The 123,515-nt window shown below is 33.9% G+C and overlaps 6 protein-coding genes across 17 annotated transcripts; 3 read left to right on the forward strand and 3 right to left on the reverse strand.

Moving 5' to 3' along the window:
• Positions 1–9,363: 9,363 nt before the first annotated feature.
• Positions 9,364–12,819, forward strand: LOC110621965 (pentatricopeptide repeat-containing protein At1g79540). Its single transcript, XM_021766277.2, has one exon. It carries the CDS (start codon positions 9,874–9,876, stop codon positions 12,235–12,237), a length of 2,364 nt encoding a protein of 787 aa, XP_021621969.1. The 5' UTR covers positions 9,364–9,873; the 3' UTR covers positions 12,238–12,819.
• A 38,843-nt stretch (positions 12,820–51,662) lies between these two features.
• On the forward strand, positions 51,663–52,577 carry LOC110622681 (L-type lectin-domain containing receptor kinase IX.1-like). The gene has a single exon (XM_021767276.2). The coding sequence runs from the start codon at positions 51,663–51,665 to the stop codon at positions 52,575–52,577; it is 915 nt and encodes a 304-aa protein (XP_021622968.2).
• Positions 52,578–53,329: 752 nt separating this feature from the next.
• On the reverse strand, positions 53,330–56,894 carry LOC110623718 (AP2-like ethylene-responsive transcription factor At2g41710). The gene is made up of 9 exons (XM_021768737.2): positions 56,506–56,894; positions 56,215–56,297; positions 56,074–56,082; positions 55,885–55,973; positions 55,426–55,499; positions 55,304–55,354; positions 54,774–54,835; positions 53,931–54,553; positions 53,330–53,619 (listed from the first exon to the last, which is right to left on the reverse strand). Exons 1-9 carry the CDS (start codon positions 56,742–56,744, stop codon positions 53,566–53,568), a joined length of 1,284 nt encoding a protein of 427 aa, XP_021624429.1. The 5' UTR covers positions 56,745–56,894; the 3' UTR covers positions 53,330–53,565.
• A 3,966-nt stretch (positions 56,895–60,860) lies between these two features.
• On the reverse strand, positions 60,861–75,751 carry LOC110622838 (RRP12-like protein). Of its 5 annotated transcripts, none has more exons than XM_021767517.2 (18): positions 75,111–75,751; positions 74,452–74,998; positions 73,496–73,747; positions 72,466–72,557; positions 71,967–72,177; positions 69,542–69,723; positions 69,176–69,403; positions 68,209–68,387; positions 67,389–67,482; positions 67,245–67,301; positions 67,017–67,151; positions 65,092–65,160; positions 64,459–64,572; positions 63,143–63,304; positions 62,929–63,057; positions 62,691–62,792; positions 61,787–61,866; positions 60,861–61,639 (listed from the first exon to the last, which is right to left on the reverse strand). In XM_021767517.2, exons 1-18 carry the CDS (start codon positions 75,615–75,617, stop codon positions 61,264–61,266), a joined length of 3,516 nt encoding a protein of 1,171 aa, XP_021623209.1. In that variant the 5' UTR covers positions 75,618–75,751; the 3' UTR covers positions 60,861–61,263. The 5 variants fall into 5 exon arrangements, 4 of the variants coding, with proteins under 4 accessions (XP_021623209.1, XP_043815846.1, XP_043815845.1 ...); XM_043959911.1 differs by having other exon boundaries at positions 69,542–69,783; XM_043959910.1 differs by having other exon boundaries at positions 69,542–69,786.
• A 16,268-nt stretch (positions 75,752–92,019) lies between these two features.
• On the forward strand, positions 92,020–93,585 carry LOC110622682. Its single transcript, XM_021767277.1, has one exon. The coding sequence runs from the start codon at positions 92,020–92,022 to the stop codon at positions 93,583–93,585; it is 1,566 nt and encodes a 521-aa protein (XP_021622969.1).
• Positions 93,586–98,200: 4,615 nt separating this feature from the next.
• Positions 98,201–113,323, reverse strand: LOC110621927 (villin-2). 8 transcript variants are annotated; one of them, XM_021766228.2, is made up of 24 exons: positions 112,882–113,309; positions 110,232–110,385; positions 109,962–110,061; positions 109,165–109,233; positions 108,784–109,020; positions 108,495–108,672; positions 108,208–108,340; positions 106,680–106,839; positions 106,454–106,601; positions 106,274–106,374; positions 106,013–106,171; positions 105,095–105,163; positions 104,018–104,086; positions 103,771–103,908; positions 103,418–103,546; positions 102,741–102,888; positions 102,586–102,596; positions 102,367–102,507; positions 102,043–102,168; positions 101,189–101,254; positions 100,219–100,320; positions 99,230–99,458; positions 98,839–99,044; positions 98,201–98,744 (listed from the first exon to the last, which is right to left on the reverse strand). In XM_021766228.2, exons 2-24 carry the CDS (start codon positions 110,285–110,287, stop codon positions 98,631–98,633), a joined length of 2,889 nt encoding a protein of 962 aa, XP_021621920.1. In that variant the 5' UTR covers positions 110,288–110,385; positions 112,882–113,309; the 3' UTR covers positions 98,201–98,630. The 8 variants fall into 8 exon arrangements, 7 of the variants coding, with proteins under 7 accessions (XP_021621920.1, XP_021621919.1, XP_043815466.1 ...); XM_021766227.2 differs by having other exon boundaries at positions 110,232–110,388; XM_043959531.1 differs by lacking the exon at positions 102,043–102,168 and having other exon boundaries at positions 110,232–110,388; positions 112,882–113,312.
• Between the last annotated feature and the right edge of the window lie 10,192 nt (positions 113,324–123,515).

Genomic DNA, 123,515 nt, shown 5'->3' on the forward strand with positions numbered 1-123,515 from the left:
TTTATTTTAAATATATTAAATTTTTACATATTAAAAAATATTTATAAAATTTTTTTAAAAATAAGTCAAAATTAAATAGGTTATAAGAATCTATTTATATATTAATATAGTTAAAAAATATAAATAAAAATTATAAAATAAAAATAAAAAAATATAACTCACATGTTTAATTTAGTGGTAAAGACATTTGAAAAAATCTAAAAAATTTCAGATTTTATTTTTCAATCTCTAATTTTTATTTAAAAAAATATAAAAAAAATATAATTTTAATTTAAAAATTTAATATACTAATATGAAATAATTTAGAGGCGTGAATATACATATGATAATTTAATTTAAACCATGTGCGTCAGATGACTCTAATGTTTATATATATAAAAAACCATTAATATATTGATAAAATAAGGATTAACTTTAAATATCTAAACTTAATTTATTAAAGTAAAAGTTGTAATTACAAAAATAAAAATATTCAAATTAGGTAGCATTTGGCAATGAAAATGTAACGACCCGGAAACCGGTATCCCTCTGTAACGGCCCGAACCATCACTGGCACTAGGATCCAGATCGGCTTAAGGCCGCCGGGACCCGTAGCAAGCCGACTATACTCTCTGTGTACCTGATAAATCCCATACATGATACAAAGATACTCAACAATCCTGTAAAACTCTGTAGGCTTAACTACTGCTACTCAGATATATCAATCTGAAATGGCCCTCAGGGCCTATACCAGGGACTACTATCTGCTGTGGATCAAGGGATTGAAACCCTTTTACTCTGTAACACAATCCACTGGTATCAAAGCCATACATTAAGCCTAACTCACACATTTCTCAAAATAAAATATTCAGTTTAGTTCCACTCACCTCTAGCCAATGCTGGCTAACTCTGGGCCAACTCTAACTCTGGAGCCTCCTCGGTTCCTCGGTCCAATCCTACACAGATGGACGTAAATGAGGTACCAAACATATTCTAACATAACTAGGAACATCTCTCCAAAAACCCTCTAAAACATCACAAAACATGCATGCAAAACAAGCAAAGGAAGGCTGGACAGGGCACCTTCGGCAGCACCTTCGGCGGCCGAATGTCTCCTCCAGAGACGAAAGTCAGGCATGTTCGGCGGCCTAACTTGGACTTTCGGGGGCCGAACCTGAGTTTAGCCAGAACTCAGTTTCGTGCACAAGGACGCCTGCCAGTCCCTCCATCACCTGTTCAGACCTCAACACATGCATTTAACCCTTCTAAAACATGCATAATCACTTCAACAAGCCTAAGGGAGCTTCAAATAACTTTAAACTCCAACAAACAAGCTCACAAGACACACATCAAACATAAAGGATTCATAAACCCTATGATGCACATCTCATGCAAACTCATGCCTAGCTCCCTTTTCCCTTTACAAAACTCATAAAAACATCATAAGAACCATGGATCAACACTTACCTCTTGAAGAACAAAGGCTGAGATGATCCAAACTCAAAGATATGGAGAAACCAAGTTTCAAAAGCTTCAAACTCCAAAACCTTGTTTCAAGCTCACAACTCTTCAAAACAAGGGTAAAACTCATTAAAACCGTGAAAGATTTGAAGAAAAACCATGAAAATACTTTAAGGAGATCAAGACCTCACCTAGATCAGAAGGAGAGAAGAAACCTCCTCCTTTTTCTGCCACTCGGTGCCCTTATAGATGAGCAACCGCCTCAGGTTCGGCTGCCGAATCGCATGCAAAACCATGCAAAACTGGGGTTAAGGGAGTGGGATGAGCTCTATAGCCCAGTGAGGAGGAACAGTAAAACAGTTCATTAATTACATGTTATCATGAAAGGCGTCACATCACAAACAAATCATCAAACGGATGAATTTGTCACCTATAGCCCCCTACTGATAGGGTGGATACTGAGGTGGAACAAATGGCACAATTGGTACTCACTCTCACCAGACTATTCCCTTAAAGTGGGAGGTCAAGGGTTCGAGCAGTGGGGGAGGCGACCTAATTTCCTAAGGGAAATTTGGGCCAAATCCACTTGGGGAAGGATGCGTTTGACGAGAACCCAAGGGGACAAATCCTGCCTGGAACCCGTGAGGGTGAAGGGATGTTAAGAGCTGCTCACGACGCCAGTGAAAAGCCCGAGGTGGCAAGAGGCCAGGCGAGGGATAGCCCTGGGCCGTGAGCGGTAACAGTGCCGGGGATCACGTCCGGGCTGTTACAGAAAAACTCTTTTTTTTTTTTAATTCTCGCAAATTGTAAAAATTTTTGTTTTTTATATCCGATTCACTTTTTTAAATGCTTGGAGACGTATTTATAAATTATATACTATTTTAATGTGAGAAAATATTTAGCTCCCTAAATTGATATTTTTAATATTTAATTTTAACTGTTGGTCCAGTATTTCATTTTTCTTTAATTTTAACTGTTGGTCCAGTAAAAAAAACTATTTGTTGAATATTTAATTTGATACTAGTTTTAAATTTTCATAATTGTTTTTTCAAAATAAATATTTGAAATATATGAAATTTTTTAAAATAAATTTATATATTTTAATAAAAATATAAAAAATTAATAGTATCTACATCATGTTATCTTTGCACGTAACAAATAATGAATAAGTATTTTGTCAATTTAGATTTAAATTAAATTGAATCGAATCAAATAAATTAAAAATTAAAAATTTATTATTTATAAAAATTTAACGAATCAATTTTAAGTGAAATTAGGCTAATTCAAATAACTGTTTTATTTTTTATCTATTATTTTTAATATTTTAAAATTTAATTAAAATATTTTAATTTTAATTATGATATAATCTCTATATTATTAAAAATAAAATATTATTATCATTAATCTATTGAATTTGATTTTTTAAATTTTTTCTAATCAAAATTAAATTAAAATAATAAAAAATTTTAAAATTAAAAATTAAACTAAATAAAATTAAAATAAATAAAAAAATTTAACTAAATTTTTAAATTAATTCGATTTGATTAATTTTTTTAATTTAAAACTGATTACTACTCCGCTCTAAAAAATACCACATGACATATTTATTTAACTATTTTATATAAAAATAAGATACATCAATTATATGTATTTCTTATAAAAAAATGTTTTTTTCAATACAAACTATTGAACAATATTTTATTTTTAAAATTAAATGTAACATTTCGAAACGTATTTTTAATCCGAGTGCATAACATAATTTGTATATGAAAATTAAAGAAAATGACTATTTAATCTACATTATATAGGGAAAAAAAATTAATTAGCTATTTGGTCTTTAAAAATATATTAAAGCCCTAAAAGGTGAAAGAAATGTATTTTTTTTAATTATCTTTCTAAAACTACTTTGAACAATATTTGAACATTTCACATTTTATTAACGATGAAAATAGTGGAAAGGCTTTTTAATAATTTTTTTAAACTTATAAAACTATTTTAATATCCAAAACTAAGTGATTTTATTAAAAAAATATTATATTTTTTAATATATATATATAAATAAAATAAATAAAAATTATAGTACTGAGTAAATAGTAATTAAATAATATTTAAAAAATAATAATTCTGTCAATACCGAATTAATGAACAAAACTTAATTTTGGCAAATATCCAACTTTGAAGTCAGCGTTGGAAAGCTACTACTAATCGTAAATAAAGAGGCACAGACCACAACGCCAGAGGCTAGTGGGAGGAGAAATTGGAAAGATGAATTTATCATATCGTGGATGAGATATCACGTCTCTTTATGTATCTATGCAATCCATAAGAGATGTGATGTGGTGCCATGCGAGCATGCGACTCAGCGGGCGGGCAGGGGGCAGGGGCTGCTACGGGGGCTTCCCGGAAGAAGTTTCGTAGTGTTGGTCCTACTTGTCGGTCCCACATTATTTCTTTATTCTTTGTTTTTTTAACCGTTTGATGCTTGTTTGGTAGGGCCTCATCTCATCAGATCATCAACTTTACAGTCTTTATTGGCTTCTAACGTATTCAACACTGAATCATGAAGCATCTCCCAAAAATAATAATAATAATAATAATTTTTCTTTGACAAACAATAAAATAAATACATTGAATCATAAATAAGTGGGCCCGAGTCTCCTCGTGCCTTTTGTCTGTTATTACTGTAATATTTTATTTATTTTATATTTTTATCCTCTAAAACAATGACATTTTTTTAATTTCTATTTTATTAATTTTCTGTAAAATGATTTGATGGAATGCTTAAATTCTTTCAATAACTATAAGTTACTTTTTACCAGAGTTGAATTTATTTTTTCAAACTTATCGGAAATGTTATTTAGTCATTTTTTATTTTTAATTAATTCATAAATTTCTGTTTAAGTTCCATTAAATTTAAAAATCAAAATTTATGGTCTGAATTTCTTATTTATTTTTTTGCAAAAAAAATATTTAATCTAAAAAAATTAAGAAACTCGTTTTTTTTATTTTTATATTTATTGATTTGACTCAAAAATTAAGAAAATCAATTTCCTTTTTTTATTTTTGTGTTAAATGACTAATTTAGATACCAACTGAAAAATGAACTAAATTGAATATCTCCAATAAATAAAAGTGAAATTGGACATTAAATTATAATAAAAATTGAATTAAATTATAATAAAATTTACTTAAGCAATATTAGAAAACTCTCCAAAATTATAAATTCTCTAAATTTACCCTCTAATTTAATTTAATTTTACTACAAAAAAAGAGTTGTGTTGATTTTATAATTATGGTAGGGCCACGCTGACTCATGCCTAATTTAAGGGGACAATAATAGAGAATGATTCCGGAATTATTCTCAGAAGTTTGGCACTCACAAAGTAGATCTTTTACGACTCTGTTCTGCAAACCAGAATTTAAACATTTTCACTATTTTACAATTTAATTTAAAATTTTAAAAATTAATAAAATTATTTAAAATTATAAAATTTATTATAATTATATTTAAATTTAAAAAAATATATTTTAATGATACAACAAGATGATATGAATTATTTTATGATATGAATTATTTTATAACACTCATATACTATCTAAATAAATATTATTAGTAAAAGAATTTAAAATTTAAAATTATTTTATAATTTAATCTAAAATTTTTAAAATTAATAAAATTTAATTTAGAATCTTTAAATTTATTTTTCTACTGAGTCATAACTTTAATTTTTTTTATTTGCCATTAATTTTAATAAATATTATAATAAATTTTGTATTTATTATTTTTTAAAAGGTGTTTATCACGATAAATTTCACAATATAAAAAATCATATTAATATAATAAAAAATAAAAATTTTAATTTTAATATTTACCCTTATATTATTAATTTTTTATTACTGTTTAATTGTATAAGTCAACCTTGAAGGAACAAGTAAATATTATTAAAACCAAAAGAATTATGAAAATTAAAATTAAAATATAAATAAGTTTTATTATAGTTTTTGTACTAAATAGATGAAAATAAAGTATAATAATAAGGTTTTAAAAATTTAGTAGTAAGAAATGATAAATTTAAAGATTTTGAGCGCATTAATTTTTAAAATTTTGAATTAAATTATAAAATAATTAAAAATTTTAAATTTTTTATATCAACCATATTAAAATTTATAATTATAATAAAATTTATAATTATAATAAAATTTATAATTTTATTAATTTTTAAAATTTTGAATTTCAATAAAAAAGAACGAAAATAAACTCAAAAGCCATACAGAGATCATATTCTTATTAATATTATTATAATTATTAATATTGTTGAATTTCAATCGAATTAAATACAATATAAAAAATAAAAAATAAAAATTTTCACAATAATCACATAATAAAATAATAATATTTAATAAGAAAATAAATATTTTTTATTTTTTTATAGCAAAGTGTAATAGGTTTATTTTAATGGATTATCGTAAATGATAATAAAAGTTTGGAGAATAGAACTTTCAGATTTTGTATATTTTATAAAATTTATATATTAAATAATTTTATTTTATAAATTTTATGGATAAAAATTAATTAAAAAAAATAAAATATTAATTAATTTTTATATAAAAATTAAAGATTAAATTATGTATTTGTCCTATAATTTATATATATGTATACAAATATATGAAATTAAAAATAGATATAAGTTCAATTAAATTATTTAATTTAAAATTTTGAACTAATTAAATTTATGTACGGTTATTAAATGGTCAAATAAATATTTATTAAATATAATATTATTTTTAATAATAAAAATATTTTTATATAATAAAAGTTTATTTTTGTAATTTTAAAAATTATTTATTATATTTATATATTTTTAAATTTTTATGGAAATTAAAATACTAAATTTTTTATTTTTAAATTATAAAAAATAATATTTTATTATTAAAAAAATATTGTATTATGTTAAGATTTATTTAGCTCTTAATAGAAGTGGAAGAATTTAATTGGTCTAAAATGTTAAATTGACCTTATTTGACACTTAAAAGAAAGTAAAGGAATTTAATTGAATTTATTTTCAAATAAAATCTATTAATATGGTTATTTTTAAAATAAATAATAATTATTAGTTAGTGATGTAAATAAATTAAATTATTTATATACGATTCGAAGTTTAATTCAATAAAAATTTAAATAAATTAAATTGAATTTTTAAATAAGTTAAATTCAACCTTAATTTTTAAAATTATTTATTAAATGAGTTAATTTAAATTTTATAATACTCTATTAGTTAAGACTCGTTAATGTTATTTTCAAATTCATAAATAAATTTGTGAATTAACATAAAAATAGACTCATTAAATATATTGAATTCAATATAATATGAAAATTAAACTCAAAATATGAATAATTTTTTATGAAATAAATCTAAATTTTTTAAAATTCATCTTTTTATAATTTGATTATATTTATATAGAACTTATAAATATTTATATTGTTAAAATTTAAAAGTTTATTTTCAGAAATTAACTTGTATATATATTTATTTAATTAAAATTATTTAATTAATAATTTATTATTTTTAAATTAAAATTTGCTATAATTATAAATAAATTAAATTATTTAAAGTTTAGACTTTGATAAAAATTTAAATTTTATTAGCTCATCTATTAAACAAAGCAAATTTAAATTTATTAATGTCAGCTCAAATTCAAAATGAATAAAATTTAAATTTAAAAAATTTTTAATAAATTAAATTTAAAATTTTCAAAACTCAAATTCAAATTGGATTTGTTTATATTTCCATTATTAATATATTTAGTAATATATTAATAAATAAATTATTATTTATTAAAAATAAGTAAACTAATTATTAACTTTCTTAAAAAATAAATTAAACTAATTAATATTAAATTCTTGGATCTTTAAGAAATTCATTAATTTAATTTTATAATTCTTAAATCTAGTTAAAAGGTAAATTATTATTTTAAAATAAAACTATTTAGTATTTTTTCCAAATATTGATAGATTTCAATAGGCAATTAATAGAATTATAAATGCCCTTTTAAATTTAATTCTTAATATTTTAAATAAACTATTATAATATCTTTCACACTTCATTATTATAATTACTTAATTTTTTAATTTATAAAAAATATTAAAAAATTTAAATAATTATATTTTAAAATAGTAAATAACGTTGCCAATCATGAAGTAGTGGCTTTCTTCACCTATTATAAATTATAAAAAATAATTTATAAAAACTATCTGGCTTTTGTACTATTAGCTCCATAAGTTTTTAAAAAATTTATTAGTATTTTAAATCTATTCAATTAAAATATTTTTGTATTTTATAAAATTAAATTATTTAAAATTTTTGTTTAATTTTTAAAATTTATTTTAATGAGAAGTAAAAAAAATAAATATTTAAAATTACAAAAAATAAATGATATGTATAATGAAAATTATATGAATTAAATAATATAATAATTTAAAATAATTAACAGTTTTTTTTTATAGAAGGATTAAAAATTTAAATTTTATAAAGTATAAAATTTTTAATTGAGTAAATTTAAAATAAAAATAAGTCAAATTAAACTTTTATATTTTTATTAAAGATTAAATAAGTTTAATTTAAAATTTTTCGTTAATTAAGTTTTTATATTTTTATTAAAGCAAAATAATCTTGATATAATATAATATTTTTTAATAATAAAATATTACTTTTAAGTTGAAATATTAAACATTTAATATTTTAATTAACATAAATATGTAGAAATAGTAAATAATTTTTAAAATTAAAAAAATGCAATTTTATTATATAAAAATTATTTTATTATTAAAAAATAATGTTTTATTATATTAGAATTTATTTAACTTTATTAAAATTATAGGGATTTAATTAATTTAAAATTTTAAATTAAACTTATTTAATTTTTAAATAAAAATATAAAAACTTAATTGGAGTTATATTTAGTTTAAAATAAAGATGGATCAGTTTTTTTTTTTCCTTTTTCAGAAAAAGATCAAATGCCTTTTTTTTTTTCTTTTTGAAATCAACTACTTATTTTCTTAAAAATGCAGATAGTTGATAATAAATTACCCTTGGCCTTTTACGCTGCAGTAAAACTCTAGACTATTAATAAAAAATAATATTATATTAGTTTATGATTTACAGTTTTTAGAAAAAATTAAAAAAAAAATTTTACTATGTATATAAATTATTTTTATAATTTTTATATTTATTTTATAATTATAAATAGTTAATATATTTCAAATAAAAATATATATATATATATATATATATATATATATATATATATATATATATATATATATATATATATATATATATATATATATATATTTTACCAATGCAAGGCTCGAAGGTGTTGCCCAGCTACAAACAAGAAATTCAACCCAAATTGCAATTAACTAGACCACTGAAAACAAACTGAAAAATTAAACCCAAACTCAGAAAGCCTAAACTCTTTCACCACTTGCCAACCATCCCAGATCCTCTGGTAGCTTACACATAATAATCAATTTTCGACAACCAGCCGTAAAGCTCATTATAAAACCACAAAATCAAAGTAAAAATTTAAAATTATACTATTTCAATTTGCAACACCAAAAGAAATTTGGCAGAGGTCTCATGAAAACTAGAAAGCTAAACCTCGTGCATGCAGTTGGAATACTGAAAAATAATGCAAACCGCGATGGAATGCTTACCAACATCTTATTCTCTTATAGTTTGAGGGAGCCAAAACTCAAACTGTGCAACCACAAGATTTCCAAAGCAAATCACCATCGAACAAAATAGATTCTCAATAGCACCATCGCAAGAACCACACGCAACAACATATCACCATAATCCCTTAATATGCAAGTTCAAATCTGAGCAGAGAAAGAAAAAAAAAAAAAAAAAAAAACAAACCAAATAAAAATACAAAAAGTTAGACCGAGGATGTGAAGAAACCATTACTAAAAAAAACTTCTCAAAAGAAAACAAAATCTTTTCCATCCAAACGTAGAGAAATAGAGAAATCAATAATAAACGAAAGCAGAAAATAATTGAAAATTAAAACAGTTAAAATCTTTTGAATTTTTTTTAGTTCCGATCCTCTTTTCCTTTTCATTTTTCCTTTTGCCCGTTTCTTTTACCAGAATTATAATCCCTTCAACTTAGTACAATTCCTGCTATAAAATCTCATTAACTATGAGCTCGAAGAAACTCTAAAACTAGAACCGATTGAAAACTCAACCGATGAGTTTGAAACCGATCAGCCATAGTAAATCAAACCCTCTTTTTCCCCTCCTTTCTCGCAAACCAAACACAAACGCTGCCTCAATTCCTCAACCCCTGCTCGCAAAAACCCGTCTAAAACCCTAATCGTCAATCCACCGAAAATCCCATAAGCGTTAAAGTCCAAATCAATGTCCCGATCATGAAACTTCACTCCCTATTACGCCAAATCTCTCATCCATGGATTCAGAATCTTCGCACCTACTGCACGGAAGAAATGGCTGTTGTCAATGAAGTTCTCCCCATCGTTGCCACTGCCAAACCCATGGAACCAGCATTAGAACCTTTGGTTCCATTCTTATCTCCTGGCATTGTCTCTTCTATAATCGAAAATCCACCAAGTCCTCAATTGTGCTTTCGTTTTTTTATCTGGGCATCCAAGTACAAGCGTTTTCGCTCGTGGGTATCTCGCACTGTAATCGTTGATATGCTCATTAAAGATAATGGGTTTGAATTGTATTGGCAAGTTATCAAAGATATAAAGAATTGTCATATTTCAATATCGGCTGATGCATTTACAGTGCTGATTCAAGCATACGCGAAGATGGGTATGGTTGAGAAAGCCGTGGAAGCTTTTGAAATGATGAAAGATGTTGACTGTGAGCCTGATGTTTTTACTTATAATACAATTTTGCATGTCATAGTGAGCAGAGAAGTTTTTTTGTTAGCTTTAGGGATTTATAATAGAATGTTGAAGCTCAATTGCTTACCAAATATATTTACGTATAGCATGTTGATAGATGTTCTTTGTAAGAGTGGGAAAACCCAGAATGCACTTCAGATGCTCGATGAAATGACGCAAAGAGGAATTTTGCCAAATAAGGTTTTATATACAATAATAATTTCAGGTTTGTGTCAAGCTCAGAGGACTGACGATGCTTATAGGTTGCTTAATACGATGAAAGATAGTGGGTGCAAGCCTGATCTTGTCACTTATAATGCTTTGCTTGATGGGTTCTGTAAGTTACGTAGAGTCGATGAGGCATTGGCACTTTTAAAGCTTTTTAAAGAGGATGGTTATGTGCTTAACAAAGAGGGATACAGTTGTTTGATTGATGGGCTGTTTAGAGTGAGGAGGTTTGAAGATGCGCAATTGTGGTACAGGCAAATGATTGAGGATAATATCGAGGCTGATGTTGTCTTGTGCACTATAATGATCAAGGGGTTATTGAAAGCAGGCAAGGTTGAGGATGCATTAAAGTTGTTGAGTGAAATGACTGATAGAGGTGTGGTTCCTGATACTCGTTGTTATAATGCTTTGATCAAAGGTTTTTGTGATATGGGTCTCTTGGACGAGGCAAAATCACTTCATCTTGAGATTTCGAACCATGATTCTTTTCCAAATGCCTGCACTTATACCATTTTCATTTGCGGTATGTGCAGGAAAGGGTTGGTTGGGGATGCACAACAAATGTTTGATGAGATGGAGAAGCATGGGTGTTATCCTTCTGTGGTTACATTCAATGCTCTTATTTATGGACTTTGTAAGGCTGGAAAGCTTGAGGAAGCTCAACTTTTATTTTACAGGATGGAGATAGGGAGAAATCCTTCATTGTTTCTACGTCTTTCTCAGGGTGCTAATCGGATTCTTGACACTGCAAGTCTACAAACTATGGTGGAGCAATTGTGTATCTCAGGATTCATTCTCAAGGCATATAAGACTCTCATGCAACTTGCTGATAGTGGGGTTGCACCTAACATTATAACTTACAACATTCTGATTAACGGTTATTGCAAGGCAGGCAACATTAATGGTGCTTTTAAGCTCTTAAAGGAGCTTCAACTCAAGGGGTTGTCACCAGATTCTGTAACGTATGGAACCCTTATAAATGGGCTTCTAATTGTTAAAAGAGATGAGGATGCCTTTAAGGTGTTTGATCAGATGTTGAAGGCTGGGTGTGCACCAACTACGGCTGTTTATAAATCACTTATGACTTGGTCATGCAGGAGAAAGAAGGTACCTTTAGCTTTTAATATTTGGTTGCAATATCTGCATAACACTCCTGGCCGAGACAATGAAGAAGTTAAAAAGATAGAGGAATACTTTGAGAAGGGAGAGCTGGAGAAGGCAGTTCGAGGGTTACTTGAGATGGACTTTAGGTTAAATGATTTTGAGTTGGCACCATATACTATTTGGCTAATTGGACTGTGTCAGGCAGGTAGATTAGAAGAGGCTTTGAAGATATTTTTCATTCTTCAGGATTGTAAAGCAATTATTACTCCTCCAAGTTGTGTGAAGTTAATACATGGATTATGCAGAGATGGAAATCTTGATCTTGCAGTTGAAATGTTCCTTTACACAATTGAGAAAGGTTACATTTTGATGCCACGAATTTGTAATCATCTACTTAAGTTGCTCCTTCGTTCGAATGAGAAAAAGGATCATGCATTTGATCTTTTGAACAGAATGGAATCACTGGGATATAATTTGGAAGCTCACCTTCACCGAACTACAAAGTTCCTTTTACATGGTGATCCGGTACATTTTAGGGACAAGAAAGAGTAAGCTTCTTAAATATTCAACTTTCTCCAAAACCATGCTCCAAGAAAATGTAAGTTGACTGGGGACCCTTTTTAGTCTCTTTGAAGGAGAACTGAGCATCTTCATTAGAATCCTGGGTTTTACTAGAAATGGAATAGAAGCTGAAAATGAACTTTGACAACTGCTGGGGCATTACTCCAAGAAATGAAAAAAATGCAGCTTTAGACTGACAGGATGAAGCGAGAGAACTGGTGGGGCCGATTCCACTAAGGATGGGATGAAGCTCAGTTGAGTTTGATAATGTCAATAAAATTGCAATTTCATGAGCTTGCTTTTCCATTATTTTGTTTCCATCCAGGCAGTTGTTGCAATTGTTGTAAATCAAAGCCTTGATCTTGTATTCTTTACCGGTTACGATTAGATTAGTGGACCTAAACTTTTTCAGATTTTACTGGATGGAATAACCAATCATCAAGAAAGTTGATGGTTCATGATTTTATGTCCATCTCAAACATTCTGTAACTTGTATACTGAAATTTATTTGTAAGTTTATTACTTGTTCAGAGAAAAGAGAAAAGGGAGAAAAAAGTACTAATTTGATTGAAACTGAATTGTTCTATGTTTATATTCATGGTAATTGGTAAGTGCTATTTGTGTTATTCTATGCTATTCTGTTTTGATCATGTAGATGAAGTTGATGTGTCAGGCAAAGCTTAATGAGAGGTAGGCTTATAGCTATCACTCTCAATGTGGTATAGTTATGGTTGTAACTGGCAGCTCATGTCTCACCGTCCAAAATTTCATTTTTGTTGAACGGTGAGATATCTTCCTCAATTTAACGTGCACATGTATGTATGCACATTCTAATCTCTTATGTATTCTTAACCATGTATGTGTTCTGTGCATACCTACATCTTTCAGATGGTATTGTGCATACCATCACACTAACAAGTTTTGCAAGTATCACGGGTTACTATTATGTATGAGCAATAAGCAGCACCAAATGTAAAACTACAAAATTGCTTCATGCTTCATTTGTAGGGTCCTTGATTGAAGTGTGAATTCATTTTCTATGAATTAATTGATAGTTGTTTGTCCTGTGGTTTCTATATTAGGGAAACAAGATTCCATATTATTTTGCGTCAAGTCTTTTAAAGTTCTCGTGTCATCTCTAACATCTGATCTGGTCAGTCATGTACTTGAATAGATGCTTGCTAATGTCGGCACTTGGCACTTCGTAACATTATATTGTCAATTCTTCTGTTGTTTACCTCAGTTTGATTGTGATAAAATGTTCTTATCCATACTTTCTACTGCTTAAAGAGTATTATTTTTCATACAAATTAATCTTGAATGCCACAATTAGGGTTCTGTGAATTGGTTGAATCAGTAGTTCTTTTCTGCATTGTACCTGGTAGCTGGAAATTGAACTATCTTTTCCTTAACTTCGATGCTCGGGAATATTTTGGTATCGTCAATAGGTGTAAATCTTGTATTATGTGATCATTGTAATTTGTAAGACTCGAGGGAACTCTTAGTGAAATAAAAACAGAAAAAGGAAGAAGAAAGGAAATTACCCCTGTAACGAAATTATTGGAATCTTTATTCTCCTTTAGGTTATGTGTTTTGTTGCAGTTGAATGGAGTTCTATCGGATACAATGAATCAAGAGCTGTAACTATACCGTCTGCATGCATTTATCAGTTCTATGCAATGAAAACACTTTTTTGGTCCTCTTGTTCTGGACCTAGGGATTGAGATGGTTAATAATGCCTTGGCGTGCATAAAATACTAAACGCCTCTGCATGTCACCATATTTGTTCATCAACTCATCCATCATTGCTTTAATCATTAATTATCTAACTCTTTCTTATGTGTTTCCTCTGTTCTTAGTTTTATGTCCATGACACTTATCAATTCTAGGAATTTGTGAACTCGTCAAGGAAAATGATTTTTCTTTGATTGATCATAGAAAGGGTTCACAATTCACATCATGCAAATCAAACCCATTGGTCGTTTTATGTTATTTCTTGCTATGTTCATCCTTTTAGGTTCAGCATAGCTGTTTCAGGCCATCTTGCAGCAGGTGCAATGTAATATATGTAGTTCAAAGACAGGGTTGTGGTGTAATTGGACGTTGTTAGAATTGGCGTTACTTTATGCTTAAAACTGTTTCTTTATCCAACTTGTCAGTTTTTCTCCGTCTTGAATTACTTTTTATCCTTTATTGGGATTTTCATTTTGTTCTTTTTGCTATCTTTTTTTTTCACCATGTTTTCCTATTAAGTTTCGGGTTTCAGTTCTTGGGGAAGCAATGTCATCTTCACTAGGAATCCTACATGTGCCTCTCTTGCTTATGAAAAAGTCTTGGACGTGGCTGCACTCATACTTGAAGCTATCAGTGATGAAGCTGATTTCTGGGCTCCCCTAAATAGAGCTTTATGAATTCTTGGCCATTTACAACCTAAGAGCTCAGTTTTGCTTGGGATACAAAAATGGATTGGTAAATGCGAATGCTTCTGTTCAAAGCATGTTAAAGAGTGATAACAAAACACACCTTAGTATGTTCTGGCCATATGGTGATAGCTCCATCATGCTGAAAAAATTGTCGCTTGTTTGTTTATGGAGAAATTTAGCCGTGGAAGACCAACTGGAATTCAGTTACCATGTTTTCTACTATGCTAATGACTATATTTTATGCAATGTCTCTATTGACATGAGAGGGCAGCTGAAATGAGCCACTGAAATTTTCAAGAAGATTTGCTGAATAGGAATCGCCTGAACATGAAATAGCTTCTGCTACTAATAATTTTTCAAGTGAACGGGCAAGGAGATGGTGGATGTGTATGTAATTCTGATTGTTTAGCAGCTGTTGAGAGAATTTGCTTGGAGCATAAAGAAGTCTTCAACAATGAAGATTGTGCCATTTATTGTACAGAGAAATTACGTTCAGCGCTTTGTCAGTCTTAATATATGTTTAATGGGAGTCTAGACAAGCATCTTTTCAAAATGGCATGCATCTTCCATAGAAGATGAGGTATGATGTAGCTCTTAATTTGGCATCTGCATGAAGAGTTGGATAACATATAGTGCACACGCAGAATCAAATTTGCTAATATAATGCTGGACTTGAATTTCAATGCTAAGCTTAGTGATTTTGGAGTAGCTTTGGTTATAGAACCAAATTTTAGGCCTTCAAAGCAAATGTGGGAATAGGACCAGATAAAAGGTTTAAATCTTAATATTTCATCATCCCATTTTGGATATTAGTATAGATTTTGATTCTTCATCCTTCGCATTTTGTTAGATTTGTTTATTGCCATATGGAAAGATATCTAAATTCACCGTCTCTTTCTCCAGAAGGAACACTTCTTTTTCGAGAACATGAGATAATGAAATAGTGATATCATTTTTAAGAAAAATTACTATTTGGTCTTTATAGCATGGAAAAATTAACTATTTAGACTTCGTGGTTTCAAAAACTCAACTAAAAGGTCCCTTCCTTTAAGTTCTATGTTACCGTTAGTCTATGGGCGAGAAAGAAGCTAATGTGACAGTGCAAAACTAACATTAATCTATACAGAATCATTCGTTCAAGGGATGCGCTACTCAGTCTGTAGCGGGCACATGGTGATGACTCAAATTCCATTAATTCTGCCTGCAGAAATTGCTACTTGCTTGTTTATCACTAACAAAGCAGAGAATAAGCATGGAAAGCTCAACTGGATGAGAGCTGTTATATTTTCTATAGTTCTAATGCCTGTAGCTTTTGCAATGCTTCAACCGAAAGGAAAGAGGAAGGGAAGCAAATAGGCCCAAGTGTCACTGAACATTTTTGAAAGAGATTTATTCATTAGGAAATGCCATACAAGATATAGCTTCAGCTACTGATAACTTTTCTAAGTCAAAAGGATATTGGAACAAGGAGGTGCTGCACATGTTTACAAGGGTGGCTATGCAATTCTGGTGATTTGGTAGCTGTTCAGAGAATCTACATAGAGCAAACTGGCAATGAAGAAGTCATCTCCAATGAGTTGAAGATCATACGCCAGTTAGAATGTAATAAAATTGTGGCATTGATTGGCTGGAGCAATGGTCAAGATGAGCTTTTACTAGTGTTGAGATTCTTTCTGTAAATAGTATAGAATTGTAGTGATAATTAGAGATACGATTATGTGATATGATTGAGACACGAGTAGGCTATAATTAGGGAATTAATTTATTTTCTTACCTAATATGTACTCTTGTAAGTAGTATATATATTCTAATTGACTTGAGGGGAATAATCAAGTATTTTCTCTCAAAACTTCTACTTTCTTTTTCTTCTTTTCATCATCGGTTTCATGGTATCAGAACCTCCCATCGATGTTGGGCCTCTCATAAATGTGTCACGCTCCAGTATGGTTCTGGGCGTGAGGGGTGTATTGAGTCCCACATCGGTTTGGGAAAGGGGTAATGTGCCCCTTATATGGGTCACGGGCAATCATCCCCCTTAGCCTCCCATCGATGTTGGGCCTCTGATAAGCGGTTGTCGAAGCCGTAAAAAATAAACCTATTATCAACCAACAAAATAAATTTGTTGATAGTGGCAATAGGGTCGAACCACAGGGAATTGACACCAAAGATTTTCCTAATAATGACTAGGTAAAGTAAATAACAAGTAAATAAAAGAGGGGGGTTTTGTTTTGATTAAATGGCAAACGAAAGCAATAACTTAAATAGATGAGAAATTTCAATAAGAGAAACGCTTCTAGTTGAAGTATGGATCTTATTTCAGATTGTTTAGAATTGATCATTGATTCTTTAACACTCATATTTATTCCAATAAATTAGTTTTGGATGTGGAAGACGCTTCTCACAATCCAAATTCCTCCTTAGTTCTAGTTTGATTAGGAAACGTTCGCTAATCAAACACTAGTTAACAAGTTGCCAAAGAACGTCCTTGGGGCCTTTGGCATCGAACAACTGTTAACTGCATTAAGACTTAGAGAAACCTAATTCTAACCTTGCCAACCGCGTGGTCAAGTTTAGATCATGCAACTTGATTAAATGTGAGTTTAAATATTCTAAGCAATTACGGACCTAAATTATTTAAACAATTGTTACTCAAGCAATTAAAAACAATGGGCCCTTATTGATTCTAAAAGTAAAGCAACAATTATAGAAATATCAAATTGCATAAATATTGGAAATAAATAGAAGTTTAACAATGGAGATTTAAATCTCCCAATTCATCACAAAATCTGAAATTCACCAACTTCAACTAGAGAGGATGGAAATTAGCCACACATGGTGGACTAAATACACAAAAGATGAAAAGAAAAGAAAAGGGAAGAGCTGCAGAGTTTCTGGCGAGAGGAAGAGGAGGCTCAATAGCTGATCCCAGGAAGATCTGCTGGTTTGGAGGCTCTCCTTTTATAGCTGAAGAATTCCATCCTGCACATCAATTTTAGTTCTTGCTGTACTTAAGAATGGTCTTCCAAGTAGGATATCAGAGGTGATTTTGCCCTTGTCTTCCTCCATGTCAATAACATAAAAATCTGCTGGAAAGACTAATTGGTCCACTTGCACCAACACATCTTCTAGCACTCCCTTGGGGTAGACAACAGATCGATCAGCCAATTGGATCATAATGCTGGTGCCCTTGAGTGTACCTGCATTCAACAAGTTAAAAATAGAAAGAGGCATGACATTTATTGAAGCTCCAAGGTCACACATGGCCTTCTTTATTCCTATGTTGCCTATTTTGCATGAAATGGCAAACATTCCTCTATCCTTGCATTTGGTGGGAAGTTTCCTTTGAATGACAGCTGAGACACACTCCCCCATACTTACCTTTTTATGTTCAGCAAGTTTCCTCCTATTGGTGCATAGCTCTTTGAGAAATTTAGCATACCTTGGTATTTGTTTGATAGCATCAAGTAGGGGTATGTTGATTTCCACTTTGCGAAGTGTCTCCAATATCTCTTTTTCCTCTTTCTCCTTTTGGGATCTTGCAAATCTTTTTGGGAAGGGAGGAGGTACCTTGAATTTCTCCATAAGTTGTTGTTTCTGCCTTTGACTGGATTCTGCCTGGTCTGTTGATTTGGGCAGATCACTCTCTGCCTTCTCTGGTGATTTGGGCAAATCACTGCTGGACAGCTCAGTTTGCCCAGCGATCGGGTCAGTTTCTACTAGTGAATTGGGCAAATCACTGCCCTGATCACTTTCTGGCAGAATTTCTTCCATGGCCTGTTTTTGCAATTTTTTAGCCTTGCTGTCTTGTAGCTCTTTTCCACTCCTCAATGTGATGGCACTAACATTTTGTCTTGGATTTATCTCAGTTTGGGAGGGTAGCGTCACTTGAGGCTCAAATTTGCTCATTGAAGTGGCCATTTGGCTCACTTGTTGCTCAAGATTTTGGACAACAGCAGGGGATGCAATAGTGGCTGATTCAGTGGTGTATGTTGCTGGTTCAGTAAGTGCAACATCTTCTGGTTCAGTTGTGTCAATTTTTGAGGTTGCTGGTGTTTGGACAGCAACAAGGGATGCAATGGTGGCAGATTCAGCACTTGCTAATTTTTGGACAGCAGGTTCAGTAATTGCCGGTGCAATTTCAGCAGTGGCAGGTGTGGCATTGGGTGAATTTGCTGGTGTAGAAAATTTTGCAGTAACCTAGAATCGGGTATCTGGTTCAGCTTCAAGTGTAGTGGTGATTTGTGCAGCAGACTCAGCAGCTTGGTCTGTTTCTTCGTCATCGTCCCATAGATCTTGAAACTCTTCCTCTCTTCTTAATATGTGCGCGTTCATTGAATTGACCGCTTGATCTACTTGCTGTTGGAGAATTTTCCCAGAAATTTCCAATTTCCTTACCATCTCTTCAAGTTCCATATTGGAGTTTTGAGGTGTTGCTTGGGCTTGATAGTTTTGGTAATAGTCAGCCCTTGCATAGCCATAATTCGGATTGCCCCCCCAACATGGATTGTATTGCAGATCTCTTTGGTAGTCATGGTAGTGGTCTGTCCTTGTATAGCCATAGCTCATATTGTCTCCCCAACCTGAATTGTATGTGTCAAGGTAGGGATTATGTCTTGGCAGTCCATAGAATCCTGCATGTGCTTGTTGAAGTTGTTGGGCTTGACCTATACCATAATTTCTCACCATAGAGGTTAGTTCAGAAATTTGAGAAGAGAGAAAAGACATACTTACCGTAGCCATGCTTGTAAGGTCTTGGCAGTGCGTTCAATTTCAGGATCGTAAAGAAAAGCTTCTTTACGATCAGCCCTGGTCACAAAAGGAAAATACGTTAGTTAGATCAACTCCTCGGCAACGGCACCAATTTTTGATAAGCGGTTGTCGAAGCCGTAAAAAATAAACCTATTATCAACCAACAAAATAAATTTGTAGATAGTGGCAATAGGGTCGAACCACAGGGAATTGACACCAAAGATTTTCCTAATAATGACTAGGTAAAGTAAATAACAAGTAAATAAAAGAGGGGGGTTTTGTTTTGATTAAATGGAAAACGAAAGCAATAACTTAAATAGATGAGAAATTTCAATAAGAGAAACGCTTCTAGTTGAAGTATGGGTCTTATTTCAGATTGTTTAGAATTGATCATTGATTCTTTAACACTCCTATTTATTCCAATAAATTAGTTTTGGATGTGGAAGACGCTTCTCACAATCCAAATTCCTCCTTAGTTCTAGTTTGATTAGGAAACGTTCGCTAATCAAACACTAGTTAACAAGTTGCCAAGGAACGTCCTTGGGGCCTTTGGCATCGAACAACTGTTAACTGCATTAAGACTTAGAGAAACCTAATTCTAACCTTGCCAACCGCGTGGTCAAGTTTAGATCATGCAACTTGATTAAATGTGAGTTTAAATATTCTAAGCAATTACGGACCTAAATTATTTAAACAATTGTTACTCAAGCAATTAAAAGCAATGGGCCCTTATTGATTCTAAAAGTAAAGCAACAATTATAGAAATATCAAATTGCATAAATATTGGAAATAAATAGAAGTTTAACAATGGAGATTTAAATCTCCCAATTCATCACAAAATCTGAAATTCACCAACTTTAACTAGAGATGATGGAAATTAGCCACACATGGTGGACTAAATACACAAAAGATGAAAAGAAAAGAAAAGGGAAGAGCTGCAGAGTTTCTGGCGAGAGGAAGAGGAGGCTCAATAGCTGATCCCAGGAAGATCTGCTGGTTTGGAGGCTCTCCTTTTATAGCTGAAGAATTCCATCCATCTAGGGTTTCAAAATCCCTTTTTGATTTGGTGTTTGACTCCTCTTTTGATGTTGAATTTAATTGCAATTGGAATTTCTTGGATGAGAAGCTCTTTCGTGGCTCTTGGTTTTATGTTGGTAGTGATTGGGTTGGAATTGGACTTCTGAAAATTCAGATTTCTATTTTCTGCCCAATTTTTCGCTCTTCTGTCAGTTTCTGCTGTCAAAGTGATTTGCCCGGTGATTTGAGTGTTTTGGGCAAATCACTGACCCAATCACTTTTCTGTGAGTCAGTCCAGTTTTTTGCTCTCTGTCTTCTGCGAGTGATTTGGCCAGTGTCTTCGAGTGTCTTGGGCAAATCACTTGCCCATATCACTTCTGCCTGTTGCCTCCAGGTTTCTGCTGTCAAAGTGATTTGCCCGGTGATTTGAGTGTTTTGGGCAAATCACTGACCCAATCACTTTTCTGTCAATTTTCTGCACTTTTTCTCCAATTTTCCAATTTCTTCCTTTTCTGTAAAAACAAGATAAAAACCATAAATTAAACTAAAAAATGTGTAAATAAACAATAATAATTATGATAAAAATGTGGCTAAATTATGCTTGATCAGCCTCCCATAAATGTGTCATGCTCCAGTATGGTCCTGGACATGAGGGGTGTATTGAGTCTCACATCGGTTTGAGAAAGAGATAATGTGCCCCTTATATGGGCCACGGGCAATCATCCCCTTGAGCTAGCTTTTGGGGTGAGTTAAGCCTGACCCAAATTTAACATAGTATCAGAACCAAGAAACTTGGTTCACCTGTAAGTGGTAGATCTGCCACATTGCTTTGGAGATTTTCTAAAAATTAGTTGGTCTCACCACCTAATCCATCCTCCTCACCGGCTTCCAATCGGCTTCTTGGTGAAGCAAGAATCGGTCCCACGCCCTTCTACGCGCTGTTCAAAGCAATCTATTTCCAGTACACGCGCCAGCGCATGAACCATCCTCCGACGACCGTTTCATGCCGATGACTCTTCCCCTAGCATCGCTCAACGCTAGCTACTCCAGCCCAGTAGGTCCGGTCCCTGCTCAGCCTGTTTTCACATGCCCCTTCATGAACAGTACCTTCAGGACTGTTGGTCATGTCCTGAAGCAGGTTCCTTTCTTTAAACTCTCTCTCTCAACATGTCTCAGAAGCAGATAACCCTAAATACAGTTCACATGGCCCAATCAAATAGAGTAGACTCACGCCAAATCTAATTTAGTCACTCTAAATGAAGCAAAGTACATAGAATATCTATAGTTCTGAGCTACTCAGCTACATTCTTTTTCAAACATTGCTCATTCTGGTAACACTTTTGCTTATCTAACCAAATCTTTACCCTAATCTCTGTTAGCAAATTAACTAAAGATCTTCACTGTTCAGTCATCTTTACTGCTAAATCTGTGGTTGTGCAAGATCGAAGTACTGGGAAGATGATTAGAGTAGAATATAAGTCATACGGATTATACTATTTTTCTACGTCTAACCCTTCAAGTGCTTTTGTGTCTACCACCTTTGTTGAACTCATTCATACTCGTTGGGGACACCCAAGTCTGAACAAGTTATAAAAATTGATTCCTAGTTTCTCTTCCTTAGCTTCTTTACAATGTGAGTCTTGTCAACTTGAAAAGCAAACTTGAGCTTCTTTTTCGAAGCGGATCAATAATAGGGCCACTTCTATGTTTGATATTATTCATTTAGATATTTAGAGTCCAAGTCGGGTTAGTACAACTCTGAGATTTCAATATTGTGTTACCTTTATTGATGACTATTCTCATTGCACTTGACTTTTTCTGATGAAGTTTCGTTCTAAGTTATTCTCTATTTTTCAAAAATTTGATGCTGAAATCTATAATCAATTTGGTATTTACATTAAGGTATTGTGAAGTGACAATACAAGAGAATATTTGTCTTTCTCATTCACTCATTTCTTATCTACTCAGGGTATTACTCAACAGACTTCTTGTTCTCATACCCCACAACAACATGGGGTTACTGAGCGGAAAAATCAGCATTTAATTGAAACAGCCTGCACTTTACTCTACATCACAATGTTCTGTTGCATTTTTCTTGGGGGGGAAGTTGTCCTTACTGACTATTACTTGATTAACTCAATGTCTTTCTCTGTTTTGCAGCATCAAAGACCTCATTTTATTCTATTTCCTAACCAGATTTCCACCCAGTTGTCTTTGTGTGTTTTCGGATGTATATGTTTTATTCATAATTATACTCTTAGCAAAAATAAACTCCAACCCAAATCGGTTAAATGTGTCTTTCTCAGCTATTCACGGCTTTAAAAAGATTACAAATGCTATGAATCTACTACTAACAGATATTTTGTGTCTGTAGATATCACCTTTTTTGAAATCTCTCCTTACTTTTCTTCAAGTCCATCATATAAAACCTTTATTCCTAGAGTTTTGCCTATACCTCCGACTCATATCTCTCCTTTGCCTCAAATGTGTCCATCTCCCACTCCTACACTACCTCTTCAGGTCTACACACGTTGGCCTCACCCATCTGCTAATAACAATAATACTTCTCTCCCTAATGCAGGTACTTCTAATGACTTACCTCCAGTTCCATCATTACCTACTTCGATCATGCCTTCAGTAGCAACAACTACTACTCCTCTTACTCTCCGGAAAGGTATTCGCTCTTTTCGAAATCCTCATCCCATTTATAATTTTGTGAGTTATTATTGTTTATCTCCTTCCTATTATACTTTTATTTCCACTATGTCTGCTGTTTCTATACCGAAGATAGTTAGAGAAGCATTGAATCATCCTGGTTGGTGTAATGCAATGGTTGAGGAGATGACTGCTCTTTATAATAATGAAACTTAAAAACTGGTCTCTTTACCACCTAGCAAGTCTACTGTTAGTTGTCGATGGGTTTACACAGTTAAAGAGGGATCTGATGGCAAAATTGATCGCCTTAAAGCTCACCTTATAGCTAAAGGTTACACACAGATTTTTGAACTTGATTATAGTGATACTTTTTCTTTAGTAGCCAAAATAGCTTCTGTTCGCCTCCTTATCTTATTAGCTGCAATTAATTGTTAGATCTTTCATCAACCGGACATTAAAAATATATTTTTTCATGGTAAGCTCGCCGAGGAAATCTATATGAAGCAACCTCCAGGGTTTATTGCTTAGGGAGAGTCAGACTTAGTATGTCATCTTCGACGCTCCTTGTATGGTCTAAAGTAGTCTCCAAGAGCATGGTTTGGATGATTCAGCACTGTAGTTCAATAGTTTAGAATGTCTCGAAGTAATTCTAATCATTCCGTATTTTTTCATCATAATGGCAATAGATGCATCTACTTGGTGGTTTATGTTGATGATATTATCATTACAGGAAATGATCATGATGGAGTCTCTCAGCTTAAGCAATATTTGTTCAGTCATTTCCAAACTAAAGACCTTAAAAAATTGAAGTACTTCTTGAGGATTGAAGTGGCACAGTCTAAAACAGGTATTCCAATTTCTTAACGAAAATATGCTTTAGACATATTGGAAAAAAACAAGCATGTTAGACTGTAGACATGTGGACACTCTAGTGGATCCAAATGTCAAACTGGTTCCTGAATAGGGGGAGCCACTTATGGATCCTGCTAGATACAAAAGATTAGTTGACAAGCTCAATTATTTCACTAGCACTCGACCAGATGTTTCCTTTGCTATAAGTGTGGTTAGTCAATTTCTTCAAACCCCATACAGTAGTCACTGAGATGCAGTTATTCGCATTCTTAGATATATCAAAGGAACTCCAAGACAGAGACTACTCTATGAGAACAATGGTCACTCACAAATTGTTGGCTATTTTGATACAGATTGGGCAGGTTTTTCTTCAGACAGACAATCTATTTCAGAATATTGTATTATAATTGGAGGAAATCTTATATCCTGTAAAAGTAAAAAATAGGGTGTGGTTGCAAGATCAAGTGCAGAAGCAAAATATCGAGCTATGACTTTAGCAACATGCGAACTCATTTGGTTGAAACAACTCTTTCAGGAATTGAAATATGTCGGCCAAATGAAGCTAACATGTGATAATCAAGTTGCCCTCCATATTGCATCAGATCCAGTTTTTCATGAGAGGACGAAGCATATAGAGGTGGATTGCCATTTTATTAGGTAAAAGATTGAGTCGGGATGTATTTCTACTAGTTTTGTCAACTCAAAAGATCAACTAGTTGATGTCTTCACAAAATCTCTTCGAGATTCACGAATCGAGTATATTTGTAACAAGTTTGGAGCACATGAGATATATGCTTCAGTTTGAGGAGGAGTGTTGATATTCTTTCTGTAAATAGCCTAAATTTATAGTGATAATTAGAGATATGATTATGTGATATGATTGGAACATGATTAAGTTATAATTAGGAAATTAATTTATTTTCTTCTCTAATATGTACTCTTATAAGTAGTATATATACACCAATTGGCTTGAAGGGAATAATCAAGTATTTTCTCTTAAAACTTATGCTTTCTTCTTCTTCTTTTTTTTCATTATCGGTTTTAACTAGCATATGAATATATGTTTAGTGAAAATGGTATGCATATCCAGAGGAAGGTAAAGTACAACATAAATCTTGATTTGGCATCTGCATATGCTTTATATTCATGAAAAGTCACAGCAATGTAATCAAGTCTGGCACATAGTTATCTGGATTTTGGTACTCTTGAAGAATTGTAGTATGAGTATGTGGTAAGTTTGCTAATTCAACTAGTGGTATATTTAGTTAGTATACCAATTTAATTTGGTGATGCAATATAATATAATGATTATATAATTAAATATATAACTACTAATTGATAATATTATTATTTTTAAAAATATTTTAAAATTTAACTAGTAAAATAATAATTTATACTCCAAATTCACACTTTAAATTTATTACACTCACTTAAATTATTTTAAAATATATTTTCTTTTTTTATTTTTCTTTATAACCTTTCTTTTTCTTCAATCTTCTATTAGTGTATGCATACTATCATACACATGCATATTTATTTATTTATTTTTTTATTTTTTTATTAAACTTTTATTTTGATGATTTAAATCGCGTCTCTCAATAATTTGAGATGTAAAATATCATGTTTTAGTATGAAATAATATCGCATTTTGATATCCAGTACCAGAACTTAGTTCTCAGAGGGCTGAGAGATTTTATAACTATGGTATGCCAGTCTGACGCTAGACATGAATTTCAATGCTAAACTTGGTGATCTTTGGGTTGCTACAGTTCTAAAACGCACTTCAGGCTGAAGTCAAGGAGATTTTGGAAAAACTTGAGACCAGAATGAGAAGTTAGTCGTGAGTTAGAATCGCGACTAGGATGACACATCAGCGATGGATACGTAACTTTGAGTCGCATCTGGCCTGAATTCTTTTGTCAAAGAATAATTTGTTAGGCTGGAGGTGACTTAAAATCTAGCCTGACATGATTGTTTCAGCAGCACTGAGGCAAGTCCAAGCGCTGGAAATTGTTTATTTTTGTTCTCAATTGAAATTGTCCAAACTCTTTGGTTTTAGGGTTTTTTTTATTTGAATATTTAGATATTTATGAATCGATAATTTATATAATTAAATTTTTATAAATTTTACTAATAAATTTTTATAAATTTTACTAATAAATTTTATTTTTTTAACTTAAAGTTTCATTTATTTTTTAAAAATTATTATTTAATTTCTATAGTATAAAAAAATTGAATTTTTTAATTTTAAAAAATATATTAAAATATTTATGATATTTTTAAAAATTTATTAATTAATCACTAGGTTAATTTTAACTGTTAAATATTATAAAAAAGTTTAAAATATTTTTAATACTAAAGAATTAATTAGTAATTAGTAACATATTAAATATATAATTTTTCACAAAATAAATATATTAAATAAATAAAATTCTATTTACCTAATTATGAATTCAATTGAGACTTTTAGAGTATTTTTTTATAAACAGTTTAGTAACATATTTTATTATGATTATTTTATCTTATCTAATTAAAGAGTTTTAAAATAATGTATTAGTAAAAATATTTTATATTAAATTAATTGCTTTAAAGTTTAAATCACATATAGAAACAAAAAACTCCTGAAAGCTAAAACTTTATTATTATAATAATTTATTAAAACGCAAAGAAAGAAATAGAATAATAATTTATTGATAAATATGGATTTTTATTTATTTAAATTATTTTACTTTTAATTATGCTAAAACTTGTCTATAAATGTCAAGCACTCACTTGATTTATCACTGTCAATTAAATTTTGATAAAAAAAATTTTTAATTGAAATTGTTTATTTGTTTAGACTACTATTCAGAGAAGACTAATCCTAAGTCTGTCTGGAAATGAATAAATTTAATTCATTTATTTAATATTTTTATTTTATAACTCAATAAAGAAATTTAATTTAATAAATTATAAAGTAACATATTTAATTAAAAATATAATAAAATAAAATGAAAAGTTGAATAAAAATAAAATAAAAATTATTACTAAAATTATAAAAGTTAATATATTAACCATTAATTTTATTAATATTTAATATTTAGATTTCAGAAAAAAAATGTAATACCCGGCTAGAGTCAGACATCGGAATTCCTATCGTTCGGTAGAATTCGAGGATGTCAGAGGTCTCTGGAAGGGTAAGAGAACGTTGTCTACAATGGTTTTAAGTATTTTAACGATTTTCGAGTGAAAAAGGATTGAGTTGTGAAGAGAAAGGGCTAAGGAGGCATTCTGCCATGTTCGGCCGCCGAAGGTAAGTTCGGCCGCCGAAAGTGCCCAATGTTCGGCCCCCGAAGTTCAAGTTCGGCCCCCGAATGTTGCATGGTTTTGCATGCGATTCGGCAGCCAAAGGTGAGTTGGCCAGCCATTATGCACGCCTCAGCCAGAGTTTTGGACAGGTGTTACCTCCAGATCATGGCTGGAGATGAGGCCACGTCTCCTATGACTCATTTTAATCACCCATGCTCAGGTTTGAGGGTGGTATAGTGTTTTGAACGTTTTTGAGAAAAAAGGGAGAGCTTTGGTGGGTTAGTGAAGAAGAAGAGGTGTTGGTGCATAGCTTTGAGTTCAGATTGTTTAGCTTCTGTTGTCCAAAGGTAAGGGAAGTTTTTAACTTGTTTTAATGGTTTATAACAGCTTTTACAGAGGATAAGGGTAGAGTTGCTTATATAGGTTCGTTTTCGTGTTTTCATGGTTTATGCATGATTATGTGTTATGTGTATTGTTTTGTTGGGGTTTTAAGTTAGTTTTGGACCCCTTGGAGCATGGACATGAGTATATGCATAGGTTGAGAGGTTGAATGCACGATTTGGGGAATATGGCAAAAGTTGGGAGGCTGGTTGAAGCGCGAAGCTGAGTTCTGGATGAACTCAGGTTCGGCAGCCGAAGGAGGATTCGGCCTCCGAACATGCCCGACTTTCGTCTCTGGAGGAGACATTCGGCCGCCGAAGGTGCTGCCGAAGGTGCCCTGTCCAGCCTTCCTTTGCTTGTTTTGCATGCATGTTTTGAGGTGTTCTAGAGGGGTTTTGGGGAGTTGTTTATCAGTTGTATAGAGTATGTTTGGTGCCTTATTTGCGTCCTCCATTGTAGGATTGGACCTGAGGAACCGAGGTGTGTAGCAGTAGTAGCTACGTCAGAGTTAGAGGTAGCCCAGAGTTAGCCAAGCAGAGACTACAGGTGAGTGGAACTAAACTTAATATTTATCTTGAGAAATGACACACTTCTAGCATGATCCATGCATCATAACATGCCATGTGTTGTATTAGGTTGTATTGCATTCGATTCACGAATATGATGCATTGCATAAGATGATATGTGTATGGATGAATGTTGGATGATCCTTAGCCCTTGATAGAGCACAGAGTACAGACACAGAGTTATGGCATGAGGTAGCCATACCAGGTCGCCCCTGGATAGTCCAGGTCGCTCCTGGTACTATGAGATAGACAGTTTGACCTTGTAACGACCCGAAAATCCGGACCGCTACCGGCGCTAGGATCCAGATCGGCATAAGGCCGCCGGGAACCGTAGCAAGCCTGACATAACCTGTAATCCTGTTTAATCCCATACATGATCAACAATACTCATAAACCTGTAAACATTCTCACATAACAACCAAGCTCAACCTGTACATAAACATAAACATACATAAACCTCCACTGGAGCCCTCATCCAATGCTCCAATGGGGTATCTCATCATACATAAGCTTGGTTGAAACATAACCTCATATCTCATATCATAAAGACCATGTACATACAAGTGGGATTAACAATCTGTATTGGTCAAGCACAACTCTATCCTCAATATTCAAATTACATAACTTAAAACACTTTTACATTACATCATAATACAATTGTCATGTCCACAATCTAACCATTACATAAACATAGCTTTCATACTCTGGCTAACCTCCTGATCTACCCTGTACCTGCACATCTGGGGTTAGGGGAGAGGGGTGAGCTACAAAGCCCAGTGAGCAGAATAGAGAAAACATATATTAAAATATTTCATGCTTCCATGAAATGCAACACATCACAAACATATCACATAAGGATGGTATTGTCACCTATAGTCCTCAACATAGTCCAATCGTGCCAGGGGCGTAGAATGGGCCTCACTGGTCTTTCTCTTACATACATAACATAACATAACATTCCAATATGCCAGGGGCGTAGAATGGGCCTCACTGGTCTTTCTCTTAACATAGTCCAGGGGCGTAGAATGGGCCTCACTGGTAATCCGTACCGTATCATCATCATATCATACCATAGGAGGACTAGAGGATCATCCAATAGCCAATCCGCATCCACATCATATTATGCAATGCAACATATTCGTGTACACTAATGCAAACAACCTAATATCACATGGCATCCATGATGCATGAACATGCTCAAAAACTTATACTTCTTTAATTTAAAAGTTAAGAGTTTATTCTACTCACCTCTGGCTGAAGCTCTACAGACTCTGAAGCAGCTATCTCACTGCTGGGGCCCTCGGTTCCTCGGGTCCGAACCTACACAGGTGGACTCAAATGAGGGACCAAACATGCTAGAACAAAACTCTAAAAACATCCCCCAAAAACCCCCTAAAACATCTCAAAACATCCATGCAAAACATGCAAAGAAAGGCTGGACAGGGCACTTTCGGCGGCAGGTTCGGCGGCCGAAAGTCCCAGACAGATCCGAAAGTCAGGCACTTTCGGCGGCACCTTCGGCGGCCGAAAGTCCTAGACAGATCCGAAAGTCCTCTTTCAGGGGCAAGCTTCGGCAGCCGAATGCTGCCTCCACAAGAGGGTTCGGCGGCCGAAACTTCCTTCGGCTGCCGAACCTGGTTTCTGCCAAACGGGCAGAAACTTGGTTCACATGAACCTCTTGCCTCCCAAAACCTCAAATCATGCATAAACTTGTTCTAAAACATGCATACACATCATACAACACACCTAGGGGTCTCAAACTATCATATACCCCATCTACAACACTTCAAACAACACATAAACAAGCTACATTGCTCATCCAAGCATCAAAACCCATAAACTCATCAATAAGCCGAAACATGCATCTCTACCCATAGATCTTGCATAAAACTTATTTAAAACACAAAAGGAGCTTAAGATCGGCTCTTACCTCTTGAAGATCGAGAGGGAGACGACCTAAACTTGGAGATCCATGAAAATGAGCTCCTGAGTTCTCAAAGCTCCAAAACTTGGTTTAAATGCTCAAAACTTGCAAAGCGAGGTGAAAACTCAAGAAAAATGGAAGAGATTTGGAGGAAGAACACAAGAGTTGCAAAGGGAAGGTCGGAAGCTTGCTGTGGCCGAAAATGGGAGAAAGCTCGCCCATTTCGGCTAAGTCCCCTTTTTATAGGTGGTTGGCCAGGCCACGTTCGGGGGCCGAATGCGCTCCCGCATCCATGCAATGTTCGGCGGCCGAACTTGACTTTCGGCGGCCGAAACTGGACTTCCCCAACTCATGCTTTCGGGGGCCTAACGTGCCTCCAAAACGCATGCATGTTCGGCGGCCGAACTTGGCTTTCGGCGGCCGAACCTGGGTTTTCCTCCAAAGATTATTCATGCAAAAGCTCATTTAATTTCATGCTTAAAACATTAAAATACATGAAAACATTTTATAAAAACCTGGTTTTACCCTTCTAGAGGTTTCCGACATCCGAGATTCCACCGGACGGTTGAAATTCCGATATCGGAGTCTAGCCGGGTATTACATTCTCCCCCCCTTAAGAACATTCGTCCCCGAATGTTCCTCAACAAGTACATGCATAGCAAAACAACATAACATACATACATAATACATAGCACACAAGGATACTAACCTCTAAAAGAGATGGGGATATTGCTGGAGCATGGACTCCCGTGTCTCCCAGGTGCATTCTTCTATATTGTGGTGGTTCCAAAGGACTTTCACCATCGGGATTTCCTTGTTTCTTAGCTTTCTGATCTGGGTGTCTATGATCCGTACTGGCTGCTCAACATAGGTGAGATCCTCTTGGATCTCCACATCAGGCTCACTAAGAACCTTGCCCGGATCTGACACGTACTTTCTTAACATGGAAACATGGAAAATCGGATGGATTCTTTCCATAGAGGCAGGCAAGTCTAGCTTGTACGATACACTCCCAATCTTTTGCAAGACTTCAAAGGGTCCGATGTACCGTGGAGCTAGCTTACCCTTTTTACCAAACCGAACCACCCCTTTCATTGGAGACACCTTGAGCAATACTAAATCCCCCTCCTGAAAGTCTACCTGTTTCCTGTGAAGGTCTGCATAACTCTTCTGCCTGCTTGTAGCAGTTTTGATTCTCTCTCTGATGATGGGTACCACCCTGCTGGTGATCTTTACTAACTCAGGCCCTGCCAAGGCCTTCTCACCTACTTCCTCCCAACAGACGGGTGATCTGCACTTTCTCCCATACAAAGCTTCATATGGAGCCATCCCGATGCTAGCATGATGGCTGTTATTGTAGGCGAACTCCACCAAGGGTAGATGTTGCCTCCAAGAACCGCCAAAGTCCAGCACACACATTCTGAGCATATCCTCGATAGTCTGGATGGTCCTTTCTGACTGTCCATCAGTCTGGGGGTGGAAGGCAGTACTGAAATCTAACCTGGTACCCATAGCACTTTGCAGACTCCGCCAAAACCTGGAGGTGAACTGGGGTCCTCTATCTGATACTATAGAAACAGGAACCCCATGCAGTCTGACAATCTCATCAACATACACCTGCGCTAACTTATCCACAGAGTAGTTGCTCCTAACTGGAATGAAGTGAGCAGATTTAGTGAGTTTGTCCACAATCACCCATATGGAGTCTAATCTGTTGGACGCCGCCGGTAGCCCCACTACGAAGTCCATAGCTATATTCTCCCATTTCCACTCTGGAATAGGTAGCGGGTTAAGCATTCCAGCCGGCTTCTGATGTTCCAGCTTCACCCTCTGACATACTTCGCAGGTGGACACAAACTGTGCCACTTCTTTCTTCATCACTGGCCACCAATAAACTTTCTTCAGATCCTGATACATTTTGGTGGCTCCGGGGTGAATGCTGTACCTTGCATTATGGGCTTCTCTCATAATGTCTCCTTTCAATCCCACGTCATCTGGTACACATAGTCTGTTCCCATAGCGGAGGATCCCCTTATCATCAAATCTGAACTCTTCACTCTTGCCTGACTGAACAGTCCTGGCAATCTTCACTAACTCTGGGTCCTCGTGCTGTTTCTGAGCCACCTGCTCCAGAAACACAGGTGTCACTCTCATCTGGGCTATTAAAGCACCTGTACCAGACAACTCCAACTGTAGACCTTCATCCATGAGCTTGTAAAACTCCTTCACCACCGGTCTCCTCTCTGCCGTGATGTGGGATAAACTGCCGAGTGATTTCCGGCTCAAAGCGTCCGCTACTACATTAGCCTTACCCGGATGGTACTGGATCTTGCAATCATAGTCACTCAACAGTTCTACCCACCTCCTCTGTCTCAAATTCAGTTCTCTCTGACTCAAAATGTGCTGCAGGCTCTTATGATCTGTAAAGATCTCACATTTTACCCCATAGAGGTAGTGCCTCCACATCTTGAGTGCAAAGATAACTGTTGCCATCTCAAGGTCATGTGTGGGGTAATTCAACTCATGCCTCTTCAGCTGTCTGGAAGCATAAGCGATCACCCTACCATTCTGCATTAACACACAACCCAAGCCTACTCGGGATGCATCACAGAACACTGTGAAGTCATCATTGCTAGTCGGCAGAGCTAACACTGGTGCTGAAGTTAACCTCTTCTTGAGCTCCTCAAAACTTTCTTCACACTGGTCGGTCCATACGAACCTCTGGTTCTTTCTGGTCAATCTGGTTAGAGGAGCTGCAATCTTTGAGAAGTCCTGAACGAACCTCCTGTAATAACCAGCCAAACCCAAGAAACTTCTGATCTCTGTCACTGAAGTGGGTCTAGGCCAGTTAGTCACAGCCTCTATCTTCTTGGGGTCTACTTCAATTCCGTTCTCTGACACTACATGCCCCAAGAACGAGATGCTCCTCAACCAGAACTCACACTTGGAGAACTTGGCATACAAGCCATGTTCCCTCAAGGTCTACAGAACTATCCTCAGATGATGGGCATGCTCCTCTGCACTCCTGGAATACACTAAGATATCATCTATGAAGACAATAACGAAGTGATCCAGGTACTGGCTAAACACTCTATTCATGAGGTCCATGAATGCTGCAGGGGCGTTAGTTAACCCGAACGGCATCACAAGGAACTCAAAATGCCCATATCTGGTCCTGAAAGCTGTTTTTGGAACGTCCTCTTCCCTGATCCTCAACTGATGGTACCCCGATCTCAGATCTATTTTGGAGAAACAACCCGCTCCTGCTAGCTGGTCGAATAGATCATCGATCCTTGGCAATGGGTACTTATTCTTGGTAGTGACTTTGTTCAACTGCCTGTAGTCGATACAAAGTCTAAAGGATCCATCCTTCTTTCTCACAAACAAAACTGGAGCACCCCAAGGTGAGGTACTCGATCGGATGAAGCCCTTGTCTACCAGCTCCTGCAACTGCTCCTTTAACTCTTTCAATTCTGCTGGCGCCATCCTGTAGGGAGGGATAGAGATCGGTCGGGTTCCAGGCATCAGTTCAATCTCGAACTCTATCTCCCTAACAGGTGGTAAACCTGGCAACTCGTCTGGGAACACATCTAAAAACTCATTGACCACTGGCACTGCGGCGGGCTCTCTAATCTGACTGTCTAGTTCTCTCACATGAGCCAAATACCCCTGACATCCCCTCCTAAGCAACCTACGAGCCTGAAGAGATGAGATCAAGCCTCTAGGTGTACCCCTCCTGTCTCCTCTGAAGACGACCTCTGATCCATCCTGACCTCTGAACCTGACTACCTTGTCCCTGCAGTCCAAGGTAGCGCCCTGGGTAGATAACCAGTCCATCCCTAGAATGACGTCAAAATCTGTCAACTCTAGAACCACAAGGTCGGCGGACATGCATCTCCCCTCAACAAAAACTGGACTACACTGACAGACTGACTCTGCCACTGATGGATCACACTTGGGTCCACTGACCCAGAGAGGACACTCTAACCCAGAAGTCATCAGACCTAACCTCCCCACGGCTCTCTGAGCAATAAAAGAATGAGATGCACCAGGGTCCATTAATGCATACACATCAGAACACCCAATGACTAAATTACCTGCCACCACGGTGTTAGATGCATCTGCCTCCTGCTGTGTCATGGTGAAGATCCTTGCTGGAGCTGACGGACCCTCACCTCTGAACCCTGCTGAAGAAGAGGCTGACCCTCTCCCTCTGCCTCTGCCACTGGCCTGTGTCATGGCTGGAGCTACTGGCTGTGCTACGCTACCAGAAGCTGTCTGCTGGGACTGTGCCACAAAAGCTGCTCTAGGACACTCTCGTGCCATGTGTCCCTCCTGCCCACATCTGAAGCAGGCTGATGTCCCAACCAGACATACTCCTCTGTGCGGTCTCCCACATTTCTTACATACTGCATTCTCTGCACCTGAGCTCGAGCCACTTCCTAATCCCAGACCTGACTTGATCTTGTTCCAGAACTTGTTCTTCTTAAACTTCTTGGTGGTACTGCCCCACCTCTTACTACCTGCGCTTAAGGAAGAAGGATCCACTTTTCCCTTACCTGGGGTTTTGGAACCAGAAGGCTGTGCTGCTGACTGTTTGACTTTTCCCTCGATGATAGCACTAGCCTCCATCCTCCTAGCCATGTCTACTATGGCATGAAAACTCTCTCTATCTGCTGACTGTATCAAGGAGGAATACCTGGAATGGAGCTTCATGATATACCTCCTTGACTTCTTCTGGTCTGTATCAAGGTTCTGCCCAGCAAATGGCAGCAACTCCATAAACCTGTCAGTATATTCATCTACACTCATGTCATCAGTTTGTCTCAACTGCTCGAATTCTATCATCTTCAATTCCCTTGAACTATCAGGGAAAGCCCACCCTGCAAATTCATTAGCAAACTCCTCCCATGATAGACTATCCACCCTCGGTTTCACATAGCTCTTGAACCACTCACGGGCCTTCTTGCATTTTAGTGTGAACCCAGCCATCTGAATGGCTCTACTGTCATCCGCCCCTATCTCATCTGTTATCGCCTTGACCCTCTCAAGGTACACAAACGGGTCATCACCGGTTTCAAACTGGGGAGCACCCAACTTCATATAATCAGTCATTCTGACCTTGCTCCCTCCAGATGAGCTAGGTTGAGGTATTTGGGTTTTTGGGACGGTAGGTGCTGCTGGTGGTGGAGGAGGTGCAGCATCCCCTGAGATAGGGTTTGCTGGATTTGGGTAATAGGGTGGGGGTGGATACATAGGGTACTGAGGGTATGGTGGGTAATATGGTGGGTATGGCATCTGTGTGGGGTAAGGGCTAAAACTAGGGTAATCCGATGTACCTCCCATCGAATACCCGGGATTCTGTGAGAAAGGTGGGTAATGAGGTGGCTGAACATAACCCGAGGCCTGAGTGCCTCCTTGGGATTCTCCCATACCTTCCTCTGACATACTCATCCCTAAACTGCCATCCCTCCTCTGGTCCACATCCATGTCATCTCCCACGTCTTCTGACATTCCTCCCTGAACTGTTCCTCGTACTGACCTGCTTCTACCCAGATCCAGAGACCTTCTAGGGTCTCTCACTGCTCTTTCTCTGTTAGACCTGCTAGACATTGCCTTAGGCAATGCTGGAGGACGGGCGCTCATGCCCTCATCCTCAGGTGGCACTCCAGTCAATCTTGCAGATCGACGAGTTCCTCTCATCCTGTTTTCTGAAAAACCACACATAGCACAAACATCAGCATCATATGGTTCATGTGGGCACACATGAACCCTCATCACATACATCGCATACATAACATATCATTAATGCACATGCCTATTATCATGGCATTTCACATCATCATGTAAGACAGGACTCCGCATCCTATCCTAGTGGACATGACCTTTCCTATTGTGCTTGACCTGCTATAACATCTATGAGCCCGACACTCTAGGTCCGACCATAATAACCTAGGGCTCTGATACCACTCTGGTACTACCCGAAAATCCGGACCGCTACCGGCGCTAGGATCCAGATCGGCATAAGGCCGCCGGGAACCGTAGCAAGCCTGACATAACCTGTAATCCTGTTTAATCCCATACATGATCAACAATACTCATAAACCTGTAAACATTCTCACATAACAACCAAGCTCAACCTGTACATAAACATAAACATACATAAACCTCCACTGGAGCCCTCATCCAATGCTCCAATGGGGTATCTCATCATACATAAGCTTGGTTGAAACATAACCTCATATCTCATATCATAAAGACCATGTACATACAAGTGGGATTAACAATCTGTATTGGTCAAGCACAACTCTATCCTCAATATTCAAATTACATAACTTAAAACACTTTTACATTACATCATAATACAATTGTCATGTCCACAATCTAACCATTACATAAACATAGCTTTCATACTCTGGCTAACCTCCTGATCTACCCTGTACCTGCACATCTGGGGTTAGGGGAGAGGGGTGAGCTACAAAGCCCAGTGAGCAGAATAGAGAAAACATATATTAAAATATTTCATGCTTCCATGAAATGCAACACATCACAAACATATCACATAAGGATGGTATTGTCACCTATAGTCCTCAACATAGTCCAATCGTGCCAGGGGCGTAGAATGGGCCTCACTGGTCTTTCTCTTACATACACAACATAACATAACATTCCAATATGCCAGGGGCGTAGAATGGGCCTCACTGGTCTTTCTCTTAACATAGTCCAGGGGCGTAGAATGGGCCTCACTGGTAATCCGTACCGTATCATCATCATATCATACCATAGGAGGACTAGAGGATCATCCAATAGCCAATCCGCATCCACATCATATTATGCAATGCAACATATTCGTGTACACTAATGCAAACAACCTAATATCACATGGCATCCATGATGCATGAACATGCTCAAAAACTTATACTTCTTTAATTTAAAAGTTAAGAGTTTATTCTACTCACCTCTGGCTGAAGCTCTACAGACTCTGAAGCAGCTATCTCACTGCTGGGGCCCTCGGTTCCTCGGGTCCGAACCTACACAGGTGGACTCAAATGAGGGACCAAACATGCTAGAACAAAACTCTAAAAACATCCCCCAAAAACCCCCTAAAACATCTCAAAACATCCATGCAAAACATGCAAAGAAAGGCTGGACAGGGCACTTTCGGCGGCCGAAAGTCCCAGACAGATCCGAAAGTCAGGCACTTTCGGCGGCACTTTCGGCGACCGAAAGTCCTAGACAGATCCGAAAGTCCTCTTTCGGGGGCAAGCTTCGGCAGCCGAATGCTGCCTCCACAAGAGGGTTCGGCGGCCGAAACTTCCTTCGGCTGCCGAACCTGGTTTCTGCCAAACGGGCAGAAACTTGGTTCACATGAACCTCTTGCCTCCCAAAACCTCAAATCATGCATAAACTTGTTCTAAAACATGCATACACATCATACAACACACCTAGGGGTCTCAAACTATCACATACCCCATCTACAACACTTCAAACAACACATAAACAAGCTACATTGCTCATCCAAGCATCAAAACCCATAAACTCATCAATAAGCCGAAACATGCATCTCTACCCATAGATCTTGCATAAAACTTATTTAAAACACAAAAGGAGCTTAAGATCGGCTCTTACCTCTTGAAGATCGAGAGGGAGACGACCTAAACTTGGAGATCCACGAAAATGAGCTCCTGAGTTCTCAAAGCTCCAAAACTTGGTTTAAATGCTCAAAACTTGCAAAGCGAGGTGAAAACTCAAGAAAAATGGAAGAGATTTGGAGGAAGAACACAAGAGTTGCAAAGGGAAGGTCGGAAGCTTGCTGTGGCCGAAAATGGGAGAAAGCTCACCCATTTCGGCTAAGTCCCCTTTTTATAGGTGGTTGGCCAGGCCACGTTCGGGGGCCGAATGCGCTCCCGCATCCATGCAATGTTCGGCGGCCGAACTTGACTTTCGGCGGCCGAAACTGGACTTCCCCAACTCATGCTTTCGGGGGCCTAACGTGCCTCCAAAACGCATGCATGTTCGGCGGCCGAACTTGGCTTTCGGCGGCCAAACCTGGGTTTTCCTCCAAAGATTATTCATGCAAAAGCTCATTTAATTTCATGCTTAAAACATTAAAATACATGAAAACATTTTATAAAAACCTGGTTTTACCCTTCTAGAGGTTTCCGACATCCGAGATTCCACCGGACGGTTGAAATTCCGATATCGGAGTCTAGCCGAGTATTACAGACCTGACTCAGATAGAGAAGTCCAGGTGAGGCCTAATCGCCCCTGGCACAGTTGGCCTTGTGATAGAGCCAGGTAAGAGAAGTCCAGGTGAGGCCTAATCGCCCCTGGCAAGTTGGACATATTACTATATGTATACAGTACAAGGCTATTGGTGACAAGTTCATCCTTGAGGTGATATGTTTGTGATGTGATACATTTCATGAGAGCATGTAATGACTGAACTGTTTTACTGTTCCTTCTCACTGGGCTGTAGTAGCTCATCCCACTCCCTTAACCCCAGTTTTGCAGGTTCTGAGATAGCTATGGGAAGTCAAAGTCAGCAAGAGTACAGAGAACAGTGATGCATGAATGTATGTTTGTAATAGCATAGTGGACATGATGTAATTAAAAGATTAGTTGTCATGTAATGTATCGCTATGTACTGTCATTTACTGGATAGACTTGTGCTTTCCCTAGTGTCTTTGCCATAGTGTGATGTATGATTAATCCCTTTGTACAAGCATCCTGTTTTACGTTTCTTGATGAGAAATGTGTGAGTTGGGCTTAACGTATGGCTTTGATGAGATACCAATGGGATGTGTTACAGATTAAAAGGGTTTCAATCCCTTGACCCACAGCAGATAGTAGTCCCTGGTATAGGCCCTGAGGGCCATTTCAGATTGACATATCTGAGTAGCAGCAGTTAAGCCTATAGAGTTTTACAGGATTGTTGAGTCGTTTTGTATCATGTATGGGATTTATCAGGTACACAGAGAGTATAGTTGGCTGACTACGGGTCCCGACGGCCTTAAGCCGATCTGGATCCTAGTGCCAGTGATGGTTCGGACCGTTACTGAGGGGTACCGGTTTCCGGGTCGTTACAGATTGGTATCAGAGCATAGGGCCTCATGAGTACGATGTGTTGAGCAAAGATGCTCAAGGACTAGAGATATCCCACATCGGAAAGAGGTGTTGTCTGGTATAGGAGGGGAAGCACAATAGGTCAAATCATGTCCACTAGGATAGGATGTGGAGTCCTGTCTTGCATGATGATGTGAAATGCGATGATGAGTTGCATGTGCATTATTGAAATGTTTGATATGTGCTGCGGATTCATGTGTTCTCACATGGATCATGTGATGATATTTTTGTGTGTGATGTTGTGCGTTTCAGAGGCAGGATGAGAGGAACTCGTCGATCTGCTAGATTGACTGGAGCTCCGCCGGAGAATGAAGGCATGGATGCCCATCTCCCTGTTCTGCAAAGGGCAACATCAGATAGTTTAAGCAGAGAAGGTACATCAAGGGACCCGAGAAGGTCTAGTGATGAGAGTAGAAGGGAAGTTGTGCAGAGTGGTATGTCAGGGTTTATGAGAGTCATAGAGGAGGATGAGCAGAGCAGAGATGGTAGCTTTGGCATGAGCAGGTTAGGAGGAGATATGGGTGAGTCCCAAGGAGGCACTCAGGCCTCGAGATTTGTTCCACCTCAGTATCCACCCTACCCGTGGGGGGCAGAGTACCCGATGAGAGGTACATCAGAGTTTCCTAGTTATCACCCATATCCCACCTTTATGCCCTATCCGTCCTTTTATCCGCCATATCCACTGCCACATCCACAGTATACCATGTTTCCACACTTCTTTGGTTATCCAAGTTTAGCAAACCCTATCTCAGGGAATGTTGCACCTCCTCCACCACCAGTAGAACCAGTAGCCCCAGTTGTCCAAATACCTAAGCCTAGTTCACCTGGAGGAAGTAGGGTACAGATGACAGACTATTTGAGGTTGGATGTTCCCACATTTGAGACTGGTGATGACCCTTTTGAGTATCTCAGAACGGTCAAGATGATAACCGATGAGTTAGGAGCCAGTGAGAGTAGAGCCATTCAGATGGCAGGGGTCACATTGAAATGTGACAAGGCAAGGGAATGGTTCAACCAGTATGTGACCCCGAGGGTAGAAAGCTTATCCTGGGAGCAGTTTGCTCATGCGTTTGTAGGATGGGTTTTACCAGACAGGTCAAGGGAGAGTTTCCATGATAGAGTAGAAATGGCACAGAAGAGGGAAGCTAGTACCAGACTTGCAGGGACAAGTGATGTTAATCTCTCCCCACTGCACGAGGCTGGTATAGAAAGGAAGAAGGGAGGTAGAGGCCTCAGACGATCAAAGAAGAACACGTTCTGGAAGCAGATCAAGTCTGGTCTGGGAATAGGTGAGGGATCGAGCTCTGGTTTGAACAACTCCAAATGTCCAAGGTGCGGTAGGCCGCACAAGGGAGTCTGTCTAGTAGGGACAACAGCATGTTTTAGGTGCGGACAGGAGGGGCACATAGCACGTGAGTGTTCCACCGCGACCTTGAGACCACAGTTCCAGCAGACAGCCTCAGACAGAGTGACTCAGCCAGGAGCTCTAGCCATGGCGTTGGGTAGAGGCAGAGGGAGCGAGATCACTCCTTCGTCCACAGGTTCCCCAAGTGAAGGCCCATCAGTACCAGCACGGATCGTCGCTTTGACGCAGCAAGAGGCTCACACAGCGGACATGGCGGTGACAGGTACTTTTCACTTCCATATGTTTTGATGTGTCTGCTATTAGAGACTCTGATGTTTCATTTTCCTTCATGCTTTAAGAGCCATAGAGAGTAGGGGTTTGATAGCTTCTAGGATTAGAATGTCCTCTTTGGGTCAATAGACCCAAGTGTGATCCGTCAGCGGCAGAGTCAGTCTGCCAATAGAGTTGAGTGCGCGTTTGAGTAGGTGCCTTCCAGCTGACCTAGTGGTTCTAGAGTGACTGTTTGATGTCATTCTAGGGGTGGATGGGCTACCTACTCATCGTACTGCCGTCGATAGGCAGAGTAGTTAGGCGTAGAGATCAGGATGGATCACAGGTCGTTTGTTGAGGGGACAGTGTAGAGAGGCCTGGAGTTTGATATCAGCCCTATAGGCTCTTACGCTGAGTAGGAGAGGTTATCAGGGGTTTCTTGTTTGTGCCAAAGAGTATAACAGGTAGGTAGATCCGGAGGGGAACCCGTTTTAGTGCCCGTAGCCAAAGAAAAGTTTAGATCGTGACCCAGACAAGTCATCAGGTGTACCACCTGCTAAGAGAGTCCAATGGGAAATAGGAATAGTGTCTAGACCCATTAGTCCTAGTCTTCTCTGCAGGATGGTACCAGTAGAGTAAACGAGATGGTAAAAATCAAACGAATAGGAGCTAAAAGTTAGTGAGCTAGGAAAGATGCTTGAGAGTGTTGCTATGAGATGCTATGGCCTTGGATTTTATCCAGGGATAGGGAGAGTGATCTCTCATCTCCGAGTGCAGCCCTCAAGGATAATCAATAAGTCAGAGAACAAAATAAGAAATAGAAGAGGAAGAAAAGCATACCAGTAAGTGAAAGAGAGCAAATGAAGGAAAAGAGAAGAGTAAGTAAACGAGAATAGAACAGAAAAAGAAAAGAGTAAGAATAAGTGTAAGTATAGGAAGAGATTTCAGTTTAATCTGGGATTAAGTGGTAGTTGAGGCAAAGGAAAGGGTTAGCCTTTCCATTAGTAAGTTCCCGAGGGAAGTTCCGTTAGCTTTAGCTCGGAGCTTCACCCTGACTCAGTAGGAAGCTATCACATCGAACACAGTGACGTCAGGTATGTTCACTTGTAGATGTTCGGATGTGTATGCTGTTTGTGTTGAACCCGCGTGTTTCTACGTCCTTGTGGCTTAGTGAGCTGTTAATAGAGTGGGTTTGATGACTTCTAGGCTTAGAGTGTTTTCTCTGGGTTAGTGGACCCGAGTATGATCCATCTGAGGCAGAGTCAGTCAGTCAGAGCAGTTTAGAGTTTGTAGTGAGTAGATACTAGCCAACTGACCTTATGGTTCTAGAGTTGACTATTTGATGTCATTCTAGGGCGGATTGGCTACTTACTCATTGTACTACCTGTGTCTGTAGAGACAAGGTAGGAGAATTCAGAGGCTAGGATGGATCAGAGATAGTCCTTGGAAGGGACAGAGTATAGGTGCCTAGAGGTTTGATGTCAGCCCAGCAAGCTCAAAGGTACACAGGAAAGGTTATCAGAGGGTTCTAGCTCTTGTGAGCGAGTCGAGTAGTCCGATCGGGGAATTAGCCTCAATGCCCGTAGGTAGTGAGTTCTAGATGGTTTACCAGATGAGCTGTCAGGTTTACCATCTGTCAGGAAGGTAGAGAGTAGAGAGTGGAATAGAAGTGGTGTCTGGACGCAGAACCATTTCTTTCCTTCTACCCTACAGGATGGCACCTGCAGAGAGAGAGCATGGTCAGAGTATGATAGAGAAACTTGGTAGAGAAAGGCTATATCCGACCTAGTACCTCACCCTGGAATGTTCCAGTGTTGGTGTGAGAAACGAAGGATGAAACCTTGCGATTTTGTACCAATTGTGAGCAGTTGAACAAAATCACTACCAAGGACAGGTGTTCCCACGCAAAAGTAATGAGCTGTGGAGACAGCGAGTAGGAGCTATGTAGTCTCCACGATCGATCTAAGCGTTGGGAACTAGATGGTGAGAGTTAGAGAGAGAAGTAAAGAAAACAAAAACCAGTATAGGAAAGAAGAAGAAAGGCGGGCAAGGATCAGAGTGCGCAGCAAAAGTGTAGAATAGTGTAGAAAAACAGAGAAGCATGCCCATTATCTACTACGTGGTGTAGATTTTAAGAGAACACGGCATAGAGGCCAAGTTCTGTAAGATGAGTTCGATTTCAGGGCATGTCTAGTCCCTTGTGTTGTGTCACAAGTAGAGCGAGAGAAAGGTATAGCCAAGTCAAGAGTTATTGCTCCTTTAACCGAGTGTAACCAAAGGAATGTGAATCAAAAAGAGCCAAAAAGAAAGAAAAGTTAGCAGGCAGTATAGAATATGGACACAGAGTAAAGAGGTAAAAGTCAGCAGAGTCAAGAAATGTAAATAACCCGGGCGTTGTTACTCCAGTGATATCTGTGTCTCTTCTTATGCTTTCCTTCCTTGCTTATTTGCATCTGTGTTTATTGTTTCAACATTCGAGGACGAATGTTCTTGAAGGGGGGAAGAATGTAATACCCGGCTAGAGTCAGACATCGGAATTCCTATCGTTCGGTAGAATTCGAGGATGTCAGAGGTCTCTGGAAGGGTAAGAGAACGTTGTCTACAATGGTTTTAAGTATTTTAACGATTTTCGAGTGAAAAAGGATTGAGTTGTGAAGAGAAAGGGCCAAGGAGGCATTCTGCCATGTTCGGCCGCCGAAGGTAAGTTCGGCCGCCGAAAGTGCCCAATGTTCGGCCCCCGAAGTTCAAGTTCGGCCCCCAAATGTTGCATGGTTTTGCATGCGATTCGGCAGCCGAAGGTGAGTTGGCCAGCCATTGTGCACGCCTCAGCCAGAGTTTTGGACAGGTGTTACCTCCAGATCATGGCTGGAGATGAGGCCACGTCTCCTATGACTCATTTTAATCACCCATGCTCAGGTTTGAGGGTGGTAAAGTGTTTTGAATGTTTTTGAGAAAAAAGGGAGAGCTTTGGTGGGTTAGTGAAGAAGAAGAGGTGTTGGTGCATAGCTTTGAGTTCAGATTGTTTAGCTTCTGTTGTCCAAAGGTAAGGGAAGTTTTTAACTTGTTTTAATGGTTTATAACAGCTTTTACAGAGGATAAGGGTAGAGTTGCTTATATAGGTTCGTTTTCATGTTTTCATGGTTTATGCATGATTATGTGTTATGTGTATTGTTTTGTTGGGGTTTTAAGTTAGTTTTGGACCCCTTGGAGCATGTACATAAGTATATGCATAGGTTGAGAGGTTGAATGCACGATTTGGGGAATATGGCAAAAGTTGGGAGGCTGGTTGAAGCGCGAAGCTGAGTTCTGGATGAACTCAGGTTCGGCAGCCGAAGGAGGATTCGGCCGCCGAACATGCCCGACTTTCGTCTCTGGAGGAGACATTCGGCCGCCGAAGGTGCTGCCGAAGGTGCCCTGTCCAGCCTTCCTTTGCTTGTTTTGCATGCATGTTTTGAGGTGTTCTAGAGGGGTTTTGGGGAGTTGTTTATCAGTTGTATAGAGTATGTTTGGTGCCTCATTTGCGTCCTCCATTGTAGGATTGGACCCGAGGAACCGAGATGTGTAGCAGTAGTACCTGCGTCAGAGTTAGAGGTAGCCCAGAGTTAGCCAAGCAGAGGCTACAGGTGAGTGGAACTAAACTTAATATTTATCTTGAGAAATGACACACTTCTAGCATGATCCATGCATCATAACATGCCATGTGTTGTATTAGGTTGTATTGCATTCGATTCACGAATATGATGCATTGCATAAGATGATATATGTATGGATGAATGTTGGATGATCCTTAGCCCTTGATAGAGCACAGAGTACAGACACAGAGTTATGGCATGAGGTAGCCATACCAGGTCGCCCCTGGATAGTCCAGGTCGCCCCTGGATAGTCCAGGTCGCTCTTGGTACTATGAGATAGACAGTTTGACCTGACTCAGATAGAGAAGTCCAGGTGAGGCCTAATCGCCCCTGGCACAGTTGGCCTTGTGATAGAGCCAGGTAAGAGAAGTCCAGGTGAGGCGTAATCGCCCCTGGCAAGTTGGACATATTACTATATGTATACAGTACAGGGCTATTGGTGACAAGTTCATCCTTGAGGTGATATGTTTGTGATGTGATACATTTCATGAGAGCATGTAATGACTGAACTGTTTTACTGTTCCTTCTCACTGGGCTGTAGTAGCTCATCCCACTCCCTTAACCCCAGTTTTGCAGGTTCTGAGATAGCTATGGGAAGTCAAAGTCAGCAAGAGTACAGAGAACAGTGATGCATGAATGTATGTTTGTAATAGCATAGTGGACATGATGTAATTAAAAGATTAGTTGTCATGTAATGTATCGCTATGTACTGTCATTTACTGGATAGACTTGTGCTTTCCCTAGTGTCTTTGCCATAGTGTGATGTATGATTAATCCCTTTGTACAAGCATCCTGTTTTACGTTTCTTGATGAGAAATGTGTGAGTTGGGCTTAACGTATGGCTTTGATGAGATACCAATGGGATGTGTTATAGATTAAAAGGGTTTCAATCCCTTGACCCACAGCAGATAGTAGTCCCTGGTGTAGGCCCTGAGGGCCATTTCAGATTGACATATCTGAGTAGCAGCAGTTAAGCCTACAGAGTTTTACAAGATTGTTGAGTCGTTTTGTATCATGTATGGAATTTATCAGGTACACAGAGAGTATAGTTGGCTGACTACGGGTCCCGGCGGCCTTAAGCCGATCTGGATCCTAGTGCCAGTGATGGTTCGAACCGTTACTGAGGGGTACCGGTTTCCGGGTCGTTACAAAAAAAATTTTAAAAAATAGTTGGATACTATAATAAACATTTGTTCACATCAGATTAAATACCTTATTCAAATTTAACATGTATTCTGCTATTGAATTTTTTATAAATGTATCACGCTAAATAATTTTTATTATTTTTTTAAATATATCACGCTAAATAATTTTTATCATAAAAGATTTTTAAGATAAATTAAATTTGATTTAAATTTAATATTTTTTTGATCGTATGTGCCAAATTGATATATTTTTATTATGTTTATCTTTTGTTTTCTGTCAAGGAAATATGCTATATAATACAAAGGTCTTATCAAACAATGCCTTGTTTCTATGTTCTTCCTTGTTATGTTCACTAACTTTTGGAATAATAGCTATCTTTGTGTAATAAATAATTAATCATATTCTTCCTAATATAAGGTAGCATTTTGCTTCTGCATTACTGAGAAATCAACTGTCTGTTCATCTCAATCTTTTGTCCATGTATCCAAGTGTTCTCTTCTTTCTCTCTGGATTGTCAACCTTTCTCGTTCTTCTTCCCTCGGTCGATCCATTTTCGTCGAACACATCTAGTTCTCGACTACAAGGCCGCGGTTTTTCCTGTGGAGGAACTCCCATCTACATGGATAATCCTCTTGCTAGGGTCACTATGCTTGACACCATCAACTGCATATCCAAAGCTGTTAATAATGAGGCCATTACATGGGACATAAATGTTAATGAAAGAACATGTACTATAGCAAGCTACAATCAGAACTCCCGCTATGATCAAATCTTCTGGAATATTAGTTCTGATTTGATACAAGTGGAAGCGTCTTTTGTTCGAATGTCCACCTTAGCCGATGTAACATACCTGCGTGGCGTGTGGCAACATGGCGATGACTGGAAAAATGTTCCGAGTAGTTCAGTTGTCAAGGAATGCTTCTACCGTAGCAACATGAAGCATGGAGGTGCAGTGGATGGGGATGATAATAACTTAGAGTCGGAATTTGATGCAGACAGATACTTGGATATGGTTTTCGACAATGCACGTTCAGGTTTGACATATAAGTATGAGAAGACTAATTGGAAGTTTACTGTTGTGATTTGTACCCTCATGACTGCAGCTGGTGTATCTGCAATTATTCTAGTGCTGCACAAGAAGATCATATTAGATAACAATACAGCTGTGATTAGTTATTGTAGATAAGTCTCTTCTGTAACTGAATAGCTTAGAGTCTTATCCTTTGTATTCTATAAATACTTGTAATTATAGACGTAATACACATCGAGACTAATATTCTATAACCATTTACATGGTATCAGAGCCCTATTAGGTATCAACTCTTTCCTTTCTTCTGTTTTTTTTTTTCTCTCCCTGTTCTCGTTGTCTTCGTCATGTCTTCCAACACAACAGCCCCTTCTCATCCTGCCGAGTCTTCCACCCAACCTGCTGTTTCCAATTCTTCTCTCCATCCATCTTTTGGAGTTTCTAATATCAAAAATTATGTCAATGAAGCTCTCAATTTCACCAACTACCTTCTCTGGCGTTCTCTCATTATTCCTGTTTTACAGGGTTATGATGTGTATGATCACGTTGATGGTTCAGTTCCTGCACCACCATGTGTATTAACAAATTCTGCTGGTGAATCTAAACCAAATCCAGATTTCTTATTATGGAAACAAATTGACCGTCTCGTTTTATCTTGGATTCAGGCTACTCTTAGTCCTGATATCTTGCGTAGTCTCATCAAACCAAATGTTGTTCTTACTGCTCAGCAAGCCTGGGAAGCTATCGAAACTCTGTTTCATGATCAAGCTCATGCAAAACTTCTTCAACTTAAAGCAGACTTTTACAGAACTGTTAAGGATAATTCTACCATTGATGAATATCTTCAGAAATTAAAAACTGTTTATGATTCCCTCTGTTCTATTGGTCATGCTATTACTGAGGATGACTTAGTTATGCAGATACTGGATGGTTTGCCTGTTGAATATGAAAATGTTGTCATCAATTTGACGGGAAAGAAACCTCTTCCTTCTTTTGCGGAGACACGTACTTCTTTATATCTTCAGGAGTTGCGATTGCAAAGTCGCGCAAAGAAACAATCTCAGCCAGTTCCAAATCCGGCAAATTCGCAGACAGCGTTAGTTTCTACTGAACGCAATTCTTCTTCTAATCAACGAGGCCGTGGAGGTCGAGGTCGTGGTGGCCGTAATTCTGGTTACTATCATAACACTGGTGGTGATTCCTATGGCAGAGGGGGTCGTGGTGGTCGTTCTGGACGAGGAGGACGTGGATATTATTACAATCAATCATCTTCTATGTATCATCCTGGATCCAATTTTTCAGGTTCATACAATGGTGTGCTTGGTCCTCGACCCACTGGTTTTTCTTCACCATATGCTGGTTTTCCACCTCAATCTGCTGGTTTTTCTCAACCCACACAGTGTCAGATTTGTTTAGAATATACCCATATAGCAAGAGATTGCCCACATTTTACTCGTTCTGGACAATTCTCGGGTGATCGATCCTTTGCTGCGGTTCAATTTCCTGAACCTGTGCATTCTGCGTGGCTACCAGATACAGGTGCTACTTCCCACATGACACCTAATCCAGGTATCCTGTCTTCGTGTCTTCCAACTCCCGTTTCTAATAATGTTGTGTTTGGTAATGGACATTCTCTTCCTGTCACTCATATTGGTTCAAATTCTTTTCCATTACCTAGTCGTGATTTACTTTTAAAAGATGTTCTTGTCGTCCCTTCTTTAACTCATAATTTAATTTCTGTTAAGAAATTTGCTCGTGATAATTCCTGTTCTGTTGAGTTTGATCCCTATGGTTTTTGTGTGAAGGATCTCAAGACGCGGACTCCACTTCTCAGTTGCAGTAGTCCAGGGGACCTTTATGAGTTCTCTCCTTCTTCATTTTCGTCTTCTTTGTCTGGTGGTTCTACGAGTCTGATTGCTTCGGCAAATTCATTCGAGTTGTGGCATCGTCGTTTAGGACACCCTAATTCTTCCATTTTGTCAAAGTTATTTCGAACATCTAGTTTTAATAAAGTGTCTTGTACTGCTTGTCGATTGGGCAAGCATACTAAGTTGTCGTTTTCTCATTCTCATGTAAGAGCTTCGGCTCCTTTTGCATTAATTCATTCTGACGTTTGGTCTTCTCCTGTTTCATCTTTTAGTGGCTATCGATATTATGTGGTGTTTATGGATGATTACTCTCGATATGTGTGGTTATATCCTTTAAAACGAAAGAGTGAGGTTTATAATTATTTTGTTTCATTTGTGGCTTATGTAAAAACCCAATTTGGTGTTTTGATTAAGTGTTTGCAGTGTGATGGAGGTGGCGAATACATTAGCAATCATTTTCAACAGTTTGCTTCTAATAATGGTATCCGTCTGCAATTTTCTTGTCCGTATACGCCACAGCAAAATGGCGCGGCTGAACGATTACATCGCACATTAATAAATATGGTCAGAACTTTGCTTACTCAATCCAATTTATCTTTGCAATTTTGGGTGGAGGCTGTGCATATGGCGGTACATTTACATAATATTTTGCCTAGTGAGACATTACAATTTAAATCTCCTTATGAACAATTACTGGGTAAACCGCCTTCTTATACTCATTTACGAGTTTTTGGCTGTTCTTGTTTTCCTAACATAACAGCAACAGTGTCTCATAAGTTGGAAAATCGCTCAATTCATTGTATTTTCCTTGGGTATCCTGATACTTACAAGGGATTTCGTTGTTATAATCCGAAAACTGGCAAAGTGATTATTTCTAGACATGTGCTGTTTGACGAACATCAATTTCCCTTTTTACAGTTCCAGCAACATGTTTCTGCACAACCAGCAGCTTCTGTGCAACGTGGCTTCCATCTTCCTTCCTTTCCAAGGCAAGTACCATTGTTACAAAGTTGTTCGAGTAATAATAGAGCTCAGAATCAGCAAGCTGTTACCGTACAGGACTGTCGTTCTCCTGTTCATTCAGAACCAACGGATTCTGGAAATCAGTCACCTGCGGATCATTTCGATACCACCAGTCCTGCTGTTGCGGATTCTACACCTATTGTTCCTAATGAAACAAATAATGCCTTGACTCTTTTTCCTGCAGATTTGGCAATTACAGGTCCCTCAACTCAGACTTTGCATCCCATGCAAACTCGTCTCAAAGATGGGATTCGAAAACCAAAGAAAATTTTCTCCTTGACTGCTCATGGTGATCAGAATCAGATTTTGCCCGAACCTAAAACCTATACAGAAGCTCAAAGACATCATGAATGGAGGAAGGCGATGTCTACTGAATATGACGCATTATTGCGCAATCAGACATGGAAGTTGGTTCCTAAGCCATCCAATGTTAATATTATAGGTTCGAAGTGGGTGTATAAAGTGAAACTTCGATCCGATGGAACTCTCGAACGGTACAAAGCCCGTTTGGTTGCACAAGGATATGCTCAGAAGCCTGGATTGGATTATGATGAAACTTACAGTCCGGTTGTCAAACCAACAACAATTCGGACTGTACTTTCTCTTGCTGTTTCGAGACAATGGCCGGTGCATCAACTAGACGTCAAGAATGCTTTTTTGCATGGGGTTTTGAAAGAAAATGTTTATATGAAACAGCCACGGGGATTTATACATCCGGCTTTTCCAGAATATGTATGTCAGCTTCAAAAGGCTCTTTATGGATTGAAGCAGGCGCCGCGGGCGTGGTTTGAGCGTTTTACGAATTTTTTGAAAATGCTTGGTTTCAAAGGAAGTCGTGCGGATTCCTCGATGTTTGTGCTGCGTGAGGGACAACACATGGCTGTGTTATTACTTTATGTGGATGATATAGTATTGACAGCTTCGTCCCAAACTTTGATGAGTCGGCTATTACAGGTTCTTAAATCGGAATTTGCTATGTCTGATTTAGGAAGTTTGCACTATTTTCTTGGTATATCTGTCAAGCAAAATTTGGATGGGTTGTTTTTGCATCAATATAAATATGCAACGGATTTATTAAAGAGAGCAGGAATGGAGATGGCTAAACCTGTGTCAACACCAACTCTTAATGAGTCCTTGTCTTTGTCATCCGATAGTGCTTTACTCAGTGATCCACAACTATACAGAAGCCTTGTTGGCGCTTTACAGTACTTGACTTTTACTCGGCCGGACATTGCTTTTGCTGTTAACCAGGTGTGTCAATTCATGCATAATCCAAGAGAGAAACATATGCTTGCGGTAAAGCGAATTTTACGATATGTCAAGGGGACTGTACATTATGGTTTGCAATTTTATAAGGGTGGTTCGCAGACTTTAACAGCTTATTCTGATGCCGATTGGGCAGGTTGCCATGATACTCGCCGGTCCACTACAGGTTTTTGTCTTTATTTTGGTAACAATCTGATTTCTTGGTCTGCCAAGAAACAGCCAACTGTTTCACGATCAAGCGCGGAAGCAGAATATAGAGCAGTAGCTAGTACGGTGGCTGAACTGACTTGGATTACTAGTTTATTGCGTGAGCTTGGCATACAGCTTGAAGAGCCCCCTGTGGTGTTTTGTGACAACATTAGTACTACATATATGTCAGCTAATCCCATTCAACATGCACGAACTAAGCATATTGAATTGGACATTCATTTTGTACGCGAAAAAGTCATCTCTGGACACCTACAAGTTCATCATATTGCAAGTACTGATCAAACAGCTGATGTGTTTACTAAAGGACTTTCTGGGACACGTTTTCGTTTACTAAGAGACAATCTATGTGTTATGCCACACATTGATTGAGGGGGGATATTAGATAACAATACAGCTGTGATTAGTTATTGTAGATAAGTCTCTTCTGTAACTGAATAGCTTAGAGTCTTATCCTTTGTATTCTATAAATACTTGTAATTATAGACGTAATACACATCGAGACTAATATTCTATAACCATTTACAGATCACAAGCAAATCAACGAGCAACATCTCTTGCACGAGTGAAGCTTTTGCGAGTGATATTTTGTGTAAGAAGTTATCTTACCAAGAACTAGCTTTAGCTACTGATAACTTTTCAAGTGAAAATATGCTGGGAAAAGGAGGTACTTCAAGTGTTTACAGAGGGTACCTAAGCAATTCTGGTAAGATGGTTGCTGTCAAGAGAATCTGCAGCAGACACAAGTATGCCACAGAAGTTTTCACAACAGAATTGAAAATTATGATCTTGTTGGATTGCACGAGTATCGTCCCATTGATCGGTTGGAGTAATGATCAAGATGAGTACTTAATTGTCTATGATTACATGCCTAACGGAGGCCTAGACAAGCATCTTTTCGGAAATGGCATGCATCTTCCATGGAATGTGAGATTAAACATAGTTCTTAATCTGGCATTTGCTTTGCTTTATCTTCATGAAGAATCTGGGCATTGTATATTACATAGAGATATCAAGTCAGCTAATGTGATGCTAGACTTGAATTTCAATGCCAAGCTGGGCGATTTCGGGGTATCTATGTTTTTAGACCCTAATTTGAGCCATCAAACCACAAAGGTTGTTGGAACTTTTGGCTATATAGCACCTGAATATTACCAGCTATGCAGGGCTAGTAAAGCATCCGATATCTATAGCTTTGGAATTGTACTCTTGGAAGTTGCTACTGGAAAGAGGAAGTGTAGAGATGAGGACTCTCATATGGGTCTTGTTGAGTGGGTTTGGAATCTATATGGAGCTGGGAAGATTGTTGATGCAGCTGATGAGAGATTAGGAATGGATTTTGATGTGCAGGAGCTGGAATGCTTGTTGATTCTTGGATTGTGGTGTGCTCATCCAGTTGATAAACAAAGGCCATCAGCCAGACAAGCTTTTCAGGTGCTGAAATTTGAAGCACAATTGCCCCAACTTCCAGAAGAGATGCCTAGTCTCATGTATGCTAAAACAGCACCATCACCTGTTTACTCAGACCCACCTTCTATCACCTTCAGTCTTCAGAGTGGTCGCTAGCAAAGACATAGCCTTTGCAATTAATCAAGGGAAAGGCTAGAAGAGTAGGAAATCTACAAGAGTTAAATCATAAGCAGGGATTGGAGATAAACTTTTCGTGTACTTTATAGTAATACTAGAATATATCGCTAAGTAGTGAAGGATGCAATATTTGTATTTAGAGGAACGCCAAAGTATATACTTAACAATTAAAATCAATCTTCTAAACTTTTATTAAAAATTTAAGGGGCTAAATGAGATAATTTATTAAAAAAACTCATATTCAACCTACGTTTAAAAATTAAAATATTACGAGGCCGCAGACTTTGCCAGCCACTTAAGTCCGTCAATATCACTAAGGATTGGTACGAAATCAGGGATAAGATAATAAATACAAATTTGGAATCAGGGAGATATCCAAATCATCACCTCCCTAACCAATAAAAATAAACCAAATTCCTCTGAAAAAATAAAAGTAAAAATGAACACAAAGAAAGGAAAAGGGCAATTGAAGACTAATCAAATTACCCTCCATAAAGGATAGAGCCAAGATCCGACTAAAGTACAACAAAGAAGAGAACATCTGAGGTAACAAAATGAAATATGTTGACTCTCAGAAATGAGGATTTTTACTCCTAAACACAACTATGTACTTGAAAGGAAGTCATGTTTTCTACTGTTCTAACATAAATTCCTAACCATCCCAATTGCGAGACACAAATTTGACATTAAAATGCAAGCTCTGGAATATCAGGAGATAATACATCAGGACGTGCTGAACCCTACACGTGATTAATATACATATATATTGATGTTCCTTTGTATATTCTCTGAGACATATGTAATTATTAAACAGCAAAAAAAAAAGAGGGGCTAGGGATTGGGGGGTCCTTAAAAGCACAAAAATAAAGAATAAAAAAATAACAAAGGACCTATCAGTACTTTTTCCTTGCATTTTTCATGTTGTGATCCATAGCAGGCCTGTTACAGAACCAACATGGAAATGCAGTCACTCCTCTGGCCGAAAGAAAGTGTAAGTAGAACTGGTCTCTGTCTTTGTAACCTGCATCACCATGTGTAATTTCCTATGAGGTGAATACAAATGATTGGAAGAAAAGAAAAGAAGGGGGAAAACATCAGGGAAGAGGTTTTGTTTGTGTATCACTATGGCAGAGTCATCCTTTAATCTTTATCAAATTTCTGCTCCCAAAATAGATGATATTTCATGCTTTTCAAAAAGCAAAGAGAAAAAAAAAAACCTTCCCAGAGTATCACAAAATAATTCTTATTTGAGATTAAATGCTTAAAAAAGAGAGGACAAAAGCAAAAAAAAAACAACTAAACAAAAGAAAGAAGTGATTAAAATCAATCTACCTCAGAATTACGAGGAAGTCCAGTGGGAAGAACAGGAACAAGAGATGTCCAAAGGATGGGGTCTACTAGGGGATCAACGGTATTATAGTTGGTTAGAAGTGGGGCAGACAAGAAAGGAGTCAGTTGGTACACATTTCTTTGAAGAGACAACCCCCCACTCATTCCTAATGCAGCTCCAAGCCTTTCATTACTGCCATCATGAGTTGTGGGCTTTTCCACTGCCTTACCATAGTCCATGTTATTGGTATTTTTGTTTTCATTCTCATCATTATCAGCATTGTTTTCTTGCTTTTTTGAAGCCTTCTCTTGCAAGTTTTTGTATGCCGCTGATTGTGACAAAATGCTTAAGGCAGAGATTTTTGAACCTTTATGCTTTTTTCCATCAACAGGCATGCCCAAACGAGGCATCTGGTAAGGCTCAGTAGGCTGGATGGCGCATTCTGATGTTTTAAGTTCACCAATATCTTCAACATAACCACATTTGGTTTCTTCTGATGACTTTGAGATGGAGTCTGCTTGACGAGTTTTATTGGACCCCCACCATTTGATATAACTTGTTAGATCAATCTTTCTTTCAAAACAAAGACTTCCCACATATTCATTTTCTGCTGCTGGGTCATCAGCTGCACTTTATAATGAGATATCACCATTAGAAAAATGGTACTAGTTCCAGAAGAAAATAGGTGGGAGAAATAAGCATTATACAGGAACCTTCAATTGCCAATGATTGCCAAAAGTTAATGTTCCCATAAACAATACAACTCGACAATATTCTTTGACGTAGTCCAATTTTCTTGGTTGCTGATCAAAGTAATTTCTTGAAACTAGAACTTTGCAACATACCATAATTTATGCTACTGAAATATTCAGAACCGGGCATGCGGCCAAATGATGAATCCCATCGACTGCTTTGTGATAGCCAGAAGTAAAGAACAAAATACAGAAACAAAACATCAATAATAATTAATAAATACGGCATAAGGTAACTGTAATACATAGAGAAAGCTTCAAGGCAAGGACAAACTAAAAGCATACAACATTACATGTGTTGTCAAACAAGAAAACATAAATAAAATTCCATCAGAATTTATCAAAGATTCATATTTGAGGTGGATATGGCTACTCATTAATTAGGGATATTTCGTACATAGTCTATTTGTGAAATTTAAAAAATAAGCAACACTCAAGGCTTCGAAGAAGCATAGAAGAAGTCTTAAACATTCCCGATGAAGTTAAAACAATAAACCATTAATGCGCTAATTGTGTTTTCTCATGAACTAGTAACTTCTAGAAATATAAATATGTAGTTACGTACCATTAATCCTCTGGAACCCGAACATAAAAGCATTTTTAGAATCGTGGATAAAGCATACCTGGAAAGCCCACGGTATTTAGAAATTCCTCTTGAAAAGCCACTGCTCTTTCTGCAGAAAATATTTAACATTAAAAGCAGTATGGCACAGTTTAAAGTATATTCTTTACAGTAGATTCATACCTCCGAAGAGATGCCAGGTATTCCTCTCTTGACACATTCTGCATTTCTTCAAGGTCTCTGGTATAATCAGTAACCTGCACCACAAAATTATTGTACTTCAGATGATGACAAAAAAATCCACAGCAATAAAAAAGAAAATAAGGTTTGAAATAAAAGAAACCAAAGTACTGTAAATAATTAGTAATAAAAAGTTTGTTTTCTACTAAGTATAGAATTAAACAAGAAAGTGTAGCACATTTGTTACTCATTAAGGAGAGGAAATTTTTAATGTGTGTGTGTATGTGCAAGGCTCATCTCATGCATAAAAACTATATAAAATGCATCCACATTCCATGATTTACAGATCAAACTAAAACATATAGAACACAGCTCCTCACTTATACATACAGAAATATAGAAAAAAAATATATGGATGATCTTTTGCTGACAAACTGAGAAGGTTCAAGTTGAGTATCTAACTGGAAAATTAATGAGAGTCCCAGGTCCCCAATACTTTAAGGCAGCAAGATCATATGCTCTAGCTGCAGCCTCCTCATCATCATAAGCCCCTGTAAGTACATATATCTCAATGAATGTAACAAATATGAATTAACACAGCACAGGCATAAGAATATCGAAATAATAGACATTGTCAGACAAGCAACTTACCCAAGTATACTGACAAATCGAATTGCAGCAGCCATTCCATGCACAGTAATAAAAAGTCAGTTTCAGGCAACAAAACACAAAAGAGAGGGAGAGGGAGAGAGAGAGAGAGAGAGAGAGAGAGAGAGAGAGAGAGAGAGAGACCTTGTTTTCCCTTCTTGTTCTGATTCTGGTTCCATGTACTTTTATCCCAAAGGTGAGCTTCATATCTACCAGTCCATCTATGTCTAAAACATTCAAGTTAGGCTACAGTGTTAGTGTCTGGATCAAAAAATCAAATGCACTGTTAATTGTAATTAGCATCCAATTAGACGAAAGAAACTAAAAATTAGGATTTTAATTTTAGTATTATTTCTTTTCAATAGTTTACAGTTCTGGATTAATAAGTGAAAATCTTGATAAAATCAAACCAAAAATCAGCAAAATTAAGTATACCTGGTGACTCCACGATAAATGGAGCTGCGTTTACCGGCAGTGCAAGGAGGCATCTTACTGATACGTTCTTTGGCAGTGCAGCCTCTCTCTTTCTTCGGTTTCTTTAGTCCTCTGTAGAGTAATAGCTGATCATTTGCTATCACAGCTTCCGAACTCTCTCCACCACCACTACCACCGCCACTACCACTGCCACTACCAACTTCTGGTTTGAGCCCAGGATCCGAAGAAGAGGAAGCCATGGTGGAAAACAGAATCCAAAACTCTAGGAGAAAGATACAGAAGAGAGAACGGGGAATAAAGAACCAGAGAAGAGAAATCAAAAGCTTTGGATTTTCAAACAGTTAAGCCGAGTGAAAGAGAGCAGGTTTCTTTCTGGAAGGGGGTTTAGAGCCAAATGACATAAGTGCCCTCGACAAGTCTAGGAATGGAGGGTATGGGCAGGTGGTGGGGCCGTTAAGGGTGAAAAGGCCAAAAGGGGGTTATAACGGCTAGGACGAGGAGTGAGGGTAGTATTGTAATTTTGAAGGGTCCGAGAGATCAAGTGTTATGTGTCAGAGTTGTCTGGTGGTGATGCGGTTAGGACGGGGGAAGGTGTCAGGGGGGAAGACAGGAAAACGACATCGTTAAAGCTGTTAATGGCATTAGTATTTGGGTAGGGCCCTGAAATCGTACTGATGAGATGCATTTTGGTAGCTGAGCTTTTGGTCTGATTATGGGACGCAATCCATGCTTGGTAGAAACTAGAAAAAGTATGATATCTTTTCCAATAAAGTCTCATTATTTGAAAAGCTTTTTTTTTTTTTTTTTTTTTTTGCATTAATGGGGTAATTTTGAGTTGAAGGCCAAGTAACTTTTGACGGCCATGGACAAGCCATCCTCTACTCAGAATATTTACAACTTGGCAAATGATAGGAAATAAGAATAAGAGGAATCAAACATTTAAATAGAGAGAAAATTCTTTCTCTAGCGTTCTAGAGAGGGATGAATAGTTTATTAACTTGAAAATATATATCATATACATGAAGCTTATTGTGTAATCTTTTTATCAATTTCTATGTTTGAAATAAATAAATAAATCAATTTATTTTAATTTTAAAAAAATTATGTAAAAAGAAATATGAATTATATACAATTATATAAGAATTTAGTTGAATTCTTTTATTGCAAATGATTTTTTTTTTCACATGAAAAAGGTTAATGATTTATAATTATGAAAGGAAAAAGCCCAACAAAATTTGCATAGTTTCAAGGGAGAATTACTGATTCCTATAATAAAAAAAATTTTTGATTTTTTGATTTTGAAAAATTTATTAAAATATTTTTAATATTTTAAAAAGTTTAATAAATAGGGGTGTAATCGAACCGAGTCGAGCCGACCTTTGTAAAGCTCAAGCTCGTTTATTAAAAAAGTTTGAAAGCTCGAGCTCGACTCAAACTCTAATATTTGATTCGAGCTCGGCTCGAAAATTAAATATTATAATCGAGCTCGATTCGAGCTCGACTCGTGAAAGGCTCGTTCAGTTTAATAACGAGCCTAATTCGAGCTCGAGCTCGATTAAGAAACTCGTTAATAAAACTCGAGTTTGAACTCGAAAAGCTCAATTAAGAAACTCGTTAAAAAAGCTTAAATAATATTAATAATTATAAATTTTTAGTAATAATTATATAAATATATTAATAATAATTAATTAAATATTTATAGTAGTATCTAGTTTAAAAATATTTTTATAATTATACTTTAATTTTAAAAAATATCTAGTTTTATGATTCAATTTATCAGGTAATACTACTTGAATAATAATATTAAAAAGTATTTATTATTATTTAGAATTTCTAAAAATATAATTTTTAATTATTTATAGTATTGATATAGGACTGATTATATTTTTTTAAATTAAAACTTTTAACCAATAAAACTTGGTTAAGATGAAATTTGAAAACGAAATGTCAGAAATCAAAAATTATTATCGATAATTATTATTTTTAACCAATAATACTTTGATACTTTAATCAATAATGCTTAGTTAAAATTTTTAATTAAAAAATACTTGATTAATATATATTGTTTACTTAATTAATTATTATTATTATACTTTGATAATTATTATCATCTTTTATATTGTATGCTTAATTATATACAAAAAAATTTTTATAATTATACTTTAATTTTAAAATGTGTATCATTTTTACAACTCAATTTATCATGTAGTATTATAATATCATGTAGTACTATAATTTTAAAGAATACTTATTATAATAATTAATATTAATTATTTGTGATTATACATTAATTTTATGGAATCTTATTATAATAATTATATACAAAATATTTTTATAATTTAATTTTAAAGATTACTAATTATAATAATTAATCTTAATTATTTATAATTTTCAATACTATAATTTTCAAGTATTTATAATAGTTTAAATTTTATGACTTTATAGTTATTTTTATTTTTTTAATAATATATGAACTTATTCATAAATTTATTTAACGAATTAGTTCACCAATTTATTTAAACCATAGTATTCACGAGTCTATTTAATGAGTCTGCTCGTGAGCTTTCTCAACGAGTCAGCTCGCGAGCCTTCTCAACGAGCCAACTTGCGAGCCTAAAAAAGAGCCAGCTTGCGAACCTTAACGAGCCGAATACTATTGAGCTCAAACTCAGCTCGTTTAAGTGATGAGCCTCAAAATTGAGCTCGAGCTTGACTCGTTTAAAAAACGAGCCGAACTCGGTCGAACTTTTATCGAGTCGAGTCTCGAGTAGCTTACGAATAGCTTGACTCATTTACAGCCCTACTAATAAATAGTCTTTCTATTAATTTTAACCGTTAAATATTATAAATACTAAAATACTCTTACTAAATTTTTATTAATTTTTTCGTTTGTAAATTATCAATTAATTGAAATTTGTTAGTAAATTCATTAAAAATTTAAATAATTTTAAAATAATTATTATTTTAATTAAATAATAAATTTTATTATTAATATTATTTTTTATTAATTTAATAAAATTTAAAATTATATTATTATTTTTTATTAATTGAATTAAAATAATACATTTCTAATAATAATAAAAATTAAAAAAATTATTATTATTATATTCAAATCAAATACAAAAACTAAATAAGTGAAGGTAAAGTTAGAATTAAAATAATAATTGGATATAGTTAATCAAATAAAAATTATATAAATTAAATAAAATATCTAAATCAATCGATATAACTATTTAATTAAATTTATTAATTTAAGTTGATTAAATTCATAAACACACTAATTTGAAGCGTAACGTTATATAAATCAAAAAACGACTAGGGCAAGTGTGCTGATTCCGAGCAAGTGTCCAAGTATCATGTCAGCCAATACTGAGACATAAGACCCACCCAAAGCATGTCACCAACATGAAAAATTCTCTGAATTCTGCGAGGCTTCTTTCTCCTAATCAATCAAGGACTCCCAGCAGTAGATTCATATGAGATTTTGCACCACCAAAAAAGACTCCAAGGTGGAAGAGAGAGATCTAATAAATTTTTAATATTATTGTTAATTTTATTATTAGAAATTATTAATTTTAATTCTTAAATATTTTAATATTTAATTTATATAAATTAAAAAAAAATCATTAATTTATCTCTTAATTTTATAAAAAATTTACTAATTATAAAATCTACTAATTAATATATCCGTATTTTAATCTTTTAAAATATTTAATAAATAAAATTAATAAAAAAAATTAATTAATAAATTTTTCGAAATTAAACAATACTTTTAATATATTTTTAAAATTAATAAATTTTCACATAAAATAGAAACTAAATAATAATTTTTTTATTTTTATATTAAAAATAAGAAAATATGGATCGCTTCGTCCCACCTCCATATTGCAATGCCAACGAATATAATAATAAGCTGATGAGAAAGGCCTAGCGACTATTATAGAAGATCTGAAAAATCAAAATACTAAACAATCAAACTAAGCAAATAATAACAAACCTACTACTACTAATAAAAAAACTTACTAATGTTCCATTATTTTTGAAAAAATAAATTATAAAATAACACTTTTTTCTATTTTTAATGAAAAATTGTACATATGATTTATTTATAAAAAGTTTAACATACCCATAAAATTTTTAAATTTCAAAAAATAACTTCAAAGAGACTGTCATTCTACCAAGAAAAACCTGACCAATTTTCTAAGGGTCTTGAATGATAGAAAATACAAAAATTATATATATATATTTTAATGGAAAATAATTTCTAACATACGGATTTTAAATAATAGAACTCGTAAACTTTCTAATTATTTCTAACTGAATCTTCATTGACTTCCTTGACTGCATAAAAACCATAAAAAAAAATTGCCAATAATCCATATTAATCAGCTTGAAGGCATACAGCATTTTTCTTGTGTGGTTGATACATAAGCCATTATATATAAATATATAGCTATTCTTTGGGAAACTCCAAAATTCTGCAGTCTTCATCTCGTTTCAACTGGAGACTACAGCTGCTACATTTCATGTTCCATGATGCTTCAAATACACAGCTCTCTTGCAAAACTTGTATGTAAGCTTAAACTCAACTTCAAATGCTCACTTTCCCGCAAAAGAAACTCTGGTCATTCGGCCATTTCAGGTTAAACTTCACATAATTCATATATCTTTATCTCACTTCAGTCCCACTCTGTTTCTTTCCAAAATCTACTACATTTGCACAATTTGGAAGCAGATCCAGGGCCATCAAGTGCTGCACTAGTCACCAGTCTTTTGTTTCTTTCCAAATTTATTGTGCTTGTGTACTCTGGAGGCAGGTCTATGAATTGCTGTTTTGCCTTTCTTGCTCGTGTTCTGGAATTTCATCTTTTTGTTCCCACCACTTGTAGACTCTTTAACAAACTTCCTCTTCTTTGTATCATCTGCTGACTTACCCTTTGTTGATTTTTGATATCCAGAGTGCCTAGCTTTCTTAGTTCCTTTAGGTCCATAGCCACCACTGCTCGGTATACGTGGCTCCCTCATGGTACGAGGGTTATCGTTTTCCTTATTTTTTCTCTTTCTCTTCCTATGCTGCACTGAACCATTTTCCTCCGCCACAGAACCTGATTCTTTTTTCTTCTGCTTATTCATCCTAGAATGACAAAAATGCAACAGAAATTAGAACACTTGTGAGGGCAAGGGGGAAGTCTGCAAGTAAAAGATGCATTAAGAAAACAAATGTGTACCACATGGGAAATATCCAACGAGAAGTAAAAACAGATGAATGGATTTATCAGACCTTTTGCCAGATGAATCTGTAAACGCAGTTTCTGTATCATTGGATCCAGCTTCCTTGGATGTAGGCTTGTGATGACGATTCTGCAAAAGATGGCTATTGAATTAAGGAAAATTTGCATCGTAAGTGATTATGAAGATAGAACAAAATTTTTTTGGATATGGTATATCCAATACTTTCCAAATTAAGCAACATCAGTGATCAGTAATCCGCATGGAATACATCCAAAAATGCAATTTCAGTGGGGTAGCGCCAAGAATGACCATAAATTGTATTCTTTTTAATTGAATCAAATGGATAGTACTCAATTCAGAAAGGCCAAATTGAACAAAAGATGCAAGAGTTGATATACATATATATATATATGATGCAGAGTAGGATCTGTTACTATATAAATACCCAAGTAATTCTCCCAGAGAGCTTATTATTGTTGATATTGACAATTGAGAATTAATAGAAAATTGGATTCAAAAAATAAATATCACAGAGAAGAAAAAACGGAAGGCAATAATAAATTAAATCAACCAATAGCCAGCTTATGAATTACTCTATAATGACAGAATAATATATATCCCAACTCTTACGCAAAGCTCATGCAAACAACTTTTCCATGTACTTTGAATTTAACGAGGGGATTAGTTCAGCGCTCAACAGATGGCACATTTACTGCCTTGATTTTGTCATCTGCCTCCAGAAACAGTGCTCCATCAATTCAAGGCAACACAACATCTATAAAAACATCTTGTTTTCTACACTAGCAGCCTAAAGATTCAGATTAAAAGATCTTAGGATCTATATTACATACGGCAAGTTAAAATGAATTGTGAATGTTCAAGGAGAAAAAATGAAGTCGAAATTGATTAGGCAACATTACAAAGGAAGACCAGAAGAGATAAAGGGAAATGACCTGCAGAACAGTCTTGACAAAACCCTTGTACTTGTCTGGGGTAACTAACTCAACTGCAGCAGAACCACACTTCCGCATCATGATCTCCATTATGACCGTCACCTGTCAACAAATAAACTTTCACATGCATGAAGACCTTTAAAGATGTGAACAAAGACATTAATATACATGCAGGACCAATATAAAGATCCAGACTTTTTTTTTGCAAGTGAAAACACAGATCCAAAGTCATACATGCCTTAGATCTAAAATGAAATCTAGAGACAGATGACCACAAGAGAACTCCATTGGTGATGTCCGATAGAAAATTCTGCAGGTCTTTAGCTTGCAAGGATGATACTAGTACTTTCACAAAACCCAGAACAGCCTGTTCATGCAGTATCAATCAGTTCACTAGCACTAAGAGCAACAGAGAAGAATATTAGTTTGATAGAGAGGCAACGAATACTAACTTTTATGACTTCCACACCTTTGCTTTGCAGCAAAGATAAGAGGGAGGGAACAAGATCAGGAATGTTAAGACAGATGTCTGCATCATTGTACACAAGTAGAGACAGTGCAGACACTGCTCCACTCTTTATGTGAGGAGACGGACCTGAAAGATAACCCATTATCTGCAAACTAAGATCATTAGAAAGCAGCTGCAGCTGTAATTTCTAGTTTCATATGTCATAGCAATGTAAAAATTCATAACATCACTGAAATACAGCAATCTAAAAGAACCCAAAGGAAGAAACCAATAGGTAGATAAATGACATCATATGACACATTTTATATTTCAATCTAAATCAAGTAGTCTATCAATCAATCCATGTCCAAGGTCGATAACGCATGTTTTCCTTCACTGGGCATCCCCAAATATTTTTGCTAGTTTAAGAAATCGACATAAAATTGCATCTACTTTTCAAGTGCCATTGTGTGGATGATGCAAACTACTTTTCAAGTGCCATTGTGTGGATGATGCAAACGGGACACTAAGGTTCCCAGTAGTATTTTTTATGGATTAATCAATGAGATACATGCCTTTCCATGATGACATAGAAAAAAGATTTAGACAGAGATTCCCAACCAGTATTCATCAGTCAATCAATTTAATGCAACTGAGCATTAAATGGGACTAGCATGCACAGTGCTTTGCTAAAATCAGAAATACCACTTGCAGACACAATTTCAGAAAAACACCTGGATGCAAGTCTGTCTCAGTCAGAGGTGAAAACACAGGATAGCATGAAAAGATAATTGCACAATTTGGCAACATATACATCAAACGATCAATCATTTCACAATGCAAAGATAATTGCATTTTCCGGGGTACTTTATCGCAAACTAAACATCGTTAGTGTTTTTCGAAGAAAATAAAGTTTACAGTATGTCACTAGGAAATAACATGATGAAGTGCAATATTGGACAATATGGCAACACATACTCGAACTTACACTGAAGAAAGCTTGGTTTCTTCTGGTTAAATTGGAAATAGTTGTCTTGGACACTTCCAATACATTTTCCACGAATTGTTTATTAGAGGACCTCAATTATGGTGATCATCAATAAGAAAACATCTCCAAAGTTTTCTAAAGTTATTTCTCCAATGATTGATGCCCTACCAGCTAATATCATAATTGATTCACAATAAACAGTTCACTGAAAAAAGCAGCTGATTAATTTATAAGCAACATGGATGAATAGCAGAAAGTGTAGAAGAGAAGCCAAAACATAATGAAGTTTTCGCATAACTATATTAATAAAGCAACACAAATTAGACACTAACCATGCTGATCAATTTGTGATAAGCTTCACCAGAACCTGCACATGATGAGATTCTTAAAGCAGAACTTATCAGGAGGATTGTATCATAAGCCACTTTCCTAGTTTCATCCTTTGCCTACATATTAATGAATAGAAAAACATATTATTGTCTCATCCATTACAATATGGTGGCTCAATATTTAATTTCATATGTGACCATATTTTACAAAAGAACGAAAATGCAGATTTGATGCCATATAATGACAAACATATCAGACACACTATTACAGATTTACAATTCTTACTTGTTATGACCAAAATATCTAAATTTGCTTATCTAAAATTGCAAGCAACAGCATGTGTGAACTTGAATATCAATTTGGATGTAGCTAAAAAAAGAATATCATTTAAAAATATAAGTAGAGCAACAAACTAACCAAGCATAAGTTTTTAACATAGAAGGCAGAAGAACAAAATTTAAAAAAAAAAAAATCCATGAAGAGCTTACTGTTCACATTTGGAACACTATCATAACAGAATCTGGAAAACACATTACTCACACAGCCTATCAGTGCACTGACCCCTTATTTCTAATAGAAATGGGAAATAAAAAAACACCAATAATCATAGGATTTCTTTTATTCGGAGCACATACATCCTTTAAAGTCAGTATGATCTCATTGAGCATAAGAAAAGCCTTTGTATTATCCTCCTCCGAGCTTCTCTGCACAAAGTACTTCAAGCAATCAATAGAAATTCAACCTCCATTTATTCTTTCACACAATAATATTAGGCCTACTTCATTCATCATTGGTGCACACCAATTATAAATTGAGAAAATAAGTCCTGAGCTAGAAAACCTTATTTCATGTTTCACCATGTCATGTGGCAATCATAATTTCTTTTCAATCACATAATTAAAAGAAATAATAGGGAGACATGAGAAGTACGGTTTGCAGTGTTGTTATAGTCACAAATCGTACTATTCGCATTGAATCATTAGCCATGGTTTCAAATTGCAGTCACGGGTAATAGAATAGGCTTGTAACGGTCATAACATAACAGTAACAGCTTGTCTCTACGCAAATTTTTTTCGAATTTGCAAAGTTAATAAAATTAGCAAATATTTAAAAAATATAATCAAAACTAAGTTATACAACTTAATAATAAGTATAAATATATCAAATAAATATAAAATCTATAATTTTTTAAACACCATACATGATAACTAACCTCAATTGCCACTAGAATGTGTGTTTATCATTTACAATATGCAAAATCATTTAAATTATTCAAAACCTTTTAATTTAAGGGCATATTCTTTTTTATACTTACCACCTATTTTTCATGAGGGAGGTGTTTTGTCCTATGTCCATTTAAGGATAAGGAAAGAGTGCTAGATATAGAGAATTGAGCAATGCTATTGCTTTGAGTTAGCTTTCGGGATTGAGTTACACCTAGTCCATTTCTTTATAGTTTGTATAAAACAAGACATCACAACCATTTAAAAAATGTCTTGTATTAAACCCAAGTACCATGAAGGCCCTTTTCTATATATTAGAAGCATTCTTGTGATAAAGAGAACAACATCAAACGGTTGTACAAGGATTTTCAGTCAAGATGTTGTAATTCTTCATTTAATTGGTTGCTATTGGAATTAATGGGATTTTTTCTCTAATTAACGGGATATGTCTCATTGAAGAATCTCATGCTCGTGAGCAAATCAAGAGATTGATTAGCAAAAAATCTGAAAAGCAATTTATGATTCATAAGCATTCCACTTCATTATTATTGGTAGTTTAAATAACAATTAGATTTACATACGTTTTGGTACTTAATTTTTTAATCCTTGTATATACAATACTCTACTCCTTTATTATTTGAGACAATTCCATACACTTGTGGATATCGCTCCTTATCAATCTCATTAAGGGGAGTGTTAGAATTAATGAGTTTTTTCCTTCATATTAGGATATGTCCAATTGAAGAATCTCCTGGTTATGAGAAAATCTACAAGATAGATTAACGAAATCTTAAAAGTGATTTATAATTGATTATTCCTTATGTGTCCTGTAACTTTAGTTATAAATATGGAGTTCTAAGTAATATGAAAATAACACAAGTTGATAAAAATATAATCTTTTTTTCTTTGCCTCTCTCTTCCTTTTCTCCTCCTCACCATCTTTCTGAAAATTTCAGAGAAGCATTCAACTGGATATGTGAAAACAGGAGAGCAACTAGGTGACTTACAAATGCAGTGAATGGGTCTCAAGTGGAATATTTCTTTTACAAGTTGGCATAATCAACATCTATGCTCCGGTTTGAGGGAAAGTGTTAGGATACATACAGCTGTAAATGATAATCTTACCATGAATAGGAGCATGATCTTAGGACTAATTATAAGGATTGATTACCATAAATGAGATCTATAATTGGTATACATAGGTATGCCATTTCAACATCAAACATATAGAAAAATAATTTCAACCTTCTGTGTTTTAACAATATTAATAATAATAATAATAAAGATGTAAAAGAAAAAGATGATAAAAAAGAGTATATAGATGCAGAGGTCTTCACCTCTAATGTGTGAACCATGAGAATGTGGAAACAAGCAAACCGTTTCCTTAGGGATGCAATATCAGTTGGAGGTTTCAGTCCAAGTAACAAGTCTAATAGCTCAATAAATTGAGAAGAACAAAACCAGGCATGTTCCTGCAGGAAAACGTATAGGAGGAAGTTGTGAAGTCCCAAATATATCAACTTTTATAAGAAACAAATTTAGTGTAATGAGATGCCAGCAAAAACCTCCAAAATTCTGCTTAAAGTGTGATATGCTCCACAATGACCAGTCGCATCAGTTTCCTAAATATAAAGCATTCATAAATGACCTTTAGATTGCATTAATCTGCCACCAGAAAAAAAAAATGATGCTTTAAAGGTTAAATCTACCTTAAAAACATGGACAACATAATTATACAACAGATCAATCAAATCCTCCTTTGCTCCTTCAACAAGAGAAGATGCTAGCTCCATCATCACACACCTGCACGTTTGTTAAACTTATCACGGGACTCTTGATACTTTTTTCAATTTTATAAGCAGATTTGCTGAATTCTGGTGCTTCTTAAGTAAAATATAACAAAAAAAAATAGACAATGATGTGATTACTAGACAAGCAAGGGTAAATAAGCATGCTAATTGAGGACCCTATAAGAAAGAGAAACCAAAACCTACTATTAATTATGTGGTCACCAATTTGAACTTTAATATTAGTTTCATACTACACCACAACAAGCAACAGCTTTCCTTCAAAATGGAATAAGTAGGGCTTATATTCACTTGTTCGTATCTTTAGTTTCATTAGAAATCCTATTTAGTCTAGTGGTCAAACAAGAACCTTCTTTTCTATACAGGAATCCAAATCTCAGATGGAGTAGGAGTCCAAGCAATTAGGGTCTAGAGTTATTTGAGTCTATAAATACCCAATGCCTGTAATGCTTACCAATCAGTTCATCGGTTAATAAAGTTCAAGCAATTATGCATCCTGAGTTATGTTTTGCAATTCTGGCACAAGAAAATGCAAGTCTACCTTGAGAAGAATGATTTCTAGATTATCCTAGTGATAGAATGGTATCTTCAATTAGTTTGCTAAATTTCCTTTCCAAATTTGCCTCAAATGACAAGGTTTCCCCTTAACATCCTATAGTTTTTTTTTCTTTTCACGGCTGGGATTATTTTGAGCATGACAGAATAAAACTTTCCAGTTTACCTCTTTACATCTTTCTTCTTCCCAACAGTTCCTTCTGTATCAGTCGATTCATCTCCACAGCTTGTCAGCTGTGCAAATTCACCTTTACCATCCGCAAGCTGAAGCCTCTTGAGCAATGACATTAAAATGTTCTTGGTGATAGAGGAATCAGTAATGGAAGCCAAGCATCCAACAGCATCCTGAGAAGATGAAGTAGGAAAAGAAAATCTTACACCTTACTGATATTTGGAAAACAAAAAAATATTACACCTTAATGATATTTTGTGTCACATAAACCATAAACCATGACAAAATAATGTGTGTATAGAAGAACACCATCAGCCAAACCTCACAAACTTTATAATCCAAAAGGGAAACATGTTTGAGATTGCCCCTTCAGTGATTTAAATACTGGTTGAAAAAGAGATTTGGAAAATATATTACAAATACTGAGGTCTCATAGCACCCAATGCATCTACAGATATAGTTCTAAGTTCAAATAATAAGTGTTTGTTGAATAATCTAAAGCAGAGACTGCATTGTTGCACACAAGTTCCTTAAAAAAAGCAGTGATAGGTATCACTTCTTTAAGCAAAAGCAATAACAAATTTCACCTAAAACCTGAGCCAACCATGCCCATAACAGGTCACAACTTGGCCATCCTCATCCACGCCCAATTAATAAATGGATCAAGCTTTTGACTTACTTGCCATAAACCAAATCAAATTAACTGATACTGTTAGAGCAGTGGAACCCAGCCCAATTACTGAGAAAATACTACTGTCAGATAAGAACATACCCTGTCAAATACAGGAGCTAAATAATTTGAGTCACAGCATACAGGAGAAAGTAGCAAGAAATCTTTGTTAGACAATATTGGCATGAACCAAATTTTTTTAAAAAAAAAAAAAAAAGAAAGAGCAATCAATCATGTTTAAACTTAAAAACGCTAAGCAGTTAAGAAAAAAGAGTACAATATGAACAAAACCTTTATATATAAGCGCTTCTCAGGTACAGAATCAACAAATAGGTTCATTAGAGCCTGAAGCAACTCGGTGGAACATGATGACAATGCCTTGATGTTTTTTGTTGCAGTTTTCTTTGAATAAGAGGAAGCACTTCTAAACTCCAAAAGGGTATCTCTTTCTGCATTGCTATAAGCTTCGCCAGCATTATTTCTAGAGATAATTGCACTCCTATTTTGACTGACAAGAACCTAAACAAAAACAAATAAGCAAATGGAAATGAGAAAATGCACAATAAATGAGAGAGTGATAAACAATTAGCCAGGACCAGGAGGAAAAAGAAATAGATGCCCTGGTCCTTGCCACCAGAAAGGGAATGAAAAAAATACCTGTATGGCAACAACAACAATTTGATGCATGGAAGGATCTTCCTTCAGAAAGGCAACAAGGAGTTCAGCCAAAGATTTAAACTTACTGTGAGTGTCAACAGGATAGTGACAAAAGGCAGGTAGCAATCCCCGAAGGTCATGGGCATAAGCCTGCAGATCTTGAGCAACTACCGACTTTTTAACTGGACCAAAGAGAGAACTGAAATAAATGACCAGAGAAAGTCCAACATTGAGAACTTCATCTGCTGCAAATCATTGTGGAACAAAAACCAGAAAGATTAACTAAAAATGTTTTATCATTCAAACAACTTATTGGACTAATTAAGATCCAAAGGAGTTATATCCCCAGATATGATCAGCAAGTCAAACACCTGTCGGCTATAGTTTACAGATTACCAACTAATCAGTGTATTAATTCATATGGATATTTCAGACCAAAGAGATGATTGGATAATTTGATGCCACCTGACATTCTGTTACAGTTACAAATAATATAACTTAAATTATGTGAAAAGTTTGCTTGCCACCTGAAAATGTTTCAAGCCTCTAGGCCTCCAGAATTCATCAATTAAGACTTTATGTCTTTACAAACGACAAGCATGAAAAAAAACCTGATCATGTCTACATTCTACAAGTGGCAAATAGGTAGGCCTTCGCATGTAACAAAGCTTAAAAGCTTCTGGATAAGGCACTACATACTCATGCAAAAGCACATTTACGGGTAAATTATATCATCCGTTCCTCAACTTTATTTTGTAACCAAAATATCCCTCAACTTTAATTTTGTTTAAACAAAAGTCCCTCTTACTTATAATAGTAGGTTTGCAGGTTAAAAATAATGATTATTACCTTCTTTTTCCTCTTTCCTTTTATTTATTTCTCTTGTTTTATAATATTAATTTATTTATGTAATATTTTAATTGAAGTTATTAATATTAATTTATTAAAAATATTAATATTAATTTATTAAAATATTAATTTTAATTTATTTAAAATATTAAAAATCTTAAATAAAATATTATGTAAATATTAGAATCAATGAGATTCCATGTTAAAATTAAGGACGAGTGTTATGAAAAGTTATTTCTATTTAATGCAGGATTTGTAGTCCAAAATAGATAAAATAATACATGTCTATAGTGGTGAAGCCACAGTTAGAGTATGGTAGGCAAATAAATAAATAAATACTAAAAAATAATATAATAATATAAAAGCTGTAGCGTTTTATTTTAATATAAAAGTAAAATTAACCATAACTAATTTTATAGGTAAATATAGTTAAATATAATATAATATTTTATTAATTTAATTATAAAAATAAGAGAAAAATATAAGGAAGAGAAAAATAAAAGGAGGAGAAAAAGATAATTTCATTATTTTTAATTCGAAAACCTGCTATTGCCGATAAGGGGGACTTTACAGAGAGAAAATTAAAATTCAGTGATATTTTGGTGACAAAATGAAGGGACAGATTATATAATTTACCCATGTATACTGCAGTTGTTAAAATTGTACAATTTGCTATTTAAATCATAAATTTTGGTTTAATTTCCCTACAACAATTCAAATCTTGGGGTGAATTGGAAAAACATATAAATCGGTGTCTAATTGTCCAAAGTGATGGTGACTCCATGGAATCAATGTGTATCGGTTGATTCCAATGGTTCTCTTAGTTTAAGGATACAAGACCCAGTAGGTTTACAAACTTCTAAAAGAAAATCTCAAAATAACTATGGAGACCTAAAAACTCAGTTTTCGACTTCCAACACATACCTGGACTGAAAGCAAACAAAAGAAATAAGTGCAAGCTACTCTTATTCCACTCACCCAAAAGAAACTGTTCCAGTACCGAAGTTTGCGAGTGTTACCCACTCAAACATTGTATCTCTTTTCTTTTTTATTTTTTATGGATGTCATATACCTTCTGAGACATATCATAGAATATTTTCATTCTCTAGTTAATATATTATAAAATTGTTTACTTGTTTACCTTTTAATTAATGGTCATATATTATGTGATTCATTTAATACATGTAAATATTACCACAACAATGATTAAGCTTCAACCCAAACTAGTTGGGGGTTGGCTCTATGGATCCTTTTTTTCACCATCTAGCTCTGCTTGAGACCAATCCCGCACCAATATTCCAAATTTTTTGTAAATATAATTAAATCAATTATGTACTTAGCATTTATCGTATAGTTTAGACTAGTATAAATTACTAAATTCTAAATTCCAAATGACATGATTACTCCATCTCCCTAAAATATATTAATATATTTTATTTGCTTTGCATATTCTTAATTCACAAAAAGGAGCATGTTGATTCTCAATTGACAACTATGGTATACACAGAGACATACATTTCTAGCAGCAATTTTCACCTAATTCAGATCCAGTAATCATACTCACATCAGGATGTACCTTTATGACTGGCTTTCAAGAAGGATTCTGCAAGAGGCAGAATATGCTCCATGTAATACCCTAGTGATGATTCAACAATGTGTGTCCTCAATATGGGTACCAACCAGATGTTTGAACAAGTAAAGTTATCAGCATGAACAGAGATGGGTATGAGTGTAAGAATTTTCTCTGGCCCCATAGCAACTACAGCAGATCCAATGCAATCCTGAAGCTGCCAATTTTAATAAAATTATAAAAATCAGCAACAACCTCTGGAGAATACATATACTGCCCGCTCAAATACAAATAACATATCTAGAGCAACTCTATATTTAAAAAAAAAAACATTAATCTTCTTTTATCATAATTCCTTCAACTACAAACACTATGAATGTGACATAATTATGTAAAACATCTTAAAACAACTCAAGCTGATATGAATTTTTCAATTTACAATAAATGTTAGGATAGCTTTGGCTTCTGAAAAGTAGCTCTCGTTAACATTAGTACAAACACTTACATGATTTGTGTTGGATTTATCCTGACTGACAAGCTTCATCAAGTCCGTGAGCTTGAGAACAAGATTCTTCATGAAGATAAATGAGCCCTCTCCTACAGCAAAATATACAAATAATTGGCAAAGGTTCTAAATACAAAATTATTATCAGGTTACCATAGCCGTGAGCTCCTGTATCATCTGAACATGAAGGTCTCATGACTGGTAGACATAACCACAATTATGCTTTGGTTATGATCTAATCATGGAGACTTATCTTAGGATTTGTTTTGGTTATGATCCAATCATACAGTCATACCAGAAACATGCTTTAAAACAGGGAAACTTGTTTAACTTTTTTTTTCCCATCATTACTATTTACCACGGTAAAGAGATTGGTCAATCAAATAGACACCAAAAAAAATCAAATGGTTTACACTATATATTGAGTTTTGTGATCCATATAACAAATGACTCAAAAGACCAGGGCAGGAGCATCTTGTTTTGGACATTTTGGTTCAAAAATAGCATTCAGGGAAACTTGAACCTACAAAATGCTTGTCTCTCATTTTATAAATTACATATCTTCTTTTTGCCATTTTAACAGAACAAAAAATTTTCACAGCAATGGCATTACAAAGAAAACATGCATAGCATCTCTCAAGTTGTTAATGTGAACCACTTTAGAAAGAACGCTAGAATCGCATCATAAATTTTTTCCATGTTCAAAGGGAAAATAAAATACATGATAAAATCATAATAACCTGCCTAGAGACACTCTCTCTATAAGTAAGCACAACTTTTGCAATCGGACATTTTTGCCATCATACTAGCATACACATATTGCAAAATGGTCACCTAAGAATAAATAATTAATGAATTTCCAACCTCAAGAGAGTATGAAGAAATTTTATAGCTCAGCATTATATACTTAAAACTACTACTAAGACATTAAGACACAGTCAGGCGGTTTGAAGCAGGCATAACTGTATCACAGAATTAGAAAACAAAATAAGTTAGAAAGACTAGCAGCAAAGGAACAAATTCCACGTACGAAGCTTCAGAAATAAAGCAGATATCACTTCCAAAAGATGCTCATTCGGAATTCCATTATATGAGCTCAGAATATTCTCAAAGATAGCACATGTCGATTTTATCATATCTGCTTCTTCGCTTTCTTGACTTACATCTTCAAATGACTGGTGTTCATCAAGAAAGAGCACTTTTTGATCCATAAAATGGTTGATCATCTCTTTAATAATAAGTGAAGCCTGTGACGCAACGGTAGTCTCACAAGTCAAAAAACCTATACCAACACAATTAAGACGTATCAGACCACCTAAAAGTGCATGACCAAAATGTCAACCATGAGTTCAAAACTGGGAGAAGACCATTATTGCCAACAAATTTCCATTGCATGAAGAAAAAAACAAAACCTCAGAAGCGTAAAGACTAGATGAAAGCATACTGAAAAATGAACAATATTAAATGCAGCTTTGTCTTTTAAATGTTCCTCATTGAACAATAGCACATCAAAATTACAAACAAATACTTATTTCATCAACTTTAAGAAATAATAACACTTAAGACAACATTAAAATTTAACAAGTAAATTTACATGAAACTGATTTTGAGCAGCAGTTTCATGATTTTGAGGACTCAAAATATTGCAGGTTAAAGCAATTCAAATAATATGTTGATCAAGCAATTGCAAAATATTGGAACCATGTAAAAAAAATAATAAGAGAACACAACATTTGAAAATAAATTAAGTGACTTCCAGCAGCAGGGTTTTTTTTTTTTTTTGCGGGGTGGGGGGTTCAAAATGAAAGGAAAATGACATAGTATGTAAAAATAGTTGATATGATACCCATCATTAACCATAAAGTATGGTGCAAGACAATTAACAAATCAATCTTACAAGAACTATATTCAAGCACAGAAACAAAATCAAAGAAACAAATTAACACACACAATATCTAGATTTAAGAAAAATAACAAGAAGCATACCTGCTATGGAACCACAAACTTTAGGCACATTACTCACCCACAACCTCGACCCTCCAGCATGAAGCTTATACAAAGCAAGTTTTGACAAATTTGATGCAAAAATGACAGTGTCCATCGAGTTCTTCTCTCCGGAAGACATAAAAAGAGAAAGAGAGTTTATAATTTTTTCTATGTGTGGGCCAATAACTTCCTCTCGAGACTTCTCGATAAATGCTTCAAAAATTTTAAAAATATGCCTTGTAAGTGCTGTGAAATGGGAATGCATAAGCTGAAGTATTTCCGAGAGAACTTTTGCACTGATTTTGACAGAGATATACGGAACTGTAACCTTCAGCAAATTCAGCATATGGAGACCCTCAAGGTTTTCAGGCTTTGATAATGTTTCACTTTTAGACCCATCAATAACCTTTGACCGACTCATTGCAAGTACCACAGGCTTGCAACTTTTGAACAACGACAGAACCAATTTGCTCGATTCCTTGATAACAGTTGAAGACCGAAGAGACTTAAAAACCTTCTCAAGGCAATCTTGAGCGCTCCTCCTGACCTGAAGCAAGGAACAAGAGAACTAAATTTTCCAAGAAAGCTAACAAATCAAACCCATTATCATTAACCACTCTACTACTTGATAAATATATTAAATAACCCAATATATGTACCTTAGGCCGCTTATCAATGGAGAATTTAAGCACAGTTTCAAATCCTTCCTTAACAGAGCCCCAATCCTCCAAATCGCAGAACCCCACAATCAAAACCCCCAAACACTTGACCAAGCCACTGACACTTGCCGCTCCTAACCCATCTCTCTCTGCCACCCCCACCAAAACTTTCACTGCCTCGCTCGCTTTATCACCCTTAATCCCGTTGTTCGGAATCAAGGGCACCACGATAGAAACAAACGACAAGAGCGCCGCAATCGCATTGGAATCTAGGCTTTCGGAATCAGAGAGGTTATCGATCGCGGCGACGAAGTACGCCGCAGGGCTTAAAGGGAGGGATTCGGAGGTGAGAATGGAGCGGATGGCGGCAGCAGTGGCGAGGAGGTGGCGGTGGTGTGGGGCTTTGGAGGTGGAATAGCGGGACAATAGTTGATGGCAAATGTCGGAGTCATCTTTGAATGGAATTTCCGACTCTTCAGCTACGTGGCTCTCAAGGTTTGTCTCCATGGCAGTATCTCCGTTTGATGAGTTCAGGGTTTTAGGAAGGAGATGGTGGTATCAGTAGCCAGTAGGGTTTAAGAAATGCGAAGGGACTTTAACGGCTTTTTTGAGAAATTACTATTTAATCTCAGGGGTACGAGTATTACATTTTCAAAAGGACAGTACCGTTTTTTAGATGATATATACTGGTTTTTCAAGTTTGACGTAAACTTAGGTTTTTTTTTTTTTTTTTCAAATGAAATCGAAAATTAAGAGTAATATTTCTTATATTTATTTAGATATATTTTATTATCAAATTAAATTTATGAGTATATATAATATTAATTGTTAAAGTCTTATATAGATTTAATTTTATAAATAAATATTAAATTGATTATATCTAATTTTAAGTAAGAACTAATTTTATTATATTGAATTATTAATTTTAAATTTAAATTTTAAATAGTTTTATTGATATTAAATTTTCTCTTATGTACAATATTAATTTTCAAGTTTTACATGGACTTATTTTGTAAAATAGCAATTTTAATATATATAAGCTAAATTTAACTAACTTAAATTATTTTGAATTAGATAACCAAAATCTCAATTGTTGATTTTATTTCACTTATACAACTTTTATCTTTTTTTTTATCACAAGTATTATATAAAGGCTATAATTAAGTTAGCCTATTACGAGTTAAATCAATTTGTTTGTATATAAATTTTTTAAAAATTTATGAATAATTTAATCTATTATCCATATAAATACTATTTGATTTTTTCTATATTTATTATTTTTTTAAATAATTTAATTCATAATCTATTAAACTCATTAAATAATTTAATTCATAATCTATTAAGCTCATTAAATAATCTAATCATTATTTACGGTATTCTTTTTTTAATTTAAAATTTATTTTTATAAATTAAAATTTTAATATATAATTTTAATCACATGAATATAAATAAATAAAAATAACTATCACTTTATAATAATAAAAGATAAATATGTAAAAATAAATTAAGTAATGAGTGAATACTTATAAAAAAAAATTAGTGCATTCAAAATTGAAATCTTATATTAAGAGTAAATTTTTTAGATTAAAAAATAATAGAGAATGTAAGTTGTTGATGTAAAAATAATATTTGAGGTTGTAGTTTTATTTATAAGATAATTATTCTCGAATTATTTTTAAAAAATTCATTAATTTATTTTTATATTAAAATTACTTAAATAAAATATTTTTATAAAATTGAATTATTTAATAATTTATTAAAATAATTGTTATTCACTTTATTTTAGCTTCGTTGCGATCAAATAGTATATATATTTAAATTTATATTTACTAAAAATATGTATTGTTAAAATTATATGAAATAAATAATAAAAATATTTAAGATACATTAATTAATTTTTTATTAAAAGGATATAATTTTATAAAATATAAAAATATTTTAATTGTATAATTTTTAAACAGGAACAAATTAATAATTTATTTAAAAATTTAAGAATTTAATAATAATTTTTCTTTTATTTATTTAAAATTTTAAAAAAAATAATTTAAATATATATAAATAATCTTAAAAAATTCAGGAGGGTCAATAGCCCCTACTGTACATCGGTCCGTGGTAACAAAATCTAATAATAAATAGTTTTTAATATTTTTAAAATTTAAAAATAATAATATTAATTTCAAATTTGAAGTGAATGTTCTATCATTTAAAAATTTTATATAACTTTTTGATGCAAGTTTTTTTCTCTGTGATCTCTTTGTGACTCGATGCTCTCATTCTTAAACTTAACTTCTCTCTCCTTTCCCATGGAAGACGATCTGCGTCAATTGACTATCGACAAAGAAGAAAATATTGTTGGGCCCTTAGTTGTATAATCGATTTCTGTTTATTTGGAAGGAGATACAAGGTAATGAAAATTCTCTCCATATCCCTCTAACTCATTCTGATTTTTGGGTTCTGATTAAAGATCTCTCTTCTGGTTATTATAATGAGACATTGGCTAAATTGGTCGAAGATTTTGTTGGCTACTATATAAAGAGTATTATATGATAAATGGTTTAGTTATGTCGTCGGACCCTATGAGAGTTAAAGTTTGTTTGGACATTCGATAACCTTTGAAATGGTGGAAAAAGTTTGTTGAAGATAATGATACTGTGTTTACTGTGAAGTTTCAATACGAAAAGCTGATTATTTTTTGCTATGTATGTGGGAAATTGGGTCATGTGAAGGCTTTCTGTGATTTGCGGCTAAGGTTGAAGAAAGAAGATATCAAGTTTTGTTGGGGTGATTTTCTCAGAGCACCTGTTCGTCGGAACCAGAGACCGACAAGCCTGTGGCTACGTGATTCTGGCAATTCTGCTCCGCCGGAATTTGTGGCAGGATTGACATCAACTAACAATTTTGAAAACACCAATTTGGCAGCACATAATAGGCAATTCTCCTTATTTGACAAAAGTTAACCCATTGTAAATAAGGAGATTGAGAACCATATTATGGACATGGACAATAATTATGTGGGCCAAGGCAGTTCTGATAAGCTTGATGAGGAGATTGCAGCCTGAATAAATGATGTCTCTAATAACACCCATGTGAATGTTAATTTGACAGGTACAAGTGAAGCGGCTCATCCCGTCAAAGGGACAGTTAATACATTGAAGGATTTGGTTACTAGTTACAAGGCAGACATTTTATTTTTAAGGGAAACAAAAACTCTTAGTTCTCATATGGAATTTTTTCATAGTTTTTTACATTTTGATGGTTGCTTCTCAGTCAATAGACAAGGATTGGAAGGAGACCCTTCGTTAATATGGAAGAGTGATGTGTTTATTTTTTTGGTTTACTTTTCTTCAAATTTTATTGATTCGGTTGTTTCGAAAGATAATATTCAATAGATGTTTACTAGTTATTATGGGTTTCCGGAATCGCAACGACGACGTCAGTTTTGGAACCTTATTCGAGCTTTATTGTAACAGCCCGGAAACCGGTACCCCTCTGTAACGGTTCGAACCATCACTGGCACTAGGATCTAGATCGGCTTAAAGCCGCCGGGACCCGTATCAAGCCGACTATACTCGCTGTGTACCTGATAAATCCCATACATGATACAAAACTACTCACCAATCCTATAAAACTCTGTAGGCTTAACTACTGTTACTCAGATATGCCAATCTGAAATGGCCCTCAGGGCCTATACCAGTGACTACTATCTGCTGTGGGTCAAGGGATTGAAACCCTTTTTAATCTGTAACACAATCCACTGGTATCACATTAAAGCCATACATTAAGCCTGACTCACACATTTCTCATCAAGAAACGTAAAACAGGATTCATGTAACAAGGGATTAATCATACACCACACTTACAGCAAAGACACTAGGGAAAGTACAAATCTATCCAGTATATGACAGTACATATCTATACATTACATTACAACTCATCTTTTAATTACATCATGTTCACTATGCTATTACAAACATACATTCATGCATATCTTTCCTCTTTACTTTTGCTGATTCTGACTTCCCATAGCTATCTCAGAACCTGCAAAACTGGGGTTAAGGGAGTAGGATGAGCTCTAGAGCCCAGTGAGGAGGAACAATAAAACAATTCATTAATTACATGTTCTTCATGAAATGCATCACAGCACAAACATATCATCATACGGATGAATTTGTCACCAATAGCCCTCAACTACATGTCATAATATGTCCCACTGTGCCAGGGAGCCTAGGTCATCACCTGGTCTACTCTTATCTCTGATCTGATATCATAACATGTCCCACTGTGCCAGGGAGACTAGGTCATCACCTGGTCTACTCTTCTCTCTGATCTGACAGACTGTCTGTCTCACTCATAGTACCAGGAGCGACCTGGTATGGCTACCTCATGCCATAACTCTGTATCTGATCTCTATCAAGGGCTATGGATCATCCAACATTCATCCACATGAACAACATCTTATGCAATGCATCATATTCGTGAATTCTAATGCAACACAACCTAATACATATCATGGCATTTTATGATGCATGGATCATGCTAGAAACGTGTCATTCCTCAAGGTAAAATATTAAATTTAGTTCCACTCACCTGTAGCCACTGCTTGGCTAACTCTGGGCTACCTCTAACTCTGAAACAGCTACTACTGCTAAACACCTCGGTTCCTCGGGTCCAATCCTACAATGGAGGACGCAAATGAGGCACCAAAATATACTCTATACAACTGATAAACAACTCCCCAAAACCCCTCTAGAACACCTCAAAACATGCATGCAAAACAAGCAAAGGAAGGCTGGACAGGGCACCTTCGGCAGCACCTTCGGCGGCCGAATGTCTCCTCCAGAGACGAAAGTCGGGCATGTTCGGCGGCCGAATCCTCCTTCGGCTGCCGAACCTGAGTTCATCCAGAACTCAGCTTCGTGCATAAACACGCCTCCCACACCTTCCAATCCTTCCTAACATGCATCCAACCTCTCTAACTCATCCATATCTCAAAACAACAAGCATATAGGAGCTTAAGACAACTTAAACTCCAACAAACAAGCTCATCAAACAAACATACAGCCTAAAGGGTCCATAAACCCTAATATGCACAACTCATGCAAACTCAAGCCTTAACTCCCCTTCCCTTCATAAAACGCATAGAAAACAGTATAAAAACCAAGGATCTCCACTTACCTCTTGAAGAACAAAGGCTGGTGTGATCCAAACTCAAAGATATGGAGATTCAAGCTCCAAACTTCTCCAAGCTTTCCAACTCTTCCAAAACACATAAAACTTACTTAAAACTTGTTTAACTTTGAAAGATTTGAAGAAAAACCATGCAAACAATCCAAGGAGATCAAGAACTCACCTAGGCCAGAAAGAGAGACGAAACCTCCTCTGTTTTCTGGACTCGGTGCCCTATATAGATGACCAACCGCCTCAGCTTCAGCAGCCGAAACTGCATGCGAAACCATGCAACGTTCGGCGGCCGAACATTGCCTTCGGGGGCCGAATCCAGGGCACTTTCGGCGGCCGAACTTTACCTTCGGCGGCCGAACATGGCAAAATGCCTCCTTGGCCTTTTCTCTTCAAAACTCAATCCTTTTCCATTCTAAACCTTTAAAACACTTGAAACCATTTTAGACAACCTTTCTCTTACCCTTCTAGACACCTCTGATATCCTCACATTCCACCGGACGGTAGGAATTCTGATGTCTGAATCTAGCCGGGTATTACATTCTTCCCCCCTTTAAGAACATTCGTCTTCGAATGTTTAAAACAACAATAAACATACAGGTAAACAAGCAATTAAGGAAAGCCTAACACCTTCCTCTGAGAAGAGACACAGACATTACTGGAGTAAAAACTCTCGGGTTGTCTACACTTCTTGACTCTGCTGACTCTTACCTGCTTAATCTGTGTCCACACTCTATACTGACTGCGTATCACTCTTGCTAGTACACAATTGACTTGCTTGGCTCTTTTCAGCTTTAGTCACACTACTTTGGTTACACTAACCTTTGCTTCTCTTTATTCTATCCAGTCAGAGGAGCAATAACTCTAAGAAAATGCGAGATGCCTTGCCTATAGCTTCAACTTTCTACTTATTTTAGAAATCATATTGTGACACATCACGATTCACACAGACATGCCCCGAAATCGAACACATATTACCGAACTTGGCCTCTATGCCGTGTTCTCTTACAATCTACAACACTCAGTAGAGAATGGGCATGCTTCTCTGTATTTCTGACCTATTCTACGCTTTTGCTGCGCACTCTGATTTTTCTTTTTCTCTTTATCTTTACTCTACTGGCTTTTCTTTAACTCTCTCTCTAACTCTCAACATCTCGTTCCTAACTCTTAGATCTATCGTGGAAGATAAACAGCTCCTACTAGCTGTCTCCATAGATCATTAATCCTACGTGGGAACACCTGTCCTTGGTAGTGACCTTGTGCAACTGCTCACAGTTGTGACAAGTCTCAAGGTTTCATCCTTCATTTTTCACAACGACACTGGAACATTTCAGAGTGTAGTACGAAGTCGGATAGAATCTTTATCTACCAAGTTCCCAACTGTTCTAATATCGCTCTCAATGTTGCAACTGCTTTTCTAGCTTTTACAACTTTTTCACCTCTTACATTCTACAGGTACCATTTCAAAGGAAGAGGTGAAGAGGAGCCTAGTCTCCATCCTCACTTGACTTCCAGACTCTATATTGTTTTTACCAATGGTAAACCTGCTAGCTTGTCTGGGATAATATATAAAACTCTTTCTCTCTTTCTGATTATAGGTACTGAGGTTGGTTCCCTGACCTGACTACTATGCTCTTGAACAAAAGCAAGAAAACCCCTGACTACCTTTCCTAAAGAATTCACGAGCCTGTAGGGCAGGGCTGATATCAAACTTCTGGGTATGCTATACTGTCCTCTCTAAGGACTACCTCTGATCCATCCTGATCTCTAAACTCTCTTACCTTGTCACTGTAGACACAGGTAGTACTAGGAGTAGCTAGCCAATCCACTACTAGAATGACATCACTCGGTCAAATCTAGAATCACAACTGGAAGGCATCTACTCACAACGAACTCTGAACTGTACTGACTCACTGACTCTGCCTCAGATGGATCATTCTTGGGCCCACTAACCCAAAGAGAACACTCTAAGCCCAGAAGTTATCAAACCTCCCTCTATCTACGGCTCTTAAAACAACAGGGAAAGAAACATCAGGGTCCACTAAAACCTACACATCTGAACACCCTCAAGTGACCATATCTAACGTCACCGTGTTCGATGTGTTAGCCTCCTACTGAGTCAGGATGAAGATCCAAGCTAAAGCTAACGAATCTTCCCTCGGGAACTGACCAGAGAAAAGGATAACTCTCTCCTCGTGCCTCAACCACTGTCCTACAACATGGCTAGAGCTACAGGCTGAGTTACACTACTAGAAATCATCTGCTGGGACTGTGCCAATCAGGGCCGCAGTAGGACACTCACACAACATGAGTCCTTCCTGCTCGCATCTATACATGCCGTAGTCCCATACCAACAGACTACTTTCGTGTAAACTCCACGCCTCACGTATCCAGAACTATCTGAACCGGAGCTCACTCGCCACCTAATCCCAGACTAAACTGAAATCTCTTTCTGCACTTATACTTACTTTACATTGATTCTATTCTGTTCTTCCTCTCTTCTATTCTATTTCACTTACTCTTCTCTTACTTACTTTTATTCTTTTTCTTACTCTTCTATGTCTTACTCTATTCTCTGCATTATTTCTTAAACTTGAGGGTTGCACTGAGAGATCACTCTCCCTATACCTGGAGTTATAAAAGCCATGGCTATAGCTTCTCATAGCAACACTCTTGAGCTCTTTCGGCTCATTAACCTTTAACTACTCACTCGTCTCTGAACCTGTATCTCTGAACTTTTACTCTAAACATTACACTCTACTACACTTTCCTATTCTCACATCAACTGATATTCTACTAACGTCCATAAAAACATACACATCAGAACACTCAAAAGTGAGCTTACCTGGCACCACTGTGTTCGGTGTGTCTATCTCTGGCTGAACCTGGGTGAAAATCCGAACCGGAACTGACGGACTTCCACTTAAGGAACCTACTGAAGAAGGGATTACCCCTCTTTCTCTGCCTCTACCCTGCACCGAGGTTGGAGCTTCTGGTGGAATTATATGGTCTGAGGATGTCTGTGGGAACTGTGCTGACACGATCGTAGTGGGACACTCTCGTACCATGTGCCCCTCCTGTCCACACCTGAAACATGCTGTTGTCCCAGCCCGACAGACTCCTTTGTGCCTCCTACCGCACCTCGTACAGCTAGAACTATTCCAACCAGAACTCGAGCCCTAGCTAAAACCCATACTACACTTTACCCTATTCCAAAACTCTCTTTTCTTTGATCCTTTCAGGCCTCTCACTTTCCTTTTATGCTTTGCAGCAGCCTCACCCAAAGGGAAACGGTCCCTATTCTCTGGGTAATTTTCTACACTCATGTTTTCTGTCTGCCCTAGCTGCGCAAATTCACTCTCCTTACGCTCCCTTGAGCTATCTGGAAAAGCCCATCCTGCAAACTCTGTAGCAAACTGCTCCCAGGACAAGCTTTCTACCCTCGGGTCCACATACTGGTTGAACCATTCCCTTGCCTTCTCACATTTCAATGTGACCCCTACCATCTGAATGGCTCTACTATCACTGGCTCCCAACTCGTCAGTTATCATCTTGACCGTTCTGAGATACTCAAAAGGGTCATCACCTGTCTCAAATTTGGAAACGTCCAACCTCAAATAGTCTGTCATCTGCACCATAATTCCTCCAGGTGAACTAGGCTTGGGTGTTTGGACAACTGGGGCTACTGGTTCTACTGGTGGTGGAGGAGATGCAACATGCCCTGGGTTAGGGTTTACTGTATTTGGATAACCAAAGAAGGGTAGAAACATGGTATACTATGGATATGGCGGTGGATATGGCGGTGGATATGGCGGGTAAAAGGAAGGATAAGGGATAAAGGTGGGATATGGGTTATACCTAGGAAACTCCGATGTACCACCCACCAGGTACTCTGGCCCCCACGGGTAAGGTGGATACTGAGGTGGAACAAATCTTGAGGCCTGAGTGCCTCCTTGGGACTCACCCATATCTCCTCCTAACCTACTCATGCCAAAGCTACCATCTCTGCTCTGCTCATCCTCCTTTACTTCTCTCATAAACCCTGACATACCACTCTGAACAACTCCCCTTCTACTCTCATCAACAAACCTTCTAGGGTCCCTTGATGTACCTTCTCTGCTTAATCTATCTGATGTTGCCCTTTGCAGAACGGGGAGATGGGCATCCATGTCCTCATTCTCCGGCGGAGCTCCAGTCAATCTAGCAGATCAACGAGTTCCTCTCATCCTGCCGCTGAAAAGCACAACATCACACAAAAGTATCATCAAATGATCCATGTGAGAACACATGAATCCTCAGCACATATCAAACATATCAATAATGCACATGCAACTCATCATGGCATGTCACATCAGCATGCAAGACAGGACTCCACATCCTATCCTAGTGGACATGATTTTACCTATTGTGCTTACCCTCCTATACAAGACAACACCTTTTTCCGATGTGGGATTTCTCTAGTCCTTGAGCATCTTTGCTCACACATCGTACTCTTGAGGCCCTATGCTCTGATACCAATCTATAACAGCCCGGAAACCGGTACCCCTCTGTAACGGTCCGAACCATCACTGGCACTAGGATCCAGATCGGCTTAAGGCCGCCGGGACCCGTAGCAAGCTGACTATACTCGCTGTGTACCTGATAAATCCCATACATGATACAAAACTACTCACCAATCCTGTAAAACTCTGTAGGCTTAACTACTGTTACTCAGATATGCCAATCTGAAATGGCCCTCAGGGCCTATACCAGTGACTACTATCTGCTGTGGGTCAAGGGATTGAAATCCTTTTTAATCTGTAACACAATCCACTGGTATCACATCAAAGCCATACATTAAGCCTGACTCACACATTTCTCATCAAGAAATGTAAAACAGGATTCATGTAACAAGAGATTAATCATACACCACACTTACAGCAAAGACACAAGCACAAGTCTATCCAGTATATGACAGTACATATCTATACATTACATTACAACTCATCTTTTAATTACATCATGTCCACTATGCTATTACAAACATACATTCATGCATATCTTTCCTCTTTACTTTTGCTGACTCTGACTTCCCATAGCTATCTCAGAACCTGCAAAACTAGGGTTAAGGGAGTGGGATGAGCTCTAGAGCCCAGTGAGGAGGAACAATAAAACAATTCATTAATTACATGTTCTTCATGAAATGCATCACAGCACAAACATATCATCATACGGATGAATTTGTCACCAATAGCCCTCAACTACATGTCATAATATGTCCCACTGTGCCAGGGAGACTAGGTCATCACCTGGTCTACTCTTATCTCTGATCTGATATCATAACATGTCCCACTGTGCCAGGGAGACTAGGTCATCACCTGGTCTACTCTTCTCTCTGATCTGACAGACTGTCTGTCTCACTCATAGTATCAGGAGCGACCTGGACTATCCAGGAGCGACCTGGTATGACTACCTCATGCCATAACTCTGTATCTGATCTCTATCAAGGGCTATGGATCATCCAACATTCATCCACATGAACAACATCTTATGCAATGCATCATATTCGTGAATTCTAATGCAACACAACCTAATACATATCATGGCATTTTATGATGCATGGATCATGCTAGAAACGTGTCATTTCTCAAGGTAAAATATTAAATTTAGTTCCACTCACCTGTAGCCACTGCTTGGCTAACTCTGGGCTACCTCTAACTCTGAAACAGCTACTACTGCTAAACACCTCGGTTCCTCGGGTCCAATCCTACAATGGAGGACGCAAATGAGGCACCAAAACATACTCTATACAACTGATAAACAACTCCCCAAAACCCCTCTAGAACACCTCAAAACATGCATGCAAAACAAGCAAAGGAAGGCTGGACAGGGCACCTTCGGCAGCACCTTCGGCGGCCGAATGTCTCCTCCAGAGACGAAAGTCGGGCATGTTCGGCGGCCGAATCCTCCTTCGGCTACCGAACCTGAGTTCATCCAGAACTCAGCTTCGTGCATAAACACGCCTCCCACACCTTCCAATCCTTCCTAACATGCATCCAACCTCTCTAACTCATCCATATCTCAAAACAACAAGCATATAGGAGCTTAAGACAACTTAAACTCCAACAAACAAGCTCATCAAACAAACATACAGCCTAAAGGGTCCATAAACCCTAATATGCACAACTCATGCAAACTCAAGCCTTAACTCCCCTTCCCTTCATAAAACGCATAGAAAACAGTATAAAAACCAAGGATCTCCACTTACCTCTTGAAGAACAAAGGCTGGTGTGATCCAAACTCAAAGATATGGAGATTCAAGCTCCAAACTTCTCCAAGCTTTCCAACTCTTCCAAAACACATAAAACTTACTTAAAACTTGTTTAACTTTGAAAGATTTGAAGAAAAACTATGAAAACAATCCAAGGAGATCAAGAACTCACCTAGGCCAGAAAGAGAGACGAAACCTCCTCTGTTTTCTGGACTCGGTGCCTTATATAGATGACCAACCGCCTCAGCTTCAGCAGCCGAAACTGCATGCGAAACCATGCAACGTTCGGCGGCCGAACATTGCCTTCGGGGGCCGAATCCAGGGCACTTTCGGTGGCCGAACTTTACCTTCGGCGGCCGAACATGGCAAAATGCCTCCTTGGCCTTTTCTCTTCAAAACTCAATCATTTTCCATTCTAAACCTTTAAAACACTTGAAACCATTTTAGACAACCTTTCTCTTACCCTTCTAGACATCTCTGACATCCTCACATTCCACCGGACGGTAGGAATTCCGATGTCTGAATCTAGCCGGGTATTACATTTATCTCGTAGAAACTCTCTTTCGTGACTTTGTTCGGGAGACTTTAATGATTTATGCTCGAGAGATGAGAAAGAATGAAGAGTATTTTTGCCAAATTATCTTATTCAGGGGTTTACACTGGCATTTGAGGAGTATCTTTGCCAAATTATTTTATATAGATGTTTGATTTTGAATGCTTATAAATCTTTGTTAGACTCTAGAACTGATATTTCTGTTATATGGGTTCGTCGTAATACTACTTTAGCTACTCATATTTTGGCTAGATAATCTATTAGGTATAATCGTCTCTTTATTTGATGAAGTTTTATTAATATAATCAGCAGTTTTGCTCTAAAAAAAAATTTATAAATTAATAGTTGACAAAATTTTATTCTCAATTTTATCTAAAATATGAAACTATTTATTTTTAAAATATATATATATATATATATATATATATATATATATATATATATATATATATATATATATGATTTTAATAATTTTAAATATTACCATAAACATACATATCAAACCAAATTGATTTATTATTATAAAAATATCATAAAAAGTTTTAAAAATATATAAAACTGAATGTGAAATATCTAGTTTTATATTAATAACGTATTATATTAATTTCTCTTTCAATTTCTAATAATATAAACATTTTGTAATATAATATTAAATTTTACAAATATATACAATGAGTAAAAATAATGTTAATTACAGGTTTAAAAAAATTAATCATAACTAAATAAAATTAACTATTATTCCATAATATATAATCCACTTATGACTCTAATCAAATTTATTCTAATTAGTTTCACAATTAAATTTTTTTTTTTTACAATGGGACATTATTTTTGAAAATTTATTATTAAATTCATATAATATAAAAAATAAATTAATTAATCTCTTAATTTTAATGAGATAAATATGTAAGTAATTATAAAATCACTTTATATTAAATCCGATTAATATTATTATACAAGTATAAAAAAATTTATAATACAAGTATAAATATTGAAAATTTTAGTTACATACTACACTTAAAAAATTAGTTTTTTTTATTTAATAAAATTTAATATTTTAAATTTTATTTCAATTGTTTTATATAGTTAAAGGCATTTTAATTAATTAAAAAAACATGTAGTTTATTGAGTTAAATAAAATTAAGACATAAATTTATCCAAAACAAAGAAAAGGAAATTAAATTTTTTATATCTATATAAGATTTTTAAATTAAAAATTAAAATTTTAATTCAAATTTCATAATTATAATTTTTCATCAATAATTTTATTATCGATCTTTGAAATAGTCAAATGATTGATATTTTATTTTAATAATTATTTTTTTATAATTTAATCAATAATTTTTTTTTATTTTTTTATAATACGGTGTAATGTAATACAATAATCACTTAAAATGAGTTATGAGTCAATACCATGAAAATAGATCATATGATAAGGGTTTTATAAGATTATACGCAGTCTCATCTATGACAAAAAAGAACTGGACAGCATAGTACTCAATTATTCGTTAAAATTCACCCTTTCTCGAAAAGTTTGAAATCTTCACATAAAATTACTATTAATAAATATAATTCAACAGATTTTCATTAGTCCTATAATTACGGAATTACCGATCAATCAGCTGGTGTTATTTTTTATTAATTAGCCAATCATATTATTATCAAATTTTTAAAAAATATTATAATTAACTCTATTTTCTGACAATATAAAAGCTAATAATTATATTGATAAAAATATGTAATTTTTACATAATTACTATTGAGTTCTAAATATTACATTATATTCGTCTTTCTCTTCAATTTATTGATTTGAGTGTAGGAGCTGCGGACATAAGTACTAATAATCTCATTTTTCGTGTAGGTTAGCTAATTACAATTAAAAAAAATATCTTAATAAAATTTTCTGATGTCATATAAAAAATATTAAATAGAAAATGGCGGATCAGAAAGGCAGATACTTTGTTATGTAATCTCATTTCAATGCACTTAATATAAATAAAGTATTTTCCAAATTAAATAAATGTAAAATTAATAAAAATGATGAAAGGGAGAAAATAATATAAAACAGTGGAGAGTATTTGTATATTGTTATTCATGTTGGAAAATTAAGAAAAATAAATAAATAAAGAAGAAAATTCTTGAGACGGGGCAATGGAGCAACAGCCACCAGCTGGAGGAGCTCCAGTCCACCACAGTCTGCACCAGCCAACAAGTTTTCAATTCCGAATGTACGGACAATAAGAGCAGAGAGGATGGGGACAATTGTAACCAGTAACCCAAACCACGTGGTACTTTCTCTTTCATGGAAACTTCCATTTCAGATCCACCGTCAATTATTTTCCCTTCTCTGGGTCCCTTCATTTATTTTCCACATCTTACCCGTCAGATCCTGTTCTACTGTTTCCCTGCCAACATACTTTTACCCAATCCCATTTCGTCCGCGTTCATCTCACGCCCCTGTCACCTATTCAGGTAGCATTACTTCGGTAATTAAGTGTTCAATGAAGTTCAATTTTAAATTTTAATATTCTTTTTTATTTATCTGATAATAAATTTATTTTACTAATACTGAGATCACATTTAAAATTATAAAAATTTAAATTTATTTGCAAACCATATTTTTAAAAAATTAACCGTTTAAAGCCTTTGTCCAATAAAACTGTAACTAAAACTAATTATGCATTATTTTCTAAATTTATTTAAAATTAATTATCATTTTTGGAAAATTAACGAGTATTTTTTTTAAATTTACCCTTATTTTAATTAAATATGTTATTATTTTTATAATTTCTTGAGAATATATTTAGATTTATTTATGTAATTTAATGAAATTAAAAATTATTTTAATATATATAAATAATTTAATTATTTTTTTAATCACATTCAGAAATTTTAAATAACATATTAAAGTGAAGTAAAAAATAAATTATTTAGTACACAGATTCAATTTGGTAGGTCCACTTGTCGTGCTTCCATTTAATTCTCATCCTTCATATGCACGTATCACGTATTTAAACTCAACATGCCACCATGTCGGCAATTTGTTTATGGGATAATTACTTAATTTTATATATTCATAAAAAATAATTTATATTTAAAAAATATTTTGTAACGACATAATTTATTTATTATTATTTAATCTTAATTTAAAAATAAATTTATATATAAAAATATTAAAGTATAAACAAGGAAAAAATAAAATTATATTTTTTTATTATAAAGTAAATATTTTTTAAAAATAAATGGAGCCTTGATTTTATAATTTATAATTTATTTTTAATTCAAAATTTCTCACCATTAATATATTATGTGTAAGTTAAATTCTTAAAATTAAGAGAATAATTATATTAAATATATTAGTAATAAAATATTGAAAATTAATTTGAAATAATATTTAATATATATATTTAATTTTAAAAAATTAATTTAAAATAATATTGAATATTGATCGTCTCTAGTTCGGTTCTAATCCTGAAAGGAGAAATTAAATCAAATCTGTTCTAACTCTCAGTAAAAAAGAAAAATTAAATCAGACCCATAAATTCATACTTACCTCATATCTCCCTCAAATCATTAATTTTATTTATAATAATATAATTAAAAAATAACATTAATATTTTATAGTTATTTTTATTTGACTTTATATTTGTGTATTTACATAATATATTAATTAAATAAATCAATATTTAAATATAAAATCAAAATAAAATCATTTAATAATTTTAAAAAAGAAGTTTGAAGTCCCACCGCATTTTATAGTAGTGAAATCACAGGTGGCACTTTATTTAGATAATTGGTCTTATAATTTTATATAAATACCACACGTATGATGAAATAGTTGTATTTAATTAAAATAAGGGTACATGATTTTACTAATTTTCACTTTTTAATTAATAATTTAATTTATATTAAGTTAATATCTTATAATAATATATTATTAATAAATAACAATAATTTTTTAATATTTTAAATAAATATTAATATTATAATTAAAATATAATATTAATTAAAAAAATATAATATAATTTCAATTATTTTTATTTTAAAATTTATAATTTAATTTATTTTAAATTAATATTAATAATATAATTTTTATATTAATATTTTAAATAATATTTAAATATTACCGCTATTAATAATGTTATAATATAAATATTATTTTAATATAAATTAAACTACAAATTCTAAAATAAATAATTAATAAAATCACAAACTATTTTTTATTTTAAAATAAATTTATTATTTAATATATATATAAATTTATTAATTATTTTTTATTTTAAAAAAATATATTAAAATATTTATAACTTTTGCTAATTAATTTAAATTTTAAATTTTTATACTGTTAAAATTAATTAATAAACTATTTTTTTAAAACATTAAAAAAATTTTAATGTACTTTTAAAATTAAAAAATTAATTAATAAGTTATAAGAAATTAAATTATAATTTTTTTAAAAAAATACTTTAATTAAGTTAAAATAAATAAAAAAATTACTATTTAATCTATAAAAATTTATTAGTTAATATTTTAATTTTAAATATTTATTTTAGCCACTAAATATTAAAAATATATATTTTTAATATGAAATGATTAATTAATAAATTTTTTATAAAATTAAGAGATGAATTAATAATTTTTTAAATTATTAAAATTTAATAATAAAAAATTTAAGAATCAAAATTAATAAAGAATTTATTAATTTTTTTTAAAAAAAAATTAGAAGTTATTCTAATATATTTTTTAAAAATTAATAATTTTTTTCATAATATAAAAATTAAGTAGTAAATATTTTTAAATAAAATAATAGTAAAGGGAATATATTAATTAGACTACCTAAAAGGAAAAAGCTCACCTTCGCACAGTCACAAGCTTTGCCAAGTAATAAGCACCACTCCACCAAACCGAAAGCTCAGAGAAAGAGAGAAATGGGAATCACTGCCAAGTCCAAGGCCAAGAGCAGCAACGAAAATTGGGGCATGGGATTATTCTTCGTTCTCTTCCCTGAAGATAACTCCGCCGCCTCCTCCTCCACCACCACCACCACTTCCACCGCCATTGTCGATAAAGCCAGTCCCACTTCAATACCCACTAATATCAGCAAACTCATCAAAAGGACCAACTCCAATAGCCCCATCCTTACAAAAACACAATCCACCATCTCAATCTGTGTTCTTCTACTCTTCCTCACACTCCTCCTCTTTACTCTCTCCACCTTCGAACCCACCATCCCCAATCCCACCACCGCCGTTAAAACTCCTCGCAGATTTCTCTCAGACAACTCTCCAAGCAAACTCATCAAGACCCACCAGACAAAATCAAAACTTTCTTGGTTTTACAGCATTTGGACAAGCAGACATCAACCTAGAATTGGTCCTAAAAGAAGTAAATTTCTCTCTTCTTTTGCTTTACAGGGAATGGGCAAGCTTTATAGCCGTGGAACCAGAGCCATGGGCGATCTTATTGTTGGCCATGTAATGGAAGACACTGATGAAGATGAGTTCAAGCTTTTCTTGAGACTCTTGCATAGGTCGGGTCTCACTTCCAGAGCCGACTTGGTTTTCATATTCGATTCTGAATCTTCTGAGTCAAGATTTGAAGCTTTGATTCAAGAAGAGAATGACTCGTTCTTGAAACTCGTTCGTCGCTACATGGAATTGAACACAACGAGTCATGACTCGGTGTCGGTGCCGTCGTCGTTGAGATTTGATGTGACTCCGTTTGTGAAGCGTGGGAACAAGGATATGGGAGAGCCTCTATGGGGGAAGAGAATTCGAGTTAATGGTTTTAATAACTCGGAAGAAAGTGAAGGTAAGTTGACTCAGTTGAGTTACGGGTCCGTAGTGGGTTTTGAAGCGAGTGAGCTTGATCCAGAGAACTCGCTTTCTGGGTTCTTAGACCGAATACCAATGGGTTTGAAAAGATGGGCTTGTTATCCAATGTTGCTTGGTCGAGTTAGGAGAAACTATAAGCACATGATGTTAGTAAACGTCAAAAAGCTCGCCTTTCTCAGTGACCCACTCGGCCGAGTCAGGAGTCAGAGTTCAGAGTCGGTTTACATAACAGTAAAACAAGAAACTGCTAGCTCGACTAAGCATGGCAGAAGGACCAACAACTCAGACAAAACCCAGTCTCATTCTCAAGTTAACTCCGCGATTTTGATGGGGGGAACTCAAGGAATTCGCCGGTTTTCAAAAGCAATGCTAACAGAAATCGTCCGAGTTTCCATGGAACGCAAGAAGAAGAACTCAATAACGGAGTCAGCAATATTGAATCAACTGGTGAACAATGTCCACATATTGAAGGACATACATCTGATAAAATCCACCGAGTCAATACCAGAAGCGAGTACACTCAGTGAGTCAAACTCAACAGACCAATGGGATAATCATAGAATAATCCAACAAGGTAATGCTAATTATGATCTTAAATCAATTATTATGAAGCACATATGTTCATGTGAAGCAGATTCTGGTGTTTATAGAGATTGCTAGCTACCAAATCAGAAAAAAAAAAAAAAAAGGAGAATTTAGAATTGTAGAGGAAAAAAATAAGGGAAAATAGAGGATTTTTATTGTTTTTTTATTTATTTAATTTATTTTTACAAGGGTGGAAGAATCAGTTTTGTTTTCATATGTAATTAGTAAAATATAAATGTTAAAATTACTGAGATTATCAATATGGAAGGATACGATGAAAATAGAAAAAAAAAAAATCAAATCGAATTAATTTAAAAATAGTATTTATTGGTTGGATGGACAATCTCTTCCATGGGTGGTGGCATTAATCTAGCTAGATCCTTGAAAATTTTTTCTAGTGGTCAACTTTATTATAATTTTTTATGAATTTTTTATTTTACAAACTTTGATAGCCATGTTAATAAAGAAAGAAAAAAAAAGCACATCTTTAATTATGCACGCTCATGTTCCCTTAAAAGCTATTAAAATAACTCCATTAATCCTCTGTGCATTCAGCAAATCAATGATTTATCTTTAGTGTTTAATTCTTTGATCGTTAAAAAAAAAGTCAGAAATTGAGAATTAAAACGGTCCCTCTAAAAACAGAAAGAAATAAAAAGTTGCCTTAGCAGGGGAAGGTTATGGAAATCTGGTTGGAAAGAAACTGCAATTTTATATGGAAAGAAAATGCAAGAAAATACTAAAGGAAAGGGATTAGAGAGAGAGAGAGAAGGAGAGAGTCATGGAGAGAACGTGAGGCACCTACGCGTACGCGCACAGAGAAAGAGAAAGAGAGAGAGCATTGATTGAAATTGAAGAGCACTGGCACGCGGTGGTGAATTTTTACTTTTCAGTTTCTCTGGTCCAGTCCTCGTAATGTTTTAATAATAATATTTTTAAAATAAAAAAAATTAATTAATGGGTTTTGGGAAGAAGAAAAGGAAAAGGTCAATTAAGGCAACCAGGGTTTGGGTTTGGATTTTGGCCAGCTCTGCTCTCTTCTCTTCTGCCTAACTAAATCAATTCACATGCTCTCTCTCTCTCTCTCTCTAGAATCAATAACACAACCTAGGCTACCTATATAAATTTAACGTCTCTTATCACCCTACCCGTATAAATTAAATTTAAAAAATTATCAAAATTATCAAAATCGTAAAATTGAAGCAACTCTAATTACTTTACTATTGCAGTTTGATTCTAATTTTTTTAATTTAAAAGTTAAAATAATAATAATAATAAAGTTTGCATATTGCAGTTAAAAAACTCGTTTAATGAGTAATTTATAGATGTTATTTAAATTAAAATTAAAAAAATTATATATTTTAATTTAAATTTGTATAAATTTTATTTAAACTAATTTGAAAAGTCACTAAATTTTCAATTTTTGGTGAATCAACCTAATTGTAAAATTGTAATTAAGTTAGGCAATAGAGAAAAGTCAACATCTTATTGTCCTAAAAATGAAATTGCCATTGTGAAATGACCAATAAAGCAAATTCCAACTCTTGTCTCAACACAAGCCATGTGGAAAACAAAACATAAAAGAAGCAACACACCCTCTTTGTATTAATGAATCAAAAATTAATTAAATTAAATTCTTTAAAATTTTAATTTTAAACGGAAGAAAATTGAACGGATACATTCAACCACTATGAATGTTTAATCTTAAGACAGTGGCCTCTAAATAGAAGAAGAGACCACAATTTTGTCTTATTATAAAAAAAGAAAAGAAAAGAAAAGAAAAGAAAATTCTTAGCGAAGAAAAATAAAATTTCAATATATCATTATGCATATGAGCATAATGTATGGACCATGCACATATTTCACTAAAATGTGGTGGAAGGAAATAGGAGATCGTTGAAGTTTGCTTTGAATTTATTTTTTCAAAATATAAATTTAAAATTGGAGAGTAAAATATGAGACTTTTTAGATTTATTCAGATATATTTATATTCAGACTAAATTTATAAATGCAAGTTTGCTTTAAATTTATATTATGGTTTTTATTAATTTAAAATTTAAAGATAATTATAAAAAAATATTAATCTATAATTTAATTTATAATAAAAAAATCATGTGATTTTATTTTATTAGTAAAATGATAATTTTGTTAGTTAAATTTTAGTAAGAGAGACTTTGAATGTTCTGATATCATATATACCACAATCTACTCTATGCTTTATTATTATTATTATTTTAAATAATAATTATTTTAAATTTATATTTTTGAAATAAATTTTATTAATTAAGTTTAATTAAGATTTAACTTTATTATTATTATTTTAAATTTATTAGAAAGCTATCCTGATATATATAAATATAAGTTAAGGTCTTGTTTAATTAAATGATTTTAAGTTTTCAAAAAATATTAAAATTATATTTGTTTAGTTAATAATGTTTTAAATAAAAATAAAATGATTTATTTCTCTTAATTTAATTAAATTATTTCATGAGAAATATCTTCATAATAAGAAGGTAGAACTAGAAATTGAAAGGGTTTGAAGCCAAGTGGTTGGTGGAGAGAACTATTCAGCCTTTGTCAAAAAGCACAGCCACCCACATCAGTAATGGTGCTCTTTCGTGGAATGGACACATCGATCCAATGTGAAACGCCACTCTGTTGATGATGCAGACCCTATTTATCTCACCATTATTTTATTTAAATTAAAATAATCATTAATTTATTTTATTTTTATAATTAAACTTAATTATATATAAATTTGAAGTTTTTTTTAATTTTTAAAGTTTTTAATTAATTAATGTTTAATTGTGAAAATCCTTTGAATTCTCAATCAATCCCCACAAATTTATTGATAGAATCTTAAAAAAAGTATTGAAGAAGGGACAAAAACAGTTTATATCATATGGATAAGCATTTCAATTCAGACAACAACAGCAATAATTTAAAGGATATTCAAAGCTTTTTGCTATAAAGAAAGAAAAAGCTTTATATTAAAAAAAAGCTCATGGGCTGGTTTTGGTTTAAAATCATCCATTTAATTTACTTTTTAAATCAAATTGAAATTAATTTGATTTAAAATAATTTAAAATAATTTTATTTTTTATATGTTTTAATTTATTTTCATTTTAATTTTAAAATAATTATAATTTTGATTTTTCACGATTCTGATTTTGATTTTAATTAAATTCAAATCATAAATAGTAATTCAATTTTAATTTTGAAAAAATTTAAAATAAAATATAAAAAATAAATAAATTTCATTAAATCGAATCGAATTGTTGATTCAAATCAATTATAGTCTAATTCTAATTCGGTACAACTGTAATCGATTTTTTTAATTTAAAATTTTGATTCAACTTAAAAATCATAACTAATTGACCGGTTATGATTTCGATTCAATTTATAATTCGAATCATTTTATTATAAGGAGGTTGAGAGTGATGTTTTATGATTGGTTAAACAACTTATTACTAATCCATTCATGTAGTTTGTGCTTTGGATAAGAATATATGCGTTTTTTTAATTATTATTTAAGGATTATTGAATATAAAAAGTTAAACCTTTATACTTAATTATTGAATATAAATAAAGTTTTTAATATTAGATGATAAAGACTTAATTTTTAAATATATTATAATTATAATTGATTTTTAAGAATTTGAAACTTTATATTTAATTACAATTATAATAAAAAATTTTAATATTATATTTAAATATTCTTTTTTTTATAATTCTAACTAATTCTTAGAATAATTTTATCTTTTAACTTTTTTAAAAAAGACATTATATTCTATCAATTTTGTAGTCATCAAACTTACTTCTTGAAATTATAAACAATTGCAAAAGGCTTCATATGTAAATAATTACAAACATCTAATTATTACTTATAACTCATAAATAAATTAGAAGTGTAAAAGCTCAATTATGTTAAAAAATTCAAAATATAGCCTTTGTATTCCTTCTGTCTGAAATAAAAAATTTTGTAAAATTTTAATTCAATTCATTTATTTTTTATAATTCTTTTATTTATAATAAAAAATTTAATTTTTTTACTTCAAAAATTTTCATCATATGTAAAATTAAAATCATATACAAATTTATAAAAAAAAAAATTTAAAATTTTTTCTTACCGAATCATTCATGTTAAAAGAAGGGATCGTAATTAGTTTTTGAAGTTTTTTAATATACAAATTCACAATAAAGCTTTGATAACAAATACATTATAAAAAAAAAAAAAAAAAAAACCTTAAAAAGAAAAATCAACTAAAGGATTCAAAGGCTACGTTTGGTTATTTGGGAAGAAGAGGGCAAGAAAATATAGAATTTAAAAGTTGACCTTCTGAATATGGAAATGAGCAGATCACACATTCATATTCATTGTTAGAGGAAGTTAGCTATAGAAAGAGACCAGAACTTGAATTACACTAATTTTGAACTTTAACCAAATAAATGAATCAAACTATTAGTGAACAATAGCTCAGAGCAATTCAGTTTATTTACAATTTCAATAAATTTTAAATTAAAATTAATAAATTTAAAACCAAATAATTTTAGTAAAATAAATATATATATGATCTTAACAAGCTTTTCATTTATTGTCCCTCCCAAAAAAAAAGATTTTTTGAAAAGATGATACAAAAAAGTCTCAGCTGTGGAATCAAAATATCAAATGCATATGGAGCAAGACAAATTTATTCCAAACAAATTTTCATTACTGAATATTGGAAGTTCCAAGTACAAAAGCAAATACATAATAGCACCTCCCCCTTTCCTCTTAGCAAATGAAAAAAAAAAAAAAAAATCACAAGTGAGATTGCAATACTGACCAAATGAAAGAATATGGACCTGCAAAACTAATCATTACAAAGAGGTAGCAGAAGGTTATAACAAAAAAGACCAAGGACAAAACTCAATCTTCAGGCATAATAATCCCAACCAATATGGATACTAATCACTGATAGATTCATCAAAGAACAAATTACTGAAATGCTAGACAAAGCAAAGCCAGGCAAGGTGGACCGAGGAAACTGCAATTTTTTGGGAGCAGTGGAGTGAAGATAATGAATAAAGTAGTGTAAGAGCATAAGAAAGCAGAGCCTTCGTTTTGATGGATGCGATCTCTAAAATAAATCAGCTTTCTTCTTCTGAATGTCCTGCTTCCATTTTGGCATTTTATAGAATTCAGCTTTTGCCATTCCAAATATAGTCTCGAAATCTTCCACTGACAGATAGGCCTGAAATTACAAAAGGACAATGACTTGAACACACATTCAAGGAAATAAATTTATGTGAATAAAGTCATAAACAACATTCGATAGTGTTGCACACCTCTCTCCGTTTAAAATCAATTCCAGTAACAGGATTCTCTGAATGAACCTTCAGTTGATCATAACTGAATGTACTGTCAGTGGTTCCATCATCCTGCTCCGTGTCTTCTTTTGGCTCAGAATCCTCCCCAATACCTTCAGATACAGATGTATCTTCCTCAGTTTCCTTAACTTCATCTGCAAGTGAATTATCACTCTTCCCTGCAGCTGCAAGTGATTAAACGCATTAGATATTTCACTTGCAGACTTATGTGCATAAACATGAGGTCGAATTTAATTCAGTAGACACCACAAAAGAAGAATTGTAGAACCAGATGATACACAGGCTAGAGAAAATGCAGCTCTTTACATGTAAATCAATGTCGTCTAAGACAACTTTTTTGCTTTCTTACCATGAGGGCTAGTTCCTGGGGGAGGAGTGGCTGAAGGAGAGCCTTCAGGCGTTTTCTTCTTTTCAGCAGTAAGAACTGACGACAGAGCAGCTACAGCTGCAGCTCTTTGAGATCCCTGACCTGGTGTCCTTGAAGGAGTTTTGGGTCCAGATGATGAACTAAATGCAGAGTTCAAGGCAGCCAAAGCTGAAGCTCTTTGTGTTGGTCCTCCATTGGACCTATCTTGGCTCTGTGGCACAGAATAAAAAAAGCATACACAACGCAGCAAATAAGCTGGCAAGGTAACAAAACCATAAATCCCACACATAATGATATCAGCAGCTTGATAACACAAGCAAAGTGACCTATGAATGGAAATATGCAAAAGCTACATGAAATTTTGAAAAAGTATACAAATGATGATGATAACAAAAAGCAGAAAAGGCAAATGAGCAAAAACTTGAAGTTAAATAAAATCCTATATTTTACATCAACATCGGTGTCCTTATATCCTACATACAAATGCATAAAAACATATTTGACCATAAGCACGGCCACAAACAAAGTTCCTTTTGATGTCAACTACAGCGACCATGAAGAATAAAAGATCTTCAAATACGTTGACTTCTATATGAATGCCAAACAAAACTCAATTATGTGGCTAAACTCTCAGTGGGACTGGTGGAAATCAAGGACCCATCCCCACCCCCCTTCCCCCCTAAAAAAATGTTGGACCGAGAGGAAGGAAAATAGTTTGGTAAAGTAAAGAACTATTTAGCACATCATAAGAAGCGGGGAGACGAACTGTAAAAGAAGAAAAATCTGTTGCTTATCACCACTAACCACAAAAATAAGTCTCACATGGAGACAAAAAGGAAAAGTAAGAGATCAGTAAAGAAGGGTGAACGAACAATGGTATGTATCACAAAGAAAGATCACAAAAGGCAAAGGCTGATACAGCTCAAACACAAGCCCAAACTCACCCAATACCAGTAACATGATTCACTTACTCTAGGGGATGACTTCCCAGAAGAAGGGTTAAAAGCAGAAGATAATGCAGCTAAAGCAGAAGCCCTTTGAGTATGTCCTCCTTGATTTCCGTTGGACTTGTCCTGTCACAACATTGCCAAATGATACCTTACAATGAACGTTTCAAGGTGCACAGGCAGGCACACTTACACAATCTTTAATGTCCTCAATACCCAGCATGAGACATAAAACTCAATACGACGACAACAATAGCATCGAAAAGAAGAAGGTGAAGAAAAAAAGGAAGAAGAAGAAAGAAGTAAAGAAAAAAGAAAGAAAAACAGAAAGAGAGCAAGGTCTTAACTACAAGAATAACAAATCCAGAGTTTAACTTATATTAAATCTGTGTGCGGAGAAGATACTCTTAGAAAGCAGTGCTGAGCTTTCTGGCTGCTGAAACAATACATGTAAGAGGGGGTGAGGTTGTGAAGTAGGAGGAGAGACTAGAAAGAATAATACATAGAATAGGAGGAAATTTCATAAATTGAGGTGAAACAGCACCATTTCTAATTCCATATCCAGGAATTTAAGTTCCAATCCAACAGGAACATTTCTAAATGAAGGTGCCAAATATGTCCCAATTTGAAACCAAATGAATAAGGAAAACGAAGATAGACAATGAGCTGGTGCAATCTGTAGCAAGACTATTCTATCAGCCTGAAATTCTTGAGAAGACAGTTGGCCTATTTTCATACTACGCAGCACTGGCTCATGTAATAGAGAAGGGTCATACACAATGAGTGGAAGGAAAGCAGCAACAAGAATAAATGAAAGGAAAATGCAGTGAAAGGAGAGGATTGCATCTAGAAAGACAATTATATTTGTAACGACTGATACTGATTAAAATTACATATAAGAACACATAGATACAGTAAATATCTTAGTATGATATATCCACTACCAGGTTATGCAACAGTCTTTTTATCTGATATAAGTAAATCAACCATTTACCTCCGCAGCATTGTGGCCTACACCAAAAAGCAGTGCTGCCTTCTTTTGGAATGAGTTTCCTGCAATCTGAAATTGATGGAGGACATTTATAAAGACGCAAAGATGCTTAATACAACAGAACAAAGCATATATAAATAGAGGGAGGCTTCCAAATAGCAGATTGCTAGAACCTACACGAGATAAGGTTTGATATCCCAAATTTAAGATTGTCTGCCACAATTCCTAATTTATCCTTCCAACCAACATTTTATCATTGATTTTCCTATCCTTTCAAATGATACATTATTCAGATTTTTATTGAAAATTCAAAAATGTAATTGTCCCCACTTCAAAATGATTACAATTTTCCAATTAAATGTCTGATCAACAGAACAATAGGCAATTAACCACATGATAGGCACCTAGTTTAATTTTGCATTTAGCCTATCACTTTCTAGAAATTCATGTTTATGGCATTCTAGCTTTTAAAGGATTCAAAGTTTTTTTTTTTCTCTCTTTCTATTTCTATAAGCAGCTAACTATTGCTGTTTATGCACTCTCCCAGGCTTAGTCATGAATTTGGTGATACTTAAGCTAGTATCTTTCTCAGGGAACCTCACTTTGCATTGTCTGGAATTTCTTTGTGTATTCAGGTGTCATCTTGCATTTGTACTTGTCCGATCCACAAGTAATGTTTTATGATGGTCAAACTTGATCAAATAAAGTTATCACTGAAGTTAAAAGCTTACAACCATTTTTCATTACATAAACTGGGGTGTGCAAGACTGCATCCATATGCACTCTGTATAAATACAACTAATATCACATTCTGGCAGTCAATATTTACCATGAATATAGTGATAACGAAACCCTACCACAGCTTTTGTAGAATCCCATGAAAAGAATGTTGTGAAAAATGATGGTTCATTTCCCTCAGTAACCTTGTAGAGTGGCACCTTTGGAGCCAAACCATCAAGAGATGCAGCCATTTCTATGTATTTCTGTGAAGAATACATGGAATGAGTTAAAAGAAGGTTATAAAAGACGATCTGCTTGCCCAATTTAATTTAACTCGCCTCAACCCATCCTAATTTGGATGAGTTATACTGACCACTCTCCTTATTCTGCTTGGTTTAGGGCTACAGTTCCATGAAGGAACATAAGCAATTTAACAAAAGTGCAAATTGTTTAAGTAATACCTGGGCAATGTCAAAAGTGTTCTGCTTTTCTTTGGGGTCTACAGATTGACCAACCCAAGCAAAAACTTCGGCATGCGTATCAAGTATCAAAATATCCTCAGTCAAAAGGTCATCTTGGGAAAAGTTGTAAACTTCCTCAACCTGCACAACAAAATATTAAAAGCCGCAAAGAATCTAAGTAGAAAGACATTTTAAGGACACTTACAAGTCAGAACTCACCTGAAATTTTCCTGAGAGATCCACAAAGCAGCAAAGTGATAATAAAAAAGTTAGAATTTATTTCAGCTACTCAAATCTTCATAAGATGTGACTTCATGCGAACATAAAATTAAATTGATGAAGTGTCAGCAGTACTTCAAAATGTAAAACACCACCTTTATTGAATGAGAAAGTGAACAGGTGAGGATCTCTGGCAATTTCTGGGGGAGCTTTTTTGCTGGAGTAACTTTGTTTGCCTCCAAGTGGAAACCAGAATGCTGAACTTTCTGTTCCCTCTTTAGCATATTTTAAAGTAACTCCTGGCTGAATTAGCAAGGTACAGTAAACTTGGATCAAATAACAGAACATGTTAAAATAGAACAAATTTCTAATTTTGCTCCAGGATTGGTTTAAGAGCATTAAGAAGCTAAGCATGAAATTCAAATGGAAAATAAAAAGGAAGTATAAATGAATCTCTGTTTGTTTGTAGTTTGTACCCATGGTTCCAATAAAAAATATAAATAATTATTATTCTCAGCAAAGACATCAAAATGCTTCAAAACTGAATATCATGGACTATCTAAAACAATGATTTTATCTTGTAGACACCTAATTTGAAACAACTTGCAGCTATGCATAATATAAATGAAAAAAGGGAACACAAGGCTATATCTTTCTCTTCAACAGTTTAGGTAAATTGAAAACAGAAGTCAATGGATTCCACCAATGGAAGAAGAAATCAATTTAAATTTACAGCCTACTTCAGTTGACTATGACCAGGCATTGATAGTATTTCCAAAGACAAAATAAGTGCTGAAGAAGCTCAAAAGAATACAATTCTAATAAGAATAACCTTCAAAAATTCAGCAATTTTTGCAGCTAATTGCTGCTGCTCAAAGGTACTTTGACTCCCATGCCATGTGAAAACAGAAGAGCCAGATTGCAGAAGGAAGCACTCTGTAGAATTCAAAGATGTTGCCACCTAAAAAGAATATAGCATAGGCAGATATGAGTAATTGTTAAAGTTAACTTTTACAAGGAAAAACTAAAAAACATTTGATTTATCAAAGAAAGTCAAATCTAAAACTGGAGTCACCATAGTGGGTGGAAGACTAGGAAAACATTTGAATTATCAAAAGCAAAGAAGTATGTTCATAAGAAACTTTTCAACAAAATCAATTATTGGAAAAGAAAATTTATTTATACCGAATCTACTTGTACTGCCTTGTTGTTATGAACTAAAGTTCCAGATATCCGAAAGAGTGCGACAGTATCTAACGCATAAGTTTCATCCGTCACTCCTTTCTCTTGTATGTATTTCTTGTACCCAGAGCTCAAACCACCCTGAAGACAGATTAAATCAAGTGGGACAGTTAGCTTCAGTCCCCCAATATCAAACAAGACACATCGTCACAGTTGTTATAATAAGTTCTTAACATATTCGATGATGTACCTTAAGAACTACCATTGGCTGAAAAAGTGCAATGAATTGTGGTGGCTCCTTTCCTTGAAAAATACGACCCTGCAAGAAGAACATATCAAAGCAAATGATAGGTGTTAATTATAATATACACTTAAATGCAATCTCCAGTCACTGTCCCATAACAGCATTTTGACAAGTTTATCATATCTTACCCATCATTTCAGTAATAATTTTTTCGAAAACTCAAGCCATATTGATACGGCAGTGCTCAGTATATGAAATGAACTCTACATAATGTTTTATGTTTTGATATATCAGTGCAACCCAACCCATTTTTCCTCCCCCAAGCCTCCACAACACACTCCATTTAATTATTTGGCATTTTCACATTTACTTTTAGCTTAATGTAGTTTAATTTTTCAACTACTTGAATGTAACTTATACAATCGTCTGAATTCTTTTTTTTTATTTATTTATTTTTATATTCATTTAATTGTTATAAATTTGTCTTTAACTATTTCACTGTTAGATTAATACTAATTATTATTTTCATGAGAATAACTTCTCAGTGATTTTGTTAATAATTTTAGGTTATAAGCCAACACAAGTACACTTTTACATATAATTCAGAGCAGATAATTACAACAAATAATTAAATGTGATTTGATCTTAATTCTTGTATGATTTGGATGTTTTATTAATCATCTTGTACCAATAAACAATATTTGAAAATGTAAAACACTTCATATACTAATCTATGCATTTTATTCTTATAATCTATTATATTTATTTTTATGAGATGGAGTAACAAGGTTTTTTAAATAGTATTAAATATTACTTCTTTTATGACTTGAATTTTCTTATCAAATTGCGTCTATCTCAATGCAGTATTACAAGAAAATATTATATTATAATATTAATATTTGATTGGCTTTAAACTAAGAAGTATTTAATAATATTTTTCTACTTATTGATCATATTCGATATTTTTCCTATTTGAAATTATATTGATAAAAAAGATGAAAATTATAAATTTTATTTCACAGCATTGAGTGGAACTTTACAGCTTGGTTTATAACTTGACTACACATAATAACATATACATACCTGAACTGGTCTTCCTTTCAAGGAGTTGGACATTGTATTGGTCAACCGAAAAGCCATTTGCTGGTCTTCCTGAACAGGATGATTAGGAAACCAAAGGTTGGACCAAATAAAACTGACCATCAATATAGGATAGATATCAAAGATGAACATACGCATTAACATGGCATCAGCTAGAAAAAAAAATTAAATACATAATCTCTTTGATTATCATAAAAAGACATAAAATAAACCTTACATTCCACTCATGAGGCTGGGATTTATCAGAGAGATATGCAACATCACTAAGTTGCAGAACAAAATCTTACCTTGATATGAAATAAAGAACAATGCAATTGTCAATAATAACACACCTTAGAAATCAAATACCTCATATATTAAAATTACAAACTAAAAATAATGTGCCAAATTGATTGGGGACCAGCGAAATGAAGCAAGATGATGTACCAAATCTAACAGGAAAAAATAACTTCTGAAGAGTACTGATCAGGAATTAGGGTCCAGTTACCAAGGTGAGGGAAAACCAAAAACCATGATGAGCATTCAGGTAGCAACGGAAAAAGCAGATCAATTAAGCACCGATATCTACCAGTCTTAATTAAGAAAAGGGGAAGTAATGAGAAGTAAAGAGTACATATCCAGGTACCACAATGGTGTGCCAAAATATCTACTAGAAATGTGTCATATCGGGCAACCAACAACTGTTTTTTCAAATTCCCATACAAACAACCTCATACCGTGGACATAAAAAATGTTGAAGATGGGTGTTTTTGTCCTTAAATACATAAATACACTCTATATCAATAACGAAAGCAATTCAGTAGTTCAGATGATGTTACTCAATATTGATTTGTCTTTTTGTCATTATTATTAACATATACTTTCAATTATCTTAATCATAAATATCAACAGTATGATTACCTCTATGCTATCTTTTCCAAACCAACAGTACAATAGGAAATCTTCTTTCCTATCACCTGAGTGATAGGTGTAAAGAATGATGTAGCAATCTCCACTATAAAATTTACCAATATCTTCCTTGGCCACTGGAGTCTTTGCACTATCATTGATGCACCACACCTGGAAAAAAATATATATTCAATTCTGAACTCACCACTATAAAAAGCCTAACACATCAAATAATTCTCCAAAGTGACCATGGGAACAAAATGTCAACTAAACCTCCATCTTTCCACCTCCTTCAAGCAAAGGTGGGACTTCCTCATTGACAGGAGCACTTTTTGCCGCACCCTTGACACCACCACCTTGTTGCTTCAGCAAAGCTACCATTTAAAATACCAAATTTAGTGGCGTTAACCAGAAGTATCATGGCTTAATCCACATTCAGGTAGTGATCATTACCTGCAACTTTTCCTCTTCCCTCTTCAGCGCCAGGAGCTGACCCAGCTGGCCAGGTACCAAAGTTTGATTTGAATGAATGCGTCTCATATCCTTGAATAACACGGGTTATACGAGTAGCTTTTGGCCTATTTTGGCTCACTATAAATTCCTGCATGCATAGTTGGACATGACAATCGATGTATTTTTAAAACAGAAAGATATAGCATAAAAAGATCTACATCGCTACCTCAGCAGCCTTGCTGGCAGCTTTTCTCTCCTCCACTTGTGTCACACGGCCAACCCAAATAAATACCTCAGCACCACAGTCAAGTAGATAGCATTTGTTGTTTTCTAACAGGCCTTTGGACAATTGACCTTCCACAGCCTTCACTTCACCATCAATGATGCTGCAAGAAGCAGAAAAGCAGTTATTGCAAATTTAGATACTCAATTTTCAAAATTCAGACATTATAAACCACTGCAAGCTCATTCATACATGTGTTCTTCCACATTAACAGAATTTAATATCTGAAGATAATAAAGCAGTCAGAACTTCAAGGAAGTGCTGATATAGCATCTTCCTGATAATCAATACCTAACAGATGACTCATAGTGTCCAGAAGATCTCCCTCCAGAGGAAAACAAGTTGTAGTTTTTGATACTCCATAAGTTATTTTTTTAAAAATAGAAGTAATCAAATCCCTACAGAACTATACATCAAATTAAGCAACCATCTGAGAACTGAGATGCCTTGGACAAGCCAAGGTGCAATGATGATGTCATGTATTACAAGAAGAAATATATAAATAGGAGGGAATAAAATTTATAGAAGTTTATGGAGGGAAAATATTATAGCTGTTGTTATAGCTAGAGGTTGTTATAGCAAGAGGTAGTAGAGCTGCCAAGTTAGTTACTGGAAATAATATAAATCTCAGTGTAACGCACATGTAAAGGCATTCAGAAATATCACTACAAATTGAGCCTGCTTCCCTCTAATTTTCTCTTCTCTATCCATGATCAATTTACAGGATTAAAATGCTTAATTTTTTATGTGGAGAGAACAATAACATATTAACTGGACCTAGTATGGTAGAACCAACTTAACCTAATACACTGGCCCCCCACCCTCCGAAGGGAATTGCAGGATGTACAATCCAGAACGTGGTACATTTGCATACCAAGAACATTTTACTATTTAAATTGTAGTCTGCTACTTTTTTCAAAGACTCATGCTTTGCAGCTTATCTTTATTGCTAATCTAATTGCTGAATATATAATTTGATATATATATAATCACTGTACCGTGATGCTAAATAGTGTTCCAACTAAGTCTACCCCCTACATATCCCTTGTAGGATTAAGAAAGCAACCTATCCTGTACATGTCCCAAGATCGAAAGCAAACTACAAACTAGGTAACACTGGGTAAAACCATATGGAACTAATAGATAACACACTCCACAAATCATAAAAAGATAAATAAACAAACAAATTACTTGGTGATAGTATGGAGGCAGACATTCTTGACAAGGATAAGTAAAGGTATTGCAATAGAAATACATATATCTGTATTCAGCTATAAAGCTAATCCACCACTTACAAGCATCATGCATAAACATGTTGTGTTTACTAAAAGTGCTTATTTTCTTTGTTATCTGATTGGTTACAGAAGTAAAATTCTCATTTCAGTAACACATAAAAATTAGGAATCAAATGGATATAATTTTTCCTATCTAAATAAACTAGCAAAAACATAATATTAGAACATAAGCATACCTATATAGTTTACCAGGCATCATCTCTGGGACAACATCATCTTCACTAATAACCTTTTTTCCAATTGGAGCAAAACCACCAAAGAGAACCCAAAATTCACCGGAATCTGACTCAGTGTCCAATTTTCCATCATCTGGAACAGCAGAAAACCATTATGCAAAAAGAATAATAAAAAATATAGAATGGGAAAAACCCAATAAAAAGAAGATTGGATAAAACATCTCCGTTGAAAAGTCTCCAAGAGGGGAGAAAAAGCATTATAAATTACAACTACATGTGCACTTTACCAACAATTGCAACATCACATATCCCGTCATGATACTTTTCCTTCAAAAACTGAATTACTTCCAATGCCTTGGCCCTTTCCTGGATATTGGAATTTGCACCATTGAACTGATAGATCTTTTTCTCAGTATCTAAGATGAACACGTCATCATGATTCAGTGAAGAGCGAGCAAAAGGAACCTGCACAAGATAAATGTGCAGAATTATATTGTATTACCCAACTACCACAGCAGGTTCACATTCAAGGAAAATTAATCACGGGTCATAAGGTACAGGTTAAAAATATGATACCTGCTTCATTCTGACAACACGTTTTCCCTTACAGATATACAATCGTGTTTCAAAAACTTCTTCCTCAGGTGTTTTGAATCCAGATGCAACGCCTCCTTCCAATGGTATGATACAAGGTTTGAAGTAGGAAAGAAATTTGTCAGATTCATGGCCTTGTATTTCTCTGTGCTGAACAGCACGTCCTCCAAGAACTGCATCTAGTTCAACAGTTTTGATAGCTGCTGTCCCAGATTCATCCTACAATAAGTTATAATATTAAGTGCATTATAATACTAAGTGAGATCATATTACTAGCAATTAAGTCTGATCTGGAGACAATAATTTAGAAGAAATCCATGCCTGCCTCACAAGAATAAAAAGAAAAATTCACTAAAGGCACACCTGACTTGTATCTTTTCCAATCCAAAAGTGTATGTCATACAGATATGCACCCCCTTTGCCAGGTGATGTCTACAAAGAAAGAAGAGAGATGAAAGCAAGATAAATCAAGTGTCGACAAAGAACTCTCTCCCTTGTAAAAGAAAAAAAGATTGATAAGTGCACCACTTGGCACAACACCCCCAACCCCCCGTGAAACAAATGAAAAAGAAAGATCAATCGAGCTGCAAACAATTAGGGAGCACATGTACAGAAGCATGTCTTAGGATGTGCAATAGCCCACCATCCTAGCAATAAAATAATTTTACTACAAAGCAGTATAATCCATGGAGATCTATCAAGTTATATATTACAAACTAATAACACAAGAAAGAATTCACTTGTGATACATTATCATAGTTATTGAACTTCAAAATACCAATTAGGTTACAAACCAGCCTCAGGGGGCAAGTTGATAGAGAGTTCAAATCATTGGTTCCCCTTAACCGCCCCAGCCCCCCCCCAGCATAAAAAATGTCAGGATACACAACAGTCACTCTGCATAACTTGTAAGCTACCAGAATGAAACTTAGATATTTTGCACACTCCTTAAAAGAGAAACAATAAACCCATATTTGACGGTTGACACACTCCTGATAAGAGAAACTATAAGCTCAATAAGAAGTTACATCCTGAATTTCATCGTCCATGTGTAGGTAGATTTATACAGATATCAACAATGGATATAAGAAGAAAAAGATTAAAAAAAATAAAATAGAGCGATGAAGAATGAGATAGAGACAGTGGCAGAGAGATTATACCTGCAAAACAATGTAAGAATCACCCATGTAGAATTTTCCATAATCAGACTTTGGCAGTGGAACAGGCTGAAAATTCTCAATTCGCCAAATTTCAGTCCCTCTATATAAAGTTAAGCTTAACAGCCTTAAAAAGAAAAGTGGAAGCACATCCAATATTTAACAAATTTAAGAGACTCATATTGACAAGTATCATATCCAGTTAAATACAATCACAAGGAATATGCACAACACTGAAATTTCGTATATGAGTACTTCCTTCCATAAGGATACAGTTTCTGACCCACTCCCTGAAATGCAGGATCGAAAGCTTTTGTTGAGCTAGACATTGCCAAAGGTCCTCCTTTATAACAGACTTTTTTACAGAAAATTCAGAATTGTATTGTTTAAAACTCCAGCTATCTGCTATTTTGAAAGTGTACAGAACCTGCTGCAACATCAAAAATTAATATGGATTACCTTTTTTGCATCTTTAAGTTTCAACCAAGAGTGGAAAACCCAAAGAGGAAAATTTTAAAACAATATCATAATAAAGAAAGAAAAGGCCAATTTGGGTAGTTACGTGATTATCAAACACAAGGTTGAAGAATCACATACCCTAGAAACAGACAACATACTTCCAATTAGTTACTAGAATAACCAAAAAAAATCAGCATAGCCAATGCCAAGGAACCATAAGAATCTTAATGTATCATATCTCATGCCATACGGAGAGGTTTTTATCTTTTATAATTTTTGGAAGTGGGTGTTTTGCTCCAAAATAATGGTGATTTGTTAATTGATATATTTGATATATCCTTATAAAAGGGGTAGGCTTAGTTGATTTCCCACTCATAGGTAAGAAGCTTCTTTCTTAAAGCCACAGGTATCAAAATTGCGTTCAAATGCTATTAGTTTATTAACTGAGAATGCAACCAGAGTAAATGAAACACAGAACTTATGTTCTAAAGCCATCTACACTTCTATGTGCTAATGAAAAGCGGACCAGAATGCCTACAAAGTATCCTGATTTTTCTTTCATTTTCCTTTTTTAAATATACAAGAAGGGCTGCTTTCATAAGCTTAATTTTGTACTAAAGAACTTGAATATCTTCAGAAGTATCAGACAAGTTTATTGGACTACCAAAGGAATACTTGTACCTGATTGAGGCATGATATAGATACCAACCTGATAGAATCATCCATTGTACACAGGCATAACACAAGCATTTTACAAAACTAGAAAAGGCCTCATGCACATAAAAATATCCCGTTAAAATGAACTCAGAAATCCTTAAACTTCCTTCTCTTATATTCTTGACAAACAGCAATGGAATCATTCCAACTAATGCTTCCTGGTTTGCTGTCTGGGATACCATTTCTTAGTATACATCACATTATACTATCACTGTCCATTCTTGCTGGTATAACAAATTACTTCAAATATTTTCCAAAAAAACAAAATATAAGCAAGAAAATTCACATGGTTGACTAATGCTGAAGGTAGCAGAGCCCCATCTGTCTTAACATTATCCATAGCATCCATCCTTCTTGTAAAATGTAAATGTTTGCATGCATCCAATAAAATAATTCTTGAAAGGGACAGAAAATCCAAAGATTTCAAATCTTTGTACACCAATTAAATACCTCGGAAGCACTGCTATGACTCACTTATCCAGTCTAACAGGCTCTATGAAGTAAGAAGGATAACCAATTGAATATTTACCCTAAATAACGTATACTTGATTATCTCAACTATAATATTTCCGCCAATGAGTCTCCATTTCTGGCTCCAGCTATTAATAAATGCAATGCATAACATTAAAGAGTACTGGTCCATAGCTCAAGACTGAGTAGTTAGGCTTCCGATGTCATTAGAAATACAACCACCACAGCAGGACCTGCTACTTTGCAGCTTGCGTACAAGATCCATCAATTCATCTTGAATTCTTTCTTTTTTACTTGTGTGTGTGTGTGTATTTTGTTCGCATAGCCCTTGAAATAAAACTTAGGCATGCATAAAAATGAAGTCCAAGTAGTATCTTACTCAGCATTCTTGGTAAAAAATGGCCACATTTCTATTGTGAATACTTCTTTCCAACACCAGATATTTTGCAACTGGTAGATTTTTTTACCAAGGAATCCAGATTTCCTGCATTAACCATGCTGAAAGCATAATGTTCCCAACTTACCTACGCTCTAGGGAACAATGTAGAAATCCTCGTTCCCAGCTCCAAAAATTTTGATGCCTATTCACTCTACTTGAATGAAGAGCATCAGCTAATGGGGAAGCATGCTCAAACACTAGAAATGCCCAACACCAAACTTATGTAGAACAATCTAAGCAAGTCATTCGCTTTCCAAAGAGCTCCCCACCAGCCAGCCATAGACACACACACATATATGAAATCTGAAGTATATTGTCAACAACTAACCTCATGGATCCATTATCTTGCTGGTTTTGATCACAGGCAAACATCATATGATCCAAACCCCAGATAAATTTGACATGAACTCTTAATAATGAATACAAGCATACCTTATTTTGATTAAGAATTAGCTCGATATTAATATGACGACGGTCTAATGGTCGTTGCAAATCAGATAATGTTCCAACCATAGATAGTGATTAAAAAAAATTAAGGGGAAAAAAAAAAAGATGACAACGCATAGCTCCTCCAAACAATTAAAAAAAAAAACTTAAAAAACAAAAAAAGAATTGAGAGATCAAAACAAGGAATAATAACATCAACCAGCAAGTAAAACAGAAGGGGAAAAAACAAATTACAATTAGATCAAAGCACAGATCACAAAAAGAAAGAGAACCCACAAATATTATAAGAAGATCACGAATACCCAGATCATAAAATCGCGAAAAAGAAAGAGATCTAACATAATGAAAAAAATAAAGCAATAAGCTGATGAAAACCAACGTAAACCATACCCAGAAATCACTCTGCGAGCGTAACAACGAGAAGTATGATGAAATAATGTAGGGAAAAGGAGAGAGGAATAAGAAAGGACGAGGTTGCAGAGGTGGTGTGATAAAGGGATAGAAAGGAGGATGATACAGTAAGAAAAGGGAAGAAAAGTGAATAATTGCAGTGTATGGGGGGGGGTTTCTCTCTCTTATAACTTTATAGAGAAGAGTGGATTGGATTTCTTTATGAGATTTGTGAATTCAGGGAAAGAGAAGGCTATATTGTATGGTGTGGATTGGGAGAGAGAGAGAGCGAGAGCGAGAGAAATGGAAGAATTATGACAGAGAATGAACAGAGGAAGAGATAGAATTAGTAATTGTAGGAGAGAGAGTGAGAGCAGAGAGCATGGCAATCGGACAAAGTCGTTATTTTAAGGGTAAGAAGATCCGGTGACGATGGCACCGGCCGTGTTTTCTTTTCCATTTTTTCTTTTTTGTCTTTTTAATTTTATTTTGCCCTTTATATTGTTTACTTATCATAAATGCCATCCTGTTTTTTTTAGCTTTTTCAATTTATAAATTTTTTTTATAAGTATAATTATTATTTAATTTTAATTTTAAATTTATACTTTAAAATAATTTTAATATTAAAAAAAAAAGAAAATGATAAACGCAATAACCGACGCAACACTTAGTCTTAGGAGAGAGAGCATTTATATTTAGGGAAATATAATATATTTAGGGAAATATAATATATTTAATAAATTTAAATTCAATATAATTATACTAATTAATTATAATTTAATTAAAATAAAATAAATTAAATAAAAAATAATTTTAATTTATTAAATTTTTATTATATTAATAAAAAATTAACTTTTTAAATAAAAATTAAATATATAAATATATTAAAAATAAACTTACATTTAATTTATTTTTATTTAAAAAATTAAAATTTTAAAGAAAGTGACGGACCTAACTCCTTAAGTCCATTATGATATATATGTAATATTCAATTTATGTGGGTGAAAATTTTTGCATGGAAAAATTTTAATTATTAGCAAATTTTTTAATGCCATCACTTGATTTTAATGTATTATAATGAAAATTTTTTATTTGATTATGTAATTTATATTTTTATTTAAGGAAATTAATATTATCAAACTAATATTAGAATTAAAATAGGAAAAAATGAAATTAAAGAGTATTTTGGACATCCTATTCAAATTTAGAATTAACGAAGTTAAAGTAAAGTTTTACTTATTTGTTTACCTTCTTTTTTTCCATTTTCAAAATTATAAACTATTATATTTAATTTAAGATATCTCATAAAATATATTAAAAGTAAAATTTACTAATTTAAATTATAATTTAATAGTATACACGATCAATTAAAATTCAATAAGGTTATGCTCGTACAAAGAAAGATACGAACACTATAAGACTCAGTTTTTTATTATCATTCGTACTCTCTTGAATATGCCGAGTTTTTATATAAATTTTATTGTTAGCAAAATCTATTACATCCAGGCGTGAGCGATATTCGGTTCAAATTAAAAAAACTAATTAAATTGAATTAATTTTAAATTTTGATTTAGTTTTTTCTTTATTTCAGATCTGCTCGATTTTTAATTTCAAAAACTTTAATTATTTTAGTTTGTAAAAAAATCAAATTAAATCGGTTAGCGATAATAGTATATTATTTTCAATAATATCGAGAGATTATATCATATTAAAGTTAAAATATTTTAATTAAAATTTAAAATATTAAAAATAAAGTATAAAAATAAAAAAAATTATTAGAAATTCAAACGGATCAAACAGAATTGAATTAAACTGAATTAGACCGATTCGATTTAATTTAATTTTTAATCAAAATCAATTCAATTTTTATAAATACTAAAATTTTAATTTTCAGTTTATTCAGTTCGATTTTAAATCGAACCGATTAAATATACACCCTAATTACGTGTATAATTATAAAATTAATTGCTAGACAACATCTCTTATAAAATTCTTAGTAGTTTTTTACATTTACGTTTTTTACACAGTTTATTTACTTAAACATCATAGTGGCATAAACACAATTCTCTTTTTTCAGATTGACAATAACAACACACCTCTATTTCTGCCGGCATCAATTAAAAAAATAAATAATATTAATTATTTTAAGTAATATGAGGTAATGGTATATTATAAAATAATAAATAAAATTTATTAATTTAAATAATAATTTAGGAGTATGAGCTTCTATTATATATTAAGAAAGAATAAACAATATTTATTATTTTAACTAGTATGTGTTATAATGGTATATTATAAAATAATAAATAAAATTTATTATTTCAATTATATTAATTAAAAATATAAATATTTTTATCAGACAAAAGAGCATAAAACTCAATGGAGATAATAAGGATTAAGGTACTCTTGAAAATTACTCCATTTAAATTATATAAATTTAATTAATATTTTTAATATTCAAAGTCCAATTAAAAATATCATAAATTACTCTACTCATTCCAAATTTAATTATCATTGACAAAATTAATTTTGTTATTATAAGAAATAACATGTAATATTTATATAAAATAATAATTATTAATAATATTAGGGATTTCAATTAATTAAAGTCATTTTAGCAGAAATAATTTTTATTATAAAATTCATAGTCAATTAAGTAATAATAACTTGCAACAATTTATATACTAACAGAGAAGGAATACCTAAAATTTTGTGAACATAATTTAATAGCAAAATAATATGACTTACTTACTTTTAATAAAATAATATGAATGAAGGATACATTATTAAAAAAAATTTACTAAACAAAATTTACCATTTTAATTATTTTAGCAAATTAATTATTTTTTGAATTAAACAGAAATTCAATATTAACAAAATTTACCCAAGTCCCAAATATACTAACAGAAAAAAAAAATATTGGTATAGAAATAATTAAAGAGATAAAATTGGAAATGAAAAGAAAGTGGTGGTCCATGCCAGGCTGAGACCTAAGGGGACCATTGTGGTTTATATTTGTACTAAAACTAACGGTCACTTGTTCAAAGCACTTTCTTTTTTTTTTTAAAAAAAAAAATACACTATTTATGAAGAGAGAAAAAAAAATACTAAAAAATTTATGTGGTTTAATTTAGAGAGACAAAATTTACAGATACAAAATTTTAAATGTTATATTTTTATTGGCCAATTTTGTAATTAATAATACAAATATAAATATATAAGATCTTTTTATTTTAAGAATATATAAATATATTATTCTATATATTTAGGATTATAAATACGGTAAGAAATAAAAATAACATTTTATAATGAATAACATTTTTACTTGGTTGCACTTTTTCTTTTAAAGGCAATGCGAACGAGAAAATATCTCTCTAAAAATAATGTCGACCAAAAAATATCAATGCAAAGTTTTTTTTCAAAGACGATAGTGGCAATGAAATATTAACTCAAAATAACTTATACAATTTCCATAAATAGTAGCAATTAACAATAGCAGGACTTGTGAACATCACTAAACCCTGCAGGATTAAAAACTTTAATATTATGTTAAAATTATAATAATAGATGGAAGTGGAGAAAAATAATATTAAAAGATGAGAATTTATATTTACAAATATAAAATTTCAAATGTTTATATTTCTATTAAATTGGATTTTATAACTAATAATATAAATATTTTCTTATTTATAATTGAGGAGCAATATTCGGTTTAAACTGAAAAAATCGATCGAATTGAATTAATTCAAAATTTTAATTTAATTTTTTATTTATTTTAATTTAAATTTTTTAATTTTAAAAATTTTAGTTATTTCGATTCAATTTGATTTTGATCCGAAAAATCAAATCGAACTTATTAATAATAATAGTAGATCATAATTAAAAGTTAAAATATTTTAATTAAATTTTAAAATATTAAAAATAAAATATAAAAAATAAAAAATTTATTAAAAATTTAAACCGATCAGATCAATTTGATTCAATTTGATTTAATTTGATTTTTTATCAAAATCAATTTGATTTGATTTTTATAAATATCAAAATTTTAATTTTTAATTTATTTCGTTCAATTCAATTTTGAATCGAATTGACTGGAAGTTCACTCTTATTTATAATAAAAATTTTAAGATATATATAATATGATATTATAAATTAAGAATTCTCTAATTATAATTGTAATATATTAACTAGTTTTATTTTAAAAATATATAGTAATATATTAAATATCTCTATGTTAAAAATTGAAGATAAATATATAATATGATACTATAATTATAATAGTAATATATTAAATATCTCTACTTCTGTTTGAAATGTTAAATCCATCTCCGATTGAGAGAGTTAATTTTGAAAATTTACTTTTAATAACATTTTATTAATTATTATTAAAATAATTAATTACTATTAAAATAATTAGTATCGTCCAATAATTTTTTTTATTATTATTTTTTTGCAAAGTTTAAGTGGTATGAAATTTTATATTTCATATTATATTTTGTCTTTAATAAAATTTCCCTTATTTTTTGAAAAATATTGTTTATTTATTTTAAAATTTTTATGAGTAAATAAATCAACTTAATTTAACATAAATTTTAATATCATATAATTAACATTTTTAGTGTACTATTTACTCTCAATAAATATTAATAATAAATTAACAAAATTAGTAATATATCATCAAATATATATATATATTATACTATAATGTAGAAAAATAAGAATTTTATTAAAACAATTATTTAAAAAATCTAAGAGATATGTATAATAAAATAAAATTTAGTAATTTAAACTTGTTATAATATAACAAAATTAGCTCAAAATACTCTATATTAATATTTTTAATCCATCAAATACTGCTACATTTTGAAGGTTATGCAGCAGTTACAGTTTAATAATAATTTAAAAATATTTAAAAAATAATTTTTTAATATTTATATTATAATAGTAAAAATAGATATAATAATTTTTAATTTATTATTTTTAAATACAATTTAAATATATGAGTTGGTATTCATTAGAATCATTTTTGTGATGGTGAAATAAGGTTATATTTTCATGTACTCTTATTGGATAAAAGTGGAGTGGGCCCATCTTAAGCAGTTCTGTGAGGATAAAGCAAGGAGTGGGGCTAGGTTGGCAGATCAAGAAAATTGACCCAACATTTGGGAAATTTGAATACTTCATAGCTAAGAATCAACAAAATTTTGTTTATATATGTGTATATGAATTTTGTAATCAAATGAGTGTATAGCTTTGGAAATTGGGGATTTTTTTATTTTTTTAAAATACTAGGTTTTTTTTTTTAAAAAATGGGCCACATTTTTGTCCTGTAAAGCTATTTTATACAATAAGCATTTGCTTGATTCTATTTAGAATTAATTAAATTAAATAAATTAAAAATTATAAACATATATAATTTTATAAAAATAATTTAATTTCAAACGAAACCTATTGATTTTATTTCAAACAAGTAATTTGAAATTGTTGATAAATTTGATCGGATTTTTTTACGAGTTTTGGATATTTGTTGATTGGATTTTTTTAAACCTGTCTTTTCATTCGGCTAATTCATACAAAATTGAATACTTAATCGTATAATATAATTTACAATTTATAATATATATTATTAGATTTTATATGGCTAATTTTCAACTAAATTGTAATAAAAATAATAAATTTTATTTCAACTAAAAAGAAAATGCAAATTTAATTTTAATAAATTTGATCATTTTCATTTTATTCTCTCAAGCATGTTATGATGCAAGCCACCTAGAAATCTAGGCCTCCATGCAAGAAAAATAGGACTTCTTATGGGAGGAATTTTCTATTGTAATTTGTTTTCCTTAAAAGCAAAATTTATTTTAGTAATAATTAAATTAATTAATATAATATTTAAAAATTTAAAAATAAAATAACAACAATAGGAGAAATTTAGAGAGTGGATATAAAAGAGTGAAAGTGGGTCCCACTTTCCTTCACACCTTTGTTATGTTGAAACATGCAAGTCACACATCGTGGTCAATATAGGAATAGGAGTGTGTTATTGTGGGGCCACTAAGACATTCATAGAATATGTCCTCCAAAAAGTTTCTAAGATTACATCTCATATTCATTCTTTGACAAGCCATATTTATTTTGGATTTTATTTATTTATTTATGAAATAGGAAAAGGAAAATCAATTACTTTACCAAAAAATAATTTTAAAATACATATATTGACTTTTATTGTTTAAATTTGGTATTTCTAAATCAGCATCATGTTGCCATAAATTATACTAAAATTAATTTTTAAAAATAATGTGCACCCATTAATCCTTAAAATATTTTTCATATTTTTTTATTTATAATATAATGAGAATTGTGTGTTTTACTTTGTATTAGTAGAACTAAATTAACATGTTAAAAAAATTGAAGTATAATATTTTAAAGAAAATTTTATTATTTAATCTTTATATTATAAAAAATTCATTAGTTAATTTTTTTATTTAAAAAAAATATTAAAGTATTTTTTATATTTTAAAAAAATTATTAATTAATTTTTCTGTTAATTTTAGCTATTTAGTGATAAATTAATAAATTTTTTTGAAATTTAAGGGATCAACTATTAAATTTTTTAAAATTATAAAGATTAAATAATGTAATACTTAACGAACTAAAATTAATATAAATTATTTAGTAGATTTTTCTAAATGTGATATATAATGTATTTAAAATTAAGAAATCATTTAATAAATTTGTTCATGTTATAAAAATTAAGTAATAAATTTTTTTAAAATTATATCAAGAAGAATAGTATATATATATATATTTTGACAACCGGATGTAACATGGGTGATTGTCTTGTCAGTTTTTGGGATGGAAGGTATTATGCGGACACCAATTATAACGTGCGGGTTAGTCTTTGGCAGTTTTTATTATAAAAGTTGTTATGCCGAAATCGAGCACCGATTGTAACATGGGTGATAGACTTGACAATTTTTAAAATGGAAACTGTTATATCGAAATTAGGGACAGTTTGTAACATGGGTAATATATATGACAGTTTTTAGGGTGGAAGCCATTTTTAAGAGGCGTTTAGAATAACCTAAATTTATTTATTTTTTAATTAAAAATTTTAAATTTAAACTCTAAATATAAAATACCTTAAAATAATAAGTGTAAATTTTAAATACTAAATAATATATTTATATAACTAAAACTATTGGAGCTAAGGAATAATGGGATGATAAAGCTGGCCAAAAGTGAAAATCGTGAGAAACAAAGAAGCCAGCTCATGCAAAGGCAATGAAGCAACAAGCATAACCCATTACAAAAACTACTTGGTCATTGTCACATGATGCAAATTGGGAAGGAAGCCTTCTTTATCTAAATAAAATCTTGTTTTTCCAATTTTTTCTCCTTATTCTCATCACAAGTTTAGTATTCACAAATTAATGAATTATATTGCAATTTATCCCAATCCCATCTCAATTATATATGATTTTAATTTTTTTAAAATAAAAATGGTATAAATTAAAAAAAATTAAATTCCTTCATTCTAAAGGAAAAAATTAATTGAATTATATTTATTATTGTGCAATTTTCTTAATTAATAAAAAATTAGCTTAATTAGTATATCATAATTAAATTGATTTTCCTTTTTCTTTAAATATAAAATTTTGATTTGAGTAAGATGCACAAAGATTTAAGATGTTCTGAAAATCATGAATAAAAAACAACTAGCTTCCAATAAAAGAATTTGAAGCAAACATATCATGTGATTTGTGCTGTGACCCTCATTTACACACACAAACTATGATCCTTCATATCAATGGGCCCCACCCATATCCCCTTTTGGAGTTGTCAATAATTTTTGGAATTCAATTCTCCATTTATTTTATGAGAAAAATTAGTTATGAGAAAAATTAAGGCATTAAAAAATTTATAATGAAAAATATTTTAATTACATAATAATAATAATAGATGATACGTGAGTCCCACTTGGATGAATGATGATAAGTTATGAATTTGAGAATGTCGCCAAAACGACAACGTCAGGACTAATGACATTTTTAAAGGGCGGTTTGGCCGGTGCCAAGTTTGAATGCTCAAACGTCAAACCCACCACCAGCAACTGCCTTTGTATACGTTGGGGAAAAAGTTAGGAATTTCAACCTTTAGTTCTCTCTCATACACCTGTCATTTAATTTTTATATTTTTTAAAAAATATTAATTAATTCTTAAATATTGATATTTCTTATATATTTACCTTTCCATCGTCATTTTATTATTATTATTATAAAATCTCTAAATTTTTTTAAAATATATTAATTCATTTCAATTTGAAAATCATTGAATTAAAAGCTTTTTCTTTTAAATTGAGAATCTAAAATTAAAAGTGTAGATTGTAATTTTTTAAATTTATTCAAATATATTTATTTTTAGACTAAATTTATAAATGTGAATTAAAAATTATTTTATTTATAAAATTTAATAAATTTTTCTCGAAATGCCGGAGAGGATGGACGTGATGGGCCTGACCCTCTCTTCTTTGTCTGTTGAGCTAAAGGCCTGTTGTTTGTAATACTACCCTTTTAGATTTCAATGCAACAAAGTTTGCAAATAAAAAAAAATGATTAAATTGACTGATGGAATAAATTAAAATACTATAATCTATAAATTAACTTAAAATTTTGCTTTATGATAATGTAATGAATGATCCAATTATATTTTTTTTTAAAAAATTCAAATTCAAATAATTTACAACTCAAATAAATTAAATATATTTCGAGTGATTTGTCATCACTATATTTAAATAAAATTAGAATTAAATGAATAATTAAATTTGTAAAAATGATAAAAAGTAAATACATATAAGCTATGTAATTATAACTAGTAAAAAATAAAATTATAATACTATTATTATTTGTTATTTCTCAAATTTTTACTTACTATGGTCTAAATTGGTATGAAAATTACTTATCATGCTCAGGGTTCTGCTAGGAAGCACTCTAATTTTATTGCTTCTCTTCAGAACTCTGATAGAGAATGGGTGAGTAGGCTTGAGTATTGGGGAATATGTGTATGGATTATTTGGCAGACCTTTTCTCGGCTTCAAATGGATACTATGACTCATAACTTAATATTGTCAAGACATAGATCTTAATATTGCAGAAAAAATTAGACGTGCAATATTTTAAATACATCCCGATAAACCAACAAGTCCCGATAGTATGAATCATACTTTCTATAAAAAATTTTGAGATATTATTGGTAATTCAGTTATTTTTAGCTGTCAACAGTGGCTCGAAAATAATACTTTCCTGAAAACTCTTTGACGATACTTACATTCTTCTTATTTCAAAAGTTGATAGTCTTTTTTAAAAAAAATCTTAGATCAATTGCCCTTTGCAATGTTATTTACAAGATAGTAAGAAGGGTGAAGTTGTTCTTAAAATCGATATAAGACATGATCGCATTGACGGGAAATTTTTGAGCCTTATTATGGTTAAAATGAGTTTTCATAATAAGTTTATTGATTGGATTATGATGTGTGTTACTACTATAAATACTCTCTATCTTTGAATGGGACTATATTTGGTCCAATCTCATCTCAAAGAGGGTTGAGATAGGGGATCCTCTCTCCCCTTATCCGTTTATTCTGTATGCAACAAGACTTTCAGCTTTATTCAGAAAAATAAAGCTTTGAAGGGACGTGTATGGTACCGAGATATATAAATTAGCCCTGGATGTGTCTTATTTATTATTTGCTGATGATAGCTGCTTCTTCTTTAAAGCTGATATTAAAGAATGTCGGGTTGTAAAGGCCATTCTCCAAACTTATAAGGTCGCTTCAGGTCAGGCAATCAATTTTTAGAAATTTGGTATCTTCTTCAACTCTAATGTGCATGATGAATTGAAAGCTATAGCATGTCAGGACTTAGGAGTGTTTTCTCATCATAACCATGGTAAATATCTTGGACTCTTGTCCCTCATAAGTCGTAATAAGAAGCAAGTCTTCTCTTTGCTTAAAGAGAGGGTATAGAAGAAAATATTGGCAGGGTAGATTCTTGTCCAATGCAAGTAAGGAGATTCTTTTAAAATCAGTAGTACAAGCAATTCTTTCTTATTGTAGGAGTGTATTTGCCATTCCTTTTTCATTGTGCAAAAACTTCAATGAATGATAAATTCTATTGGTGGGGTTCAAATGGTAATAGACATAAACGAATTCACTGGTTATCTTAGGAAAAAATGTGTTTAGTCAAAGAATATGGTGGCATGGGTTTTCAAAATCTTTATCATTTTAATATGGCAATACTTGGTCGGTAAGGATGGAGAATTATCTCTAATGTTGATGCTTTTATTAGTAGAGTTTTCAAAACTAAATACTTTTTGAGAGGGATTTTCTACATGCATAAGAGGAATCTAATTCCATTTTCATTTGGAAAAGCTTACGGTAGGCTCAACCATTGCTTGTTAAGGAATTAGGATGGAAAATAGAAAATGGTCAAAAGTTAGAGTTTGGGATGATCCGTGGAAACATTTTCATTGAGACTCCACAAATTGATGGATTAGAAAATTTCACAATCTCAGGCCTAATTAAAAGGATAATAGAAATTGGAATCATAACCTCCTCTCAAAACTCTTCATTTCCC

This window comes from Manihot esculenta, chromosome 9 (genome assembly GCF_001659605.2).
Source record: "Manihot esculenta cultivar AM560-2 chromosome 9, M.esculenta_v8, whole genome shotgun sequence".
Lineage (NCBI taxonomy): Eukaryota > Viridiplantae > Streptophyta > Magnoliopsida > Malpighiales > Euphorbiaceae > Manihot > Manihot esculenta.

Excerpts from the sequence above, each read along its gene's own strand:
- LOC110621965 (XM_021766277.2), top strand. The coding sequence starts at position 9,874 with ATGAAACTTCACTCCCTATTACGCCAAATCTCTCATCCATGGATTCAG.
- LOC110622681 (XM_021767276.2), top strand. The coding sequence starts at position 51,663 with ATGCTGGGAAAAGGAGGTACTTCAAGTGTTTACAGAGGGTACCTAAGC.
- LOC110623718 (XM_021768737.2), bottom strand. The coding sequence starts at position 56,744 with ATGGCTTCCTCTTCTTCGGATCCTGGGCTCAAACCAGAAGTTGGTAGT. Across the intron at positions 54,554-54,773 it reads TTTCAGTAGCATAAATTATG|CTGATGACCCAGCAGCAGAA; the intron begins GTATGTTGCAAA and ends TATAAAGTGCAG. Across the intron at positions 53,620-53,930 it reads GACTTCCTCGTAATTCTGAG|GTTACAAAGACAGAGACCAG; the intron begins GTAGATTGATTT and ends ATGGTGATGCAG.
- LOC110622838 (XM_043959910.1), bottom strand. The coding sequence starts at position 75,617 with ATGGAGACAAACCTTGAGAGCCACGTAGCTGAAGAGTCGGAAATTCCA. Across the intron at positions 73,748-74,451 it reads AGTTTGTGGTTCCATAGCAG|GTTTTTTGACTTGTGAGACT; the intron begins GTATGCTTCTTG and ends GTGTTGGTATAG. Across the intron at positions 69,787-71,966 it reads CTTGAAAGCCAGTCATAAAG|CAGATGAAGTTCTCAATGTT; the intron begins GTACATCCTGAT and ends AATGATTTGCAG.
- LOC110622682 (XM_021767277.1), top strand. The coding sequence starts at position 92,020 with ATGGGAATCACTGCCAAGTCCAAGGCCAAGAGCAGCAACGAAAATTGG.
- LOC110621927 (XM_021766228.2), bottom strand. The coding sequence starts at position 110,287 with ATGTCTAGCTCAACAAAAGCTTTCGATCCTGCATTTCAGGGAGTGGGT. Across the intron at positions 106,602-106,679 it reads CTGCCAGCAAGGCTGCTGAG|GAATTTATAGTGAGCCAAAA; the intron begins GTAGCGATGTAG and ends CTATGCATGCAG. Across the intron at positions 104,087-105,094 it reads TGAAAGGAAGACCAGTTCAG|GGTCGTATTTTTCAAGGAAA; the intron begins GTATGTATATGT and ends TTCTTCTTGCAG.